The sequence below is a fragment of the Giraffa tippelskirchi genome, chromosome 9, assembly GCF_054371585.1.
Source record: "Giraffa tippelskirchi isolate mGirTip1 chromosome 9, T2T-mGirTip1v1.2.pri, whole genome shotgun sequence".
Taxonomy (NCBI): Eukaryota; Metazoa; Chordata; class Mammalia; order Artiodactyla; family Giraffidae; genus Giraffa; species Giraffa tippelskirchi.
In genome coordinates this window covers 27,626,802-27,770,980 of record NC_137283.1, presented here as the reverse complement: position 1 = coordinate 27,770,980, position 144,179 = coordinate 27,626,802, and the positions used below count along the sequence as shown (strand labels likewise).

Below are 144,179 nucleotides of genomic sequence, written 5' to 3'. Positions count from 1 at the left end.
CCTTAGAGAAATCTGGGGGTCCTCACACTGAGGGCCAGAGCCTGTGGGACATGAGTCAGGCAGCAACAGCTCTGCTCCCTGCACTGAATTCGACATTCACAGTTGCATATTCCTTATTTTTTCTATTGGTATTTTTATTAAGAGTGTACAGAAATCATTTATGGGAAGTTGACACCTTCAAGGTAGCAATGTTCATTTGTGAGTAAAATAAATCATGCCATTGCTACTTAATATTCTTATTTTTCTGCCTACAATAGTAACAGTAATTTTATCTTATAATTTCTTTAGGGAAAAGGATAGTTATGGAGTTTGGTATTGACATGTATACACCGCTATATTTAAAATGGATAACCAAGAAGGACCTACTGTATAGCACAGGGAACTCTACTCAATGTTATGGGGCAGCCTGGATGGGAGGGGAGTTTAGGGGAGAATGGATACCTGTATGTGATATGTGTGTATATATATATTCTTTCTTATCAAGAAGCCTTCCAACATTGTATAAGCTTCAGACTATAAAACTGGGTCTGTCCCTATGGGGAGATAATCAATATCTGATCATTATGAACTGAATTGTGGCCCCTCCCAAAATCGTATATTGAAGTCCTAACCCCAAGTACCTCAGTATATGACTATATTTGGAGACAGGGTCTTTAAAGAGGTCATCAAGTTAAAATGAGGTCATTAGGGTGGGTCCTAATCCAATACGGCTGGTATAGTAGTAAGAAGCAGAGATTAGGACAGAGACGCACTCAAGAGTGAAAACATAGGGAGAAGATAGCCATCTGCAAGCCAAGCAGAGGCCTCAGAAGACACCAACTCTGCTGACACCTTGACCTTGGACTTTTAGCCTCCAAAACTGAGGAAATAAATTTCTGTTGTTTAAGCTACCCAGGGTGTGATACTTGGTTACAGCAGCCCCAGCAAACTAGTACACTGAGGAAGTTCTGACAGGTTGGTACCCTTCCACACTGGTGTCCAAGAACCTCCCGGGCTGGGTCCAGCCTCCCTCTGCAGCTGTGGGGTCATCTAATTTCTTCAAAGAGCAGGCCTCCAGCTGGATGGGGCTGTGGCATTCCAGAGGGTTCTTGTTCCTTCTAGAAAGGGCAGTCATCCTTTGCTCCAACTGACCGTTCCCAGATTCAGATCTTCTGGTTTCCCAGGAGGAGCCAGAAATCTGCATTCTATATGAAAACTCCTTATTTTTAAGAGTTGGTAATAAACATTTTTTAAAGAAATACTCTTCAGGCCAAACAAAACAACACTACAAGGAAGATTAGACTAGCGAACACAGTTTGCAACCTCCAGCTGTATTTCTTCTTTGCAGGGAGCTATGAGGTGCTCATCTGCTGGACATTTCCATTTCTTGTTGTCAGTGAATCACTTGGCGTTGACTTGGGAGCCAGATCAACCTGAGTTAAAAATCCCAGCTCTACCACTTACTCCTGCTGGAGCTCATGCAGCTCACTTCACCTCTCATGCCTCAGTTTCCTCATTTGGAAAGTGAATGTCATGAGGACTGCTGTGCTGTGAAGGTCAGAAGGAAGGCTTCAAAGGGCTGAGGGTGCAGCAGGCATCCAGGAAATAACAGCGCTTTACATCCCACCTCATCCATTCGCTTTACGGGGGGATGTCAGCCTCCCAGCACCGCTGCAACAGGCAGTGTCTGAGTCCATGTGGGGCCTGTGATAACTGAATCACAAGGTAAATACCTCCTGGTCATGACCTTGTCAGGCTGCTATCCTCTCCAGGGGATGGCCTGACCTTCAGACACTCTCCAGTGTATGCACAATGGAATGAATCACTGTTAGTTTGGCCTTAGCGGGTCCCCAACGCTGAGATTCAAAAGCTGGAGCTTCTTCCCTGATCAAAATTAATCTTTAAACACACACTTGGACACTCGCTTCCTGGGCCCCTGATCATGATGTCAACTGATTCCAGAAGGAGGTCAGCTCCAAAGGCATGCCAGGTTCTGCTGTTGGATTCACCGCATCACACACGTTCGTTTTAAATTCCCAACCAGCCACATAAAGACAGGAAGAGACTGCCAAATATCGATCCTGGGAAATGAGATATAAATCAAGCTAATTCTGTCCACCCGGGCCTCGTTCCCACAGGCAGGCTCGAAAGGCAGGCAGAGCCAGCATCTTCCTTTTTTTTTTTGTATTTTTCATAAATTAAACCTGACGCTCGGTCCATGGATCAATCTGTGAACACAGGCAATAGTGCAGTTACGATGGGCCAAGTTTTCTATGGATCTGGGGAACATTCTTGTGAGCGTTTGTTTGCTAGAAAGGAGACAGCATAGCCAGGTTGTGGAAACAAGTGTCTCAATCCTAGCTTGATTATTTCCTTGCTGTGTGAGGACTGTGAGCAAACCTTTCTGAGTCTCAGTTTTCTTATCTGTGAAATGGGAAACAGTAATACCTATCTCATTGAGAAGGTAAGAGGAATAAACAAGATAATGTTAAATACTTAGTCTAGGGTTGCCCTTAGTTGCTAAAACAATCATGTGCAGCTCTTTATATGAACATGTATTTTCTAGATTATACGATTTTCATGGCAGGTTCTCTGGTTTATCTCACAGAACTCAGCAGATGTAGAAAAAGTTTTTAATTATTTGTACCAACACAAGCTTTGACATGGATGGGCGTTGAAAACATTACGCTAAGTGAAAGAAACCAATCACAAGAAAACTCATGTGATGTGATACTACATAAATGAAACACTCAGAATAGGCAAATCTTTGGAGACAGAAAGTAGACCAGTAATTTCCTAGGGCTGGGAGGTTTAGGGGAAAATGGAAAATGACTGGTAATGGGTATGGTGTATCTTTTCAGGGTAAAATTGATTATGGTGATGGTCTCACCACTATGAATACACTAAAAACCACAGAATTGTACACATTAAATGGGTGAATTGTATGCAATGTCAGTTATTTTTCAATCAAGCTGCTAAAAATTATTTGTTAAATGAATGAATGATTTAATAACTGGATGATTCCATGTATGAATGAGTTTCCTTGTTTCCCTGGCTATTTCTTGTTTCCTTGGCTGTTACCAATACACTTTGGTATTTATCTGTAATTCAGCTCACTTACTGGACATCTAGTAAGTGCCAAATATGGTATTAGGGGCTGAGGGTTCAAAGACAGAGAAGACACAGGATCCACCTTCTCAAAGACACACTTGAGAAAGGGAAACAGACTGTAAATGCAGCTACGATAGATAACACTGACATATCACTTACAATGAGCCAGGCACTAAATATAAGTACAAATATATGTTCTTTCATTGAATCTTCATAGCAACCCTCGAGGAAGGTACTAGCATTATTTGTAGTCTTTAGATTGGGAGACAGATGCACAGAGAGAGTCAGAAACTTGCCTAAGGTCACTGAGCCAGTAAGTGGTCAGGTGGGACTTGCAGCCCAGAAAGCTTGACTCTATGCCCATGGCCTTGTCCCCTGTGCTCCACTGCGTGTTCAGGGTTACACTGTTCTAATGGCAAGGGTCATAATCATGGCAGTGATAAGAGAGCCAAGGGCACAGTCTCATCCCCACCTTGGGCTTGGGCTCTCAACCCTTCAAAATCTGTCTTTATACTCTTTCCCTGCCCCCTCTCCTCTCACCACCTGGCCAGCCTCTGGCCCTAATCACACTCTGGAGATCACAGGAAAGGACCCTTAGCCCTATGTCTGGCATCAGGTACTGCTTTGACAACTGTCTGTTTCTCTTCCTTTCCTGCAGCAGAGCAGAGACACCACACCACTTGTTATGGACTGAACAGTGGCCCTCCCAAACCCATCTGTTGATTTCCTACCTCCAGTGTGACTGCATTTGGAGACAGGCCTTTACAGAGATGATTCCGGTTGAATGAGGTCATAAGGATGGAGCACTCATCTAATAGGACTGGTGCTCTTACAAGAGGAGGAAAAGACACCACGAGAATGGTGCACAGAGAAAAGGCCATGTGAGGACACAGCAAGATGGCCATCTACAAGCCGGGAGGAGAGGCCTCACCAGAACAATACTGACGGCGCCTTGACCTTGAACTTCTGGCCTCCAGAACTGTGAGAAATAAATGTCTGTTGTTTGCCACTCTATCTGTGGTATTTGTTACAACAGCCCAAGTAAACTAATGTACTGTTCTGCACCTGCTCTTCTCAGAGAGGAAGCAGGCCTGACTGGGAGGGATGGTAACAAAGGACGGAAGGTCCGAAGTGCTGTGGCCCTTCTTGGACATCTCATCTGGCTGTGGATACTGGGTTGGATCTCATCAAACCACTGTTGTGCTGCAACCTGCTCATACCCTCCCAAGAGCTGACACTAATATTTTTAGGGATTTTCCAAGCTGGTTATTAAACAGTCATAATAAAAAATTAAATTATAAAAACTTCTAGCAAATAATTTATATTAAAAATAAAGGTCATAAGTACTCAAACCACCTCTTCCTAAGCATTTTACTACATTTTACTATTATGTGTGTTTCTGAGGCTATTTATATCTCCTGTATCTGAAGAGTAGGTACACCATTATAAGGGTGTACAACCACACAACTCTTCCCAAATCCAGTTTCACTGACATCACCTGGGTAGCTTAAAATAGGAAGGTAGGAGTCTTTACACCACAGATGTTGGCCAACTGCACATCAGACCATCATCTATTGTTTTGTTGATTATCTAGATTTAAGAGGTTCTGGAAAAATGTCAGTAATTAGGTGCATGATATATACAGTTGTTACACTGAGTAGCACAAAAATCAAGGAACTATTCTTCAAGTATTCGAACATTGTTATCCATTTCAACAAAGAAGTCACTCATGCCACTGATGAATGCATAATATCTCGACATATGTCTTTGTTGTTTCACTGTCATCTTCCTCTTTAACATAAACAAAAATATCAACCAATATTCACGTCAGAACTACAACCATTTGTCAGTTGCAACTGTTGGTTGGATACTGATAGGGGAGTTGGGCAAAAATCAACAGAACATTTTGTGAAATCAGTTGACTTTGTGGAACGTATAATAGGGTACTCTATGTTTTATTATTTTCAATTAAATACTACACATCAGTAATACTAATAAAATGTATAATAAGCACGTGGTACATATGCAAATACATATATACAGATTAATATATAGATAGTATATTATATATATATATATACACACCTACGTAATTTTTTTGGAGAAGCATTTAGTAAGTATTAAACATTCATCAGCATACTACTGCATCAAATCTTCCCCATGTGAGAAGGTTGGGGTCACGGAGCAGAGTGCCTGTTCCGGAAAACATCCCGAGGCCTCCTGACCACCCCCCCACCGTTTGCTGCTTTCACCTAACCACAGCCCCCTCATCCCATGGGGTTAAAGAACGATAACCCAGTAAGATGGGAGAAGACTCTGAGATTCCATCATTTATAGTTGTTTCTGAAATTCTTTCCATGCCATACAAATAGTAAGCCATAAATCCTAAGAGGTGCATAACTGCATTATTCTTATGATACTTAATTAAAATAACACTGAGTCTAGGTTAGTGATTAACTCTCTCTCCACTTTCCTCGGCGTTCCATTGGGGTAATTTGTTTCTGAACTCACCGAACAAGCACAGGCAGGGATTGTGTTTTTCCTCTGGGTATTTTGGTTATTTTTCATGATTATTTTCATACTCCTTGAGGGTCGTATTCCTCAATATGGACCTTACTTGGGAAAGTGTGAAGGAATGAAGGGCAGACAAGCCTTGGATCAAAAATGGTTCAAAAATGGGACTGAGACACCATTACGGAGATGAAAAGACAGGACACATACTAGGGAGTGGAGGCAGATCATATTACATTGTGTAAATGTGTGCACAATGTGTAAATGTACACATAAAGTATCACTTAATCTCAGTAACAATAAGACAAACAATCTAATTAAAAACGAGCAAAATATATGAATAAATACTTCACCAAAGAGGATATATTAGTGGCCAATAAACACATGACAAATGATCAATATCACTAGCAGTTTGGGAGAATGAAAAGTTAAGCCTCGAGGAAGCAGGGCTGGCACCCACTTCAAAGCTGAAAGTTAAAAAAGGCTGACCACACTAAAGGTTGGAAAGGATATGAGACAGTTGGAACTCTTGTATGCTGCTGGTGGGAATGCAAAACGGTACAAATGCTCTGAAAAAGAGATGTTTTTCTTCTAAAGTAAAACACAGAATGGTTATACAATGCAGCAAGTCCACTCCTAGGCATCTACCCAGGAGAAATGACAACAGAGATACATACAAAACTTGTACATGAATGTTCACAGTGTCTTTATCTCTAACAGACACAACCCAGAAACAATGCAAATGTCCACCAACAGGCAAATGAATACAGAAATTATGTTCTACTCATATAATAGGACACCTCCCAGTACTGAAAAAGGAATGAACTGTTGATACACAGAGCAACATGGAAGAACCTCCAATTATTATGCTGAGCCAAAGAGTTGGGCATAAATGAGTACTTGCTATATGTTGCCATTATGTAAGATGTTCTAGAAAAGGCAAAAGTATAAGGACAGAGAACAAATTAGGGATTATCAGAGGCTGAAGGATATTGTCTGCAAAGTAGCACAAGGGAATTGTTGGGGGTGACAGAGAGATTCCATGTCTAGCTTGGGTGATAGTTATATGTATCCACTTGTCAATAATACATTGGGTGTGGATACATTATATTATAGGAAATTCATACCTCACCAAAATTAATTTTCAAAGTAGCTTTAAAAATACAACCTTTGGCAATCTATCCTACTTTTCTGGGCCTTAGTTTCCTCATCTGTAAAATTGTGATCATAGCAGTTGCAATGTTATGAGAATTAAAGGAGAGAATACTGCAAACACTGAGAATATGGTGTGCACAATAAGCTTGGGGTGCTTTCCTTGTTGGTTTTCATTAAACTACAAAAGGCCATATGATAGGTATTCATTCACTCATCCATTCATGAAACAAGTATTTGTTAAGCACCTACTATATTCCAGGCATTGTTCATAGCACATGAAACACCAGCAAACAACAAAGATTCTTGTCTTCTCAAGATTTTAAATTCCATTTGGGTAAGACATAATAAATAACAAGACAATACAAATAAATTATATATGTTATATATAGTATTATATAGATATATGAGAAGACGATAAGCACTATGGAAAAAAAAAGAAAACAGAATAAGGTGACAGATAAGAGCATTCAGGGCTCACAGTTTGCAATTTTAAGTAAAATAGCCACAAGGGGTTTTAGTGAATAGATGATGTCTGAGCAAAAACTTGAAGAATGCATACTGATGAGAAAAAGGAAAGAACTCAGGCAGGAAGCGGGTGAGGGAGGAATTAGAGTTTCCCATTTGAATAATCTATCAGTTGCCTAAAGCTGAGTATTAATTCTACCCAGCGGGGTTGGGGATGGTCATGCTCTTTTTACCATATCAGGTGGAATGATTTTGTTGAGGCATAAGCACTGAGAGAATGACAATCGAAGTGAAGAATGTTTGAGATTCACAGGAAGGCACATTGGCACGCTGAAACTGAAACACCCATGCTGAAAAGTCACCTCAGCCACCTATTAGCCATGTGAGCTCTGGGAAGTCACTCAACCTCTCAGAGACTTAGTTTCCTACCTGAGGAAAGGTGACAAGAGTCCTCAAGAGTGCTTTGAGGGTTAAAGGAGCTAACAGAGTAACATTCTAGCATAATTCCAGGTGCCCTTCTTGGCTGAGACCCATTTGGATCAGCGTGGCTGCCCCTACCCACAAGGCCCCTCACTTTGCCCACCATGGGCTCCAGAACAACAACTGTTATGCTCTCTGCAGTCCCACTACTGCTTCCGTGACTGACCAATTAGCACGTGCAATTTCAGCACTTCTCCAATGAGATGATGTTAAATTCATATTCAATAATTTATGGAAATGGATGCTGGTATTTTCCCCTCTCCCTCTTTTTTAAAAAAAGCACTTTAAAGAGATGGCCCAATCTTCTGACACTTGACATAGTCGATGAGCAATCTGCCTGGTGGCTGCATGGTGCCACTTCTGCCAGAGCTGGGCCTCCTGGGGAGACCCAGGAGAAAATAGAGCTTTCTCAAACATTTTCATTGTAAGTGGAGCTCATTAGTTTAGATCTCATTACAATAAATTATTAGCCACTGCTTTCAATCTTAACAAAACGGACACTACCATGATTAGAGTCTATGTTTATACAAAGACCCTGTAATAAACCACACTTGATGATAACAACAGCAGATTGGTCCTCAACCAAACTGGCTATTTGTCCCAAGATGGAAGGCCCCAAATTTGATGAGTAAAGTAGAAACCTGGTTTCCTTATGCTCAGAACATTAACAATGGTCTGCTGGCAAATTTGATCATGGCAGTTGTCAGCTTAAAACCTTCCATAGTTTCTCATCATGCTTAGGAGAAAGTTCTGTCAAAAAATCATATTAAGAAGATAAAACCCCTCTCTTTTTTCCCCCAATTACATTGAGATATAATTGACATATAACATTATATAACTTTAAGGTATATAACATAATAATTTGATGTGTGTATATATTATGAAATGATCACCACAGTAAGTCTAGTTAACATATGTTACTTCACATAGCTACAATTTTTTTTCTTGTGATGACATGTTTAAGATCTACTATCAGTGACTTTCAAATATACAACAGTATTGTCAATTATAGTCACCATGCTGCACGTTACCTCTCTAAAACTATTTATTTTATAACTGGAAGTTTGTACCTTTTGATCCCTACACTCATTCTGCCCACTCCCCACACACCATCTCTAATAACCACCAATCTCTTTCCTGTATCTTTTCTACTTTGTTTTTATTTTAGGTTCCACAAACAAATGAGATCATATGGTGTTTGTCTTTTCTCTACCTGACTTATTTTACTTAGTGTAACACCCTCAAGGTTCATCCATGCTCTCACAAAGGGCAGTATTTCCTCTTCCTTTATGATTGAATTATTGTTCAGTCACTAAGTCGTATCTGACTCATTGTGACCCTATGGACTATAGCACACGAGGCTCCTCTGTACACGGGATTTCCCAAGCAAGAATAACTGGAGTGGGTTGCCATTTCCTTCTCCAGGGGATCTTCCCAACCCAGGGATTGAACTTGCATCTCCTACATTGGCAGGTGGATTCTTTACCACCGAGCCACCAGGAAAGCCCCTTATGATTGAATACTATTCTATTTATGTAGTCTATATGTACACCATGTTTTCTTTAACCTTTCATTTGTAATTACATACTGGGTTGTTTCCATGTCTTGGCTGCTGTGAATAATGCTTCAGTGACCATGGGGATGCAGATATATCTTTGAGATAGTGATTTCTGAAAACCCAACTCTCATTGATATAGAATAAAAACATGTTGGATGTTTATTTAACTTATTAATGAGAGAACCAGTGGTATGATAGAGCTAAAAGCATTTGATGACAGGGGTTTAAACTGTCTCTCAGAAAAAGATGTAAGGAAGTCAACTGTTATTTACTGTCTTCCCTTTTTTTTGGTCACTCTGCGTGACTTGTGGGATCTTAGTTCCCCAACCAGGGATCAAACCTAGGCCCACAACAGTGAAAGCATGGAGTTCCAACCACTGAACCGCCAGGGAATTCCCTACTTGTTCATTTTTTAAGTTAGAAACAAAACTGACTGAAGTCCTTCAGGGCGATAAAGCAATAACCTTAGGGGCCATCTTCTCTACCAGACAGAAAGCACTTGCTTCTCTGCAGAAGGACAGCTCTCTACAAATGTACATATAACTTCATAGAGATTAGGGTCAAACAGTAAGGAGCAAAATCAAACAAAGGTACAATCTCATAGAGAATTGAAGTCATTGTTTGGGTGGATTTGGTAATGATGCTGTAGTCTGACATCAAAAGAATCTATGGCCTTCCTTTTAGCTCTCTTTAAGTTTTGGTTTTTTGGTGACTGCAGCCATGAAATTAAAAGACGCTTACTCCTTGGAAGGAAGGTTATGGCCAACCTAGATAGCATATTGAAAAGCAGAGACATTACTTTGCCAACAAAAGTCTGTCTAGTCAAGGCTATGGTTTTTCCAGTGGTCATGTATGGATGTGAGAGTTGGACGGTGAAGAAAGCTGAGCACCAAAGAATTGATGCTTTTGAACTGTGGTGTTAGAGAAGACTCTTGAGAGTCCCTTGGACTGCAAGGAGATCCAATCAACCCATCCTAAAAGAGATCAATCCTGGGTGTTCATTGGAAGGACTGATGTTGAAGCTGAAACTCCCATACTTTGGCCACCTCATGCGAAGGGTTGACTCATTGGAAAAGACTCTAATGCTGGGTAGGATTGGGGGCAGGAGGAGAAGGGGACGACAGAGGATGAGATGGTTGGATGGCATCACCGACTCGATGGACATGGGTTTGGGTAGACTCCGGGAGTTGGTGATGGACAGAGAGGCCTGGCGTGCTGCAAATCATGGGGTCGCAAAGAGTCGGACACGACTGAGAGACTGAACTGAACTGAAGTTTTGGATCATTCTTTGTAAGAGTTCTAAGTTTTCAACATGGCCAACAACATTAGCTACTTCCCCAGCTCCAGCCCCATCCAATACTGCTGCTCTCCTATGGGCTCCTCCTTCCCCTCTCTGGGCCCTGTGGCAGCTTCCTTTGTCTGGAGGACAACCCTCCTGCTTCCCTTCTCGTATGCTCACATTCTCAACTGAAGTCATGGCCTCAAGGGAACTTTCCTAACCCCCTGGACTAGGTCACACCCGCTATGAACACCCAAGGCAGCCTTCTGTTGGCCTCCATCTGGCACCTCTACAACTCTGGTTAGCTACACCTTGTTGTACGGTTTGTTGTTGAAAGTCTGGCTCCTTGACTGGAATACAACCCCCTTGAGAGCAATAGTGGGTCTGTTTCACTCATCACCAGATACCTAGGGCCTAGAAAAGAGCCTGGAACAAGGTAAGTGCAGGAGGGTGGTCTCTCTCCATAGGATCATGAGTCTCCACATCCAGGGGTCTTGTTGTGCCCAGTTCTGTCCAAAAGCCAGGCTAATCCCTCCATGTTTCAGGAAGCTCACATGAGGCGAGCTAACTGGTCAGGAAGACGGACATAGAGACTGCAGCTCCTCCCCCACCCTCCCTGGCTGTAACTGCCTTCACCCCTCATCCCCATTTTGCTTGGCTCATGGAAAGTTTTCAAACAGATTTCAGTTAGTTGTCAACATTCAAGGTTTAGGATCCAGAATGTCCGGTTCCTCTTGGAAAATCATTGGGCCCAAGAGGCCACACTTGGCAGGAGCTGAGGAGCAGCAATTTCCTGCAGTCTCTTTGCTGACTGAGCTGAATCACCAACTGCCGCCAACCTTGGTGTCGGCACCCAGCCCATGTCACACGTGTCTCCCTGGTATGAGAGCATTTGAGTTTTCAAGCCTCGTGCAGAAGTCTCCAAGAACCAGTGAGGTCATCAGAAAGAAACACATCACTCTGGCTCCCCATCAATATATCCTGCCCACCTCACTCTGGGACTCTGATGTCCCCTCCATTTTCAGAAATCACCCAGAGGGAATCTCCACACATTCAGAAAAACTAAATCATCTGAGAAATTTAAATAGTTGCCTATGAATCCTCCACTGTATCTCTCAGTTCCCCTTTCTCTTGGGAAGAAAACCTCCCAAGAACGTCTGCTAAACTTTAGTAGAGGAAAGATTTTCTTTCCTAATAATCTGCTTTGTCTTATTAGCAGATGAGAAACTCTGAAACACACTCAAGCTTTGATTACGAGGAAACTCAGTGTTAAATTCTGAGCTTGCTTCCTGCTACATTCTTCAGTTTCTTTTTTCTGGCAACTTGGACATTTTGCTCACTCTGCCCTACATCCTCACTTTCCTTTTGGAGAATTATTCCTCCTGCCCAGACCTCCCCCACCCTTACTCCGAAGCAACCAGGATGTCAAATGTGTTCCTGCCCCACTCTGGCCAAAGATGATGGGTCCAGGAATGGACTCCTGGCTCAAGCCAGCCCCTCAGTCCTTAGATGAGGCACACTGGAACTGAGAGATACATTACCCCTGAGATGCTGGATTGTGGAAGTCAAGTTTATATAACAGAGGAGCTGTTGGCTCCACGTGGACTTGGGTAGAGAGAGCACAGAGAAGACCCAACATGGGGGTGAAGAATCCCCAGCTCTGCTCAAACCCAGCTTTATTTTTGCCTGTAGTTTCTCTGACACACTCCCACAGTCTTTTAAGAAATCCCTCCTTTTGTTAAAGCTTCCTTGAGTTGGGTTTCTAAATGTTTTAAAATGGTAGAGGAGACACTGCCATTTCTCTGCTTCAAGGGCCCAAAGTTCTTAAAATAATAGTTGAACACTTTATTATACCGGATAAGACCTCGCAGGATCTGGCCTCATCCAACCAATACAAATTGCTCTCCTTCCCTCATTCTGTTCCAGCCACAATAGTCTTCTTCTTACTACTCTTCAAACTCTTCAAGCTCCCACATACCTCAGGGCCTTTGTACACGCTGCTCCCTCTATATGGAGAGTTTTTGTCCCAGAGTGTCATGTGGCTGGTTCTTTCTTGTCCTGTCACCTTCTCAGAGAGGCCTTTCCTGATCACCCAACATATATTTGCCTTCCACCCCACCCGGCCCTTTCACTCTATCCTGTTTACTTACTTCACATCTTTGTCACTCTGAAATAATCTTATTTATTTGCTCGTTTTCGTGGACTTTAAACAAGTAATACTCAAATGTGAGCTCCATGAAGTCACTGCTGTAAACCCAGTGATGAGCGCACTGCCTGGTACCTGGTAAGAGCTCAGCAGACAGTCGTTGGATGCATAAATGTTCCTTGCAGCCCCAAGAGCCTTCCTTAATACAAGATATGACAATCCTCTCTTCTTACCCCTTTCCTTATGTGATTCTTGAATTCCTCAGTCTTCATTTCACTGGTCTTTGTGTATCTTCATTTTACTGGTCTTTGTGTATCTTCATTGGAGGACTTCACAGAGCCCTTCTGGAGTGGACAGAAAAAAAATAAGAGAATTTACTTACTTGTGCCAGGTATGTTTCCAAGCAAATATTAATTCATTTAATCCTTCCAACAATGATATGAGGACTTTAGCATTATTATCACCCCATCTTACAGAAGAACAGATTGAGACACCAGAGATGGAGTCTCTTGTCTAAGGAAACCAGCCTATCAGGGGCAGAGCCAGGACTCACAACCAAGGAGTATGGGTTTGAGCCCACATCTGTGAGCTCTTGGCTAGTGCTCTCCTGGGTGAAGGAGAGGAAGCATCCTCATTCCTGGGAAGTGATCATGGGTCACATTCTACCTCCTTGAGTCCCTCTCTCTAATATTTGGGTTCTTGAGCCGGGCCCAGGAAAGCATATATTCCACCCAGCACAAAGCCAGGGTGAAGTGCATCTGATTAGGACTATGACAGATTGCAATGAGACACCGCAGGATGATTGAGGGCTTCCTCTAATCACACCAATTGATATAAATTACTATGCCGGCCGCCCCGAGCGGCATCTGTGGGATTTACACCTCATTAGATCGGCAGTGCCAAATGAAGCAACAGGGTTGGGTCATCCCCTCCTTAGGAGCTGTGTCTGTGCTGGGCAAAAATTGTCAAGGGGAATCAGAAAGTAGGATCCAAACCCTCCAGGGGATGACAGCAACTGTGCTGAAGAAAACAGAAACTAAAGTAGGCACAATTTTGCATTTGGGAGCTTCTGATTTGAAAACTATTACACTTCTGCCAAACTCCTGCTTTAGCTCTTTTGTAGTTGGAGATTTAGCCTGAAAACAAGCAAAACCACAGCCTCAGGTGATTCAGGGAGAGTGTTGGGAGGCTCAGCACGTTCTGAGGTTTGGGGGACTCAGCAGAGGCAAGGATTCAGCTTTGTTGGGGGTGATGCCAAGGGTTAGTTGAACCTCCTCCAAGTTTCCACTGGCCACCACCCCCATTAAATAAACAATGTCAGAGAAAACGACACACACAGCTTCAAGATGACTGTCCCCCTCGCCCCGCAAGCCCCACTCCTGAGCTTCGTGAAGTCACTCCCGATCCTGCCAACTCCTCCGGAGGTCTGCAGGATAAAAACAGGAAGGCAGGAAGCCAGGAAAGCTGGATTTCCTTATTGGCTTCCGAATGTGGAGGGGAGGAAGGGAAAGAGGTAGAAAATGAAGAAAGGGTATCAGAGCCAGGAACCGAGCCCAGACTTGATTATAAATTCGGGAGCCTTTATGTCATGATGATGTTTTAGCAGTCATGGGCCTTTTTTCCCCAAAACAATTCTTATTTAGACTGTGTGAGGACAACATCACAGATGAGTGCCTATATTCATGCTGCAGTTGATGAATGGGGTTAGGGGGACAATAGTTTGGATTGCTTGGATCTGGCATAAGAGCAGCTCTGGACACAGTGTGAGGCTCACATAGAGGGTGCCTAGGTGGATGCTGACCACACCCTGCCCAGGGCAGCTCAGCAGGAACAACTGTGACCTCTCAGGAGGACTGTCTGCCTTCCTGAGAGCATAGCCTGTGTGCAGGGCAAGTGGAACAGCCCCCGGAAGCAGCCCTTAGTGATGGCCAGTGAGGCACTGGGATGACTTCAGGGCAATGTTCTCTGCTGTTGCCCAAAGCTCCCCAGAAAGCCTGGGCTGTGGCTGTGCACAACAATATCCACCTTGATACATACCTGGACAATTCTGGTCTCCCCCTTCCCTGTCTTATGCCCCTACTTCCTACTAGTGCTTCCTGGGATCATCTTCAAGACCAAAGACCTTTGCTGCAATATTGGTCTCCGGGTCTGCTTCCTGGAAAACCCAAACTAAGGCAGTGTCTTTGTTCAATTTATTAAGAAGCACCCGCCTGAGAGGATGTGGTCTCAGGGGCACAGGACTTACAAACAGCACTCTCCAGTCTGATGAAGCCCAACACCAGGGTACTGAGTGGCAGGTGACATGCAGGCTGGATTTCAGCCCCCACCTATTCCTCTGCTGGGTATCTTTGCCCAATACAGGGGCACTGCAGCAGGTACTTCTTCTCTCTTCTTGGCTTCAGGGAAGGAACAATTTACTGGAAGGGACACTGTTCTATTTTTGAGGCATACCAAAAATTCCACCAACATACTCTTGAGAGCCTGAACATCCCTTTGAATTTAGGGCATGAGCAGAGTATGAAAGAAACAGTGCAGGGTTTGAGTGTGACTTCTCTGAATTCAAATCCCACCACTGCCAAGTCCTAACTGTGTCACTTTGGGTTCATCTTTTACACTCTGCAGCTTGCACTGCCTCAGCTGAGAAAGAACACACAATTGCTTGAGGCATAAAGTTAGGAAGCAAATCGTGGGCGCACTGCCTGGCAGCCAGAAGGTGCCCTTTCAGTGCTGGTCCCTCCTCACTCCTCCTGCACCTCTCTCCCCAAATAGCCAGAGGGGTTCACCAAGTGGTTGAGATTGGACTGGGACCCATGTGCATATATCTCCAAGATCCGTTGATACTCAGAACTGGGTCAACCTCGTGTTAGTTTTGAACGTTCGCCACTGTTAGTGCCAGGCTACAAAATGTTGAAAGGAGGCCACCAATCAGGTGATGGTGACAAAGTTCCCGTCCCAATCTGTTCTTGCCTCTGCTTCAGGCTAGCATGAAAACAACTTTTCCACTACTCCTCTGCTGGGTGAAATGATACATGAACACACATGCCCACCAAGAGACCCAGTGCCAGGGGAGAGAACCTGCCTTTCTACTTTATTTCTTGATTTTTATGAGGTGAGGGTAATAGCCATGGCTGTCACTAGATTTCTTAGCAAGTCATCCTAGGTTTGGCACCATCTGAGGTTTTCCTCACCTGGAGGTGCTGAGTGACCATGAGTCCTGGGCCTCCTTACCTAAGCACAAACCCTTCCAAGCTTATTGTTTCAATCAAGGGAAAGAGCCAGTAAGAGCTGCAGAAATAAGACTCTGGAAGCCTGGACACCCTGGCAGCACCTCTTCTAGGTTCCCCATAGATCTACCCCTGGCCAGGCAATCTTGTTTTATCCCTTAGGAACATACACAAACACATGCACACACAACACACATGCACACACACACATGTCACCTTCCAGGTCTCACAAACATGTCAGGGATCACGACAAAATAAAAGGCATTGGCTTAAAATATTTAAAGATATGCAAAATCAGAATGAATAAATGTTTAATTCAACATTTACATTCAGTTCAGTTCAGTTCAGTCTTTCAGTCATGTCCGACTCTTTGCAGCCCCATGGACTGCAACACGCCAGGCTTTCCTGTCCTTTACTATCTCCTGGAATTTGCTTAAACTCATGCCCACTGAATTGTGATGCCATCCAACCATCTTATCCTCTGTCACCCCCTTCTCTTCCTGCCCTCAATCTTTCCCAGCATCAGGGTCTTTTCCAGTGAGTCAGCTCTTCGCATCAGGTGGCCAAAGTATTGGAGCTTCAGCATCAGTCCTTCCAGTGAACATTCAAGGTTGATTTCCTTTAGGATTGACTGGTTTGATCTCTTTGCTGTTCAAGGGACTCTCAAGAGTCTTCTCCAGCACCATAATTCAAAAGCCTCAGTTCTTCAGCACTCAACCTCATTTATGGTCCAATTCTCACATTAATTCATGACTACGGAAATACCATAGCTTTGACTATATGGACCTCGCAAACACTAGATATATTTTGTTCATTGTCAAGTTTAGTTTTCATAAAGATTTTATTATACACGAAGACAATTTGTGTGTTGGTTACCTTGCTTTGCAAGAACTCTTGAGCATGCATGATGATTGCTTAGAAAGCAGAGCCAATAGCAAATTAAATAAGTTACTATTCATAGCCTCATAAGTTCAAAAGTAAACCTCTAAAATTTCTTTAAAATATATATAATACATAAAAATGAATATATATACATATGATATGGGTACATTATATGTGTGGTATATATATGTATCGTATAATGTGTATTACATGTAATATATAAATACATATGATATGGTTTTAGTATAAATACTTGATGCAACATATAATACAGGGGAGGTTGTAAAAGTAAGAGTAACTATAAGAAAAGAAACATCTTTAAATGATCTGCTGTGAGGCAAAAGTCACAATCACTATTTGTTCTTGGGGAACTCTTTACAAGAGTATACCTTCCTGAGGAAGCCTGTGTTTTTTCCCCCTGGAGACTTTCGGTCACTGGTCATGAAAGATGCAGACAAATAAATCCTGCCTTATTATTTCAACATAGGAAAAGGGCCATTTTGCCCCTTAGAATTAAGAAAATTCATGACCAGCAACCCATATGTGTATATACATATGCCTTCCTTGGCCTCTTATCCTACAGATTTGCCACCATACCTCTTACCTTCAGAGGTTTCTGGAAGTTGGCTGGGTTCACAGGCAACTGAACCTCTACCTCAAATCTCTGAAATCTTACTGCTTTTCCCCCAGGAGCCTATGGGGTTCACCAGCCTTCCCAGGACAGCCACCACAAATGTGCAAGTGATCAGGGCCCCCGTCTTCTATCCCTGGTTCTTGGAGGCTGTGCCCTGTGAAACTGCTGAGACTAGAAAGCCGTGTCCTCCCTATCCTACCACACACACCATTCTGCCAACCTCTTCAGAGCAAATGTGTGAGGAGGCTGTTAGCCACAGGTCATTAGCAGAGCCGGAGCTGAGGTGGCGCCAGGGCAATCCCCTCACAGTGGGCATCCCTCAACCTTTTGTTTTCATGCCACTTCAAGGAGAAAATTGATTTCAAATACACACTTTAGAGCCTCTTGTTCACCCCATCATCTCTCCAATTAAGACAAAAGGCTCAGGGAGGCTCATCTTCACTCTGAGGAAACCAGAGGCAGGCCTGGGCTGGGGGTGCCCTGGGCAGTGTTGGGCACAGAAAGGTGTGAGCAGTGCTGACTGGAGACAGATGGGTGCTGCGTTTTGTCGATGAATAATTCACACCCTCAGAGAGCCGGCTTGATACTTGGCATCAAAGAAGGATTCTTTCTGAGCTTGGCCGCTGTGCAGATGGGTGGGGGCTCCTAGGCAAAGGCCAGGACAAGCCTGGGAGAAGGAAGAGAGAGGGGGGGATGGAGCTGCATCCACTGACTGCTTTAGGACCTGCACCCAGCATCTCCAGTACCTCCCAAGCTGCTCTCCCAGGCTGGGCAGCCAGGGCTGAGTTCAACATTTCAGTCCTCTAGGCCTAGCTCCTGGAGGGCTGTTGAGTGAAATGAAAGTGGATCTTTCCCCTCCTCTTTGCAAAGCTTTGCTCCTGAATCCCCTCTCTCTCCTGGTCCCAACCAGCCCTTGGGAAGCCACTGCTAGTCACATGTGACAGAATCACAGACTCACAGAAAGACAGAACTCAATTCAAAAAACATACATTCAGTGCTGTGATATGCCAGGCACTGTTCTGGTGCAGGGGATACAGCATCAACAAAATGACTAAAAAACAACTTCTTAGGGAGCTGTGGACTCTCCGGAAACCAGTATGATCCAATCTCCTCTGGCGAAAGAAAAAGTAAAAGGGATTGAGCTTCAACTGTTGCCCTAATGCTGTGCCAGGAGCTTTATATCTCATTTCATTCTCTCCCCCAAGATGAAATTATCACCACTACTCTAGAAATGATAAAATCAAGGTCCAAGGAAGTTTGGTAAGATGCTCAAGGTCACAGAGCTAGTGGGCAGTAAATCTTGATCATCTTCAAAACAGGTAATGTGTGTCCTTCATGAAGCCTCTCCATTTCTCTAACCCATATGATTAGTCTTCCTTTAAAATAAAACCAAGTTTAGTTGCTAACGTCAATATTTAATAACTTTGTATGCTTGTGTAAGGGACTCATTTTTCTCATCTGTAAAATGGGATTGATGGCACCCATCTCCCTGGGCTGTAGTGATGATTATAGGAGATCAGACCTGTAAAGCCCTTAGGAGATCAGACCTGTAAAGCCCTCTGTTCAGAGCTTGGTACAAGGTAAGTGTTCAATAAATGTGAATTGTTATTAATAGCATTTTCATATTTGATATAAACTATCTCACATAGGGAGACAATTATAATACACCTAGTAAATCACCCTTAATAAAAGCATAAAAACTTTAATACTAAAAATGAAAGTGTACTAAGTCAGGCCTATAGAAGAACATACGGCAGTAACCATTATAAATTCATTAGGTATTCAAACACTGCAACCTTTTGACTCTGATTGTCACAGCTTTAGGACAGCCTAAGAGAAATTATAAACTGTCAGATGTGTATCTGACCACTCCATCCTAAAGACAAATCTGTGCTGGCTGCAATGATTCCAGTGAACACTGGCCAGAATAGCTGTCATGGGGCAGTGCCACGCATGGTGCCTATCTAGGTGACTCCATTCAGAATTCAGTGTCATGGGCTCTATGCTTATTACAGCCATACCTCATTTTATTGTGACTTGATTTATTGCCATGGGTTTCCACCCTTGTGGAAACCAGAGTGTACTGTCAGCCCTTCGGACAGACAGGAACAGAACACTATTATCTGAGAGTAGAAGAGGAATGGTTTCCCTGAGAAGATGCCAGACAGACCAAAAGGCATGCCCGCTATTGCCCAGGAGTTCAGTTGGTTATGGAAAGATGCTTTGTATGACAAGCTTTAAAAAATGCTCAAAAAAGATGGCATGGGCCCTCCAAAAAGGATCACAAAAGGGCCATAGCTTTTGGAAAGAGAACCTTGAAGCAGAATGGCACCATTCCTAACCCCAGGAATGATCAAATAGTTCTAAGTCACTCCCCATCCTAGAAAAACAAGTATGACCATGGCAGACCCATGTGACAACTACCAATGGTCTGTCTTTGAAAGCAGCCTCCATCCCTCTCTGCTTGATTGCCCTCTTAGACTGACACACAACAGCCTCCCCCCTCTCACTCCAGTCTTCCTCAGAGTCTACCCCAGGTGGGCCTGGAAAACCCCAAAAGCCCCAGGCCATGCATCTAAATTGCTCCTGGATAAGTATCCATATCCCACTTCTCCTAAACCAGGGGTCAGCAAACTTTTCCTGAAAAGGGCCAAATGGTAAAATAGTCTAGGCTTTGCAGGCCAAGAGGCAAATTCAAGGCTATGACAAGTAGAAAAACATACAATAAGATGTAACATAAGACAAGAGAAAAAAATTTTCTACAAGTTCTTTTCAATCATTTAAAAGCATACTTAAAAAAAAAATTCTCAGTTTATGGGCCACACAGAAATAAGTGATGGGATGGATTTGGCCTGTGCGAGGTCTAATTTGTGGATTCCTGCCCTAAACCATTCAAGAGGGAAGGAACCACAAATAAGCAGAATTTATACTGAAGGGAAGAGGATGCTGTAGGATCAAAATCACAGCCACAGAGGGAGAAGAAGGGAGAAAGGAAGGAAACTATGGGGGCAGAGACTGAGAGTCAGGGAAATTTGGAAAGGAAAAGTGACTCTTCATTTGGTGATGGGCAGAGGCGATGATCAAACAGTGAGAAAAAGAGGAAGGGAGATGATTTACAGTATTTGCTGAGCTCTTACAATGAAATTTACAGTATTTGCTGAGCTCTTTCTCCCTGTGCCACAAAGCTGAGTCTGGGCCCACAAGTAGATGTGATCTTTATGGGCTGCTTTCCAATCCAGTGGGGTGGCTAACCTGCCCCCTTCTCCGTCCCCACCATCAAAGCACTCTGGTTCCTTCAGCCATCACATCCATCCACCTGGGACGTGCTTTTTCACTCCAACCTCCATCTCCTTAATCAACTCCTGTTCGTCCTTCTTTCTTCCCCAGTCTTCTGTGATCCCCAATGCCTGCTTCCTCGGCTCTCGCTGCTAAGTGTCCTTCCCGGAAAGCCCGAGCCCCAGCTTTGAAATGGGCCCACTCCTGCCTGCCTCTGTTGAAAACCAGGCAACAGACAAGAAAGCACTTTGCAAACTGTAAAGCTCATATTAGTATTTGGTTCCAAAGACACTCTACTTCTGATTCTCTTCTCTGTGCCTTCTGCTCCAGGCAATACTTCCACGGGCCCCTTGAGTCAGCACTCCACAAACAGAAAAAATGTTATTGGAAGGGGAATGAAATATGCTGTGATTTAAGGATCAGCTTCGCGCCAGTTTAGTCAGATTGGGGGTGGGAGTAGGAGCTCTGAGTTCTCTATTAAAGCCTCCTGGGGTTCCAGGTGATTATTTTACATATCAGGAAATTCTGGGCGCGCCACCCCCAATTAAAGAAGCAGATGTCTCCTCTCCGCGGCAGCTTCCAGTCTGCTACCTTCTTGAGCTCGGCTCAGAGCTCCATCTGAACCTGTCTCCTATAATTCTTAACTAAAACAGCCCCCTCCGTCGACTGTAATTAAACATATACTCAGCCACCGCTAGTTTGGCATCTGCACCTGCCGCTGGGATCCCCTTTCTCCAGGCACCTGCGCTCGGCCGCGCCCCGCCGCCTGGCCCTCGCCCGTGCGCACGCGTAGTCGCACAACCCCAGCCCGCGCCCCCTCGTCCGCCTCCCGCTGGCGCCGGAGGAACAGATGGAGCGATCATCCTCTTCATTCCGCCAGAAGGGCCCCGCTGCTCTGGGGGGAGTTCAGCGGTTGTAAGACACATAATTAGACACGTCAATGGACAATGCGGCGGATTAGAGGGGGTGGGCTCGCGTCACGGAGGACAGGGGTCCTCATTCATGTAACGTACGCAGATCCCGGATCCAAGGCGCTCACACTCGCGCCCAACCCGGAGGGAGCAAGGGCCACGCGAGCTGGCCGCCCGCCTGCTGCGTCGCTGTGAATTCCCTGCCCTCTTCAGCGACATCTGAATTTGCTTTATCTTTTAAAACACCGTGCCAGGATGAGTTATGCGCAAAAGATGACCGGCACGTTGATGGCTCACCTGTCAAGTTCCCAAGCTCCCAGGGGCAGTGGGTCCCGCAGCTCACACGGTAGACAGACAGTGCCGATCTCCACCGACAGCGTGAATCCGCCTGGGTGTGAAAGAGTCAAGAAAATCCCTCTGGAGTGGACACACGCTGAGACTCACCCTCTCCTCTCACAAGGAGCCAGGTGACCTTCAGTGACTCAGGCCACCTCACCAGGCTCCATGGGGACAGCATCTAAGGCTGTAAAGAGCCTGGTATGCAGAGAGGGAAGGATTCAATTTGGAATCCAAGGCTGTCCCTTGCTGCCTGGGGGACATTAGGCAATTCACTCAGCCTGGAGCCCTGGTCTCCTCTTCTGTATAGTAAGGGAGGCAGTCTCTACCCTACGGGCACTGTAGGGTACACTATATTTGAGCTGAGCTCTTTTGTGAAATCAGAGGCTCACCCAGAAAACCAGTGTGTCATTTGGATCCTGTGGAAGCAGGAGCCAAGAGATAATTACAAGTGCATCCTCTGTGAAGGATAAAGAGGAGAGGAAACAGGAGTAGGAGCAGAGGGCCTCGAGCAGAAAGGGGACTGGCACACGTAAAAGAAAGGAGAGGAAGATTTGGTGGAAGGTCCCAGAGGGTCCGCAGCCTGATAAGGTCTCAGAGCTATGAAGGCGAGTCCAGAGCAAAAACTGCCTGTGAGTGGAGTCACACACTGGGCAGCAGTGGCCCAGCGCTAGCATCTGGGAACAACCAGGGACAACTGTGGCATGTTTGTGAACACTGCTTGATCAGGAAGTGAAGGTGTGGCAGCCTGAAGCTGTCAGCTCACCATACTCCCCTGAAGCGTCTTCTTGGAGGGAGAGAACTGGTGTCAGCTGAGCTGACACCACCCCTGACCCCCCACGCCCTCCTCGGCTACACTGCTCCAGGGCCGGCCACTTGGCTGAGACAAAGTCAGCTAGCACACTTCACTGGCCAACCATGAATGATTCAGAGTTTCCCTAAACTGATCCAGTCAGAGTAATCCGATGACATGGACTGAGGATGCTGGAACACAAGTATTCTCTTTTTGGATGGATGCTAACAGGAAAGTAGGTGACTTCAGGGGGTGCTACTAGCCACCTTGGGAGGTGAGAGGTGTCCACATTGGGACAAAGTCAACAGTGAAGATGGTAGAGCAGACAAACTGCAAGAAACAGGGCTTTGGTCACAAAGTCAGCAGCTGGGTATGCCTCTCCTGAAATCCATTCTACCACTCGACTTCTGTCATGAACTAATAATCCCTCTTTACAGTCTGAAGCAGTTGAGGTTTCCTGTTACTTTAAGAAACGCCTGTTTTGACCAGCAATAAAGGGAACAGATACCCTCTGATCTCCAAGAGTAAGCACAGGCATAGGATCAAGGCTAATGGAACTGGAATTAGTGAAAGGATGGTGTAGGGATCCAAGGCTGTGCTTGGGTCTTCTTAAGAGCTTCATGTGTCTGCATCCTTCTCCACCTAGCCACTCTCTTTTCTATGACTAGCTGGCACCCTCACCCTCTCTATCTTTTCTCCACTGCATAGATCCTTTTAAACTCGCACTTCTTTGCCTTCCTTGCCGAGTTTGCAAGACTGACACCAGAATCCCTTCAATGCATCTCTCACCCTAACATTTGCTGCCAAGGGCCTGATGCCCTTTGCATTTCTCAATGCAGATTTGTGAGAGCATGAATCCTATTATCCCACCTTTGGCCTGTTTAAACACCACCACCACCCCCCACCCCACCACCCCCAGAAATTCTGATTCCATTTTTCAGAGATTTCCCGAAAGTTTTTCTCGAAAGTTTCGCATATGGTCCAAGTGTGTTGCCAAAGTCGAGAATCCCTGGTTTAGTAAAGCATTCAGGATAAGCAGATCCCACTTTGGGTCAAGTTCAACGTTGATCCAGTCAGCTAAGAACAGTCATCCGGTCTCGATGTACCCAGAGCTTCCCCCATTGGCAGGTCTGTGCCCTGTAGAAGGACTGACGTGGAGACAGGCCCTGCTTGACATGCTCAGGACAAGACAAGCCTAGCACAGAGCTTGGTACCGTGCAGTGGCTCCACATTGATGGTGACTAAGGAAATCGTCTCTTCTCTAATTCAAGGATATTCTTTCCATAAAACACACCACACTACAGTAGAGCAACTGTGAAAAAGCTGCTAAGGAAGCACATAGAGAATCTAGGTGCCCATGCTTGGCAAATATACACAACACAGCAGGAAAGTTCCGATTAATACAATTTATGTGATAATAATCTTTTCTATTTCAATATGATTACATCAGTGCAGCTAGGAAAAGCCTTATTTTGAGAGGTTATTCATTGACATGAAAATACTCGTGACTTCATGTTAAGAGAAAAAAACTGATACACAATTTATGTGGTGCATGATTCTAGTTCTTTTCTAAATATGGGTACGTATCTGTATACAAATACACAGAAAAAAGACTGGAACTACAGACACCATGCAGGTAACTGATTTTCAGGTTAGAGTTTTTCTTGAAGGTAACTGAGTTGGAGTCAGAGGACTGAATCCTATTCTGAAAGATTCTTTATATTTTTGATCATAACATGCTTTGTATGGAATTATGGTTTCAGTAGAATATGGGCTGTTAAGATCTATGAACAAAAACACTCTTATCCTTATGTTCCTCCCTCCATCAGTTCAGTCACTCAGTCGTGTCTGACTCTTTGCGAACCCATGAACCGCAGCACGCCAGGCCTCCCTATCCATCACCAACTCCCAGAGTTCACCCAAACCCATGTCCATTGAGTCAGTGATGCCATCCAACCATCTCATCCTCTGTCATCCTCTTCTCCTCCTGCCTTCAATCTTTCCCAGCATCAGGGTCTTTTCCAATGAGTCAGCACTTCACATCAGATGGCCAAAGTATGGGAGTTTCAGCTTCAACATCAGTCCTTCCAATGAACACCCCAGGACTGATCTCCTTTAGGATGGACTGGTTGGATCTCCTTGCAGTCCAAGGGACTCTCAAGAGTCTTCTCCAACACCATAGTTCAAAAGCGTCAATTCTTCGGCGCTCAGCTTTCTTCACAGTCCAATTCTCACATCCATACATGACTACTGGAAAAACCACAGCCTTGACTAGACGGACCTTTGTTGACAAAGTAGTCTCTGCTTTTCAATATGCTGTCTAGGTTGGTCATAACTTTCCTTCCAAGGAGTAAGTATCTTTTAATTTCATGGCTGCAATCACCATCTGCAGTGATTTTGGAGCCCCCCAAAATAAAGTCAGCCACTGTTTCCACTGTTTCCCCATCTATTTGCCATGAAGTGATGGGACCAGATGCCATGATCTTAGTTTTCTGAATGTTGAGCTTTAAGCCAACTTTTTCACTCTCCTCTTTCACATTCATCAAGAGGCTTTTTAGTTCTTCTTTACTTTCTGCCATAAGGGTGGTGTCATCCGCATATCTGAGGTTATTGATATTTCTCCCGGCAATCTTGATTCCAGCTTGTGCTTCCTCCAGCCCCGTGTTTCTCATGATGTACTCTGCATATAAGTTAAATAAGCAGGGTGACAATATACAGCCTTGATGTACTCCTTTCCCGATTTGGAACCAGTCTGTTGTTCCATGTCCAGTTCCTCCCTACCCCACCAGTTTTCTTGCTTCTTTCTCATCTTAATTTTACACAAGTCTGAATACAGGGCTCTAGAACCCGCTGTTCCTGAGTACATCCTGCTAGAAACCCTTCTTCCCTGCTCCAATTCCTTTGGCTTTACTTGGATTCCAGGCTCTTCCAGCAGGATTGGTTCTGATTCAGTGGGAGTTCAGAGGAGCAAAATTATTTCCAGCCAGGAAGAATGAAGGGTGACCTCCTGGAAGAGGTGGCATTTGCATGGGGCCTTGAAGGATGGGTAAAATGCAAATCTGGGCAAAGTCACAGGGAGAAGAGAAAGCAGTGTGCAAGCAAACAGGTGGAGGTGGGAAAACACAGCATGTACAGAAACATAAAGACAGTAAACTGTCCAGTGGGTAAGGCCCCATGTCCCTGGGTTGCAACACGGCTCTTCTTTTCCAGCATCTCTAGGCTGGTGATCAAACTGCTGGAGCTTCAGGCCAGATGGACTATAGGCAGGGCTCTTAAGTTGCTCTCAGCTGTTCCTGCTGCTGCTGCTTCTGAATGTTCACTCTAGCAGGAGCAGTTGGGTAAGGTCGCCTTGGAAGAACTTAAGAGGTAACATCCTATCACTTTGAATACTTAAAATACCAGAGGCAGAGCCTTCAGCGTGTGATCCTAGCTAGGACTGAGGCTAGCATGACCAAACTGCTGCTTCCAGTATGTTTAAGGGGAAAGGAAAGCGGATACACGTAGCCAGATTCTTCCAGGAGGTACATCCTTTCTGTTTGTTTTTTTCCAAGTGTTCAGGCATCCGCTTTCACATTCATCCTTTTCCTCCAGCTTATCTTTTCATGACTTTGGAGAGAAGTCGTCCTTATCTAGGAAACAAATGGTCTTCACAGAGAGCTCAAAACAGTCAAGTCATTTATCTGTTTGACATGTGTTTCCCTGTTTGTTTTCTCCAGCCTTGAGACAAGAGTTGTGTCAACTGTGGATGTCTGTGCCCGAGTTACTGGAGAGGCATGAATCAATTTCCAGCTGCATTTATCACTTGCTGCCTTAAATCAAGTCTAATCAATGCTTCCTTCATTTGGTATGGATTGAAACTATATATAACACACTCGGAAAATGGGCAGGAAAGGCAGCAGCCGATCACCAACAAAAAATGTCGGGGATTTAGATGGAATGATGTTAAGGAAATATTTGCAATCTTTGATTTGCTTTCATGGAGACACCTGACCAAACAGTCACAGAGATTTGTGTTTATGAAGCTTTAACTTCAATCTACCTGACAGGCAATGACATTACATGACAGATCATTTTATACAAGAGGATGTCTGCATCTTCAAAGATTTTATAATTAACACATTTTGAAGAGTTGGAATATTTCTGATTGCGTGACAACTATAAAGCTGCCAAGAGTTTCCTTTCTATTATTGTCTTTCATTCATTTCAATTTCTTTTAGAGGTATCTCTTTTGTCACCATTGACTATATGGGTCAATTTCTAGTCACAAGATACAAAATAAAAATCCCCTTATAACAAAAGAGATATCTAGGAGCCCCCTCTAATTTAGAATTTTATAAAGTCTTATGGCTGAGAAAACTTGACCCTTTCTCTCCTATGCCCAATTCTTGGTAATAGAATTTGATCCAGGCATCCAAAATGGATTTTTCACTAGCAGGTGTGAAAACCACCCCCCAGCTGTTCAACCAATTTAGAATGTGGTAGGGAGCAGCCCTGTCTCATTTGTAAATTAATCCCATGCCAGTGAAAGATGATATTAGCATAGTCCCTGGCACCTAAAACCGATCATGCCCACACCAAGGCCCCACAATGTTCTTCAAGGATAATGGGAGAAGGGACAGAATATAGAAAAATAGGTCAATAATTCCAACCGGATGAGGCAGTGCTGTGATTCACTGATACAATTAATATTTCTATCTAATCTGCTGAACTGTGCAGACTTTTACCACGAGCCCACCTCAGAAGCGATTAAGAGGGCTCTCATTTTCCAAGTGCTGGCTCCCCCAGTGGCTTGTTGTCAGGTAGCTGAAAAAAGCCCTGTGCAGCTCTGAGAAGTGTGACAATATAATAAACCCTTGTGCTGGTTTAATACTTTCTAGTTTATAAAGTGTTTTGAATATACAGTCTCCTTATCCTGTAAGGTGAGCAAGAAGAGTAGTTGTAGTCCCATTTCTAAGAGGCTTCCCTAGTAGCTCAGAGGGTAAAGTGTCTGCCTGCAATGCGGGAGACCCAGGTTCGATTCCCTGGGTTGGGAAGATTCCCTGGTGGGGGAAATGGCAATCCACTCCAATACTCTTGCCTGGAAAATCCCATGGATGGAGAAGCCTGGTGCAGGCTACAGTCCATGGGCCGAAAAGAGTCAGACACGACTGAACGACTTCACTTTCACTTTCCAAGAGAAAAAGAGAGGTTTCGAGGTTGGCATACCCCCAGCAGGCTGCTCACACCCAAACTGAGTCTCTGGAACTCAATGCCTCATCTCCTCAGCCCTGTCACCATGGTTCTTGCCACTAAGCCGCAGCTAGTCAGCTGCTAAAGCGTCCTCTTTGTGCTTTCCCTAACTTTTTTTTCACCATCACCCAGGGTTCTTGGGAATGCATATGGTTATAAGAAATCCCTCGAGTTGCCCGCCAATTATTTAGTTAAAAAAAAAATATTAAAAGCAGCACCTTTGGCTGTGTTTTGTGTTATGGACACGGTATAGTGCTCTTAACTAATCTTAAAGACAGGGTAATATAATAAAGTTTTAACCCTCAGCAAACAAAGACAGGGTGAAAGAAACGCTGCAGACATGGAATCTAAAATTAAAGTGCTCACTCTGTCTTTCCAACTCATGAGACTTGTACAGTGAGTTTCTTTGCTTTGAGGATGTCCAGGAAGGATCACATTTGCCCATCCTCTAAGGGAGTCACAGAATTTTCCACCCAAGGTGAGTCTCACCAAAGTAGATCCTCTTTAGATTCCTAAGTAAGGACAGAAGTTGATGGAAAGAGAAATTTCCACGGCTTTAAATTTTTAGACAAGAGTGGATTTGTTCAACTTGACATTAGTAGTAGTAAATGAGAGGAATAACAGATAATGCATTTTCAAACTGGCCTCAGGTCATGTGCTACTGAGGAGAAATGCATTTTCAATGGTCATAGGGATTTTGAAGCTCTCCGGGGAGCCTGAGAAAAGTCTTGAACACATTCTAACAAAGCTGTTACAGTGTTCAGGAGTTAACGTGCGTGTCAAATGGCACAGTCACCCCAACTATCCTGTTAATACAAACTGGAATTTACAGTGGAAATACAAATACTCGCAACCCACAGAGAAGTAGAATAAAAGGGATCATACCCTTTCCTGAAATAAAAATGCTACTGAGATTAATACATATCAGATTTCATTTCATTTCCTCCCCAAAGCAAATTGGTTTCTTTCATTTGTTCATTCATTCAACAAATATTTATGGTGCACTGAGAATATGGGATGATGATTCAGTGGTAACAAGACACGACACAGACATCATTCCCAAGGAGCTTACACTCAAGTGAGAAAATTCACATATAAAATACTAATGGAAGTTTATGTTTCTAATCAAGATGGAGTAACAGGGATGAGGTTTAACCTCCCACCTTCTGATTTAACCAAAAAAGAAAACCAGAAATAATACATGAAACAATGGGTTTTTAAGATACCGGACATCAGGCAATGAAAGACAGTGATCCTTAGGAATGAAAACCAAACCCTAGGAGGGTAAGAGGGCCTCACCTACTGTCCCAGATGACTGTCCAGGCTGCACAGGGAGGGGCAACTCAGAGAGAACCCGATGGACTCTGGGGTTCAGGAGACAGAGCTGGGGGCTTGGGGGGCCAGAGTCTACAAGACAGAATATGGGAAAGGTGAGAGCTGTGGAGAACACCAGATACCAGGAGAGGTTCAACTACTCACTGAGGAGAGCCTATAAATGAGGCTGGGAAAGAGCCATGTGAAAGGATTAGAGGGACCAGTATTCACACAGGTGTCTATTTTCATCAGCCGGACTGGAAAACACATAATCCCTGGGGCATGGGAAAATCTTTCCTTAGGACTGGGAAACTGTTTGTCCTAGATGGAGCACTGTTTCAGACCTAACAAATTACAAAAGCAAGACCCTCAAGGATCAAAACTATTTCCAAACAACTGCATCCCTAAACAAAGCTAAAGAATACTTATGAGAATACATACATCCAGCACCCAATGAGGCAAAATTCACAACGTCTATCCAATCAAAGATTATCAGGCATGCAAGGATGACTCATTTAATGATTTGTATTTAGAATTTATAAGGAATTCTGCAAACTCAGAAATAAGGAAAGCAACCCAGGTCAAAAATAACTGGCAAGAGATTTGAACAGACACTTCACCAAAGATACGTGATGACAAACACACATGTGAAAAGGTGCTCAACATAAGAAGTCTTAAAATGCAAAATAAAATCACAATGAGATACCACTTCACACTCATTAACATGGTAAAAATGGACCACACCAAGAGATGATACCAAGTGATGACAAGAATGAGAAAGCAGAGCTCTCACAGGCTGCTGGTGGGTGTGTAAAATGGTACTGTCACTTTGGAAAACAGTTTGATAGTTTCTTACACTCTTAAACATACACCTACCATACGGCTCCATCATTCCACTCCTAGATATTTACCTAAGAGAAATAAAAGCATATGTCCACACAAAGACTTGCACACAAGTGTTCATAACAGCTTTATTTGGAACAGACAAAAGCTGGAAACAACCCAAATGTCCATTCAATGAAACACTACCCAGATACGGAAAAAAAAAACAAATCGATACATGCTACACTGATGAATCTCAAAATAATAATACTGCATGAAATAAGCCTGATAATATTAATTACAGTTTGCTTTAGAACTTTTTTCTTAAAGGTATAACAAGAAAACCAACTGGTGTCAATGTTAGCTCACAAACAATGTTGTATATACCAAGGAAAAGTACAAAGTGAAAATGAAGAATTTTAATTCAGTCAGTAAAACCAAATCTAACATAATTCTCAATAACAAATGAGACCACTCAAGAGTCGATCCTCAGGTGTCTGCCGGCTTTCTCTCCAGCACACTGCCCTGCTGTCCAGCAGCAGAGTCTTTGGGCTCGGAAATCTGAACTGAAGTCTCCAGTTGTTCTCTGAGCTTCTGGATCAGAGGCCCAGATGCTCTGGGAGCCTGGGGGGAGGCCAGCGGCTGTCCTCGACCATCATCAGACCCCAGGAAAGTGGCGCTTGTACACACCCCACCATCGTTAAGAAGCAGGGCCATGCTGCTTTCTTCAACAAAGGGACGGAGCAAGGAATGCCCTGTCTCAGATTCACCACCTCTGGGCTCCTCTTGTTCCGAGTCTGACTCCTCAGTCTCAGGTGATGCACTGCCCTCTGATTCCTCTGAACCACTCGTCTCAGAGCTGGTGGAAGGCGTGGGCTGCCCGGAAGTGGAATGGACTCCTGCTTTTGATGTGGTTTCTTCCTCCTGGACCAGAAATGCTGCTGCCTCCAGCTCCTCCAGTTCTAACCCCAGCTGGGCCTTGGTCAGGGATGCTTTCTTTAAGGTTTCTGCAAGAGCTGCCAACTTTTTGGACCTTGAAAACCATTTTAAGAACAATTATTAGGACTATTCATTAACTGGTCTGGGGATAACAGGGTCCACAGCTTAAAGAGATGACAAAATAAAGTTGGATCCATACTTCACACTGCACAGAGGATGAAACCCCAAACAGATCAAGGATACAAATGGAAAAAAGGAAACAAGTATTACAAGGAAATGAAGGAGATTTCCTTTATGGCCCCAGAACGAGGAAGGCCTTCCTATGATCAAAATCTAGAAGCCACAAAAGAAAGGCGAAGACTGATAAATTCAACTAACAAAAATAAGACAATTTCTGAAGGGTTAAAAAAAAAAAACCGTAAGAAAAGTCAAAAGGATAATGCAAAATTGAGAAAAGTATTTGTGATTTATATCATAAAGCAAGGCTTAATTCCCCTAATAGAGTTCTTAAAAATAGAGATAACAATCCATGAGGAAAATGGGCAAAAGATACAAGCAGACAATTCTCACAAAAAGAAATAGAAATGACTCTGAAAATATATGAAAAGATGTTCAACAACTTCAGTCAAATAACAGAAATACAAATTAAAGTCATGCTGAGATATATTTTCATTTATCAGATTGGCAAAAAATCCAAACATTTGGTAACACTGCCAGCAAGGCTATGGATGAAAGGCGCTTTCATTCACTGCTGGTGAGAGAGTAAACAGCTATAATCCTGACGCAGGAGAACCTGGCAATAACTTTCAAAATTGAAAATGTACATACCCTTGACCCAGCAAAACCACATCTGGAAATTAAACACATATGCTACAGGACACAGGTCCAAGGTAATATTTACTGTGGCATTATTTCCAATACTCCAAAATAAGAAATACCCAAATGTCCACCAACATGGCACTGGTTAGATCTGTTGTGGAACAGCCACAGGAAGGAATAGTCAACAGTGACGTAATGCAGGAGGCTCTCCAGGGACTAACCCAGATATACTGTTTAACAATGACAAAAGGCTTTCTGTATGTATATGCTGCTTTCTATGTTAAACACACAAAAAAAGTGAAGAAGCAAAAACATATTTAAAGTTGCTTGTACACTTAACCATGAACTCTGGAGAGCTACAGAAACACTAATATTTATGTAGAGGGGGCACTGCAGGAGCTGGAAAGATGAAGGATGATAGTGAAAGGGAGACTTTTCATGCATATGGTTTATTTTTAAACTTATGGGAATGGAATACCTATTCAAAATTCTTAACTAAAAAAGAAAAGAAAAGCAGTATAAGAGAGCAACACAGAGTGCTTTTTAACTGAAAACCATCTCATGCTATTTCAGAGGATATTTTTGCTAAATTTATAACATTACGTGATAAACACTATACTGAATAGATAAACTTTTTCATTAACTCAGATGCATTTTACTCGTTTTGTTTCTGAAGCAATGTAAAGCATACTGCAGTTTTCCAAAAGAGGTGTCTTTGCTGTTCCATAGAGGAAAATCTGGTGTGACAAGTGAAAAAAAGTAGCAGTGAGTGAAAACGGTAAGTGTGCGGACGTGGCTTCTGTGTTTCTCTGGCTCCAAAGATTAAATGAGTGGCTTGAGACAAACTCAATGAGTTAAGTTCACAGGATAAATTCATTCGTCAAAGCACAGTCCACCCCATAATACTGGGGACTAGAGGCTTCATTTCAATAGAGTGATGGATGGGGATTTTCATCTAAGTGCCTGGATATACCTGAGACCCCTTAGTCTCAAAATATTTAGCATAACAAAAGATTCCTGCAGGGATGCTTCCCCCACCCCCAGCCCCAGGTCTGCAGAGTGTAATCAGGACCCAAAGCTCCACTGGAGTCAGTGTCCAAGGTTGAGTGGGATGAGCACAATGGCCGTCATGGACATGCAACTTTCTCTTAAATGAGGAAAACCCTGTCTTTTGGTGCTGGAATTGCCAGAGCTTAGAAAAGGAAAGATGGCCTGCGGTTGAAAGGAAAGCTTGGGTGAGATCCACTGGAGTTGGTAGATGATCTACCAAAGGGCTGTAACTCTGGGTAAGTTCTGGTGGGTTTGAGACATCTTTAAAAGCACAATTATAAAATAAGATGTTTGCAATATAATGTACATCCATGTCCAAGACAGTTGTGGATGATGTACATAATATATTTTCAAGCCTTGGCTACCGGTTGCCAAGGATCTGGTCAGAACTAGTGGACCAGTTTAAAACCTCCCTGCCTCAAGGCTCTGCCAGCCTAAGGACTAGTTCACTGTCATCTTTCTCACTAAAAAAAAAGGTCCTCTCTGGGTAATGACAAGCAGCCTTAAGAGATAAAGAGCCATGAACTTGAGAAAGAAGAGAATGCTTATTAAATTATAATATCCAAAATAAAAATTTTAAATAAAAGCCTTTACACGTCAGTGACCATACATCTCACATTTTTAACAGCCATAATAAACACTTTTGACAATATATGAAGGATGATGTTCCATAAACATTGTTGTACTTGCTCCTATGACAATCCCGTGAATCAGCTTCATTTTTATCCCCACATGACAGATGGCAAAATAGAAGTTTGGAGGAATTGAGAGACCAGCTAAAGTTTGCCCCGCTGAGCCGGGGGGCAGTCAGGAGGGGAAGCCCACACCTCAGAGCTCTAGCGCTCTCTTTCATCCACCACGGGCCTCTCAGGAATACTCGGGCTCTGAAAAGGTTCCCATGATTCCTTCCCAATTTGATGCCACTCAACACCTTCCCAAGGAGCAAGTTCTCAATTGCATAAGGCCCAGAATTCTCCATAGAAACTGTGACGGGTCTCTTTTTAGCTCAGCAGTCTTCAAGTATACATCTAAGCTTTATCTACAAAGACTGCAGGATCTGAGGAAAACTATGTGACTTATTTTTGTGAATATGAGTAAATACCACAGATATATCTACTCAAGCTAAAACTGTTTGGATCTTTATTATTGTCTACTATAAAAATATTACATCTGTCACTTGTAACTATATAAATTTGGAATTCTAAAGTTCCTCACCTGTAATTTTGGCTCTTTTCAGAAAGCATCCTTCACAATGTTGGGACTAAGAAGTGTCAACTCTAACAGGCAGGAAAGTGGCAAAGATGAGCCAAGTGATCTTTGCCTGTTACCAGCTGAGGTAACTTCCTACCCTTCAGGGAAAAGTTAGTTTCTCACTTTTAGCACTATATTATGTTTAAAATGATCCACTATATAATGTGTATTAAAAAATGGATCATATGTGGATTTTTTTTTTATTCCTTACCACCCCGATTCATCTTTATTTCTTATTATCCCACTTTTACTACCTCAAGCTATCTAGTTTCTCAAATTTATATTAAACTTCTGATAGAAACTTAACAGAATAAGCATTCTGAACTCTCAGAGCATGCTAGGAAGAAAAAAAAACTAATTAAAATTTCAAATTATCATTGGTATAGAATATGGCCCAACTAATCTGAGGAATGAAAGTTGGGTTTCTTTCTGTTCAATTATTTTACACAGATAATTTAGCAGTCACTGTTCACAGAAAAGGAAATTATTTCTTTGGAGAAAAAACTGAGCCATGAAAGAGTAGCCTTTTTGTTCTTTTCAAACATTGGCACAATTGGGAGTTGGTTCTAAGTCTGCCACTCCTTGTAAATTCTAGAATCTAACTGTAATGGCCTTTCCATTTCAGAAAGCACCTCATTTAACGCAGTTAGTGGCTTTTCACTGTCACACTCAAAACAGACCAGGCTAGGTCATGTCAAAAAGCCTTGTCAAATGACATTATTAGTTAGCCAGAGTGCTTACAAAAACCAGGTACATGTGGATATACTCAACCAACACATATGTTGAGTTACGAGTTGTACTTATAGTGTATATTTTACATCTAAGTAAATACCTATCTGTTAAGAAGAATACCTATCTGTTAAGATGTATTAATTACGGAGTGAAGAGATTCAGCATTTAAAAGACATCTGGTAGATCATACTAATGTCATATTTTAATAAAATTATACTCAATGCAGGTTTTTCTCAGAAAATTTTTGGAAATGTAATCCTGCCATATACCTTTAAAAAGAAAAAAAAAAAAACACCCTTCCATTCTGTTTATATATGTGAAATAATATCCTATTTGGAGAAATTTTTTTAAATTAAAGACTGGCAAGCTACAGTAAATCCAACTACCAATGAAGAGTAATAGTAATAGCTAAGGGTGCATGCCTTTACTGTGGCTAAGCTGATATAAAATTTCCTCAATTATTTTATATTTGGCGACTGATTTTAGGGGGGCAAATAGGGAACCGTAACCTTATGAAACAGCCAAAACAAAGTGCAAAAGGAGCCCTGAAATGTAGGCAAAAGAAAACTGGGTATAAATAGAAAGCATACATCCTGTTTCTTGCTGTAGAATTTTGTCTCAAACTATCAATCAACTTTTCACCACTTCCTGCAATAGCAGGTCTACCATAAATCTCGTAGTAACTGACTAGGTTTCATTTCCTCTGCCAAAACCTGCTAGCCTGCCAGCCATGACATACTGACACTAGAGCCAGCAACTGATAATGCAGGACAGGACACCAGTGAGGCCACTCCAGACACATTTCATACCAGATGATGAATACAGTGACTTGGCTTTTAATTTCAAAGGACGGACACACACACACACACACCCCCTCAGACTCTTTCTGGGAACAAACCATATATCAACCTTCTTTTTAAAAGACAATGATGACAATGACATATAATCATAATTCCTCTCTACTGAAAAGAACCAGTTCCAAACTTCAAACTCCTCTGCCTAATTACATTTATGCAACCTGATCTAAATAAAAGGTAACGCATTAGCTTTAGGTAGAAGTTGCTGGTGAAACTCATCTCTGAAAACAGGCATGAAAGACAAATACCAGTTCATGCACAGATGAACATAGAACTTAACTGCCTGCCCCGACTCTGAAAGAATGAAAAGCATTTCCAGCTCAATCAGTAACAGAAACAACTGATCTCTTTGAACAAGAAAATACCAATTTAATACAGAAAATACTGCAAGATAAGAGTTATTTAGGCCTCACTGAGTATGGGCCAATGAAATATATATATATTTTTTGAAATATTTTTTTATCCTGTTTTCAACTTGACTTAATACCCTTCTCTGGGTTTGCATTATGAAAAACAATACCTAGTCCATGGGTCACTAGATCAATTTTCCCCAAAACTCTATTAGTTACTAGTAACCATCATAAGAAACTACTACTGGCTGGCTTGAAACAACATAAATTTATCCTCTCATAGTTCTAGAGGCCAGAAGTCCAAAATCAAGGTATCAGCAGGGTTGCTTCCTTCTGAGGGCTCTGAGAGGAAGATCTGTTCCATGCCTTTCTTGTAGTTTCTGGTGTTGCCAGGAATCCTTGCCTTGTAGATACATCACCCTAAGCTCTGCTTCTGTCACCACCTGGCGTTCTCTCTGTGTGTTTCTTCACAAGACTGTCTTCCATCTGGATGTGTCTCTGTGTCTCTTCTCCTCGTAAGAATACCAATCATACTGGATCAAGGGCCCATCCTACACCAATATGACCTTATCTTAACAATTAATTACATCTACAAGAACCCTATTTCCAAAGTCATGTTCTAGGGTTCTGAGAAGATACGAATTAAGGGGAGGCACTATCCAATGGTACAGTCTGTCTTCTAGCCTCTGCTTTACCCCCTATTCACGTCTGTCCCACATGCAATATATATTCACTCATCTCAATATCCCAAAGTCTCAATCCATTCCAATATCAATTTTAGGTCCAAACTTTCATCTAACTCTCATCTCAAACAGGTTTAGGTGGAACTCTATAGGGTACACTCTATCCAGGGATAACATTTCTCTTTGTCCACAGACCTGTGACTAAAGAACAAGTTATCTGTTTCTAAAACACAACGGTTGTACAAGTGTAAAAAAAAATTTCCATTTCAGAAGGGAGAAAATGAAATGGATAAAAAAAAAGTGAACCAGTCTAAAGCAAGTTCACAACGCAGTAGGTCAAATTCCATTAGTTTTGAAGCATGAGAATAATCCTCTGTGGCTTGATGCTCTGTCCTCTGGGCCCACCCACTAGGGTGGAAGCTCCATCTACTCTAGCCTCTGAATTCCTGGTTCTGCCCTCAAACCCATTCTCCCTTCATTTCCTCCCATCTCTACCCTTCTGAGTCCAGGCTGGTTGTTTCCCTGCTGCTATAACATTCTCAAAAACCTTGTCAGTCTTCTGTGAAAGTCAAAGGGATGCACACGATTATACAAGAGAATTCTCTACATGTCCTTCCTGGATGAGCCCACCTTCATTCCTGACTTGTGCCAGACGGCTGATCATATCCAAAATTCACATGCTTAATTTCTTTAGCTAAAGGCTGTCTACCCACACCCGTGGCCCCAATTCCAGAGCACAGTTATGTGAACAGGCTGATGAAGAGTGCATGCTCAGTCCTTTCCGACTCTTTGCGACCCCGTGGACTCTAGCCTGCCAGTCTCCTCTGTCCCTGGCATTTTCTAGGCAAGAATACTGGAGTGGGTTGCCATTTCCTCCTCCAGGGTATCTGACCCAGGGATCAAACCTGCATTGCCTGTGTCTCCTGCATTGCAGGCAGATTCTTTACCCACTGAGCACTGGGGAAGTGTGGACAGGCTGGAAAGTTTCCAAATCATCAAGTGCTGACCCCTTTATGCTCAACAATTTCTTCCTCAATTTCTCTTTGCCTTCTTTCATTCTATTCTAGTTAACAAGGAGAAACCAGGCTGCATTTTTAACACTGTGGAAATCTCTTCAGCTAAATACCCAAGTTCTACTCTCCACACCAAGTGGCTGGCCGACACAACACAACCAAGTTCTCCACCTTTGTAACAAGGGTCGCCTTTCCTCCAGTTTGCAATAACAAGTTCTTTTCCATCTGAGATCTCACTAGAAGTATCTTTCACATTCTTGTTTCTAGCACCATTCTACAGGTGATGATATGTAAATTTTTTTCTGAGACTACAGAAGCTTTCTCTGTAGCTCTCCTCACTTCTTTCCAAACCTTCGTAAGATTCACCTTTAATGTCCACATTTCTACTACGTATCTCTTTAAGCAATCTAAGATTCTTCCATCATGCACACATTCCCAAACTCTTCCAGCCTCTACCGATGACCTAACTCCAAAGCCACTTCCACAATTTCAGGTATCTGTTACAGTAACACCCCACTCACAGTATGAAAATCTGTATTAATTTCCTAAGGCTGCCATAACAAACCATCACAATGTGGTGGCTTAAGACAATAGAAATACATCCTTTCACAGCTCTAGAGGCTAGAAATCCAAAATCCAGCTGCTGACAGGGTTGTTTCCTTCTGGGAGCTCCAAGGGAACAATCTGTTACATGACTTTCTCTCAGCCTCTGGTGTTGCCAGGAACCCTTGGCGTTCCTTGGCTTGTAGACCCACCATTCTATGCTGTTACCACATGCGTTCTCTCTGTGTGTCTGTTTCCTCACAAGGCTGTCTTCCTTCTGGATGCATCTCTGTGATTCTTTTTCTCCTTACAAAGGTACAAGTCATATTGGATCAAAGGGCCATCCTACTCCAGCACGACCTCCTCTTAATAGCTAATTACATCTGCAACAACCCTATTTCCAAATAAGGTCACCTTCTTAGGTTTGGGAAGGACATGAATTTTGAAAGAACGTCCTCAAAAATAGTACACACCTCACAGCTGTGACAGAGAGTGCAGATGCTCATTAATGGAAGATAAGATGAAAAAAGAACACTCAAAGTCGATCAACATAAAATAGAAGTCAAAATTTAATAGTAAAAAGTGATTTTTAAAAGGTGAAGATTTCAGCTTAAGACAAAATGACAAACTATACAAATAAGTTTAGAAAATATTTAACAATATTAACATGTAGGTTATAATTACAACTAGGCACTAACTCTTGCTGTGCCTAGTCTTGCAGACAGTCTTGCAGAGTCTATTTAAAGCAACACTTTCCAAGCTGTTTCATGCCCCCATTCAAAATAAAGAATGAACTACATATTAATTGTATTTGTAACCGTTCTAAGAAAATTCTATTATAGTACTGTATGACACCTTCAGGTTGGTCTTTTAGAGCAGAATCGTAAGATACTTTTTAAAAATAATCATGATGGTATCATGAGTTCAAGGGCCTCTCAATTATGTGATACTCATATCAATGCTTTAACAGTCAAAATAAAGACTTCCAACTTGTCACTATTATTTCAGAATTTTCTGCTTCAGTTGTTAATAATCCCACATATCCAAGCCTCAGTGTCAGCGGTTCTATGTATGGTTCAAATTCAGCTTCTATATTACTTCCTCCGCCTTTGTGAAATCCTTGTCCTTTTCCTCAATCTGTAGTTTATTTGTACTGTATAATATCAACCATCACCAAGAGGTTAAAGAAAAAAATATACTGGCAAGATGGGTAGGGGAGATGCTAGGAAGGAGAGTGATATACTAGAATGGGGACTAAATTTATTAAATGGTTTGATCAATAGTGTGTATTTTTGTGTGCTATCACCAGTTCTCTTTGTAATTTTCTAAGTGTGGAAACTCTAATTACGAATATTCAGAAAGAATGACCCCCTCACGATACATATGCAGTGTACACGCCCCCCCACACATTTTTAGAGCAAAGTAAAAGAGTTTATATTAAAAAAATTGATATGGCAATTATACATACTGAAGTATAGTTAGTAGGTAAATGAAGTAGATGAATGAAGGTTTATCCAAACACAGAGAAGCTATCATTCGCTTCACCACTGGCATCCACCTAAGAAGCGGACAATGAGGATGACAGATTAAGAAGGATGCAATGTCCACAGTTTGAGAGAAATGCACTGCATCCTGTCCTTGAAACCATTTTGCATTTATGCCAGACCAAATCAAATAGTAGAGATGGAAATGTTAAGTGTCATAAATTTGCCACATTTCCCTCTATGCCCCCCGCACCCCAGCAGAACTGTGTTAGGAAGATGTGCTTCATTGTAATCCCCAAAGCTAGAATTCAGAGCCAATTTCAAAACTTGCCCCATGAAACTCTTGGAACTGTGCCAGGTCTCCCTTTCTACACCAACAGTTGTAAAGTTTCAATCCGTGATCTACCTGCATGATGGAACAATCCAGTGGCTCCTTCTCGCCTCCCCACTTCCATTTAGGTCTTTACCTACCCCCCCGCTTCTTTTACCCCAACCCTAATCAGCTCATCGGAGAAGGAAATGGCAACCCACTCCAGTACTCTTGCCTAGAAAATCCTATGGACAGAGGAGCCTGGTAGGCTGCAGTCCATGGGTTCGCTAAGGGTTGGACAGGACTGAGCGACTTCACTTTCACTTTTCCCTTTCATGCATTGGAGAAGGAAATGGCAACCCACTCCAGTGTTCTTGCCTGGAGAATCCCAGAGATGGGGGAGCCTGGTGGGCTGCCGTCTGTGGGGTCGCACAGAGTCGGACACGACTGAAGTGACTTAGCAGTAGCAGCAATCAGCTCATCTTGTTTACGCATACAAGAAAGATGATTTAAATAATTTCTGGTACAAGGCAGGAAATAAATATGTAATCTATCAGTGAACCCAAACAACTGGTTGAGTAAAACAAAGAACAACAACAAAAGACTTTTGTAGAGTAGAAAAGGATGCGGGAAAATGGGGACTATAGGTCCAAGGTGGAAACAGATCTCTTTCATCCATTTTTTTCTCTAAAAGTATTCCATGAAGCAAGACATCTGGGGGTATGTCAGACTTGTACAGTTCTGACAATATTTCTACCTTTCATCTATGTGAAAAGGGCAGACCATACTGTTTAACCACAGAGGTGTAGTACTTTGACCTACTAACTGTTCAGATGAAATGGCTATTTGGATTCCATTAAACTAAGTAGAGGTCAATAAACTAAAGGGAGAAGGCACTAAGAAGGTGGTAGCAGAAGGAAGGTGTTCTGGTTGAAATATACCCCCCAAAAAGATATGTTCAAGTCCTCACCCCTAGAACCTGTCAGTATGACCTCAGTTGGGGAAATAGGGTCTTTACAAATGTCATAAAGTCAAGATGAGGTCATACTGTGTTAGGGTGAGCCCTAAATCCAATCACTTAGTGGGGACTGGTGTCCTTACAAGAACATCATATAAAGACACGAGGACACACTAATGGTTTATGATGTCTTTGTGAATTACACCTTTTATTATTAAAAAAAATATTCATCTGTTTCATTTATAATAAATAAATATTAAAAAAAAAGACACAAGGATACGGAGAAGACCATTTGATAATGGTGGCAGAGACTGAAGTGCTGTGTCTACAAGCCAAGCAAGGAGTGTCAAGGATGGCTGGTAGAAGCTAGAGAGAAGCATGGGACAACTCTCTCACAAGCCTGTAGAAAGAACCAACCCTGCTGAACCACTGATTTTAAACTTCTGGTCTCCAAAACTGTGAGGTATATTTCTGCTCTTCTAAGCTATCCAGTTTGCAGTCATTTGTTATCAAAGCCCAAGGGAACTAATACAGAGGTGTATACGGAGATCAAGATCTTTAGAGCCAAAAAGAAATTAGAAGGCACCTCATACAAGTTCCTGATTTTACAAATGAAATACATGATACCACCAAGAATATCAACAGCAGCAAGACACAGAAAAGTTTCCTTCACACAATAAAATGCAGAGAATGATCAGTCTGTTTCTAGTTTCTGAGTCTAAAATGCTATGCTTTTACACTTCTACATTATGATCATGATGTTCCCCTGTTTAAAACTTGCAATGGGTTCCCAGAACACTCAGGATAAAATCTAAACTTCCCCAGTGAAGACAAAGCCCCAGAAGATCAGCCCTCTGGGCCTGTCTGCCTCTCAGGGGGGCTGCCTGCCATTTGTTTCCATATCATTGTGCTCTGGAGCTCCACTCACCACCCTCTCTCTGTCCCAAGGACACAATGATACGTTCTTTCTTCAAGGCCTTTGCAAACGCTCCCTCTTTCTGGAACATTCTTCCCCGAAGTCTTCCTAGGCTGGCTCCTACTCATTCAGTTCTAAGCTGCACTGCCCCTCAGACAGTCTTGCAGAGTCTATTTAAAGCAACGCTTTCCAAACTGTTTCATGCCCTAGGACACAGAAAACAGTCTCCGTCTGGCATGGCACAAAAGTAAACTGTCCAGGCTGGCTCCCATCCCACCTGCCATCCTGAAGGTTGAGGGGGCCATTATTTCCATTTCTCCTAAAACCCACCAGTGGGGCTGCAGACCACCAGCTGGGATGCTCTGCCCCTTGTCCTTCAATTTCTTACACACACAATGAACTTGGCATTCTAAGACAGTCTTGAGGTCTACAGAAGTGCAAGTTCTGGCTGCGTTTTCAAACATGTCCTTTTTGTCTCCACTTTCCCATCTTGAAAGCAGAAGGAAAATGACTGCTCCCAAACTTCCTGGCATCCTCTGAGGAAGAAAGACTGGGACAAGTGATTTAATGTGTTTATTTCTTTGTAAGCTTGTTCTCAATGCTAAGATTTTCCCTGGTTACAAAACACAAAGTTTGTGCACTGTGTTGTTTTCCCAGTACTGAAACAGGAAAATACTCGAGTGCTGGAATGTTCACCACACACACGATGCATGCAGCACACAGCTCTCCAAATTATGATGGAAGTCAAGAAACTTTGAAAGCTGAGAATATTTATCCGCTCACGAGTATGATGCTCAATGAAATGTTTTCTCCAATGCATAATGCAATGGCATGAATCAGTTAAAAAAGAACTATTCTGCATTTTCTTAATGACAATCTTGTTCTACCAAATGAATGACAACCATGCACTGCCTGCTCCCTGGTGTGGGTTTTCTGGAATTATTAAACATCTGACATATCACATAAGCTCTCTGCCTCTTCCCACACACTTCGAACCACAGTTAACATGCTCTCTAGAGAAAGTTGGGAACCTCTGCTTTCCAACATGATCAGACAGTTACAGAACAGATCTCCTCATGAGGGCCAGTCACTATGCTAAGTGGCCACCTCTAGGGGCAGACCTGCAGGACTTTCCTGTACTCATTCTTACACAGAATGACTCCATAGAATGTCAATTGGTACAGCCTGCTGACATGATAAAGACAGCTCTTTAACTTGTCTCCCTCTGTGGGGAAGCCAGACCCAGGAGCTGAGGCATTTAGCATTCAGCTTCTTCTTAGATATGATTCATTGGGTTTTCCTCAGCTGAGGAAACAGTTCAGTTCAGTTCAGTCGCTCAGTCGTGTCCAACTCTTTGCGACCCCATGAACCGCAGCACACCAGGCCTCCCTGTCCATCACCAACTCCCGGAGTTTACACAAACTCATGTCCATTGAGTCGGTGATGCCATCCAACCATCTCATCCTCTGTCATCCCCTCTCCTCCTGCCCTCAATCTTTCCCAGCATCAGGGTCAGGGTTTTTACAAATGCCATAAAGTCAAGATGAGGTCGTACCGGGTATGACCAAGAGATTTTGCTACCTTTAAAAACTGATACTGAGTTAGACTTCTCACCAAAATAACACTGAATAGATGAAGCCACATGCAAAAGAGTACACACTGTATTATTTCAGTTATACAAAGTTCCAAAGCAGGCAAAAACCAATGGATGGTAACACAATGTGAGAAGGTACAAGGGACTTCTGGGTGGTTCTTGACTTGGGTGATACTTAATGCAGGTGCTTTAAAATTCATTAATTGTATATTTATCATCTGTATTTACTTAACAAACACAAGTCTAGAAAAGAAGCCTCAGGCTTCTGAACATTTGTTCAGGTAAAGGGGGCAGAGCCAGAGAGAGAAGGGTGCAGAGGGTCACAGGGATAGCTCGGTTTCCTTGCGGCAAACAACAAGATTTCTAATACAATGCTACTCATCTCAAACTACTTTTTTTTTTTTTTTTTTTTTTACAAAGCTACTTTTAATACTTTGGGGTGAGCCCCACAGGAATAAAAAACACTGGGAAGGGGTAACCCCCTCACCCCCAGGAGTGGCCCAGGGGGAGAGAGGCTACCTGAGGGGTAGGAAGCACAAAAGGGACCCGCTGCAGACTCAGGGCAAAGGGAATGCCATCGGTGCTGGGACCTGTGAGCACTACAGGAGAAAACGCGAGCGTGATGGGACTGGCTCCAGGCACACAGGCGAAGGGCAAGAGGGTTGGACACGAAGCCACAAAGCTACTTGGGTTCCTCCTTCTTCTCGTTTGCCTTTTTCTGCTTCTGCTGCATGATCTCCGAGTCCCTCTGCTTGCGGGCGGCAGCAGAAAGCCCGTCATCTCGGCGCTTCCCCTTAACCGAGTCGCTCTGCTTTTTCATATTCTTCTGGCGGGCGAGCTCACGCTGGTTACCGCGGGTCATGGCGACGGCAGCGGCTCCGGCCTGCCTCCGTTGCGTCCCCTCGTTCAGTACGACGTTACAGGCCCCGCCCCTTTCTCTCAAACTACTTTTTAAAAGGCCTGGCACGTTTTACCAAACACAAAGAGAATCTCAAAATATGCCTAAAGAAAGATCCATTAGTCATCTCTTTCAACAAGCATACTCTCCACAGAAAGCTGTTCTTTGCAGAAGTACATAGTTCACTGCAATGGAGGTCATTCCTATGATATTGGTTAAAGCACTGTCTGTGGGTCATTTCAAATACCATCTTTAAAAGCATCCACAGAGCCCCAATAGGGCATGTGATCTACAGACCAACCTTAGTACTTTCTCAAGTAAGAATAAAATAAGAATGTGTATTATTTTTCTTTTTAATACTGTTTTCAAGCCTTCAGCCTGAATGGAAGGGAGTTTGGGGAAGAATGGATACATGTATATGTATGGCTGAGTCCCTCTGCTGTCCACCTGAAACAATCACAACACTGTAAATCAACTATACTTCAATACAAAATAAAAGGTTTAATTAAAAAAATATTTCATCTTTTCCCATTAAAACCCTGAAAACTAGCCACCAGGAATCTTTCTAACACTTGTATGAGTATTTTCCACAAAGTGAGGAATTTTATCAAATCTTGTATAGTACAGACTGAAGCTTGCTTTCTAAAACATTTATTTATTTGGCTGCACTGGGTCTCATTTGCAGCACATGTGATCTTTAGTTGCAGCATGCGAACTCTTAGTTGTGGCATGTGGGATCTAGCTCCCTGACTAGGGATCTAAACCAGGCCTCCTGCATTGGGAGTGAGAAGTCTTAGCCACTGAACCACCAGGGAAGTCCCCAGATGATAACTTTCTTTTTTTGTTTTGTTTTGTTTTTAAATGAGTATAAAGGTTTATAAATGTTAGCTGCTCAGTCATGTTTAACTCTTTGTGACCCCATGGACTATAGCCCACCAGGCTCCTCTGTCCATTGAATTCTCTAGGCAAGAATACTGCAGTGGGTAGCCATTCTCTTCTTCAGGGGTTCTTTCTGACCCAGGGATTGAACCTGGGTCTCTCACATTGCAGGTAGATTCTTTACTGTCTGAGCCACAAGGGAAGCCCAAGGTTTGTAAGACTCCAGGCTATATTTTCAATTCCAAGTAAAATTTATACAGGGATTAAAAAAATAAAACCCTCCCCCTAGAGAAGGAGAAAAGACAACCAGATTCAGTTCTTCTTTATTATTACTAGTAAAAGAGAAGTAGATGGGAAAAACTATTTTTGGCAGACCTCTGACTCTTGGGGTTCTTTTGCTATAAATTTTTTTTTTTTTACAGAAGAGTATGTTTTACAACACCATCTGCTGGATCATCAAAAAAGCAAGAGAGTTTCAGAAAAACACCTATTTCTGCTTTATTGACTATGCCAAAGCCTTTGACTGGGTGGATCACAATAAACTGTGGAAAATTCTGAAAGAGATGGGAATACCAGACCACCTGACCTGCCTCTTGAGAAACCTGTATGCAGGTCAGGAAGCAACAGTTAGAATTGGACATGGAACAACAGACTGGTTCCAAATTGGGGAAGGAGTACATCAAGGCTGTATATTGTCACCCTGCTTATTTAACTTCTATGCAGAGTACATCATGAGAAACGCTGGGCTGGATAAAGCACAAGCTGGAATTGAGATTGCCAGGAGAAATGTCAATAACCTCAGATACGCAGATGACACAACCCTTACGGCAGAAAGTGAAGAACTAAAGACCCTCTTGATGAACGTGAAAGAGGAGAGTGAAAAAGTTGGCTTTAAGCTCAACATTCAGAAAACTAAGATCATGGCATCTGGTTCCATCACTTCATGGGAAATAGATGGGGAAACGGTGGAAACAGTGGCAGACTTTATTTTTTGGGGCTCCAAAATCACTGCAGATGATGACTGCAGCCATGAAATTAAAAGATGCTTACTTCTTGGAAAGAAAGTTATGACCAACCTAGACAGCATATTAAAAAGCAGAGACATTACTTTGTCAACAAAGGTCCGTCTAGTCAAGGCTATGGTTTTTCCAGTGGTCATGTATGGATGTGAGAGTTGGACTACAAAGAAAGCTGAGCACCGAAGAATTGATGCTTTTGAACTGTGGTGTTGGAGAAGACTCTTTAGAGTCCCTTGGACTGCAAGGAGATCCAACCAGTCCATCCTAAAGGAGATCAATCCTGGGTGTTTATTGAAAGGACTGATGTTGAAGCTGAGACTCCAATACTCTGGCCACCTGATGCGAAGAGCTGATTCGTTGGAAAAGACTCTGATGCTGGGAAAGACTGATGACAGGAGGAGAAGGGGACAACAGAGGATGAGATGGTTGGATGACATCACCGACTCGATGGACATGAGTTTGGTTGAACTCTGGGAGTTGGTGATGGATGGGGAGGCCTGGCGTGCTGCAGTTCATGGGGTCACAAAGAGTCGGACACAACTGAGTGACTGAACTGAACTGAATGTTTTACAAACACATTTTTCTGTGAAATGATAGTTGATTTGGACATTATGGTCAGTCTTTAAAATATGTCCTGAAATTCAAGGAATCTCTTTTTCTAACAAAAGACTCACATTTTTAATATTTATGATAAAGTCTTAAGATTAATCAACTCCTTCACTTTTATGATTTAAGCTTCCAATTCACATAAAGAACTATTCTCACCACTCTTCATATTTACCCTGGGACTTTACTCTATACACTGTTCCTGCAGGAGGTAAGCTATCACTTAACCATCTCCTCATCTTCCATAATCATTTATGTCTCTAATTTGTTTCTTAATAAATTTGCTTCTTAAATAAAATTTCTACAGAAAATCCCTTAATCATACTAAAAGTGAATAAGACATCATCTGAAACTCTTGGACCTAGATGAGTTCCAAAATTCCAGTTTGTTTTACACATCAGAAAGGTGATTCTGGATTTGTAATATTATACTCGGCATTACTTAACACCACCAGCAGCAATATTTCTATGCAAGATGTATGGTTAGTCACTCCAAGTTGAATAAATGGCCTCAGGTCACCAGATGAATTTAGGTCAGTCAGGTTTTGCTGTCAACCACCCTGAAAATACTTCTGCTTTCAGAACTTTGTAGGTTTCAGAACTGAGGAACTGAGGTCAAGGGGTGGTGGACAAGGGCCAGAAGCAAGTAGAATGAGCTGCAGCTTTTCAGTTTAAGTGCCCAGGTCCAAAGTCAGTCTTTTGACAAATATTTATTGACCATCAGCTATGCGCCAGGTTTGGTGGATGTAATGGTGAATATAAAGCACAGTCTTTGCTCTGAGGATCATACATCTTAGTCTGGATGTAGGAAGGAAGAAGATATCCTACTAGAGTGAAGAACATCTATGAGAAGGATCAGCCTGGGGTGCCCCAGGCACTGAAGAGACAGTCTGTTCCCACATATAATTCCACAGGAAAGCCATTTTATGCCTTAAAATGAGGGTAAGACGAAAGTCCTAATTCAGCCTAGATTGACTACTTCAATGCTTATCTTAAATTTTTAAATATCAGCTTCTTGGAGAGAAGCAATAGTTATTTCTTCTCTTCTGCCCCTTCTGTGTGAGTCTGTATACCAATGTTTACAGGCTTTATTATTCACAAATTCCATATTGGTAAATCTGACTACTTGTTGCAGTTTTCTGTAGCCTCAAAATCAATACTCCTCAGCCTTATGTGGTCATTCACGGCTGCACAGAGAGCAGTGGGCATCTTCAATACCCAACACACATATCCTGAAGCATGACAGGATGCAGCTCTGCCTTGTTTCAGTTTTCATACTGTAAATAGGGTCCTTTTTCACGGTCAATTTAGTGCCATGGATTTTGCACCTGGGGGCTTTTGTTGACAATTTTCCTGTATATCATAGCCTCCAAGTTCAGGGTTGAACTGTTGTCTACTGCCCAAAGCCTAGAATGTGTCTTATGAAGAAAATACATGTTCTTAGATAAGTTTTGTTCAGGCATGAGTTATGGTGCTGTTGGCCATGAGTTCACTGTGAATGAATCAATAATATTGGTATATATGAAATAAAGTGTCTTTAAGAAGAAACACTAATAAGACAAGGATATGCGCTGATTGGTTGATGAAAATGTGACCAGAGGCTCATAAGAAACTAAGCCTGTATTTCAATGGTTGCAAGTTTGCTAATTCAGTATCTGCAACAACTTCATATAACATACCTGCTGCGAGTGATGAAAGGTGACTGTAACTAGGTATTGGCCATGAGACCAAAAGAAGGGGGCAACCATTTCAGGTTTGGAATGGTGGGGACAAAGCGAAGACAGTAGACAAGGTTTGCTCTTACAGAAAAGGTCATCTAAACTGAAATGGTCTCAAGGACTATGAGAAGCTGTCCAGGGGAGAAAAATGGGAAGAAGCTTTAAGCGACATGGGAACGGTGGCATCACAGAACAAGGAGAACAGCACGATTAAGTCCATGGCTCCATCCTCAGACCATGGGACAGGCTGACTGCGTTCCACAGGGACTAAACATTCTATCTTGGAATATGGCAGAAAGGAGAGATGCATGGAAGAGGGTCTATTTATAAGAGACCTTGACTCTCAGAACACAAATTCCAAAATGCCCATGGTTTCAAGTCATCTTTCCTACCTCTCACTCTTAAGTCTTCCAGACAGCAATATTGATAAAAGCATGGAGAGCCTTCAGTGTGAGTCAGGTGCCACCAACTCCTCTGTACCACAAGAACAAATTTCTCCTAACCCTAATCCAGGCCCATGTCAAGACCAGCTTGGTCAGTGGCTCAGCACACCACACTACATCCTGCTGGCACAACCACCTCTTGCATGAAGGGAATAGACATAAAATTCCACTCAGCTCAGGCTTGGAGTACTCAGTGACTGATTTGGGAAGTCTTGGATTTGAAAGCCAGACTGGACAACAGTGCCGACAAGCATTCATCTACAGAAAATCAAAACTGGGGAAGGCTGATTTTCTTAATGCTTATTTATATTCTCTCAAAAATTACTTCAACTAAAGTGAAAAGCATTTGCCTATCAGAACATTCTCAAGTGGCAGCCCCCAGCCCATCTAAGGGGAATTTTAAAATAGTTTTAATAAGAGCAATTGATATCAATGACATATTTAGCTTCTGTCTTTAATAAAGCCTTGCTACTTAAAGCATGGACCAGTAGCAGCAGTATTACCTCAGAACTTGTTAGAATTACAAAATCCCAGGGCCTGCCCCAGACCCCTGAATCAGAATCTGCATTTTAACAAGCTCCCAGGCAACCTGTTTGCTCAGTAAAGTCTCAGAAGCACTGAGTCAGATATCTGTGGTCATAATCTTCATCAGAATGAAGATTATGACCACCTTACACTTTATGGCTTCAACATCGCTGACTCAATCTGATCAAACACCTGGGAGGGTAGGAGCAGCATGAGGCTCTCCCTGACTCCTGGGTCAGCTCTTGAGGGTGAAGCATTTGTTATCCCTTTACAGGTTCTGGAAAGGGTAGCCTGACTCTGTCCTAGCCCTCTCTTACCTGGAGCATAAACCTGAATCTTCAGCCTGCAGCCACTCAGCAACCACGGCTCCAGGTCAAAGGTGTAGGGAGCCCTTCTCTAATGGCCCTTTAGCTCAAGGTTCTCCCTGTGGCCTTTCTTCTAGGCCAGCTTAATCCTGAGGCTCAATCTCAGAAACACCTTATCTCTCAGCCCTGATTCTACAAAGCTAAGGTCAGCTGCTATCTTGTACAGAATCTTCAACCTCCACAGGGACCTCTACCCAGGTCAGGCTCCAAAAGTCTGCCCTGATCCCTCCACCATCCAAATAGCCCCAATCCCTTGCCTGCCTCCCCCAACCTCCACCCATTACTTCACCTGGACCCTCCTACAAGTAACCTCTACCTATAGGTCTCACTGAAACAATGTAGCAGGTGAATTTTTTCATTCATTCATTCAATAAACATTTACTGAAAGTACTATGTGCACAAGGACTGAGGAAAACACATAAGGATCCTCATGTTCATGGAGCTTATACTCTGCAGTAAAAGATAGACAATAAATGTGCCACATGGTAGAAGTGCTACGAGGAAAACAGAGCTAAGAAGTGGCCTAGGCGTGCTAAAGACAGAGAAGGTTCAATTTTTGTAAGTGTTTAGAAAAGACCTCACTGAAAGGTGACAAAAAAACCAAATACGTTGAACAGTCTGAAGTGTGGGACCTGGCTTTACTCTTTCTTTATACTAATCCATTTCTTCCCAGCTTGAGCCTCCAGCCCACAGAGTATAGCACTCAAACTGACTCCCTGTTTCCAGTCCTAAGAGCCATGTGGATATTAATTCCCATGTGGTTGTCTAATCTCCAGATATGCCTAGACAACTGCTTCTCCTACCCACCTTCCCCTGAGCCTGACAGCCTACCTATGCGGCCCGTGTTCATGGGACGTGACAACATGCTACTTTGTTTCTGAAAAGGAAGACACAGAGGTTTAGGAAAAGAGGAGAAAAATTCTGCCAGAATTTTACAGTATTTCATATGATAAATATAAGCTATATAAAACTACTTGAGGGCTCAAGAATGTATCCTTCTACACTAAATTTTCTCTGCTAAGAAACTATGAAAGATGACATAGGAAGACCTCATGCTCAGCCACCAGGGAAACAAGGGCAAAGATTACAGCAGATCCATGCACTTGGTATGGGTGGAGGATGGGGCATTAGAGGCACAATTTAATTCTCCTTAAAAAAAAAAAAATTCTCCTAAGGACTGAGCAAGCTACTCTGTTGAGGTCTACACAATTGCAGGTTGGAAGGAACCTGATAGAAAATTGAGCCTAGGGTCGTCCAGCGGAGCTTTACATAATGATGCAAATATTCCAGATATGTACTGTCCAACATGCTACCCACAAGACACACGTACCAACTGAGGACTTGAAATGTCCAGTGTGGCTGAGGAATTGAATCCTAAATTGTATTTTATTTTAATTAATTTACACTAAAATAGCCTTGGGAGGCTATGAATATAAAATTGGACCACATAATTAAAATCTAAAACCCTAATTTTCTGTTACAAAGATGAGCCTAGACAAAGCTAAGACCACTGGGCTACCTCAACTTGGAGCATGAATATTCCATACGAGCACCAGACTGGAGGCTTTTCAAGCTGCTTTCATATGCATGAGCCCATGTGATTGTTTCTTCAGCCATGCAGGCTAAGCAGGGACTCTTCACACTTAAGACTCTCCACACTTTACCATGGCTCACAGGGCAACGCGTGCCTGATACTAGAAGGAAAATCCAGGGGGGTGGCCCAGGCTTCTAACACACACACCTGCTGTGTGCTGGCTCCCAGGAAGCAGTGACATCAGCTGGGTACTCAGAGGGCTTATTACCCATGTGAAACAAGATGCTGGAAGGCTGCACTGGCCAGGAGAACTACTGAAGAATCTTTCCTATGTTGGGGGATGCAATCCTTGACCAAACATTTATGCAAATCAAGTCTTCTAGGATACAATTACACTTGGTTCTCTATTTTAGGGTAGTGACCATGACTTTCAAAAACTAGGACTCAACTAGTTTGTTGGACATCTCTTTAAAATCCTATGTTCACTTTAGCATCAAGACATACAGGCAAAAACTCTGCTATAATTAGAACTGAAGAGTTGCCAAGATGTCCAATCAGACCCAAATTACTATCTACAAAAATTACTGATTACTAAAAATAAGAATGAAAAAGTGGCTCTGAGATATCATTTGACTAAATACAGGCATATACAGCACAAGTGACACCCCCAGTTAGATGGCTGTGAGAAACAGACTTGCTGGCTGAACAGCATTTCATGTTCCTACAAGAACTAGATGCAAAAGCCTAATTATGGTTTGATTCAAACGATGTTATCAAAACAGTTCCCACGTGGCATGAGAGATGTAAGTGCTTTTCTCCTTTCATTCTTTGTTGGGGCATCCGGGTGGGTTTTTTCTTGGAGCCACCTCACTCCAACGAGATGAATCCAGCCCCACAAGGAGCACTTGACAAAAAAGCGGGGTTGGCTGTCAGCAGGGAGTGCAAGGCTGGGCTTTGATCGCAGCTGAGCTCCCACCTGCTTAAAAAGGCAGCCGTGGAGCTTCCTCCTCTTGCTCAAAAACATAAAAAATCGGCAGAGATAAGCTGACAGGGAAAACATTACACAAATCGCTGACCCTGCTGCAGGCAGAGAAGAGCTGCCTCTGGTCGGCTTTGATTTTCTGTAGCCGAGCCTGAGGGTAGAGGCGGCTGGACTTTCTTCTTTCCTGGGGCTTCCCATGGCAAGGTGCATGCAGACAGAACCCTGAGGAATACCAAGTGTGGAAGAAAGGGAAAGAAAGAAAGAAACAAAACAAGAAGCCAGACTAAACTAAACCATGGTGGAGAGCTGCCATCAGCAGCCAGGAGGAAAGATCACATCCTTAGTGAAAAGCAATGAGGGTTTTACAGGTTTTGGGGAAAGCACGCCAAGCCAGGAGCTCTGGCTGTGATCTCTGTCGTGCTGCTGTCCTGCTGAGTGAAGCAAATAAGTACGTGCCCAAAGTCTTCCTGATGCATTTTCTATTTCTATTATTTAGTTTGTTTCCAAAGAAGAAAATGTGAGCATGCCTACTCGTGTCCAGGAGCAGTGTTGGAAACAGAGCAACAAACAACCAGCAGCTCTTTCCTTGACACACATCATGACCATTCTCAATTTCATAAGCGATCTGTTTGCTGCTTAAGGGTCATCTACAGTTTGCCTTTTTAAGTGGATTTAAAATGAACCACTAGGTTTACTGGTGTGCACCTCATCTGTATTTAGCTTCCAAAACTGACCCCACTATAAAGTGGTCACGGGTGCCATCCAAGTACCACATTGATTGAGGGCCTGAGATGTGTGGGGTAGATTTCTAGCCTGAGCAGTGCAGCAGTGCACAAGCAAAGCCTGGCTCCTGCTCGCATGGAGCTTGCAGTTTGGCAGGAAGAAAGGACAAGGTCCTCTGAGCCATTCTCAGAGCCCGTATCCATGAGGCCAAGGTCACAAACTCTGCTGCCCTCACCAGCTAGGCAGATGGAGTCGCAAGGAAGTGGAGGGGTCTGCAGCAGAATGAAGACACTTGTCCCGCATGATGGAGACAGCTGGCCTCAGCTCCAGCCAATTGTCACCATGTGGGAATGTGGGCTCAGCAACTGCCAGAACTTCCATTAGTTCAGGAGCAGCTGTAAATCCAGACTTTGACATAAAATCTTCCAATTTTTAAGTGCTGACAACCAATTAGAAGTTTTAGAAAACTGAGTACCAACAGTGACCCAATGGCCACCTGCTTGCAACCCTTACATTCTGCAAACTTAGATGCATCTTCCCACTGCTCCAACCTACTCTCAATACCCCAACACGTTCCCGCTACACTGATGTGACCAGTTTGCTATCTGTCTCACTCCCAGCACAACTTTTTAACTGTGAGGATTTGCCTCACACACCTCCCTCCTTTCTCTCTGTGCCTGGTCAGACCCCACCATCTTTATTTCCCAGGTCAAGACACTCCTACTCCACTCAGCCCTGTAGACCACTCCAAGTTCCCTCTTCTCTGAGTCAATATCTTTCTTATGACTGTATCACTGGTAGCGAGGCAGGGATTCACTCTACAATCCTCTAATTCTTCAATTTGCATATCTTATCTCCCCAAGAAGACTAAATGCTCCATAATAGAAACCACACTGGAAATCCATCAACAGAGACAGAGTACACAGTGTTAATGGAGAGGGAGGGTTAATCTGGAAGACAACAGGGATTGACTGACCACAGCAAGGTGATTAAGAGCTTAGGTTCTGAAGACAAGCAGGCCTGGGTTTCTTCATCTCTTTGAGCTTCAGTTCCCATACCTGTAACCTGGGGCCACAATAAAATGAGGACATAACCCAAATCATATAAAACTTGTGAGATTAAGAGATGATAAAAAAAATACATAAATAGATATAAAGCACTTAGCACAATGCCTGGCACGCAGTAGTGAAAGTCACTCAATCGTGTCCGACTCTTTGCAACTGCATGGACTATATAGGCCATGGAATTCTCCAGGCCAGAATACTGGAGTGGTTAGCCTTTCCCTTCTCCAGGGGATCTTGCTAACCCAGGGATTGAACCCAGGTCTCCTGCATTGCAGGAAGATTCTTTACCAGCTGAGCCACAGTAAGCTCTTATTATCATGGACTAATAGCCTGATTCAGCCAATATCATTGTTAATCAAGCACTGCATCAATGGAGGAACTTTCTTGTTTGCAAACTATTAATTGACTACTTATTCTTTGCTAACATTCTCTAAGCATACTGAATGTGTCAGCTCATCCACTTTCCTAATTTATCTACTTTATGGATAGCTGAGGCACAGAAAGGTTAAATGACTTGTCTAGGCTACAAAGATCTGAACCCAGCCAACCGGCTCCCATACTCTTAACCATGATACTCGATGGCCTCTTTACATTTCTAATGGCAAGGGACATCTTTCTGACCACAACCTTTTCAAATCAAAAGCAGGATTTCACTTTGCGGACAATGGTTTAAGAGGACAGAGTGATCAGGGCTTGGTTTGAGCCAAACTATATTTAAGAAGTTCCAAGAAGAAGCAATTTGCTTCTCTGTCAGTTTGACCAAGGGCTATCTGTCCTATAAAATGAAAGTAATGAGGAAAAGAGAAAAATGCTTAGGAAGTACTATAAAATTATAAATATCATTATGGAAGGCAAAAACTCACACAGATTAATACTAACAGAAGAGGCATTTTGCTGATCACAGAAAAAACCTGCAAAGGAATCAGAACAATGTTTCTAGCTCTCAATAGCCACCGAGAAGACAGGAAAGAGGGAAATGCATCTTGCCCAACTTTCAGAAGGTGAAGAAGAAAAGTGGTGAAATCATAGACAGTGAACTCAAAATCCATGAACTGTGGGCATTAGGAGATACAGCGGTATCCCCAGGAGTTGGTGTCAGTTCACGAAAACAGATGCCATCCTTTGGAGTGGCCTGAGCCTAGGAGCCCTGGGCAAAAACTGTTCCTGGGTTTTAAGAAGGCATATGACAGTCTCCTATGGCTTCTTTATGGATGAAAATACAGAATATGGGATGTATGGTCATAAAGCTGGCTGGACTCACATTGGAAATAACAGATTGATTTCCATCTGAAGGAAGTAATCTAGTGGGAGAATAAAAAGTTTTGATGTCAGAATTCTTTATTCAACATGTATTCACTGTCTTAGATGAAAACACAGAATGTTCATTCTAATTCCTTAAGGTTAGAAGCCTTACTAATTCCTCTTCAGTTCCCCAGTGCCACATCTGGTGCTTCACACACTAACAGAGCTCCAAAAATGGTTACTTATTGGATTTCAGGAGTCAAGTTTACAAAGAGTGTTACAAAAGTAAAAAGATCCAGAAAAGATCAGGCAATAGCTGGGATGACAGTTTATAGCTCCAGAAAGATTTAAAGCAGGTAGATGGGACAAAGCCAAATCCAATAAGGTAAATCAAGGAAACAAAGTTCTTCATAGCTGATATAAGAGAAATTACAATTAATTAAACAACAATGTCTGAGAAAAAATCCTAAGGGTTAGGGTTAATGGTAAACTAAGAGTAAGCAGTGTGTTGAGGTTTCCAACTCTTAAGTAGATGAGCTCCTAGATCACATGAACACAAGAATGGTGATAAAAAATGAGAGAAACAGCTCTTTTCTACTTTCTGGCCAAACCTAGAGGATTATATTTATCTTGGAGGATGCTTTAAAAGGGTATTGACCCAAAAAAGGAGGGGAAGAGGTAGTGACAAAGTACAGTTTGCCTTTTAAAAAGAGACCAAGAAGAGCAAACTAGTAGAAATTTGGGACCTGTAAGAATCATTTAAAGGCGGAAGAGCTTGATCTAGAAGATTTGGAAGGGATGCAATAGCAATCCTCTAAATAAATAAAAACAGATACAAGAGAAAATGAACTTACTCTGTATGGGTGCAGAACTAAAACTAATATGAAAAAAGTAGATTTCAACCAATTCAAAGGAGAACTTTCAAACAATCTAAGGTGCTTCCAAGTGGGATCAGTCTCCTCTTCCATCAGTCAGTCCCTAGACATTCTGAGTTTCATGTGGGGGACTAGAAATCACACTCAACACATACACATACACACAAACACACAGAGTTAGAAAACCAAATTCAGCATCACTATTTAAACAATGCATCTTAATCAAGATACACTTATCCCAGGAATGCAAGGCCCAATTTAAGTTAGAAATTTTTAAAATGTTATTCATTACATTAGCAGATTAAAGAAGAAAACCCTTAAGATCATCCCAAAAGATGAGGAAAATATGTGATAAAATTTGACGACCATTTGAGACAGAAACTCTTAGCAAAAACTATGAATAACAGGAACCTTTCTTAAAATGATACAGGATATCTACAAAAGCCTGCACCAAACACCAATTTAATGGTGAATTGCTGAAAGTTTTTTCTCAAAGATAAAGAGCAAGATAAGAAGTACTTTACCATTACATCTCCAGGTGTTTCTTGACTTCCTACTTTTGCATTCCAGTCCCCTATAATGAAAAGAACATCTTTTTGGGGTGTTAGTTCTAGAAGGTCTTGTAGGTCTTCACAGAACTGTTCAACTTCAGCTTCTTCAGTGTTACTGGTCGGGGCATAGACTTGAATTACCGTGATATTGAATCGTTTGCCTTGGAAACGAACAGAGATCATTCTATCGTTTTTGAGATTGAATCCAAGTACTGCATTTCGGACTCTTTTGTTGACTATGATGCTACTCCATTTCTTCTAAGGGATTCCTGCCCACAGTAGTAGATATAATGGTCATCTGAGCTAAATTCACCCATTCCAGTCCATCTTAGTTCACTGATTCCTAGAATGTCGATGTTCACTCTTGTCATCTCTTGTTTGACCACCTCAAATTTGCCTTGATTCATGGACTTAATATTCCAGGTTCCTATGCAATATTGCTCTTTACAGCATTGAATCTTGCTTCTATCACATGTCCCATCCACAACTGGGTGTTGTTTTTGCTTTGGCTCCATCCCTTCATTCTTTCTGGAGTTATTTCTCCACTGATGTCCAGTAGCATATTGGGCACCTACCGACCTGAGGAGTTCATCTTTCAGTGTCCTATCTTTTTGCCTTTTCATACTGTTCATGGGGTTCTTAAGGCAAGAATACTGAAGTATGGAGTAAAAGGCAAATTTGGCCTTGGAGTACAGAATGAAGCAGGGCAAAGGCTAATAGAGTTCTGCCAAGAGAACGCACTGGTCATAGCAAACACCCTCTTCCATCAACACAAGAGAAGACTCTACACATGGACATAAACAGACGGTTGACACCGAAATCAGATTGATTATATTCTTTACAGCCAAAGATGGAGAAGCTCTATACAGTCAGCAAAAACAAGACCGGGAGCTGACTGTGGCTTGGATCATGAACTCCTTATTGCCAAGTTCAGACTTAAATTGAAGAAAGTGGAGAAAACCACTAGACCATTCAGGTATGACCTAAATCAAATCTCTTATGACTACACAGTGGAAGTGAGAAATAGATTTAAGGGACTAGATCTGATAGACAGAGGGCCTGATGAACTATGGATGGAGGTTTGTGACGTTGTACAGAAGACAGGAATCAAGAGCATACCCAAGAAAAAGAAATGCAAAAAAGCAAAATGGCTCTGAGGAGACCTAACAAATAGCTGTGAAAAGAAGGGAAGCGAAAAGCAAAGGAGAAACGGAAAGATATACTTATTTGAATGCAGAGTTCCAAAAAATAGCAAGGAGAGATAAGAAAGCCTTCCTCAGTGATCAATGCAAAGAAATAGAGGAAAACAATAGAATGGGAAAGACTAGAGATCTCATCATGAAAATCAGAGATACCAAGGGAACATTTCCTGCAAAGATGGGCTCAATAAAGGACAGAAACAGTATGGACCTAACAGAAGCAGAAGATATTAAGAAGAGGTGGCAAGAATACACAGAAGAACTGTACAAAAAAGATCTTCACGACCCAGATAATCATGATGGTGTGATCACTCACCTAGAGCCAGACATCTTGGAATGTGAAGTCAAGTGGGCCTTAGAAAGCATCACTACGAACAAAGCTAGTGGAGGTGATGGAATTCCGGCTGAGCTATTTCAAACCCTGAAAGATGATGCTGTGAAAGTGCTGCACTCGATATGCCAGCAAATTTGGAAAACTCAGCAGTGGCCACAGGACTGGAAAAGGTCAGTTTTCGTTCCAATCCCAAAGAAAGGCAATACCAAAGAATGCTCAAACTACCACACAATTGCACTCATCTCAAACACTAGTAAAGTAATGCTTAAAATTCTCCAAGCCAGGCTTCAGCAATATGTGAACCGTGAACCTCCAGATGTTCAAGCTGGTTTTAGAAAAGGCAGAGGAACCAGAGATCAAATTGCCAACATCCACTGGATCATCGAAAAAGCAAGAGAGTTCCAGAAAAACATCTACCTCTGCTTTATTGACTATGCTAAAGCCTTTGACTATGTGGATCACAATAAACTGTGGAAAATTGTGAAAGAGATGGGAATACCAGACCACCTGACCTGCCTCTTCAGAAACCTGCATACAGGTCAGGAAGCAACAGTTAGAACTGGACATAGAACAACAGACCGGTTCCAAATAGGAGAAGGAGTACATCAAGGCTGTGTATTGTCATCCTGCTTATTTAACTTCTATGCAGAGTACATCATGAGAAACGCTGGGCTGGAGGAAGCACAAGCTGGAATCAAGATTGCCAGGAGAAATATCAATAACCTCAGATATGCAGATGATACCACCCTTATGGCAGAAAGCAAAGAAGAACTGAAGAGCCTCTTGATGAACGTGAAAGAGGAGAGTGAAAAAGTTGGCTTTAAGCTCAACATTCAGAAAACTAAGATCATGGCATCCAGTCTCGTCACTTCATGGCAAATAGATGGGGAAACAGTGGCTGACTTTATTTTTTTGGGCTCCAAAATCACTGCAGATGGTGACCGCAGCCATGAAATTAAAAGATGCTTACTCCTTGGAAGGAAAGTTATGACCAACCTAGACAGCATATTGAAAAGCAGAGACATTACTTTGCCAACAAAGGTCCGTCTAGTCAGGCTATGGTTTTTCCAGTGGTCATGTACGGATGTGAGAGTTGGCACTATAAAGAAAGCTGAGCGCTAAAAAATTGATGCTTTTGAACTATGGTGTTACAGGAGACTCTTGAGAGTCCCTTGGACTCCAAGGAGATCCAACCAGTCCATCCTAAAGGAGATCAGTCCTGGGTGTTCATTGGAAGGACTGATGTTGAAGCTGAAGCTCCAATACTTTGGCCACCAGTTGCGAAGATCTGACTCATTGGAAAAGACCCTGATGCTGGGAAAGATTGAGGGAAGGAGGACACGAGGAAGACAGAGGATGAGATGGTTGGATGGCATCATCGACTTGATGGACATGAGTGTGGGTGGACTCTGGGAGTTGGTGATGGACAGGGAGGCCTGGCGTGCTGTGGTTCATGGGGTTGCAGGGAGTCGGACACGACTGAGCGACTGAACTGAACTGAACCACTACATCTATTTAGTATTTTACTGGAGGGTCTAGTCAGTCTAATATGATGAAGGAAAATACAGAAAGAAATAAAAGATACAAAGATTGGAAAAGAAGAAATCTAACTGTTATTATTTGCATTGCTATCATTGCCTATATAAAAAACTGGGGAGAATCCGTACGTAAGTTGATAATAGAGTTTAACAAGGTAGCTGGATGCAAAAATCAGTATTAAAAAATGAATTACATTTCTGCATATTTTAAACAAGGAGTTTGAAAATTAAATTTTTAAAAAAAAATACCATTTATAATAGCAAAGCAAAAAATAAAGCAGTAAATCTAGCAAAACATGTATAAAGTTTTTATGGAGTATTATTATACAATTTTATTAAAAGACATCTAAGAAAACTTAAGAGAGTTACACAGTGTTATTGCAAAGAGATGAAATGTTTTAGTCTCCCAATACTGATAAATAGATTCAAAGCAATTCCAGTCAAAGTGTTATTCACGGACTTTGACAAGCTGATTCTAAGATACAAAGCTGCAATAATTAAGAAAGTGTGGTATTGGCACATGATAGACAAGTAAATCAGTGAAACTGAAGAGACAACCCAGAGGCAGACCCATGTATATATGTAAACTCGATGTATGACAGAGTAAGCAGTGCAGGATGCATGGGGAAAGGATGGACTATTTAATAAATGAAGCCGGAATAAGGTTATCCATATGGGGACAAAATGAAACCGGATCCCCTACCTCATGAAACATATAAAAATCAGTTCCAGGTGGACTAAAGACTTAGATGCTAAACCCAAGGGAATAAAAATTTTAGAAGATACTATATGATAATATCTTTATGACAAGAAAATCAAAAAACTTTCTTAAACAAGAAACAAAAAGCATACCCAAAAGGGAACATATTGATAAATCCTACAACGTTAAAATTAAAAACTTCTGTTTATATAGACACTACAAGGAGACTGGAAGATAAACTACAAAATGGGAGGAAATGTTTGCAACATATTTAATCAATAAAGGACTAGTATCTAGACTATCAGAGAAATCTAAAAAGAAAAAGATAGGCCTAGTGAAAATTAGGCCAATACAACAGACAGATATTTCACAAAAGAAGGGACATGAATGGCTAATAAATACATGAAAGGAGTCTTAGATCCACTTGTTACCAAGAAAATGAAAATTACAAAAGAAACACTTTCACAGCCTTGGAGAATGTCGAATTTTAAAATCTGAACAATACAAGTGTTAGTATGAAGGATGAGCTAGAAAATAAGTTGAAATAAACTGGTACAGCCACTTTGGAAAATAGTTTGGCATTACCCAGTAAAGTCTAACTGGCTTACAGCCATCCCCTAAATCCCAGCAATTCCACTCCAGAGTAAAAGGGCTTACTCAAAAAGTTGCACAAGTGCACCATGAAGCATGAACAAATATGTTCAGAGCAGGATTTTTCTCATAACCCAAAATGGGAACCATTCATCAACAATACAATATACATTACAATAGATAAACAAATTGCAGTCGATTCACACAGCAGGAAAATAAACTATACCTATGTGCATCATCTCCCCCGGTGGCTTCCCTGGTGGATCAGATGGTAAAGAATCTGCCTGCAATGTAGGAAACCCAGGTTCGATTCCTGGGTCAGGAAGATCCCCTGGAGAAGGGAACAGCAACCCAGTTTTCTTGCCTGGAGAATTCCATGGACAGAGGAGCCTGGAGAGCTAAAGTCCATGGGGTTGTAAAGAGTCAGATACGACTGAGTGACTAACACTTTCATTTTCTATATGCATCATCATGGATAAATCCAAAAAAAAGAAAAGAAAAAACATTAAGTGAGAATTGCAAGTAACAGAAGAACAGATACAGTATGATTCCATTTACATACAGTTTAGAAGCAAGTAAAACTAAAACTAAACTTGGGATAAATACATCGATGGCAAAACCATAAGGGAAACCAAGGTAATGATTAACACAAAATTCAGAATTATGGTTAGCGAAGGGAGGAGATAAATATGACTGGAACTGCTCCCATAGGGTGCCTCTAGGAAACTGGTAACGCTCTACTTCTTAGGATTGGTGGTAAATATATGCATGTTCACTTTTTTTTTTATTAGTCTTAAAGTGTACACATATATCTTATATTATTGTAACGTTTCTTAAGAAAATATTTTAAAAAATAAACTTTATAAACATACAAAAAAGGCAAATAAGCTAGATAACTGAACCCAATAGTTCCATTAAACAATTAAAAAAAAAATCCACAGAGGCAAAGAAAGAAAACTAACCATTAGTTTTAGCAGATCACCCCAAAAGAAGCTAAGTTCTACAAATAGAGGAATTTTTCTAACAAAAGTCAACAGCTTGAGAATTATTTTTCCCAAATGCGTTCTCATCATTTCTTCAGCTGTGCAAGCCACAAACTGAGGCATAATCTTCCATGATGTCTTTTCCCTTTCTCCCCAAATTCATTTTAGTTTCTAAATCCTAATTTCCTGGTCAGGTTACATTCATCCTTTACAAGAACCTTTCTAGCTGGTACAACATGCAATTCACACTATTACCCTAGTGATCTCCCATCACGTACCTAAGATCTTTTTCCAGCTTTCCACACTGTGCTTAAGATAAAGATTCTTAACATTACATAGAAGCTACTCTACAGTCTGGGCCCTGCCTGAATCACCAGCAACATCCTGATCCATCCACACACACATACACCTTTAAGGTTTCAGACACTCTGGGTGAACATCCTATGTTCCTTCAGTTTCTTGAACACATATAAAATTCCCTCCTGCCACAAGGCCTTTGCAAGTAGTGGACCTACTACATTCTAGGTGAAATTCTAGAATGTTAAAATTCACCACTTCTCTTAAGTTAACTCCTGGTTGAGCAGATGCTCAATAATTATTTTTTCAAATCAGTAATTAACAATGAAATAACAAAATCATTCTTCACAGAATCATACATCTTCAGAAAGAACCTCTATCTCATCCCACTCCCAGACCTATATGATCATCCATTTCAAATTTCAATCATTTTGCCTCATAATGATAGTCATCTTTTTGTTCTTTCATACTGTAAGTTAACAGTAAGAAGCTCAAAAGCAAAAGACAAAGCCTCTGTAGTCCAAAGTGTCCAAGAAATATGTGCTACCATTGTGACAAAGGCCCTGCCTTCCAAGTCCCCACTTCTCTCTCCCCACTGAGCAAACAGAACATACAACTGAAGCAGGAAGGGACTATTTCATAGCTAGCATAAATCTCAAGCTCCAGAAGTTGAGTTTCTATGTCTTCAGCTAAGTTCAAGCAACTGGGAGAGGCTGACTGGAGTCCCTGAACCTCAACTCCAACTTCTTAGGCGAAACAACCCCTTTGCAGTCATAATTCAGGCTGAGAATAAATATACTGCTTCCCTTTGGAAACAAGGATGGTTGTTCCTCTAAACTTCAGACCATCATTTAAAAAAGTTTGGTACCCACAAAACATGATTTTTGCTACTGATCCATATATTAAATATTAGTGAAGCTTAATATTTTTCTTAATAAACATAGATCTATACAGTTTTCCTGCACACCAAAAAGATTGTTTTATACTCTCCATGGCCTAAGATCACCTCACTTTGGAGGCGACTGCAATAGATTTGGAAAATAAACATCTAAATTTTAACCACAATTTTACAGTATTAGAAAACTATGCACGAAAAAGAGATAAGATAAACATAAAATAAAAACAGAAAACAGTACTCTTCATGAAACTACTACATCATTTTAACAAAAGCAGAAGCTTCTATGAGGAAAAGACAACACAAGCATGGAAGAGCTGACACTTTCCTTAGTGTAAACCTTCTAAAAGGCCACACTAAGTGAAAACATCTAGAAATGGATCAGGAATTTGCTGAAACCCATCCGTTTAAAAAAGAATCTGTCAAATTCTTTCAATGCTCTATTAATATCCATATTTTACAAGATAAAAACTATTTCCTGGAAAGCTGTTTAAACTGAGAACAGCAAATAATCAATGATAAAATTATCTACAATAAATGTAATACATCACTTACAATCGAGGGATAAACCTCAGAGGCCCTTTTCCAACATAATTTCCCATCCCAGGCACAATACTCTCTAAAGCTCTATTTATAATTTTCCCAGCTTCTATTTATTCAGGAAAGTAGTCAGAGCAGGAAATGGGACCAGTCAAATGATCACAATCAATCTCATCACCTTCACAACATGCTGTGAATGTAATTAATCCTCTATTTATTTAGGGGACTTCACACCCCTTACATTAAGACAGCAACTCCCTGCTGGCTTCGGTTGAGATAATTATGTTATAACAAGGATTGGGTTTCAATCATATTTGGCAGAAGAAAAAGGAAACTGTACTTGAAGTTGTCAGTTTTTTAAAAGAAGCTTTCTTGTGACTCCATTCAAAGGATGCTCTTGACAAAGCTCTTCTTAAACAGAGCACTTTCTAAGTACGATAACCACACATACACCACATTAATCAATGTAAGCCTCTTCCCTGAATGAGACGTGAAGACCATCCCAGCACAGGGAAAATTCTATCTGAAGCAGAAAATACTGGTTTACAAAAGCTGACTACATCAATCCCCACCTGAACTCACTTGATCCAGGAGGTCTTCTCCACTGAGAATCCTCCCAAGATCTTTGACATGCAAAAAGTACATCAGAGCAGGGAGGTGAAGGAAAATACCAATTTGCTCACACAGTAGCTAATTATACTCCATGAAAAGCCAGGGCTCCAGCAAGCCAAAACCAAGGATTTGAGAAGTCTGAAGCCAAGTATCTGGAAATGAAACAAGTAAGGACAGAGACAAAAACCAAACACAGCCACCCAGCTGTAGCTCTTGAATGGGTGTGACACACACAAACCTCCATGTAGCAATAAATGCAGGCACTTTCCCGTCTGGGAGCTGCCAAGTCACCCCTGCAAGTTTCTTTTTTATAAGAACTTGTACTCACACTTTCTCCACTAAATCCTCCACCTTTAGAAATCAGTAAGAAAATATAAAGTCTTACTTTATTTTTACAAATCTGTTCTATTTTTATTAATCTAGCAAAATCACAATATCCACAGTACAGGTAGAAGTAAAAATGATAAACGAATTATGTCTCCAAATTTCTAAAAATTCTCCCACCTGCCAAGCCTATTTTCTTCCCAAGGCCTGGATTAGAATGTATGTATTAAGCCCCTCCAGTAAATCTTAACATATCTCAATAATATTTCATTGCCTTTTGATAACATTAAAGCTCTTGAAAAAACAAAATGTGCAAGAAATGGAGCTTAATTGATCTGAGTTCCTATTCTTAGTAAAAAACAAAACAAAATGTGATATCCTGAAATAGGAAAAGGATGTTAGTTAAGAGGTAGGAAAATTTAAATAAATCTATGGGCTTTAGCTAATAATAATGTATCAATAATGGTTCATTGTTACAAATGACCATATGGATATAAAAAGTTAATTATAGGGGAAACTGAGTCTGGGACATCTGGGAACTCTCTAAAACATATTCATAATTTTTCTGTAAACCTAAAACTAATCCAAAATAAAAAGGCTACTTTAAAAAAAAAAGGGTATTACAAATTTTAAAAAACAACCAAAAATATCAACAACAAAAAGCTCCACAAACCTTGGAACATTCAGGTACAGGATTCTTTAACAAGTTTCCTCAATGTATATAGTTACAGAGAGCATTCGTATCTTTACAAAGGGTTATTTTGGCCTGAAATCTTTAGGAACATTCATAATCCCATGACTCACTGGCACATTTCTTGTTAGACAAGTCTAATGAAGAGCAGCAGTCCCCAGTGGGCATTGCTGAACTACTGGTGATAAGGTGAAGAACCATTAAGTAAATCCTTTCTATATGAAACCTCACTGAAGGGCTACAAGTGAATGGAGATTGGCATGTACTAATCTTTTCTTATGGAGATAAAACCCACTCCCATCCAGGATGAATTTGTGGATTTAATTAAAAATAAACAGTAAAACTGAAGAGCAACCTGACAGGCCAGAATAAGCACCTTACCAAGAATGATTTCAAGGGAGGTTTAACTTGCTTGCAATTCTGCACAATTGTTTCTTGAAATTTCTACATGCTAATCATTAGCAGCTAATGTAACACTTAACATTGTACCATTTGTCAGAGAAGTAACTTCCCCTGCAGAAGTGAAACCACCTAGAGTGCCTGATTATCATTTGGTTATGCCTGAATTGAACAGACCTCTGAAATCAGCCTCAGCACTGTTATTTTTATTATGAGCATCAGTGACATGGGCCGCAGGGCTCTCCCTCAGCTATGATTCAGGTGTCATGAAATTACAGCAGAGTCCTCTTTAGGGGTCTGCATGCCACATATGCACCACACCTTGCTCTGAGAAAGGCCACTCACTAGTGACAAAGTGGGCCCTGGGACTATGTGTATATCACTTTAGGGGGCACATGCCCAACTGTGATCAAGGCAACTAGACCAGAAACAAACACTGACGCACACTGGCTCAACCATGTGCTCCTCCCCTGGAATCATAAGCAAAGGACTCTAGTCCATCTCTACTGAAACTAGGCACATGGAAACTCAGAGCAGTGGAAAAGCCATTCTCCTCCTCATGCATCAAGGAAGAAGAGCAGCAAGGACTTATAGAAAGAAGCAACGTGAGGGACCACAGGTCATCAGAAAGTCAGTCAACTGCCGTACTTTGTGCCTTGAGCTCAGGGGTCCAGCTGCACTCCCAGCACCTGGGTCCCAGAAGATAACCTACAGCCTTCTGATAACGTCCCCATTTTTACTATAAAAGTCCAAGTGGGTTTCTTGTTTGTAACCAAGTGATTTCTAAGTAAAAATAATGTTGTAGTCTCCAGACACTGAAGGGAGAAATAAGGGTTTCATATCTGGCCCTGTTACTAAAACGCTGGGACCCCAGGCTAACTGCACACTCTCTTATTCAATAATAAAGGGACACTAAAGGACAGATAAAACTTGTGATCCAAAAGCAAAAACGCCTCACATCCATTCTTGCCCTTCAATGCACCAGAGCTGCAACCAGGAAATCTATTCTCCATGTTGCTTACATGTTTGACTTGTCTACTTCTCTGCATGATGCTGTTTGCCCAGCCTGGAATGCATCCGCTCCTGATTATTATTATACTCATATGTGAAACAGTGCTGTGCAACCAGATACCATTTTTTATGTTTTGCTATTAATTCATATCCCTTCTTTGTCCAACTCTTCTCCATACATCTTTTCCAGCTGTGATCCAAATGTTCCTGACTCTTTTTTCACAGATACTCCTTAGAGATCTCAAATCAACATTTTAAAAACTGAACTCCTCATCTTACCTCCCTTCTCACTTCTCTTCCACCCTATACCCTTCTCCAATACGATTTAATTTCAGCAAATGCACCTTCAACCACATGGTTTACTGGCCAAGTCAAAATTCAGATCTCATCTTTGACTACCCCACTTCTCACCATTGCCTGAGATCCAATTCTTACTTGGTCCTCTCTCATCTACCCCTGACCACTCGTCTCCTGCCCTACTCTCACTGCCCTCGCTCAGGCTACAACTGCCTTTTGCTTCCATCACCTTTCCTTCTGAAACCAGCCTTCCCAGCTTGAATCTGAGCTCTGCCCCCATGCCAGTTCATTCCCCACAATGTGACCTGATGGACCTTCCCAGAATCTAAATCTCACCATGTCACTCATACACATACCCCAGCACTTAAACTCTATTTAGAGTCTCCACACTCTTCCAGGATAAATTTCAAACATCTTCATGTGGCCAAGGCTCTATAAGAATCAGCCTAATTTCTTTCCTCTCATTCCTGTACCAAGAGTCAACCAACCTGAGCTTTCAAGCTCCTTAAAAGGTCCATATTCTTTTGTCCCTATTGTCTGAAATACTCTCCATACCTGCTTCCCCATCTGCATCTGACCATCCCCTACTGACGTTTCAGCTCTCAGCTTCAACTCTTCCTTCTGGAAGCAGTTTCCGAGACCCTAAGACTAGGCATGTGGCCTTCTAGGTGGTCCCACAGCACCCATACTTTCCCACTACAGCCGCTATTTGGCTACAAAATAATATTCCCCTTATATCTGTGTTTCCTGCTAGAAGGTCAGCTGCAAGGTGGCGTGTCTCTTGTTCACTAGAGTGGCTTCATCACCTCAGTTCCTGGCACATGGTAGGGCTCGATAATTAGTGATTAAAAAATAAATAATTCCACTTTTACATCCAATGATGATGTTTTACCTCTGCATCAGTTACCACCACTCCCATGGCTTTTGGCAGATAAACCAGGAACAAGAGAAGAAGGAAGAGATCTACACTCTTCTCAGGAACATAATTCTTTTCCCTACCAAAACACATATACAGAGGAAGCAACCAAAGCAGCATGAAGCAATGATAAGGTTCTAAGTTTTCTAAAATTTTAAGATTTTAGTGCAGAAATAGCTTGAGTTTATTCACAATTGAGGAAATGTTACTGAAACACCAATCTGTGTGTCTGATACACAGCGAGGCCAAACAATGCCAAAACATGAGTTTGGAACAGAGAAAAGTTTATTGAGAGCCTTGCAAGGAGATGGATGGCTCCTGCCTTAAAAACCCCAAACTCTCTGGAAGCTTTCCTCACAGAAAAGGTGAGGGAAGGGAGTGATTAGTTGCTGCAAATTTTTTGGTACCAGATTCTTCGTTCTTGAGGTCATGTCAACAATGTTCCCATAAATCTACACTAAACAAACGTTATTCTCTGTTCTGACAACAAAGAGCAAGGTCCCAGGGCATAGCTTTCACTCTCTGAGGTCCAGGTCCTGGCTTGAGAGGAGACATTCCCACAGGGCCAGTTACTCTGCCCCAAAACCTTCATATACCACTCAGCCTGGGTACTCCTGCCAGCGCCCAGGGCCTGGCTGAGGAAGCAGATCTCAGCTGGCAGCTCCTTCAGGGTCAGGTCCCCAGACCCTGCCCTGCTGTCATCATGGAGGGAGCCAGGCACCTAAGACCGAACTAACCCTCAAGTTCCTAAGGAGGTTGAAATGGCGGGGGCAGGGCCAGCAGAGCGCATGCCAGGCAGACGGCTGCGGCCATCAGGTCACAGAGGCAGGGATAAAAAAAAGATTCACCCCACCTCAAAGCCGGCCCAGCCAGTGGGCTGCCTCGGCGAGGGCGCTGGAGCCCTACAGGACACAGCCCCCAGCCTGTTTCCTGCACCACCCACCTCACACGCTGGCCCAAGGCCAGGTGAACTAGAGGGCACCGGGAGAAAGCCGGGATCCACCTCTTACCTCACTCTCCACCTCAGGACCATAGCTCCGCTGACGGTTGGCTGAACGGCTCACTAACGGTTGCTCTTTGACAATTATTCATTTGTGGGAGGGGCCCAATGCAAAACTGACCAATGGCTGAGCAGGGCTACTAACCATCGCTCCTGGACAGTCATTCGCTTGGGGGAGGGGCCCACTGTGGAAGCTGACCAATGAATAGCGCGCAGCAACCGCCAGGTGTGCTAAGAGCTGCCGCAGAGCAGACCACGCTCTATTACAGAATCTGAGGCCCAGGATTTATCAAATAAAACTCTCTAGCAATGGACTTGTTTACCTCTACAAACTTTGCACATTAGTGTCCAAAGGGCTGCAAAATAAGATTTCATTTCATGGGCGGTGGGAACAATGCAAAAAAGCAGTGAAAAAAACAAACGCACAAAGAATATTAATGAGAGTAAACCATTTATCAGTTCAATGTAAAAAGCCTCAGTGTTTCAAAGACATATATTTTCTTTTCTCCCCTACAACTACCTACCTTAAAAAACTATACCAGAGAAAATGAAGATATAGAATCTTCACGGACAAGCGCTGACTTATACTGAAGTTAGCTGGGACTTTAGATTTTAATTACTTAAAAAAAAAAACTCCAAAATCTTTGACACAGAAAAACAACATCATATTCTATCCTGTGTCATTTTAAAATACACCATGCATTAAAATACTAACACTGAGTGCATTAGATGAAGTAATGGAGTGACTTGCTAAAGCCTTATTGTCAATGAGAGGCAGGGCTGGAACATATTTTACAGTGCAAGCTTTTCCACTCCAGCTTATACTAAAGAGTGTAATATGCTAAACTTTCAGTAGGTCAGAACTACCAGTGCTACTGGTGAGCACAGCCCACCAGAAGGAAATCAGGGGAAAGGTGAAATCTTATATGGAATGTAGCTAAAAGTTTCAATAAACATAGGTTAGAGCTGATTTACAGTTTGGTTGAGGGGGAAAAAAAAAGTGTTCCTTCAACTGGCTCTATGAGGTGCCATTCAACTCAACTGAAATTTACTGTGCTTACAAGGGACTGTAATGGGCACAGATCGGTGCTTATTCACATGGATTTTAAAATGTTAGAGGAAGAAAGAGATATGCACCTAAATTACTACAATGAGAGGCAGACACAATGTGTGCCCAAGTGATCTCTAAACCAAGTGCTATGGGAACATCCCTGAGGAAGACAGATAAATCCTTAATCCCTCTTCTTAAAGGAAAAGCCCTCTACAGGGAAGGTTTCCCTCTTTACTCTCCATCCCACCCCATATCATGGACAGAGACAACTGCTTGTCTAGGTGGCATATCTGGGAAAACATGCAACCTGGAGTCAGAAGACCTGAGGTTATCACAGACATATCTCTTATAAGATATATGACCTCAAGCAAACCACCTCTGCATGCCACTACCCAAGGTGTGTTTGCTATAGGAGCCACCACACTCGAAACTTCCAATGAAGCTTACGATGAAGGATAGCATAAAGCATTTCTTTTTAGAAAAGTAATGTGCAGAGTCTATAACTCAAAATAAAAATACACGAGCTTCAGTTTTTAAGATCTGCAAGTGTGCTCTACAGGACACAAATGTCACAAGGAAAACTAACTGTGAAGTACTAAAGCAAAACCTCATGGTAACTGTTGTCCTAACTTCATTAATTCACCATAAGAATGACTTTGCTGCCCATATTCCAGTAAGTTTTTGGCAAAGTAAATGTCTGACTGTAAAAATGGAATGCTAGTCAGAATGTAGCACTTGTCTGGTACTTCAAATAAAATTTTACATAGTCATTATTAAAAATCAAAAACATCAACTAGAGACTAGGGAAAATGCAGAACTATTTTAATACATAAAAATAAGGCACTAAATTTCACTAATAAATTGTTTGGGAAAGAAATAAGATAGAAAGTGAAAAATTAAGGAAGAAATTAGTTATGAAAATTATGGACATTCACCATAGTATTATTAATGCAAAGTTCACAATTAAGATGATACTAGAAAGCTCAATTATGCTGTGTTTGAAAAATTAAGAATGAAATTAGAAAATTTAATTAAAATTCGGTTCTCTTACTTTAAGGGGGAGGGGAAAATAGTTAAAACATAACACACAAAATGAAAACAACACAGCCTACTTAGAGAAAGGGACGTTACAGTCAAATGGTAGAGTTGAAAATTTCTTTTCCAAAGCAATTTGAAGAGTTCCTGTTGGTTTCTCTCTTCTATTCTGCTCCCTATACATTAACATCTTTTTAAAAATTACTGTTACCATAACAATGACAAGGAGCCTAAGAATGTTATTTTATTTCCTGCAACTTAAAACAAAGGGAAAAATTTTTTTAAAGTGAAAGAAAGTCCTATTAATCCCCATATCAACTTGAGGGCATTACACTCTTCTACGTCAATGAAATAAGATCTCTCTAGGAGAAGGAAATGGCAACCCACTCCAGTATTCTTGCCTGGAGAATCCCAGGGATGGGGAAGCCTGGTAGGCTGCCGTCTGTGGGGTGGCACAGAGTCGGACACGACTGAGGTGACTTAGCAGCAGCAGCAGTCAATAAAGAATGCCACAAACAGAGCAAGGAGGCACTCTCAGAAATGGGATCTTAGCATAAACTTCAATGCACATTACATGCTTATAAAATCCTCACCCTGAAAGACAAAAGAAAAACCTAAACCCTCACAAATAGACTATTTCAATTTAATTTTATTATGAAAACAACGGGAAATGGCAGCAGGGTATTTGATAAGCTCAATTAGCAGAAGGATCAAATGAAGTGATGACATACCATTATGACCTCAGGGGTTAAAGATGCAATTTTCCATCTGGTGAAATCTAGATTTCTACTTCGAATGCTGACACCACCTGCTGTATGCTATTAGGCATTATCTTGAGCAGTCCCTAAGCATTTTGCTTACAACAGGTACAGCCTTTCAAGTTTTTTTCTTACTTCACTCTGCAATATAATTGCTTCCCCATGAACAGAAATCAAAAATAAATTCTATGTAATGGCTTGTTCAAAACAGGCATTAAAAGCCATCCTAACGCATTCATTTACCATTCATAGTAATAGTAAAAATATTATCATTTATCTTCTAAGTCACAAATGATATTATGCCATCATTTTCTATAGCACCTAAGAATTATTCCAATCAAAGGCTCTTTTTGTATGTTCTCAATTAACAGTCTCCTGCTACTAAAATGGATATTTTGGGCACGTCTGATAAGAATAAGGTCTATAGAACATTCTTAACAAAATGAAAATTCATTGTATTTTTAAACTTGATGAGCTTCTTTGAGTGAGACCATGGTAAACAATTAAAAAAATTTTTTTTTTACATACCAAGTTCAAGGGGCTCATTTCTTAGTGTTCAGACCCTTATACATTTTATTAGGCTCTGCAAGTTGTTGTTCTTATACTCTGAATAAAGGACTCCGTTTGCCAGTGATTAACCAAAGAGGGCACAGGTATTTTGATTAGATCTGATTAGGTCTGTATCCTGTCATGCTACACGTGTGCTGGCACACACACTCACATTCACACTCCCCTATAAATAGACTACAGACACAGGTTCAGATAGACCAGTCTTGCGATTTCACTGAGAACAGTCAATAGCGTAACAATGAACAGTCACAATTGTTTGACACTTATTTTCCAGGGTATTACTAACTTTTTCTAGAAAACGTCACCTTTTTGTCGTCTGCACCTCCTCCCTAAGCAGCTTCACCAAACACCCCATGCTGATCCAGTACTTCTCAAGTATCTGGTAGGTATACAGGTTTCTCCCTCATTAAAACTAATCCTCCAGGTTATTTCGCTTTCTTCAGTGTTCCAGAAATGGGAGCATGCAGCATACGTAACTCAAAACTTACTTGGCTTTCTGAATCCACACACAGTAGTCTGAGATGTAGAGATCATTTAGAATATAAGCGGGGTCATTTTCCTGAAAAATTTTGTGAATGTCCAGCAGACACTTTAAAACGGCACTTTTCCCTAAAGGAAATTGAAAAAAATAAAATTATCCCCAAGGAAAAAATTTGATTTTTTTAACTGAGAAATTCACATACTGATGAGTAACATGTGTATAGCAGCTCAGAGTTTTAATCATTTTTTAACATTTTTCATATTCTTTTATTGCAGGATATCATATCAGTATCATTCAGTCCAAACCTCTTTCTTTCCTGAAGAATTATAGAAAAATCTTTCTACTCTATTGTTATAGTTGATTAATTACAGTCACCATAAAAACACCATAAGATGTGACAAGGTACATTAAATAACAAGGAGAGAAGTTATCATAAGTAAATGAATATTTAAATGTATCATAGTTTTAATTAGATAATGTTTCTCTAATTCAAGCTTTCAAAATACCACAGAAAATTATATTTTCAAATATCTCTATTTCTTAAATCAATCTTTTTTGTCAAGGAATTACCTAGAACAAACTTAAATTTTTCCACCTTAAAGAACTGAAGAAAACTCAGACTGAAAAATATAAACTACCATAATTCTACTTCAAAAACAAACTGACAAAATCACTTGGAAAAAAGGTATCAAGTATCGAAATCTTTTCCAACTTAATTACTTCCTCCTGGTTGTTCAGTTCAGTTCAGTCGCTCAGTTGTGTCAACTCTTTGTGACCCCATGGACTGCAGCACACCAGGCCTCCCTGGCCATCATCAACTCCAGGAGTTTACTTAAACTCATGTCCATTGAGTCGGTGATGCCATCCAACCATCTCATCCTCTGTCATCCCCTTCTCCTCCCGCCTTCAATCTTTCCCAGCATCAGTGTCTTTTAAAAAGAGTCAGTTCTTCGCATGAGGTGGCCAAAGTATTGGAGTTTCAGCTTCAACATCAGTCCTTCCAATGAGTAGTCAGGACCGATTTCCTTTAGGATGGACTGGTTGGATCTCCTTGCAGTCCAAGGGACTCTCAAGAGTCTTCTCCAACACCACAGTTCAAAAGCATCAATTCTTCAGTGCTCAGCTTTCTTTATAGTCCCAACTCTCACATCCATACGCGACTACTGGAAAAACCACAGCTTTGACTAGACAGACCTTTCTTGAAAAAGTGATGTCTCTGCTTTTTAATATGCTGTCTGCTGCTGCTGCTGCTGCTAAGTCGCTTCAGTCGTGTCCGACTCTTTGCAACCCTATAGACGGCAGCCCACCAGGCTCCGCTGTCCCGCCGTCCCTAGGATTCTCCAGGCAAGAATACTGGAGTGGGTTGCCATTTCCTTCTCCAGTGCATGAAACGGGAAAGTAAAAGTGAAGTCGCTCAGTCGTGTCTGACTCTTAGCGACCCCATGGACTGTAGCCTACCAGGCTCCTCCATCCATGGGATTTTCCAGGCAAGAGTACTGGAGTGGGGTGCCATTGCCTTCTCCAATATGCTGTCTAGGTTGGTCATAACTTTTCTTCCAAGGAGTAAGCGTCTTTTAATTTCATGACTGCAGTGACCATATGCAGTGATTTTGGAGCCCCCAAAAATAAAAGTCTGTCACTGTTTCCACTGTTTCCCCATCTATTTGCCATGAAATGATGGGACCCGATGCCATGATCTTAGCTTTCGGAATGTTGAGTTTTAAGCCAACTTTTTCACTCTCCTCTTTCACTTTCATCAAGAGGCTCTTTAGTTCTTCTTTGCTTTCTGCCATAAGGGTGATGTCACCTGCATATCTGAGGTTATTGATATTTCTCCCAGAAATCTTGATTCCAGCTTGTGCTTCATTCAGCCCAGCATTTCTCATGATGTACTCTGCATATAACTTAAATAAGCAGGGTGACAATATACAGCCTTGACGTACTCCTTTCCCGATTTGGAACCAGTCTGTTGTTCCACATCTGGTTCTCACTGTTGCTTCTTGACCTGCATACAGATTTCTCAAGAGGCAGGTCAGGTAGTCTGGTATTCCCATCTCTTTCAGAATTTTCCTCAGTTTATTGTGATCCACATAGTCGAAGGCTTTGATATAGTCAATAAAGCAGAAGTAGATGTTTTCCTGGAACTCTCTTGCTTTTTCGATGATCCAGCGGATGTTGGCAATTTGATCTCTGGTTCCTCTGCCTTTTCTAAAACCAGCTTGAACATCTGGAAGTTCACGGTTCATGTATTGCTGAAGCCTGGCTTGGAGAATTTTGAGCATTACTTTACTAGCATGTGCGATGAGTGCAGTTGTGCAGTAGTTTGAGCATTCTTTGGCATTGCCTTTCTTTGGGATTGGAACGAAAACTGACCTTTTCCAGTCCTGTGGCCACTGCTGAGTTTTCCAAATTTGCTGGCATATCGAGTGCAGCACTTTAAAACTACATTTGGTTAAGTCAAGGTCTTTGTGTCTTATCAAAGTGGCCCAGGGTAACTGTATCTAATGAGGAGTGTGGATCTCCATCTCCCCACCACCACAGACCTATTTTAATTACAAAGTAGGTAACCTTGAAGGCTGAGTTTGATGACAGGAGGAAGGAACCCAATCATAACTCACAGAATTGATAAAACCAAGTTAGCCATGGTATTCAAACAGGAAAAAATCAAGGGAGAACTAATGAAACTATGAGAATTTTGGGAAACAGTTTAAATTGCAACAGAGAAAAAAATTGTCAGGACAAGCATATGCCAAGTTCTTACTTTCTCTCTCTCTCTTGTTCATGGGGTGGGGAGGGGGACATGAAGTTTTATGACAACTACTAACTTAAAGGTTTAAAAGTCAACCAAAAAAATAGTCACTGGAAGCTTACATAAACTCCTCTATGGCATGATGCCCCAGAATACTGCCTCTCAATACGACATGCCCTACTAATACAAGAGAGTTAATAGAAAATGCAGATTTGAAGCTAGGTTGCCTCAGATGGTAAAGAATCTGCCTGCAGTAAAGGAGACCCAGGTTCGATCCCTGGGATGGGAAGATCCCCTGGAGAAGGGAATGGTAACCCACATCAGTATTCTTGCCTGGAGAATTCCATGGACAGAGGAGCCTGGTGGGCTACAGTCCATGGGATCGCAGAGTCAGACATGACTGAGCAACTAACACTTTCTCCTTTCTCATAGCAAATAATTCAGTGAGTGAAGAAAAGGGGTAGGTATGCCAGCTTGGAGGGTGGCATGTAAAGGAGCAGAGACTTAAAATGGGGTGGGTTAGAGGAACAATAGAAAGAGACCATTTAGATGGAGTGATGGTTCTAGTAGGGAAACAGGGGGAGTAAACAGATGAGTTTGGTAGAAGTGAGACTGTGACAAGGAAGAGAATATGAAGGTGATCAGGCAGGACTGTGGGGACAAGACCTAAAGGCAGCTGTGGGAAGTAGCGATAGAAGACCCTACACACCAGAGATTTTCTGAAAAAGAGTGTGGAATTAAGGTCACATGTTTAATGAGAATTCATTGCAACCATTACCTAATGAAATTAAAAGAGCTCTTTTCTACTTGCTAGATGGGATGCTGATTCATGAATCACTGAATAAAGCAAATTAAACAATATTTTTAAAAGAAATTTCCTAGTTTCATTTAACAGACATGCCTAAAGTGAGGTTGCCCCTTGCTAGGGGCCACAGGCAAGTTCAAATCTTCCAGTTATCACAATATAATAATAATAATAGCAATGCCCAAAGAAATCAATTTTTAAAATTTAAAGTGAAGTTACACTCTACTTATGTTCCGATCTCTATTTTCTTTTTTTTTTTTAAAGACAAATACACATGGAAAAAAAGTCTTAAACATGAACACACTCATATTTCTATAGTCACTAAACAAATACGTGGGATCCTGATGTGTGTCGGGCATCGTTTCACACATGGGATTACAGTTGTTTATTTTTCTTTAAACTTTCCCCTATTTTCTTTTTCTTTAATATAGTTCATACTTACTTTAATTTTATAGTTCATAACTATGTATAATCTTATTGCAATAAGGGCAAATTCTACAGAGATTCACAGGCCAATCACATTAGGCATTACTAGGACATTCAAAAACTACCTCACATATGGATGCACCTCATATATGGATGCAACTTCACTGATCTTGTAAATTTGAGTTTTTTTTACAGTTTAAGATTATTTGCTATTTTAGATGCAGCAGTGTTCTTAAAGGCAATAGATGCCCTGGATATTCTCTTGAAGCAGAACCCACTGAGGGACAGCCGTGACAACTTGAACTTTTCCCACTGCTCAAGGCTATCCTGGCATCCCCATGGACACAGAAATAACTTTCCCCTATTTTCAAAATTCTTCACAATAAACATTTAGTAATTTACCAAAATTCAGATATTCCTGACTACATAGCTAACCCTTGAAATATTGACCAGGAATGTTAAAATTTTTAAATTCTTATTTCAATCTTCTTTACCTTGTATTTTTGAACAATACAGAAGCAACATTTAGATTAGGTGATTCTAGAAAATCACATATGAGGCAGTTTTAGGCATTCTTTCAAAGTTTATGTCTTCATTGTAAGTCTTATTCAAATTATTTTTGCAGTGTGCTATGTGACAAATAAGCTAAAAGGCAATAGGCTACTGGCAGCTGACACTCTAGAACCAAAAGTACATTAAAACCATCCTGCCCCCAACAATGTATACTGTTACTCCAAGGACATATTTGATCCCGTGTAGTCAAGGCTATGGTTTTTCCAGTGGTCATGTATGGATGTGAGAGTTGAATGGTGAAGAAAGCTGAGCGCTGCAGAATTGCTGCTTTTGAACTGTGGTGTTGGAGAAGACTCTTGAGAGTCCCTTGGACTGCAAGGAGATCCAATCAATCCATCCTAAAGGAGATCAATCCTGGGTGTTCATTGGAAGGTCTGATGTTGAAGCTGAACCTCCAATACTTTGGCCACCTCGTGCGAAGAGTTGACTCCTTGGAAAAGACCCTAATGCTGGGTAGGATTGGGGACAGGAGGAGAAGGGGACGACAGAGGATGAGATGGTTGGATGGCATCACTGACTCGATGGACATGGGTTTGGGTAAACTCCGGGAGTTGGTGATGGACAGGTAGGCCTGGCATGCTGCAATTCATGGGGTCGCAAAAAGTTGGACACGACTGAGCGACTGAACTGAACTAAACTGAACTGATTCCCACTAAATCACCATAGGTGGTTGCAGCATCATAGCCAAGAAGCTTGGGAAGCATGCACTTTTTTTTCTTCTCTTTTTTACATCTCTTGCACTGACTGCTCTTTCTCTCAGGTTGCCAACCACTTATCCAACAGCTATGAGCAAAGGAAAGAGTTGGTCCATCTTCAGACTGTCACATGACCAGTGGCTAGAAGGGGACTCAATGTACCTGCCTCCTGTGGGGTTGTAGCTAGTCGTGGGCTAGTTACGCAACATATGGGCCTAAAAAAATGTTCAGACCTAAATGCAAAAGAATCATTTCTGCTCCAAGGCACTGCAGATGAGTGACCATTTTCCACCAGTTCACTGCCTGGCCTGGAGCACGAAAAAGCAGGTACCTTGCATAGTAACCACAGTAACTAATTTCACGGCAGTGATACAGTAACAGACCTCTCTGAAGAGTTAGGTATTTTCTACTCTCGCCTGGTCCTCAATGAAGCCAACTCTGTCCATGGAGGAAAGACTTTTGACACCAAGATTTCTCTAAGAGTTTTAAATCAGTGAAGGGACTTCAAAACTAGAAATCTGGCATATAAATGGACAAGTCCCATGCACGTTTCACTTCAGGGAAAATGACTATCTAATGACAACAGAGAAATACAACACCACCAACAACAAACGCATGATAGTAACAATCAGGTAGGCTGTAAACAGTATTTAACACAGTCTCTGGCTATGCATTCTCCAGCTCTCCTTTAATGGGAATGTAAACTAACAACAATATGCTTTCCTGTTCTGGACAGATGTGGCATCTCAGATTAATATATCTTAAACCAGAGACAAGATTGAGCTGTTCTAAATCAGAATCCATTGGCTATCTGAGATGCTCCTATTAGCTGACCAGGTTTGATCATAATCATTCAATGACAGGCCAGCTCATGGTTGAAGGCTCTTAAGAAATGGTTCCCATCTCTAGGAGATTAGAAGAATAGTGGCTATTTTTATTGGCTAAAAGCCAGCATAGAAAAAAATAATATAAATTGCTAACTCTATACAGTAAGAGCAGAATTTCTTTTCAACTCTTGGTACATTATAGCTATGATATGACTGTGGTTTTCTGGGTATATAGTTCTGTCCTTTAAAGTTTTGAACCACACATAACAAGAAGCCAAAAAGAGTAAAGGAGAAAGAAATGGTGATTCAAAACATCTGAAGGAAAGCACTGGTTGACCTTCATTTGTAAGAGCATCTCAAAATAAAACCCAACACGGCTATCATCTTAAAATGAGTAACCTAGTAGATGCCTGGCTAGAATTCTGGGATTTTGATGAGACCATATTATGAGGAGGGATAATTTATGAATTATCTTTAACATTAATTTTCAGAGATCACTGGACCATAAAAAGGGATGACAGAAGAACTATATCAAAGTAATCAAAATGAAGAGAACCAAAGTGTGGGAATTTGCTTCAATATCAGGTCCTGTTAGAAAGTAGCATAAAGTCCCGAACAACACAAACATGAGTTAATTTAACTTTATGAAAGCTTCTCAGTCTATTTAGTATTTTATCCTTAACTTCTTCAGATGTCGTTTAAGCTCTTACACTTTTGAGCTGTAATAAAGAAACACATATTGGAAGCAATGACAGTTGTTATTTCAAGCACAAATTTACAGTCTTAAATCAATTTTTAGATGCCTTTTTGTTATTAAAATTACACATATTATCTGTATAGCCACAAATGAAATCAGCACAAAGCAAACATACACTTTGTAAATGTTCCCTTTGCCTAGAAAGCAAACCTCAACCCAAACCTAATTTTCCATCAAGTCTCAAAATGGGCCATGCTTCCTTAGGAACTGGCTGCCAACTAACTGCCCAACCCCACCCTCCTCCAGCCCAAGCTAGTTTGGGTTCTTTTAAAATGCCTGTCACGCTGTCTGTTAATTAATAGCTACCCACCAAGTACTCTCTATATACTGCATCATTTAACCCTACTAGTTTGGTGCTTTCTTGCTCATTTCATAAAAGAGGAAACTGAGGCTCAACTGAAGGTGTTAGCCAAGATCACAGCTAGGAAACAACAGCCGCGATGAACATAGGTATGTCTGCATCCCAGCCACTACATAATACATAATGTCACTATTTATCACCTTCTGTGGCAAACCTCTTGATGGGAAAGAACACAGCTTCTCATTTGTCTTCCAGGGTCTAAAACAATGTCTGGCAAATGGTAGGATCCTGTTCAGTAAAGGCAGCTTGCTAATGTAACCCAGAGTACACAAAACTTAAGTTTAAAACCACTTGGTCAGATTGCTCAGTTAACTTGTACTAGTTATAACACCTTTGTGATCTGTACCCAAAAGTCAAGGTGTCCTGACAGATGTGTGGTACACAACATGTTTGCCTTCCCTTTTTATTTCTATTCCCAACAAGTAAAGGATGTAGCTGTGCCAACTTTCTTATATACCACTACACCATCAGAAGTTCAAATAATGAATTTAACCCACGGCTGCTTTTTGCCTTTTCTGCTCTAACAATCTCTGCTAGATTTGCTGGTTTGAAAGGACAGCCTTGACATTCACTCTATCCTCCTCCTTAAGTCACCTGTCAAAGCAGTTGTGTCAGTATAGAAATACATGGCCGGATGTCATCAAAATTATATAATGGCAGCATGACTAATTTCCATTTCTTTAGACAGTTAAGAGTGAGGCATCCAAGTTCAAGGTAAAACATTAAAAAAAAAAACAACAACCCATCCATACAGTAAGTATAAAAGTAGACAGGTCAAGAAGCTGAACATGCATGGAAAAAAAGCTCTTAGAACAGCTGTGATCTAGATCTGAATTTTTTAAAAAAATTCATAACCATCTAAAACATCTTAATTATGCAGATAAAATTTTATTTCAACTATTCTGCCATGAATATGGCATGGATCTCAATGCCTGGGAGCTCAATTTAAAATCAATTCTTTGTATTGCTGCTTTAATTAATATTATACTTCATTTTTCCCAGTAGATATTAGTATGAAAAGTTCTGACTTCTTTTTTTTGCAATTAGCTTAGTTTCAAATTGGGAAAACTGAGACTGTACATGCAGTCAGAGAGAAGAAACATACAGGAAGAAAGACAACCGGATTTCTCAAATGGCGTGTAACCCGGAAGAACAAACCCAGTCTGACCAGATTTACAAGTACCTTTTGGTGACATTAGAAAATTAAGTAGAAAGAGAGGTAAGGGATCTGGGTTTTGTTGTTTGGATTTTCTAAGGTTTCTGGTCATAGTCATTTAGAGAATACAGGACCTCTACCTCCTCCCCACATCTCATCTTGGAACTTACACTGGGATGAGACTGAACCTAAACTGTGATGGAAGGAACAGAGACCTGGTACAAGGCCTCACTGCAGCTGAAAACTGGCAGGTCCAAGAGAGTGTGAGAAAGACAGGCTGGCACTTTGCTTGTCTTTGAAATCACAAACTGACGGTCCACATAGGCTGACCTGGGTGCTCAGATATGCCACAGTTCTTATAGTATGATATTAAATCTTTACATCATTGTTCACATTTCAAACTTTTGAGTAATTTTATATTAAAGATCATGACTTTCTGCTTCAAGACCCTAAAGGTGGCAAATCCACATAGCCACATGGCAACAACAGGCTACTGATGGGGCATGTGTGTCTCCAATTCACATGGGCTTCGTTACTCCCGCGTTTCTTAAATTCTGCCATTCTCATTAATTTATCTGTTTGGCCAGGTAGGCATCTCTGTTTCTGCTAATGTTGAGGGACCTACTTTAATAGGAACCAACTACTTCAGGTCCAGGCTTCTCTGATGGCTCAGCAGTAAAGAATCTGTCTGCAATGCAGGAACAGCAGGAGACACGGGTTCGATCCCTGGCTTGGGAAGATCCCCTGAAGGAGGATTCTTGCCTGGAAATCTCATGGACAGAGAAGCCTGGTGGGCTACATCCATGGGGTCTCAAAAAGCCGGACACGACTGAAGCAACTCAGCAAGCAAGTTCAGGTCCATCTCTTCCTATAGGGGGAGAGAAATGTGACAGGATGCCCATCAACACTGGCCACTATTTGGGATGGAAGGCAGCCAAAGACCTTGGCTCACTTGGAAAGGGCTCTCTTCCAACCCCAAATACAGTTGATCTTTGAACAATGACAGGGTTAATCTGGCCTTCGTATCTACAGTTCCACCCCATCCACAGATTCAACCAACCATGGACAGTGGGGCGCTACAGTATTTCCTACTGAAGAAAAAAACCCACCTGTAAGAGGACCTGAAAGCGTCAGTCACTCAGTCGGGTCAGACTGTTTACGACCCCAAGGACTGTAGCCCACCAGGCTCCTCTGTCCATGGAATTCTCCGGGAAAGAAAACTGGAGTGGGTAGCCATTCCCTTCTCCAGGGGATCTCCCCGACCCAGGGATCAAACCTGGGCCTTCCACACGGCAGACAGATTCTTTACTGTCTGAGCCTCCAGGGAAGCCCATAAGAGGACCTGTCCATGTTCAAAGTCAAGCTTGTTCAAGGGTCAACTTCATATGTACTCACAGCAAGGGGAGCCAAATTTTTTCTCTGAAGAGCTAGAGAGTAAATATTTTGCTTTGTAGGCCACATAATCTGTTGCACCTACTCAACTCTGCCATTATATCACAAAAGCAGCCATAAACAACACCCCAGTGAATGAGGATGACTATGTTCCAATAAAGCTTCATTTATGGGCACTAAAATTTGAAGTACATATAATTTACATGTGTCATGAAATACTGTTTTTCTTTTGAGTTTTTTTTTCAACATTTGAAGATGTTAAGATATTATCTTAAGGGACTATTTCTCCTTTGTATGTTGTAAATACCTATATTTTGTACTTTTGTCTTATCATTCCTGTTACACAATAAACTCAAGAGCCAAAGCCAAGTCATATATGTCCTCATAATTCTTTCCTGATTCTCTTTTAATGTCTTGCACAGAGAAGGGATTTGATTTGTGTCTGTTGAATAAATATCTGCTTGCTTGTTATTTTTCAGTATTAATTCCTATTTAAAGGAACACTAAATTGCAAAAATATAATTCTTCCATGATTTCCAGATAACATACAAGTATTTATTATTCAATATACTTCATCTGGGCTTCCCTGGTGGCTCAGACAGTAAAGAATCTGCCTGCAACGCAGGAGACCTGGGTTCAATCCCTGGGTTGGGAAGATACCCTGGAGGAGGACATGGCAACCCACTCCAGTATTCTTTCCTGGAGAATCCCATGGACAGAGGAGCCTGGTGGACTACAGTCCATGGGGTCACAAGGAGTCAGACACAACTGAATGACTCAGCACAGCACAGCACATACTTCATCTAGGTCTCAATATTACCATGCCACAGGACTTTCCCTCTTTAGGGTAAATAAAATATTTTCTCTTTGTTCTCCCAAATTTGTCTTAAATATATACATTTTTCTACCTTTATCCTCTTACTTAAAGTAAGTTTATAGTTACTTCCTTAAAAATTCAGATCAATTAAAAAAAATCTCAAAATTGACTTTAGATTTATTAAAAGAGGTACTAAACATAGAATTTTTTTTAAGCCATAATATCAAATCATGTAACTAACCTCCTGGGGTTCTTTTCCATTGCTCAGATCAGAAACTGTAGAAATTAACAAAAAATTTTATATAAATAGTATAGGAAATACCATGTAGATTTAAATGTAAATACCATGCAGATTTAAATTTAAATACTTAAAAGATCAGCAGTGTATCTTGAGCTATTACCCACCCATAAGATACTTTAAGTGATTTTTTGGGGGGAGCAGAATAACCATAAGATCTTAATCAGTTATGGCAATTAAAAGCAACGTATTATTTGTAAACCATACAGGAAATGCTGCCCCCTAAAGAATATTTTAAGAGAACAAAGAACGCTTTATACAAATGTAACCCAGCAATTTCCAGGCAAGCAATCTAAAAAAATTTCAGTGATTAACAATATTTAATGATTAATAAGATACTTAGAGGAAGCATGTGTCTGTGGAGTTGATCAGAATTTTATTTTCTTCCCTTTAATGTTCATGCTCATATACAATATCCTTCCATACAAAAGTATATGTATAAGCCCACAAATGCTGTGAGGATAAATAATACAGATAGGCAGTAAAAAAATGAAGTCGCTCAGTCGTGTCCGACTCTTTGCGACCCCGTGGACTGTAGTCTACCAGGCTCCTCCGTCCATGGAATTTTCCAGGCAAGAGTACTGGAGGGGATGCCATTGCCTTCTAACAGGCAGTAAGAACGTGCTAATTTAAGATTGGGAACACAGATTTAGGCTTAGATTGAGGAAGCGGTGGAAGTAAAAAAAGTTTGCTCTGTCTGGTCGTAGAATCCCAGAAGAGCAAGGCAGAAGACTGGCACACGGGGACTTCCCAGGGGAATCTCACACTCTCCTTCACACGTTCCAGCTGCAGCTCACACTCTCCAGGGCTCCAAAGTCCCTCCTTTCTTAGGCTGTTTGGTATGTAAGGAAGCAGTCAGCAAAAGCAGGTACCAACACAACTTCAAATATCCGATCTGAATTCCATGCTATTGAAATTGACTGAAAGCACTACAGTTGTTCCATTCTGCAAAATGTTTTAACTGTGACAGGCAATTGACTAGGAAAGGAAAAATTCAAGAACAATTTAGAATGAAGAGGGAAACAGAAAGAATTATCGTCTCCTGACTGGAGAGCAGGAGATTAAGTGATCATATTAGGGAAGCAGAGAAATCAATTCTGGAGACCAGTTGACTCAGGTAAAATTGTCAACTAATTTTAGAGGCTGTAGGGTAATAGTGAAGAACAGAGAAACCTGGTGTGCTGAAGTCCATGGGGTCGCAAACAGTCGGACACGACTCAGCAACTGAACAACAAGGGCAAATCTCAGGGTCAGAGAGCCTATCAATCCCCAAGCTTCACTGATGAAACAGATGCTCACCTATGAACTGTCTCATGCCCCTCACTCATAATATTTAGAACACTTCTCTCCACCCTGCTATGCAATACCACCTGTCCTTCAAGCCCCAATTCAAATCTCCAGTCCTGAATGAAGCTTTCTCTGATCCCTAACGAAACATCACCTCTCCCTGTTTTGAAACCACTCAGTCAGCATTTCCTGTAAGGTGCTTACCACTGTCTACTCTGTCTTTAATGTTTGTGATGTCCATCTCAGCTCCCTTATTCATGCAGATGCTCCCCAAATACAGTCCGTGAACCTAATTCAGCTTTCTGCTGCTCTTCATACGGGCACTTGGTACATAATAAATAGCTTTATAGTAGGTACTGACAAAATACCTACTGAATGAATAAGTTAACAGATGAACACACTAACCAATGAACAAGTACTTTAGAGCAACGGGAAACTGAGGAGCAGCTGAGAATCAGAAGTCAAACAAGGCAGAAGCTCCTCTCTGCAGGAAATGGCATGTCATACATGACTTAAAGCTCAGCCAGTTTTCCTGGCTTTATATTTTCATCTACTGTATTTCTCCTTTGAACTACTTATTACAAAATGTAATTTTTTAAAAACCTGATAGCTGTGTTATTCCAGGACCCCAACAGAATTTTAAGTTCTGCCAGTGCAAGTCATGTCCCTCCTGCTTACTCCAAGATCTCCAGACCCAGCTCAGCATCTTCACATAGCCAGTGCTCAACAAATACTTGCTGAATAACCCTCAAAATTATTTCATATAAGGCACATAAGAAAGAACAATTAAAAGGCCTAATAGTTCTTTAAAATGTCCATAATTGAGAACCTACAAACAGTAAGTACAGATAAATGTAAACACCGAAAACTAGTGATTTCACCTTCTAGTTTTCAAGTTAGGATAATTTTTAAAATTCAGTAAAAAGCTGGGACCTCTCTGGTGGCCCACCAGCTACGACCTAGAGCTCCCAATGCAGGGGACCTGGGTTCGGGTCCTGCTTGGGGAACTAGATCCCACATGCACAGTCAAATTAATTAATTAATTATTTTAAAAAAGAAGCATTTGGATACTGGACTAAAGAGAAATGAAATGCTAAAAACAAACTCATTTTCCAGGTTGCATGAGGTCTCAGAGCTCACACAATACACTTGCCATAGATCTGTTTCTTAAACAACCATTTGTCTTAAAGGAAAAGATCAGCCCTAAGCCATTTACTGTGGCTCTTTTCTTTCACATGGATTGTGTTAGTATATCTATTTACAGAAGAGATTAGACATGAAATGAAAGCTGTCATTTCAGTCATTTCTGAAAAAGTGATTAGCCCAGTAAGACTAATATGTAAGGGCTATTAATTACATGAAGTAATGCCAGCTTTTACTTGGTAACAATGACTAATCTCCAGAAGGCTACTTCTTAGGTTATATAGTCTGCCCACAGAACTACCAGACATCAGATCTCAAACGTTCACAGAAGGGTAGGTTTCTTGTTAGACCCCAAAACAAAACAGAACCTGAAATAATAACTTTAAACATGCATTTTTACCAGCCAAAACATTTTATATGTGGTCTGAACAAAGAGTACAATGTTTTCTAAAAGATGGTGAATAAATTTAAATTGAAAACACAGATATATAGGGGTTAACACTCCAGATTCTTTTTAAAAAATAACTTTTTATAAAGGAAGATCACAACATGTACAAAGAGAAAAGCCAGGGTGGTGAACCCCCAAGGACTCGTTACCCAGCTTCAGCAGGGGCCAACTCATGGCTAGCCTTGTCTCCTCCACACCCTCCCACTTTCAGCCAACCCACTGTGGATTATTGTAAAGTCAATCCCAGCTTCATAAAATTTCCTTTACTATAACTATTTCAACACTTCAAAGGGCACAGACTTAAGAGTCAGGCAGACCCAGCGTCCAATCCAGGCTCCACCAACTCCTAGCTGAGTGAGCCTGGGCAACTGGACTTCCTTGAGACTGTCTTCTACCCTTGAGATGGAGACTGACATCCCGACTTCTCAGGAAGACAGTGTGGATGTAATGAGGAACTGAGCCTCAGGCTGGCACACAGAAAGGAGTCACCAAGGTGCTGCGGCTAGAACGATTACTGTGCCAGCACATTAAGACAGGACTCTCTGTGACTCATTTCCAGTGAGGCTCACAAAGGACAAAATAGATATCAAGTATTTCCACATTTTAAGAAGGGATGCTTAACCCTCTGTGCTAAACTAGTAAGACACTAGTGAAAAACCTGGTATGTCACCTCTGGACCGATATTCACCTCTGGGAATTTAAGGGTATCTTGGTCCAGAAAATCTCTTCAGGTAAGACTGTTGGGGTGCTATGGGATTTCTACCATCATTCATGAGGAAGGGAAAAAGGTATTCTCCTGTCTCTTGGTTTTCCTTAAACCAAGAGAAAAGGGATTTCTAAGGGGGGACCTTGGAGAGCATAACGTACCTGTCCTGGAAATTGTGGGGCACAAAGACCCTGGTCTGACCCAAAACTGATAAAAGGGCCCCATGGAGAAGCAGGAAGGAGCAGCCTGTATCTGAGTAGAGACTAGCTCTGGAAGCAAGCAAGGCTCCCGCAGCAGGGGCAGGGCCCCCTCCCCACTGTTGGCTTCCCAACCTGAGGCAGGCCCAAGCTGGGGAAGGGAAGATTTATATTTTTAATCAAGTTCAAAGGGAACATTTTAAGTACTGAAATGAGACTTCTCTTATAATCTAAAGCAATATAAAAAGTTAGAGAATATTTATCATATAGGATATATGCGTGTGATGTGATATTTATAGGATATTTATTCCATCCACAAGCAATAAAAGAAACACTCCACAGAAAGAGCTTGAAGTGGGAACAGGGAGAAAAAATTAAGTTTTTTCCCTTTTACCCCTTGATGTTTAGCCCTTTCAACCTAACAGTTACATTATATGCTCCATAATCATACACGCATGTGGAAGAAGAATAAAGAATGCCTTTAGAAAGACAAATGAAACATAGATAGTAGAATAAACAGTAAGTTATACAAACAATGTATAATCAAGTACTCAACTAGGTCATTTATAAGAAGAATAAAATTTATTAAGACATACTAGAAAAACTGCTCTCTTTTAATTCCTTTTTATCATTGATTTTCAGTGAATAACAGCAGCTAAGCGATACTTCCATGAAGGATTCTTCCTACTCTTCTCAAAAGAATGGAGGAGGAAGTAAAAATTACTAAAGATACAGGAACAGAGGGGGAAAACATGGGATGATCATGTGCCCCAAGATTTATAGATTCACACAGAGGAATTCCACATGCAAGGCCCTATGTTAAGCACTAAAATAACACTTTAAAGGACAAAGTAGGTTTTCTTCTCTTACAGGAATTTGAGCTATATATACAGCAACAGTGAGAGATGAATGTACAGTCTTCTAGGGGTGGGGAAGGTATAGCAGAGAGAATGTAAAATTGAAAACAGCCAAAGGCCCAGAGAAGAATTTTGTAAGGCCTCTGTGAAGTCAGGTAAAGCAAATTCATGGCTCTTCAAAAACTTAGCTCTTAGTCAATCTGTAGATTCTGATACCAGCCTTCCTTCCTTGGTTTCGGAAGCGTGTTTCACATAAGATTTGCATTTCTTCTGGAGAAAGAGTTATTTATTACTTTCAACTATGACATGACACTGACCTTCAGAATAAAAGTGTGATGGCCCTTTTGATTATAAGTAGGCACGAATTCATTCTTGGAAAACGTTAAATGCCAAACCAGCGCTACTTGCACTTAAACTATAAGGTGTCTAAACAACTGAGACTCTTCAATGGTATTAATGGCATCCTGGTGTCACCCACCTGTATGAACAAAGGTGTCAACCCTCATCCAGAGCTTGCCATCCCCATAGTTTAGGGCATGCACTCTAGACAACCTAGCTCTCTGTTTCAGCACTAACTAGCCACAACCCAAACAAGCCACAGAACATACTGTGTATGGTTTATACAGGGGTGGGATTCATTTTCAGCATGCTACCTCAGGTTTTCTGCTGCTATCACAACACAGCTGATAAGCCTTTTTTCGTCAGATAGATAATGATGGAAACTTAAGTCTAAATTTTCAATTCCAACCTACTAAAACTGTTTGAGGAATTGACTACAGTGTAAGTCAAGGCAATCAAATTTATTTTTGGTTATGAATCACACAGCTGATTACTTTTCAAATAAAAACCCAGAGAACTAGATTATTTTCCAGAATAAAATAATAAGAGGGTGTGTGTGTGTGTGTGTTTATGTGTGCACACATGCACGCTCATCCGTGTATGTGCACACACACATGGGGGTTTTGCAAGTTTTCCATGTCAAAGCCGTGATATAACAAGAAAATCACAACTGCATTCTCACTGTTTAAATCTATGAATAATGTGCAGATAATCTAGCATGACTTAAACAAGAAATTAACTGTGACATGTACTCAAATTCAACAATCAGTCATTTATAGTAGATTGACTTTTCAAGATAATTTTTGCAGTTCAAAAAAGATACCTTGGGGACTTGCCTGGAGGACCAGTGGTTAACACTCGCCTTCCAATGAAGGGAGTATGGATTTGATCCCTGGTCAGGGAGCTAGGATCCCACATGCCTCCGGGCCAAAACACCAAAACATAAAACGAAAGCAATATTGTAACAATTTCATCAAAGACTTTAAAAATGGTCCACACCAAAAATATCTTAGAAGGTAAGAAGAAAGAATATCCAAAAACAAAACAAAACAAAACAAATGTGTTTCCCCTTGTTAAAGAAGACAGATTCCTCAAAGGTACTAGCTCTTCTGTTCTATAATCAACAATCCTTTAAAATAAAATACTGCTAGTCTAAACCAATAGGATGAATTAAAAAAGATCTTTCATTTAACTATGATTCATTTTTACGACTATTATCTACTTTAAAAGAATCTACTTCAAACATGACTTTTCCCCCCAGGGCAGGAAAACTATGGGTTACACAGAAGTCAAAGAAAAACCTAGATAAATCTCTAGGAGGGAGAAAACATAACAGATGTGATTATCCCCATTAAGCCTAATGATATAAAGGAACGAACTTGTTCCTTTCTCCTTCTTAACCTCAAGTCTGAAAACTAAACCTCCAGTAGCACTGTTATTTAAAGACAAAGAAATGATGAGACTCCCTGAAAAAAATATATAAGAAATGACCATAAAGTATACCAAGTGACTTTTAATAAAATGTGCCAGAACTAATACATACAAATGGATGTTGTCCCCTTAAAAAAGTCATTACCTTGGAAATTACATACTTAATCCAGTGATGCTGTTATAGGCACTTTGGAATTTGTTTCAGAGCTTAGAATTTTCCACATCCTTAAAAATGGCAAACATTTGTCTTTTGGGGTTTGATTTAGCAATAATCAAGTAATCAGAGTAGCTGAATTTTCTCTGGAAAACCTTTCCTGATCTGCCAAATCCAGGTTCTGTGTCCTTCCTAGGATGACTGTCCTTCCTCCAACAGAGAACTTTTCACTCAGCGCTGGAATTGCTTACTTACTTACCATCAGTCACCTTGGCAAAACTGTAAACTTCACAGGAGCAGGGAACTTATTTATTATTTTAGTCACAACCCTAAAATAATGCCTAGAAAATTACAGGCATCTGTATGGTACAGAAATACTGAATGATACAATCTACTAAATACAAGATGTTTTGGAACACTGTCTGTATCTACCCTCCCCACTCCTCTCTGAAAAGAGTACCACACCTGTCTGTATGATTATATACCTATATAGAGGGACAATTACTTTATATAATACCTGAGAGGAAGACTGTTTGGACTGGATGATTTTCATTACTTACTTTTGTAAAGGAAGAAAAGCAAAAATCAATGACCACATCCTCACAGACTAAAAACATTTAACTTTTCACTCTCAGATTTGCAAGCATAATAACATCTTACCTAGCTGCAATATCTTTATAGTGTCTCCGTAGGCTTTCACCACCAGCTTAAAATGGCGGTACAGTGGATAACACAAAACTCTTCTTCCAAAAGACACCAGGATTTCATGAACATTAGTCCAAGTCTGTGAAGTATCATTTACATGAATAATCATTTCCATATTACACAAAACAAAAGCACACAACAAAATGTAAAACTATCCTCAATTAAAAACCAAGTCTGAGTCAACATGAAGCCAAGTGGAACATAAATACAATGCCATGCAGTGAGACTCTTTCTGTAAACTTACAATAAAATTTTTATCTCGGTCTTTGTAATTTCTCTTACTTTATCAACATATCACAAGTGCTCCTTAAAAATCACATTCATAGCAGGAAAGTTTTTAAAAGTCTTTTAAGAATTACCACTATGAATGTAAAACACATGGTATTAACAAAATACAGATGCACGTAAAATGCATTTCTAAATGATACATGTTTCATGTTTTTGTCCTTTAGGACCATTCGAGATAATACAGATGAAAAATACAGAACTCTTGAGTGCAATGTGTTCACAGTTCCACTCTTGCCTCTCTCTCTTTGTTTTTCTGCTTTGGGCATGAGTAATACACAGCATTTACTTCAGTAATTTACTTTCACTTATCAAAGAGAAAACTACTCATTTCTGTAAAAAGGCTTTATCTTGAATGGTATCAAACTGATGCTATCAGCAACATAAAACTTACTGAAAACACATTTTCTACAAAATTGTTTTTTAATTGGGTTTTGACTTAAAATGTATAAAAAATGTTAACTTGCACATACATATAAAATTAAAGGAGTATACAACATTTCCTTGTATATTCACCTTTAATAAATGAGTGATCTGATTAAGAATACTGAGTACTCAACAAAGAATAGTTGATATAATATATAAAACAATGATGACCATCTAAAAAATTCTGGCAAAAACTAAATACTTATAAAAGTTTGACAGAGCTGGTTATATGTATGACAATAGTAAGTTATTTAAAAAACAATAAAAATGTCAAAATAAAATCATAAATAGATGAATTTTTTCATGCATATTTTAATAACTAAACTATGAAATGATCTAGTTATCAACTATTTTGTTTTCAATGTTGGAATAATTACTGTGAGTATTACAAAAATCAATATATCCATTATATGCTGATCGTGGAAATATAGAGAACCTAAGAGGAGTCCAGAGAAAAGCACTTTTCCATCTTAAATATGCATATGAATTCCTGGAGATCTTGCTATAGAGTCTAGGTCAGAGGATCTGCTCTGGAGTTCCGTCTTTTCAACAAGCTCTCAGCAGAGGATACTGGTCAGGCGGTTGGTTCATGGACATTCTTGGACGAGCAAGATTCTCTGCTAAAGGTCCTGCTTACATCTTACCTGTTATGTGAACAGATGTAGGGTATTTTGGAAGTCTGGGGACAATGTCTGTTATGGGAAGATGTATGCCAGTATATGCCAACTTACATATAGGCCTTATCTATTATTTGAACAAAGTGATGCCATGAAACAACTTTGATTTTCCAACTGAAAATGTACACTATCTAGGATTCAAACTGGAAAAAATTTTAAAAAAAAGAAAACTAGTTGTCTTAAAAGACGATGCAGTTATCAATTGTTTAAATAAACACTTTTTAAAGCTTCTGTTTTGATGGACAACAGCATGTTCGAAACTAGAAAATTTAAAGACACCATCCTTTACTATTTTTGGTGAAATATGCACAACTGCTTTCTAGAAAACAGACACAAAAACAATTACGACTATACTAGAAGAGCTATGAGATCTAAACATACTAATTGTAGAACCTAGGATAAGTTATTTAAGCTATATGACCTGTTTCTTCATCTGTAAAACACCAGTAATACTTATCTCACAGACTTACTGAAAGGAATAGGTGAAGTAATATATACAAAAGGCTTAGCACAGTCTCTGGTGGTAAGTGACAGTTAACAGTATTATCACCTAGGTTTGCTGCCTGTCTTTGAGCTCTGAGCCCCAACATATGCCAACTTACACAGAGGCCTCAAACTTGACCCAGCATCTTCCCACAATAGACAATGTCCCCATCACTCCTTCAAACTTCGAAGATACCCTACACCTGGCCTTATTTATATACTATGATTAGAATAAGAATAACATAAAACTAGAATTTTATTTAAAAACATGGGGGAAAAAAAACTAGTACAATAAAGTCACTACTTTTCAGTCCAGGTTCAATGCATGAGACAGGGAGCTCAGGGCTGGTGCACTGGGATGGCCCTGAGGATGGGATGGGGAGGGAAGTTCAGGATGGGGGACATAGGTACACCCATGGCTGATCCATGTCAATGTATGGCAAAAACCACTACAATACTGTAAAGTAATTAGCCTTCAAATAAAATAAATTAATTAATTTGCAAAAAAAAAGTCAAGGAACTGCTTAAATTACCACAAATGAACTAATAACAGCAAAATATAACTCTGAAGAAACAAAATCTAAACAACTGCAACTGAAAATCGTACCTCAAACCAGCACAGTGTTGGACTCAATTTTCTGATATTCCATGCAGATTCAACCTTTATTTGTTATGAAGAAAAGGATAGTGTCATATGAGAGGTAAAGTCATTTAGAAAGAAAGCAACTATATTCACCTATTCAACTATATATGAATAGTATTGACATATGTAAAACCTAAGAGTGTCTATGGCTTTACTAATGTCAAGGTGATCAAAGGCCAAGTCTCTACTTTCTCCAGAATTTTATAAAGTAAAGCTTGTGCACTGATAAGAGTACCAGAACACATGAGCACATAAGCAAGGGCTTTGAAACTAAAGAAAAGCAATGCATGCCCAATTTCTGCCCTTCTCAACTAGGTTACGTACCTCCCAGATATTTCATAAATAATCTACCAAAAGACTCAAAGATAATGTTAAAGTACTCTCTGTGGCATTTAAAAAGCTGCTCAAGAATCTGGCTTTTCAGAGAAGGTCTGCAAGAATAAGTACATTCTAGAGAAGACCTTGAAGTTGCAAGACTTTGTGATTTCAAATATATGAATCTGAATGAAAAATGCAAAATTTTATTGAGCATAACTAAACACTCTCACTCATCTTCTCAAGTAATATGAAGCTATTTTTTCTGTCAAAGAAAACATTTTCTCTGACTATGGTATTCTAAAAAGATGAGTGGAACAAAATCCATTTTCAGTTATAGTATGCACTTAATACACTCATTAATATTCATTTTGGAGTCAAATACAAATCTCAAAAGTCACCTTTGAAATTTTCATAATCCCAACAGCAAAAAAACTTGACACATGTCAAATTCTTATCCCAATATTATGCTAATGCTATGATGGTATGTAGGTGAGAAAAGCAGGTTAAATAATAGTACATACATTACAACCCAATATAAATACATGTGTGCAATGAAAGAAGCCAAGAAGAGAAACATTTCCGTGTAACAATGGCTACCTTTGATAGCTGAGATGACAGGAAATTTTAATTATTTTCTTCCTGTATTTTCCTTTACAATGATATGAATTATTTGTGTAATTTAAAAAGAAGGAGGGGGGAGTGATACAATAGGGGTAGGAGATGAACTACTATGTACAAAATAAATAAGATACAAGAATACAGTGTACAGCACAGGGAAATAGAGCCAATATTTTATAATAACTTTGAAAGGAGTAAAATATATAAAAATACTGAATCACTACATTGTAAACCTGAAATATTGTAAATCAACTTTATGCCAATTTAAAGAAATTTTTAAAATTTAATAAATAAATAAAAAACAGTGAAGCATATGCACACCTCAAGTATAACCCCTTGAGCAAAAATTATTACCAATAGATACAGGGACACATTAACTGGAAAGATTTTTTTTCTGGCTTTCCAGCCTTTTTAAAAAACATATATATACTATCAATGATATAGGTGAGAAAGAAGTTCAGCTCTTCATTTACAGAATCAAGTATGGTAGAAGAAGAGATACAATTGTATATATTTTTTTAAAAGATCATTTAACGAAGTAAGATCATCCTTACTTTACAAAAGGATTTACTTTTGCAATAGGATTTCACTGAATAGCAAAAAGATAAAATTCAGGTTTTTAAAATGTGATTTACGTACAATTTTTCAGAAGTACAAATACTATTTAAATTGAGGGACACCTGCAGATAAATGCTCACATTCCTTTTGGTACAAAATACTATACCTTACATCTGTTAATAGACAGCTTAGAGAAAGACTAGAAATGAGCATGGTAAAGTTTACCCCTTTCCAAAGTCAGGTGTCATGTGGCAACAGCTGTCTCATTTGGTCACTTCATCTCCTAAAAGAGATGAGAGCCCAGAACATCCTTCTTCCCTACCTTCAGCTTTACTTGCCCACTCTGCTATTGAGTGAGACTAATGCCAAGAGAGAAGAAAAAAAGACCAAATAAAAGCATTATGCTGGGGCTTCCATGGTGGCTCAGTGTGTAAGAATCCACCTGCCAATGCAGGGGACACAGGTTCAATCCCTGGTCAGGGAAGATTCCACATGCCTTGAGCAACTAAGCCCATGTGCCACAACTACTGAGCCTGTGCTCTAGAGCCTGCAAGCTGCAGCTACTGAGCCCATGCACCCTGGAACCCGTGCTCCGAAACAAGAGAAGCCACTCCAATGAAAAGGTTGAGAGTAGCACCTGCTTGCCACAACTAGAGAAGAGCTTGCATAGCAATGAAGACCCAGCACAATCAAAAATAAATAAATAAATAAATCTTTAAAAAGCATTATGCTTTCATGCTGGTATCCATCACCAACACACCTGTGCACCTCAGTTCAGAGTGTCCCTAAATAAACACGACTGGTCTTACTCATGACCTTAATACAGTTGACTCTGTACGACAGTCTATGCCAACGTTCACAGACCCACACACACTTACATTCCTCTCTCCTTCGGTGACACGGGTCTCATAGCAATATGCCAGAAGGATATCAATCAAACTGTAGTACACCTGACGACAGGCTCTCTTGTCCAGCAGGTAAGATTTATTAACAAATTTTCGCAGCTGGTATTTCTCTTCTTCGGAAAAAGACACTAGAAGAAAATACATTTAAAACTTAGATGTTCCATTCTGTTTGGTAAAACCCCCACTGCAGACAGATTTGTCAAAATTTGAACTTTAATTATAGAAACTGAAATAAAAATTATTAAACTCTGGACACGGAAACAACTTTTTAATTAGATTTCACAATTTTTTTAAGAGCTATGTATTTGTTCAAATTCTAGGAGGGCTAAAAAAAAGAAAAAAATGTCTAAACAATATCTATTCCTTATTTCCAGACCCCTCCCACACACTGGCTCTTTTTTTTTTTGCTACACAGTTCTGTATTCAAGAGAGCTAAATGACAGAGTTATTGACTTTAAAAATAAGATAATTATGCTTTGATAACAGAAAACATGTGAAACATTCTGTAAATATTATTTACTTTGAAAGTTCTATACAAAGAAATGGAAGTATTCCCATGTATTTGTCAATTTTAAGGGCATAGTATTTTTAAAATATCATTTATACAAAGTTTTACATAAATATGCAAATTTGATTATACCACACACACTAGACTGGTTGGAAGAGGATGTTTCCTTTTCTATTTCTGCTCGGCACCCTCTATCCTCCTCAATAACTTTTTACATGTTAAAAAAATCCAGTATATATCACTTCGTATTTTTCTTTACAACCATAAAGATCCATAAACATGTATACAAGGGAGTTGATACCTTTTCCTCCCCAGAGAATTAGATTATTTTTTTTTCCATCTAGCCAGTCTCACTCCATGACACCTCCAGGAAATCTCCCAAGTCACTTAGTACTTAGCTAATTTTCTGAAGGAGTAGAATATTCCATGGTGTAGCATGCTCTATCCAACCACTCCCCCTACTGACGGGCTTTCACTTTGCTTCCAACTTTATGCCACTGCTAATGATGCTGCAGTAAATGTCGTATCATGTGTCACTGGATACTGGAGGCCTTATTTCCATAAAACAGATCCCCAACAGTAGACTCACGGGGTCAAAAAATGTATCTGTTTTTAAGAGATACTTTATTTAAGGGCTACATCTCTCCTTTGTAATGGTCATGGACAGAAGTTCCCTTCCCTAAGCATATCTCTTGCTTGCTCCCAGCCATAAATGCTTTTTAAGAAACCATTTTCAGTTTAAGGGATATGAAATGACTGTGGTAAGAAAAATTCTAAAATGACCCCCAATAAGACATCATTTGAGTGTGGGCAGGAACTGTGACTTGCTTCTATTCAAAAGAATATGGCAACAGTGATAGGACAGTTACTGTTACGATTATTATGACTATGTTCTGATATTGGCAGAAACTCTCCCGCCCATCGTGAAGAAATAAGACGTCATGTCATGAGGGGGCCACGTGGCAGGGAACTGTGTGATCCTCTAATATCTGACAGTGACATCTCCGCTGAAAGCCAGCAAGAATATGGGGGTCTCAGTTCTATAGTCGCAGGAATCAAGTTCTGCCAACCATCATGTGAGCTTAGAAAAAGAACTCTGAGCTTCAGAAAGGAATACAGCTGCAAACACCTATTTTTTGAAAATGAAAAGATGGCCATATTTGTCTACAGCCTTCCAAGACGCCGAGCAGAGGACTCCACCTCAACTTCTAAGTATCTAGATATACCGTTAAGTATCCAGATATATTATTACCTCTAAATCAGTGTCATCAATCTCTTCCCTTACAAATTAATTATTCATTTTCCTTCTGTGGCCATCAGAAGACCACTTTTAAATTCACTTTAAAAGTTGTTTAGCTCAGTCATGAGGAACATTTAGCTTCCAGCGCCAGTGAATATCAAAGTAATGCCAAAATAACTTTGAAGCCTTTTTTCCAGGTTTCAGAATTGTCCATTATATGCAGGTCAGGAGAGGCTAAACTGCTGTGACAGACAGACCCAAAATACACTGGCTTCAGTAAGACAGAAGCTTCTCTCTCACACTACTACTCAGAGTGAACAGTCCAGGACAGGTGGGTATCAGGGTCTCCATACCTGTCTCCTGACCCATGAAAACAGCCAAATTAGAACTCTGTTTCTGATCTGTGGTAACCTGAAATGCAACAAGAGGAAACTAATACAGTGACATATCACTGTTACTTCAGTTAGTATTTCTCTAACTGCTAAACTCGGAACATTATTTCATAGATTTGTTTGGCAACTTGGATTTGCTCTCCTATAAATTACGCATATGTTTTGCCCAGTTTTTTTCTGGATGGCTTGTCAAATATTTAAGAACTTGTCTATTATGGACTCAAACCCTAGTCATCTCTCCAAATCTACTGCATCTCTACTGACTCTGTTTAGAGGATCTTAGGTCATTGAATTATTTAGGTCTGTGTGTAGTCCAATATGTCGATCCTTTTTTTTTTTTTTACCAGATTGTGAATGTATAGCCTTCAATAAGGTTTCCCCAACTCCTGAATTGTCCATGGAGTCTCTCAGCTTTTCTTTAAGAGTTACTGTTTCCTCTTTTAAATTTAAGTCTATAATCTATCTGAAAGTTACTTTTTCATATTTTCAGATTTTGGTTAATCGCAGATGAGGAGTTAATTGTGCCAGAACAGTCTGCTCAGTAAGCCATCTTTTCTACTGTATTGAACCACCAACTTTATCAAATAGATCTGCTGCTTTTCTTGCTAAATACTACTTACAAGCACTTTAGGTTTTTGTCACCTGCAAATACAATATTTTTCCCATTCCCAATAAATTATCAACAGAAAAGAGAGAGACACTCTTTTTACATATCAGTCACCTTACCAAGGGCTTCTTAGGTGGTGCTAGTGGTAAAGAACCCCCTACCAATGCAGGAGACACAAGAGATGTGGATCTGACTCCTGGGTCCAGAAGATCCCCTGGAGGAGGGCATAGCAACCCACTCCAGTAGTCTTGCCTGGAGAATCCCATGGTCAGAGAAGTTTGGTGAGTTATAGTCCATAGGGTCACAAAGAGTTGGACAGGACTGAAGCAACTTAGCACACACGCACATATAGGCATATAAAATGTACATACAGACAGAGCCAAAATACACTGGCTTCAGTAAGACAGAAGTTTCTCTCTCACACTACTTACTCGGAGTGAACAGTCCAGGATGGGTGAGGATCACCATCTCCTCTACATGACTTCCATCTCTGGTCCAAGATGCTGTTTCAGGTTTTAAAATTTTCCAACCAATGGCAAAGAGGAAGAAGAAGAGGATGACAAACACCTTTTTTCTAAGGAATTGATTCAGAAAGTGCACACAGCACTTCCACTCACTTCCCATCATCGAGGACTTAAGTCTCACAACCACATCCAGGAGCAAAGAAAGGCAGGAAACTTGGCCACTAGCTGAGAGGGCATGAGCTCCGTTTTAACTCAGGAAGCCTCTTCTTAGTGGAGAAGAGTTAATAAAAGCCACGTGTTTTTGACACCTTCTCAGAAACCAAAAATTATTAAACCGCCTTTTTCATATGCCCAAGTCACTCTCTTGATAGCTAGTTAAGTCCCAGCCTTTCTGTCTCTGCTCAACAAAAGACTGCCCTTCTGTTCATCACAACTGGGCAAAAGCCAGAAGGGAAAGAATATGATTACTCCCACATAATGGTCCCTTTTCACATATCGTGTTCATGTCTATACTCTCCTAGGAGCCTTAAGTTTAACATGGCTTCTTTTTGCTGTAAGGCTTTCTTCCAGCAGTTTTTTGCAGTCTGTTCTCTTGGGAAAAAAAATCTTAAATACCCTTACATGAAATTACTAGAAGCAATATTCCTTTACTTACTAAAATACCATTAGTACTAAAAAAAAAAAAAAAAAAAAAAAAGACAGGATGACATAAAATACACTATTTTTTTAGCCATGTTAAAAAGTCCTTGAGTTAAAAAAAAATTTTAATGTATTTGTACAAGTATTGTTTATATAAACAAGTAACTATAAGAACGTATTTAATTTGTTGGCCAGCAATAAAAAGAAATGTGTACGTTTAAAGTTTAATACAGTTGAGTATAACACAGTTAGGAGAAGCACTCTTTAAAGATTGACTTCTAAAAAAAAAGACTGACTTCTAAAAAAGAAATTCACATGACAGATCAACTGGGTGTTGACTGTCCCATTACAGGGCTCATATGAAGATTTTTCAATTTAAAGAGAAGCTCTCCATTCACTTAAAGCGGTCTGATGTGAGGATACCGTAAAAAGGAACATTTCTTCACTGTATGAACACATATCTGACAAAGTATTTGAAGACGCCTATTACTCAGCAAGAGCACCTGAGAAGGTATTCCCTTAGCTACAGTTTTGGAGACGTTCATTAGTTTAGCTAATAGGAAAGTGCCAGGTGATTGTACAATAGTATCTCACTAGAGAAAAGCCATGATTGCAGCCATGAAATTAAAAGACGCTTACTCCTTGGAAGGAAGGTTATGGCCAACCTAGATAGCATATTTAAAAGCAGAGACATTACTTTGCCAAGAAAAGTACGTCTAGTCAAGGCTATGGTTTTTCCAGTGGTCATGTATGGATGTGAGAGTTGGACTGTGAAGAAAGCTGAGCACCGAAGAATTGATGCTTTTGAACTGTGGTGTTGGAGAAGACTCTTGAGAGTCCCTTGGACTGCAAGGAGATCCAATCAATCCATCCTAAAAGAGATCAATCCTGGGTGTTCATTGGAAGGTCTGATGTTGAAGCTGAAACTCCAATACTTTGGCCACCTCATGCGAAGGGTCGACTCATTGGAAAAGACCCTAATGCTGGGTAGGATTGGGGGCGGGAGGAGAAGGGGACGACAGAGGATGAGATGGTTGGATGGCATCACCAACTCGATGGACATGAGTTTGGATAGACTCCGGGAGTTGGTGATGGACAGAGAGGCCTGGCGTGCTGCAATTCATGGGGTCGCAAAGAGTCAGACACGACTGAGCGACTGAACTGAACTGAACAGAGAAAAGCCTTTAGACACTAGTTGGCTAAGAAAGACCTCTGCTTCCATGGAATTCTGAATCACAAGGTAAGCGTGCCCAGAACCAGTGAACAACGTACCAAATCATTCACACACACATATATTCCTTACTCCTAAGTCATCACACCTGTATGTATTCAATGATTTGTAAAGGTTGACTTGGGAACTATGAGCTCTGCTGTTATATGACCCACAGATAAGTCTTTCCATACACCACAGATAATTATCCATGACTGTACACACAAGGCTGACTTGAACGTACTCTTCCAAATTCCTGAATGCTGGGTGCCCCTAACCTTCCCTTACAACACAACCACCTTTTCCTGGGTGGTTTGAGTTCCAGTTTTGGCCTAAGTAGTTCATTAATAATACACAAAGGTATTTAAATTCTGAAATTCAAGCAAAGAAACCAGAGATAATAAATAACAATAACAACAAATCGAGAAATCAGTAGAGAAACCAAAAGTCTGAGCTCCCCCAAGCCTTTCACATTAGAGCTATAAATCATATCACCCAAAGGGAAACTTGGGGAGATCTGCATACAGTCAGGTCTAACCAAGGGGCAGCACCACAAATAACTACAGACCTATACCAATAATACTTGGCTGCTTGCCACCACAATTAACATTTGTCATGCATTCGTGTGACTTTAGCTACACGACATAGCAGCTTTGCTATCCAGTTCATGACATTTTGGCTACTTATACTTCTGTAAACAATCTACAGGATTTCCTAGGTGGCTCAGTGGTAAAGAATCTGCCTGCCAATGCAGGAGATTCGGGAAATGCAGGTTCAAACCCTGGATAGGGCAGAACCCCTGGAGGAGGAAATTGCAACCCACTCAAGTATTCTTGCCTGGGAAATCCCGTGGACAGAGGAACCTGCCGGGCTACAGTTCAGGGGCTCGCAGAGAGTCAGATAAGACTCAGCAAGTGAGCACACAACAACAAATAATCTACAGTCAAACAAAAGCCTATTTCGGGCTCTATTTGGGGAAGAAACTGGTGCCTTAACACGGAAGCAAATGGCCCAAGACCACCTCCCAAGACGAAAAACTCCATCAATACATTTGAAGACCGCCAAGTGGCTCCCATCAAAGTGGAAAGTGGCTTTGTCACTTCACTTCGAACATCACCTGTTTTTATTCCTTTTAAATCTTCTTTGTTGCCTAAGTCCCTTCCCAAACATCCTTGTTCTCCATGGGTCAACAAATCATACATGATCTGGCTCCTCTCAGAGAAATGCAAATCTATTCCATTGTACACTTTCTGGAAACAGATCAAGGGAATCAGAAGAAAACGTACTGCACTCAAACCCTTGGCCCAAATGGGCAGCCCCACAGTGCTGCAGCTTTCTGGGCTGATGCTGACAGTTTAGCTCTGCAAACACTGGTGCCAAACAGGATGTCCCTGCTACGAAGTTCACCGACTATGAGTGTTACGTGGTGTCATAACAAGCAATCATGTGCCAAGATTCTTGGGCTGAGATCAACCGCTGAGACACAACATGGGAAATGTGGTAAGTTCATCCTCGTGAAACCAGAGCTCAGTGGGGGCACGGCATTTAACACTTCCATTTACAAGCCTTTGGGGAGGAAGATCCGGATAATTACAGAATTGAAGACAGCAAGGAAAGTCTCCGTGTTGTAACTCAGAGCAACGATGAATATGACAAAAGTCATAACCAAGGCAAAGACAGGGGACAAAGTTTATCACCTAAGGCTTATCTGGAAATCAAGACAATCTAGCTTAATGTTTTAGGAGGAGGAATCCAAGACGCATCCCTCACATGCACTGTTGTGTCTGCCGGAAATGTCCCCCTGCAATGACAGAGAGGAAGAAGGCCTGAGAGCAAAGAGGGGATAAGAGGAGAGGAGGAAGGGGGAAATTACAGCAGCAGCATGCTGCCTGAATGAGCTGAGAACTTCAAAGTTCATATTTCGGTTTATTTTCTCCTCTATTTGAGCCTGATTCAACACATTTCAATGTGTGCCTCCAATGCTGGGTGTCTCAAAAAATTGAACAAGAAAAAAAAAAAACTGAAAGAAGAATCATGTTAACAAAGAACTTGCCCTTAAAGCCATGTAAATGTATAAAAATTGTCATTTCAAAGGGAAGCCAGTCAATTCCTGGCTCTCCTGCCATTGATTTACTCTGTACTGATAAGTTCTAACACTTACAATATGCTAAGATTTTAAGTAAATGGTCTAGTTCAATCCTCATGACAATTCTGTGAGGTAGATACAGGATTTCCACAGCAACCCAGAGCAGTTGCCAACTCACAAAGCCAGCCTGTGGAGGAGCAGGGCATTAAACACTGAACCCCCTATTTACCTTATATCCTAGGCATAACCAAGCTTCCCTGATAGCTCAGTTGGTAAAGAATCCACCTGCAGTGCAGGAGACCCCAGTTCAATTCCTGGGTCAGGAAGATCCCCTGGAGAAGGAAAAGGCACCCACTCCAGTATTCTGGCCTGGAGAATTCCATGGACTGTATGGTCCATGGGGTCGCAAAGAGTCGGACACGACTGAGAGACTTTCATAGGCATAACCATTACTTAGCACATTTATAAGAGGTACCCATCTGTACAACACAGAATTCAAGTTCCTCTACCTTTATCACATGCCCTTGTTGTTTTTAAAAGTGATTCTTAGAATAAATCACTGTAACAGTTCAATGGACTGGGAATGTGTCTGAAGCACCAGTCTGGATTACACACCACAGAGTCAGAAGGGACAGTGGTTAAAGGCACCAACTGGCTTATCCTTCTGTTAAAATTATACATAGAGAACGGCTGAGACAGAAAATAGGACCTAGAATACACTACAACCGATTAAAGCAGAGCAAGTTAAAATTTAAATTGAAAGTAAATACCATCTCGATTTTTAAGGCAACTAGCTCACCCTTGTGGACAGAAAACTACATAACCACCAATTCCTTCCCAGACAGCTTCAGCAAGATATTACACTAAAACTGGGGAACTGACTCAAACCAATACAAAGCACTGACGATTGAAGTCTGAACAAACTTTCTGAGCCCGTCTATACAGCATATAACTATCTAAACCATGTTAGCAATCCCACACCTGAAAATTCCCCTACATGCTACGGGAAGTCTCTAAAAGATTCTTAAACACAAATCAGATATAAAACCAAGGATTTGCTGAAAACAATGTAACAAGAATCATTATTTACAAATGAGTTTCCGTTGTGCAGGAGAGTCAAATCCAAAAAAATTATAGTGGCAATTTTTCACTCTGGTAGAGACCACCTAAATTCTAATGAAACCTAACTACAAAAATATTTACTGCAATATTTATTTTATTCTACAAATATTTGTTGAGTTACCTATTAAATAATAGGCTCTTTCAAGGCTCTAGAAATAGAACAAATAGCAAGCTACTGCATTTCTATGCAGAGGATCAAAATACTGTGAAGCAACAGTTTCTTCAGAATGAGTGGTCAAAGAAGGTCACTGCAGAACCATGTAAACACCCCGAATGTCCATAAGTAGTCAACAACCCAAACAGTCACCAGTTATGACACAAAAACACAACAGAACACTAGGCAGGTATTAAAAGCTTCAGGTAGAACTGTAAGCATTGATGGAAGATGTACAACATATACTATAAAGAAAGCAAAGTGAGAAGAGAGTGTATATGAATCTATGTGTATAAACTTCTAAAAGCAAATGCTTAGATGTGGGTATATGTCTTTAAAATACCCCAAATTGTTAACAGTGATTATTTTCAGGAAAAGGAATTTGGAGTAAGGAGATTCTATATTCCATTTCATGCATGTGTGTGTGTGTGGGGGGGGGTTCCTTTCATTTAAACACTGAATTTTTTTTTGGAAGCAAGATTGTTCACTCTCAAATAATGCATAGGATGGATTTTTTAATACATGTATTTTTATTATATAATTTTCAAGTGTACAGCATTAAAATTCAACATCTGCATATACTACAAAGTGATCATCGCAACACAAGTCTAGGCATAGTATTTTTAATATATAATTAAAAGCCAAATCAGTATAACAGGAAACACTAGCCCACTATTCTTGATCTATGTGAAATTGTTATAATTCTAATTCACAGACTTAACATACAAACCTCCTACTTAGAAAAGGTGTTAATAAAATGTGTGTGTGTGTGTGAGTGCTCAGTCACGCCCAACTGTTTTGTGACCCCATGGCCCATAGCCCACCATGCTCCTCTGTCCACGGCATCCTCCAGGCAAGACTACTGGAGTCGGTTGCCATTTCCTACTCCAGGGAATCTACCCAACCCAGGGATTGAATCCATATCTCTTGTGTCTCCTGCATTGGCAGACAGATTTTTTACCACTGTGCCACTTGGGAAGCCCATTAATAAAATGCCTGTCTAAAGCTATAACTCTGTGTATAATATTTGGCTTCATGTTAAGCATGGCACAGTTGGCTCTTATGGCTCATAAAACCCCCTAGCTCAGTGTTCTTTGGTAAAAATTGCTCTCTGTAAGGTACAGAAAGGAAGATAACTAGTCCTGCTTCCACATGAAACCACTTGTGAAAAAACTGGAGAGAACTTATCAAATTTATTCAACAGACAAAGGGATGGAAAACTTGGTCTTTTCTCACCATTACTAATACTCCAATGCCCTTACCACAGAGGAACATTCAGATCCCACAAGCAGATTGTTCGACAACTACACATGTCCTGTATGTTAATGTCCCTAAATTTGATAAAAACATTTAAAAAATTAAGAAATTTTAAAGAACCCCAATGATTCAAAAGTAAAACATATTCCAAAAGAATTTTCTGAGACAAATAAGTATAACTACTGTGTGGCATCTCCCAGTCCCGGGTGAAGCTCCTATTTCCAAAATTAGCAAATCAAAATAATATCTTCACTCCATGTGACAATTACAATCGTGTGTTTAAGAAAGGCAGTGTGCAAATGAGTCTTATTTTGAGTTTCTTACCTAACGCAGCAAGATTTTCTTCCTCCTGACTCTTTCCCAAAGAGGCCATCATTTCTGAATATAAATCAGTCCACCAAGGATTATATTCCAAAATCTGTTTAACTGCCTCATCTTCCATAAAGTCAGCTCTGGGAAAAAAAAAAAAAAATGAAGGGGCTTATTACATAGAATTGGGCTGGTTTTCACTGTTTAAAATTTTACCTTAATTCATCATATTTGTACTAGAAATACAGACTAATTCAAAGTACATTTCAAGGCAAGGCTGAATGCTGCTATTACTTTCACTGTGGTTACTAATCAACATAAATGAAAAGTAACCCTCAGACTAAAGGGATATTTGACATTTGTGATCTTTTTAAACAGCAAGTACAGAGAAGACCCCTCCCCTCTGAAGTCCTATGTCCTATACAATAGTTATGTGGGATGAAGCAAATCTGAACACAATACTCATGAAGACTAGGCCTTGTGCAAAGTTTGCAAATATTACAAATTTTGATAAGGTTATAATAAATAGTATTTTAACTCCACCACCACCAACAACAAAAAAATAAACACATGAGAATATTTAGGATACCACATAATCACAGAGGTCTCTCTCTCACATACACACACACATCTCATTTTTTAGTATGTGCACTCATGTTTCCTTCCAAGACACAGTCTATTTTATTTAGCTATGCTAATCTTTATAGACCCTAAGTCAAAACTATTGCAAAAGATAAAAGGAACTTTCATAGGGAACAGAAAATTACTTTTCCTGTACTTTACTTTCTCAGTTTTAACTAGAAAAACAACTGCTACATTCAAAATAAACTCTTTGAAGACACTTATTCAGAAATTATGCTGTCTTACAGCTTCCCAGGTGGCACTAGTGGTAAAGAACCCACCTGCAAATGCAGGAAGCAGAAGAAATGCTGGTTTGATCCCTGGGTTGGGAACATCCCCTGGTCGAGGGCATGGCAACCCACTCCAGTACTGTTGCCTGGAGAATCCCATGGACAGAGGAGCCTGGTGGGCTACAGTCCACAGGATCACAAAGAGTCGGACACAATGGAAGCAACTTAGCATAGCACACACAGCACAAATACTATCTTATATTGAAAGTTGGAAACTGGAAAAGAATGACAAAAAGTATAGCTTATGGTGGAAAATTCATTGATATTTCAGGTAATTAGGACCTAAAGACACTGGTTGTTTTCATACATTGGATTTTCTAGCTCATAGTTTTAATACTTTAAAGACTTTAATTACTTTTCAACTGAGATACTGAAATCTTTTTAAAATTAGAAAGATCACAGACAACTTACTGAGTTCTTTGGACGTGGCAAGCACTGAACTAAGTGCTTTTCATTCCTTATTTCCTTGAATACCCACACTGCCTCATTAGGCAATGGGTGCTATTAATACTCCCCTTTCACCTGAGTGGAAACTGAGGGCTGGAAAAGCTGTGTATCAGGCTTAAGGCCAAAGAACCAGTGAGAAGTGGGGCCAGGGTTTGGACCCATTTAAGTCTTAGTCTGAAATCCAAGCTACTAACCAATATAAAATTCCATTTTTATGAGTGAGGAAATAAAGCACACATTGGACAAAACTGAAGAGCAATTATCTGGAAAGAGTAATTCTCAGAACCAGTTCCTGTCAGGATCAGGCTGTTGCCCAGGACTCTGGCCTGGACAGGTAGGTGGACCACAGTGCGCTCCGCAGAGACAGGAACACAGGATGTTAACAGACTTGACTGGAGAGGGAACGGCTTCTGCTTTGGGACGAGTTATTTGAGGTGCCCTTGTAGGAAAGACAGAAACTTGTCCCACGGGCAGTCAGATACGCAAACCTGTGCTCAAGAGAGACACATAGAAGTCCTGAGCATTCACACAGTTACTGAAGCGAGAGGACAGAACACCCAGGGTGAAGTGGCCACATGAGAGGAAAGGGTGCTGAAGGCTGAAACACCAAGGACGTTTAAGTCAAGGGTAGGAGAAGAAGAGCCCATCTGAAAAGATGCTGTTTTTTCCCCTAGGAGAAAAAATAATAGGGGGGAAATCCTCTTGTAAAACAGTATCTCTGCCACCTTCATGCACAACCCTCAAAAGATTCAAAATGTTTTGAGGAAAATCTCACTAGTACAGTCCCTCATCTAAACAGTGATGGTTGCTTCCTTGTGATGCCCAATATCTAAGGTCGACTAATGCTCTACTTTCCAGAATAAATTATTTTCAAGTTTTAAAATGCCATAAGTTCAACAAGCATTCACTGAGTGCTCTCTCTGTGTGGCGTAAGAGAGAAGACCAGTAAGACTCTTGCCCTGTCCTTCAGGGCACCACAATTCAATGGGAACAACAGACGAAAACACAGAATGTTACAAAACAATGTGGTAAAAACGAGAGGAGCCATAACACGTGAGCACTTCCTATGCCAAGCAGGAAGCGAGGGTGCCAGGGGGTGACAACTGAACCCAGCCTTACAGAATAAGTCAAAGTTATTCAGGGAAAGCAGGAAAAGGGGAAACAACAGCTGGCAAAGGGAAATTGGGAGTAAAAAATGTGTCAGAGGCAGTGTGGTATAGGTGGGGAGATGCAAACATTCATTACTGTCATCATATGAAATGTGGGCAGGGGGTAGCAAAATAGACGCCACAGAGGCAGGTAGCATCCAGATCACAGAAAACTCTCTATACGTGCTAAAGAGTTAGGAGTTTATGCTTTTAGGCAAAGGAGAGCCCAGTAAGGCTGTAAGCAGATTTTCACTCTCAGTAGACACTGCACTGATGGTTTTATGGTTGATGGATCTGCAGAAGAGCAGGCAGGAATGAGAAATGCCAGTTGGGCAGTTAGGGGACAGCTGCAACAAGCCAGGCACAGAAGAGGGCCAGGAAAAGGTGGAGTGAAGCAAAGCAGAAAGAGATAAATGGTATAATTTCAGGATTGACTGGAAAGTGTGGAACAAAGAACACAGTCCAAGGTGAATCCCAGGTTTTCAACCTGGGTGACTGGGATGAAATAAAGGGCATCCTATCAAGCAGAAAATTCAGGAAGACTTTAGAGGTAAAATGATGCATTCGATTTTAAACATGTGGAAATAGAGGAGTCAGTGAGATGCTCAGTCGCTCTCTAAACCCTTCACCTGACTTTTCTCCATAGCACTTATCACAATAGAAATACTTTCCATTTCCTCACTGGAGTGTAAGCCCCATGAGGGCAGCTACCATGTATTCACCACTCTCTGCTTGCTGTCTGCAACACCGCCTGGCATGGAAGTCATTCAAACAAATATTGGTAGAACAAGTAAGTAGAACAAGTAAGTAACAATATTTGGTAGAACAAATATTGGTAGAACATGAAAGAATGAGTAAATGACATTTTATTCCAGTGCTTTTTCCTAAGGTTGCTATTTTGAATAAAGAACCACACTGGGAAGGAGGTGAACCTTTCTTTTCAGGCTTCTAATGACTACTTGTCATTTTGAGATCTCCTCAATAAATCCAGGAGCTTGATCATTCTACCATCTTCTTTATCAAATGTATAGTGCTGAACATTACAATTTGACATGACTCCCCAGATTAAGAGGTATAAACTACCATATATAAAATAAATAAGCTATAAGGACATATTGTACAGTACAGGGGATAGAGTCAACATTTTATAATAACTTTAAGAAGTATAATCTATAAAAATTGTGAATCACTATGTTGTACACTTGAAACTAATACAATATTGTAAATCAACTACACCTCAATTTTTAAAAATAAATAAATAAATAAAAGAAGGTCTTCTTTTGGTCCCAAAAAAGGCACTTCAAATGCTGCACAATCATTGTTGTCCCTTTTCTTATCTATGGTAGTTATTTTGAATGTTAACTAAATTCTTTTATTTTCTCCAATAAGGAAATAAGTGAGACTTTATGAACTGGTTAAAGTAAAATATATGTCAACAATTAAAAAACAATTTGCCTGGGAAGGAAAAAAAGAAACAACAAAAACCAGGCTCAGCTAGAGAAATATGGAAAGTATAATAAGCAAAAAAGGAAGGACTATTAACAAATGTTTCAAAATTCCTTCAACATACGTAACTGTAAAAATAATACCAAAAGAAATTTAAAATGGCAAGAAACAGATAATCAAAAAGAATAATGGATCATCTTTACATGCTCAACATTCTGCTGGGCTGCAAAACTTATGGGGGGAAAAAAATCACACACTGGCACCCAGATTTTACAAGAAAGGATTTTTAAAACAATAATAACCTGAAGTCATTTACATGCACCTTTGGAATATATAAATTTTGTATATAGTCAATTTACCTCACTGTGTTCTGCCTTAGGGTGAAATTTAAATTAGTTTTCCTCAAGCTACTGAAAAACCTGACAACATGAAGAGACATCATGACTTGTGAGGGCAAGTCAAACAACTTGAAAACGCCATGTATTACGCAAATATAAAATATACTATGTATTACACATGCATATCACATTATATACATTTAAATTCTAATACAATACACGCAATATATTGTCTTCATGGTAAGTAAGAATTTAAAATAAACCTTTCCTTCCACTGTAGTAACCATTAAGAATGACAAAATAAGCAGTGATTTTTAATTGAAAATTTAAAGGAATTTTACTTGCACTTCATTTAATTCAACACATTTGGGTGAGTCAGTCAGCTAATATAGATAATGAGTAAAACAAAAATGACAACCAGTCTTATTCCTACCAGCTTCCCTCATAGCTCAGTCGGTAAAGAGTCTGCCTGCAATGCAGGAGACGTCGGTTTGATTCCTGGGTCAGGAAGATCCCCTGGAGAAGGAAATGGCAACCCATTCCAGTATTCTTGACTGAAGAATCTCATGGACAGAGGAGCTTGGCCGGCTATAGTCCAAGGGATCACAGAGTCAGACACGACTTAGTGACTAAACCACCACCACCATTCCTACCAGAAAAGTCACAAAGAATCTTTACCTACTGACTCTCACCCTCCAACTTGCCCGAGACTGAATTTAAATCGCTCATGTAAAAAGAACCTTCCCTGAAGTAATGCAAAGAACATTTCATGCATACTATTAAAGAAAATGTGCTTCTGGATAAAGACACAGAAGATAGAGAAAAGTAAGGGCTGCTTCTAATATTACACTGCTAACTATAAATTCCAATTTCCTAATTCTCTCAGGCCATATCACTATTCTTTAAGTTTTAGAAGAGAAGAGATAGGCAGTTCTGCTAATTAAGCTCCCTCCCACTCAAAATTTCTGTCTTGTAAAGCTCAATCTGTTTTCATGCTTGCCCAGGAAATTTGCTGACAATGAAATTTCTGATTTAAATATTCAGCGTGATTTTAAATGGGTTTCTTCAAATTATTCTTCAGTCATTTAAAATCACAATTGGAGAGAAAAAGGTAATTAGAAATGGCAATGTAAACAGAGTTGAATCTCTCAGATGTCCTCCAAAATATAACCCACCCTGCTCTTACACAGCTTCCCTGAGGATGTCAAAGAGTTCCTCCATTCATCATCACATATCACTCCACCCATTTGCACATCACAAGATATATTTCTGCCATTCCAATTAGTCTCCCACTGAGTCACAGGAGATAGAATGTTAATCACAAGAGCAACAGCAGTTAAACTGAAATAGTGTACATGAAAAGGAAATACAAAATGACAAATGGAAAGACTCTTCTCAAGATGTCCCAGATGAGTCGCTTAGCAGTGGTGTGACCTTGGGTGAGTCCCTTAACCTCCCTTCCTCGCTGCTGTGAAAGCTGAAATAATCACACAAGAGAACTCGATAAGCTGAGAGCACTATACAAGGGAATATGATGATGACAGCTGCATATGTAACAGTTTAGAACCTGCCAGCCCAGAGTATGGGAAGAATATTAACTGAGATCTTTATCAAAACACAACTGACATCCTAAGAAAGCTGTCAAGTACTCACAGAGGCCTGGGGACAATCACTTCCTTGCAAGAAGTGCTGCTATTCGTGATCAATGAGACACATCACAATCTTTCCAAGGCAAGTGATTATTTACCTACCCCTTAGTTTTGTTCCTTCAACAAATATAAGCCTGACAGAGACACATGATAGCTCAAGACACAACTGATGCAGGTGGGAAATAAAGCAAAACTTAAAATTAGAGTGTATTTATATCCTACCCCAATAAACAGTTATTTATTTGCAATGGATCCTCGATTACAGGTGCTAGCGGATAAAAGTGTTGGGAAAACCTGTCCCTAGATCAGCCAAGAAATGCAGTACATGTAGATTCAAATTCTTAAAGAAACTGAAATGTGTTTTGATTCATATATACCATTAATCACAACAGAGTCTTCTGAAAAGAAAGGTATGTATTCTCAGGAATGCAGTGTTCTATTTTTAAGCCTGGAGAGCAAAAACTCAAAGAAGTACATTAAAAGATTTCTGTGATGTGCTGAAATGAGGTAATGAAATGTAGCACCTTACAAAGATCACCGAGGTATAACAGCTGTAGGTTAATTTAAATGTCAATTAAGGTTGTGAGCTGTCACTCATTTCTGGAGTCCAAAAAGCACATGCCTAACACGGTCAAAAAGGCACTCAAAATTTTTTTAAATACTCAATCTCAAGTAAATTATTTAAAACTTAAAAAATAAAACTCAATACTTACAGATAATGATCAGGATCAAACTTGGCCAGCTCAGCAGCCAGGCGTTTCTGCCTTCGTTCAGCCGCAGAGGTGAAATCTGGATCCTTAATATCGATAACATCACTCAATTCATCCTAAGAACACCCAGGAAAGAAAGAATAATTGCTATCTCCTATTTGAGCCATGAGAAGTCTAATTTTGTACAAAATGCCAAAACACAAGAAGAATCTAATTGATCGATAAGTCATTATACCACCTGTGACATTTAAATTCAAATCCAGCAAATGTTTTTAAACATCTACTATTTGCCAGGCCCTGTTAGAAGCTTTCACATCAATTATTTCATTTAATCCTTACAACAAACAAACTGATTAACATGGATTAAAGCTATAAAAGTTTAACAGGAAAACCAGAACAGAATAAACCTCTGCAAGCAAACTGGAACATTTAATTCTCCATTTATTCCTCCATTTACTGCCAGGGATTTAAAAATTATGAAAGGGCAAGTTGAAATAAATTTCTAGACCCAAGATGGAGCTGCTGCTGCCAGGGGTGCCATGTCAGCAAACCAAAACTTAGATAATTTTCATGCCCCTGTAAATACTCCCTCAAGGCCAAACCAACTTTGGGCTCTGTCCTTATTTCCTTGCCCCTTTTCATCCCTAAAAAGAATTTTTAAGGACAATTTTAATAGACATAATTTCCACTTGAAAATTTAAAACTCTAATCCAAAGTAATATTCAACATACCACAATCTTCCCCTGGATGAATACATGCTGATATACAGCATGTTTCCTAAGTCCAACTCTACAAAAAACACCTGTATTAGTAAAACCACCTACAATCCATATGGTCTTTTTTCTTTTGACTAGAATTATGAAAGGAAGAAACTTGTACAATACAAAATACTTCTAAAGCTCCTTTTTCTTTCTTCAATCTCCCCACTCCCACCACCAACTGCAAGGGATAAGGAAGCAAACTGGAAGCAGCTTGAAGACTATTAGTTGAAAAGAAATCAAGGGAAATAACTTGGTAGAGGGTTGTGAAAGCAAACTGTTAAAACAGACTTGTAAATAGAATGATTGGTTGGTGCCTGATGCCCAGGCTTCAAGTCAACAGCTGTGGCACAGCAAAATCACTACAATGAAACCAGCTGTATGGAATCCGCCAGGGAGAGACTAAGATACAGAACTCTCCACATCATCAGAATTCCTGCAATTAAAAAAAAAAACTCCAAAAAAAACCTCTCAGCCCTACCACAATCCATTGAGCTAAAGTAACATCAGCTATGGTTTTTCCAGTAGTCATGTACAGATGTGAGAGCTGGAACATAAAGAAGGCTGAGTGCCAAAGAAATTGATGCCTTCCAATTGTGGTGCTGGAGAAGACTCTTGAGAGTCCCTTGGGCTGCAAGGAGATCAAATTAGTCAATTCTAAAGAAAATCAACCCTGAATATGCATTGGAAGAACTGATGCTGAAGCTGAAGCTTCAATGCTTTGGCCACCTGATGTGAAGAGTCAACTCACTGGAAAAGTCCCTGATGCTGAGCAAGACTGAAGGCAAAAGGAGAAAAGGGTGGCAGAGGATGAGATGGTTAGATAGTATCACTGACTCAGTGGACATGAAATCTGAGCATACTCCTGAAGATAGTAAAGGACAGGGAAGTCTGGCCTCCTGCAGTCCATGGGGTCGCAAAGAGTCATACACAACTTAGCGACTGAACAACAAAACATCACCAACATTTAATGTAAGCACATCCTAGCAAAATGAAGGGGCCCAGGGGCCCTTTCATTTTTGGAAGTCACATCCAGAATATCTGAATACTTCAGAGCACAAACATTCTGGGGAAAAAACAGATCCCCAAACTTGGAAAAATCTACATTCCAAGAGTTCTTTTACAATTTACTTTTGGGAGGCTCAGAATGAATTTTCCTAAAGATACATGATTATAAATCATAGTTAGATTCTCTGGGCAGCCCACAAATTTACTCAATTCAAAATGAATTGGAAATAGAGCATTCCCAATACAGAGTTTATAAGTGTGTAGCAAGGCTTCCAGGGGAAAACACTTTCAGAGTTCTAGTTTAATCTGTCGGAAATATCTCTTCCCTGAGCAGGACAACCTGGACTCTTCCTCACTCCTCTGCTTCCTCACCTGCCTGACATCACCTCCTCAACCTCAGAGACAGGAGGGGCAGTGAGGCAGGCCTTGGGCAGCATGGGGGGGGCGGGGAGGTGTGAAATTGGTACAAACTAAAAAGTGAAGTTAGCTTGGAGCAGTGGAATCTAAGGCATCTGTCAAACAAGAGAAAGGAAGACAAGAGGATGAGAAATGACACACTACAATAGGGCGAAAATGATTCTTGTTTTTGTTTTGTTTTGTAAGTACTGCTAAGGTCAGCACTGGGAGAGCTATTTAAAGATGGGCAGTGCCAAGAAAAGGTCATGTGGGATCTAAACAAGGCTAATGTGAGTTTCAGCCGAGTGAAGGCAGAGACTCTCCAGAGAGAAAATGAAGAACTGTGTGCCCATCAGGCCAGTAGGTCTCCTGGAAACAACAGCTTCAGGTCCCCAGTGTAGCCGAGAGAAGGAAAGGGCCAGCAGGCCAGCATTCTGTGGCTGCTGGCAGCAGTGGTCCTGGGAGCCTGCTGGGTGGGAGTCCAGAGACTCTAGGATTGTTGCTGCTGGCAGCCACTGACGCCAGAAGCCTGGTTAGAAGCCCTGACTTGGAACTGCCAGGGCAGTTTTCCAAAGGCGCCCTGTGGCTGGCAGAAATTTCAGAAAGGAAAGAGAGAGAGAGTGTGTGTGTGTATGAGCGTGTACACATGTGTATGGGGGCAGTTTTCCAAAGGCGCCCTGTGGCTGGCAGAAATTTCAGAAAGGAGTGTGTGTGTGGTGGGGGGGATGGGGTGGTGGTGAGCGTGCACACGTGTGTATGGGGGCAGGGTGGTGACAGAGAATTTGTTTCAGCAAAATTAACTTTATTTCCTTCTTAGTATCAGTATGAAATACAGAAGTTCACAAGCAAATCCTGTGTAAATGGCTGGTGGGGAATAAACATGAAAGACCATACACTATCCCCCAATACAGGGTTAAATAATTCAATTCAGAGAAGATACTGGGTACTGGAATTATGGATGATGTTTTACTTTCTTTCTTATATTGTATCTTTATAATGAATATATATTGCTTTTACCATCAGAGAAAAATGAAGCTGTATTTCATTTAATGGAGGGTGGGTGGGAAGAGACTATAAAAATGCTAATAAAATATGAATCAACAAAACTTTATGGATATTTTCTCATCCAAAGGCAGAACCAGAGGAACTGTAAATGGTGGTTTCTTAAACACATCATTTAAAATAGAAAATATGTTCTCAAAGTTCTTATTTATGCAATAATGGTCTCAGTTTCCTCTAGCTCGTTTACTAGTAGAAAAAGGTCTTGGGGATGATGTGGGGTGGAGATAAAGTAAGTGTTTGGTACTGACATATACACACTACCACATGTAAAACACAGATAATCAACAAGGGCCTACTGCATAGCATAGGGAATTATAGTCAACATTTTCTAATAACCTATAAGGGAAAAGTATCTGAAATATACATATATATACACACATATATGTATGCATGCATGTATAATTGAATCATTTTGCTCTACATCTGAAACTAAGACAATATCATAAATCAACTATACTTCAATTTTAAAAATTTAAAAATAATAAAATTTCTAAAAACAAAAAGAAATTTTTTATAATCCATAAAAAAAGGCCTTACATGTTAATCTTACATGATTGCTCAGTTTTTAATCGCATGATATGAATGTCACAAACAGAACAATTATAAATGCAATTGAACTCTGCAAGTAATACCAGTTATGTAAGATTTCTGTAGCACCATCACATAAAACACATGTACCTTAGTACCCTAAAGACAGCATCCTTTAATTACTGGCATCTTGATTCACATGTGATTTTCAAAAGTTCTGATATTTCCAAACTGTCATGAAGGACACCACAAACCTCACATTTAATCCATATGAGAAAACACAATATTCTTTAAAGACTACACATTGGTTTGTCCAGTGGCAGAATATGCACGTACAATAGTGATGAGGCCACGACAGAATGGTGACGTGGAGCCCAGCCCAGTGCCTCTCAGGGACACACAAAGCAGCTGCTAGCTGTCACTGGAGGTCCAGATACTGTCCACTAGCTGTCACTGAGGTCCACAGTCTACCCAAGTTCCCCAGAGAGGGCTGAGCTTCAGGATTCACTCTTAAGAGTTGAGAAAAGTAACGGTGCACATACAATCCATGTGTTACTTAATCCCCTCTAAGACGTCTGGGGCAGCACACAGTATTTAAATTCATTGCTATTTCTATAGCAAAATCTTTGAATACGCACACTAAGTGGGATTTAAAAAAAAAATTATTGAAAAAGTCTTATCAGCTCTGATCAGGTCACGGCATCAAACTCAATATAAAAAACTTTTAGTTTCAGAACTTTTTGTGATCCCTATATTGTACATGTGGGGTTATACACCTACACTGTCAACAGTATTGCTATTTACATTATCCTTTAGAATTTTCTCAAATGCATTTTGTTTTTCCCTATGTTGAAGACAAGAGTCATTCAAATTGTTTATAATAGCAAGGTTAAGAGGGATGCAGTCAGGAAGAGCTACAGGAGGGCTCCAAAAATGTGAGGATGATTCGCTTGTTTTTTTTTTTTAAGCTGGGAGAGAGGAATCTAGAGATTCAGGGCATTAGATAAGACATCCAAAAGATAAAAAGAATATTGATTAATATCTTTTCTCTTAACTCAACCTAAACTACTAACTTAGTGAACATTTTCAACAGATACAAGAATTTCTGACCTCCCAGGGACTTGGCCTTGGCTCACATCATAGCAGTCCTGCATCTTCTCAGCAATGCGGCAGAAACCCCTTGAGAGGATCTTTCCTCTACAGCGGCAATAATGAAGAAACCAAGTTCCTTGGCCTCAACAATCACTTTCAGACTGAATGTATAATCTGTCCTTAGCCTGCAGGAGTTTTCTCCCATTCATTTATAGCTTTAGACAGGCAATCCCCAAAAGATAAACCAGAGACTACTATCTGCCAAACAACTGGGGTCCATTTACTGTAGTTTCTGCTGTAGAAAAAAACTGATTCTATTCTCACTACTTGAGAGATAACCAGGAAATCTGGTTAGGGAGAGAGAGTCTGGAGAAATCATAACTCAGCAGAAAAACATATAAGGCATTTGAATGAAGTATCTCATCAGTATTATTTGCCCTTAAGTTAATTTCAATTTTGTTCCCTTCAAGAAGTTTTGAGAGCATTTTATATTTCTTAAGGGCAGAAGTCTTTCTAGCATACTAACCTTTTTTTTTTCCAAGAGTTTTCAAGTGTATCATCTCCGTAAATTTTCTAAACAGCCTTATAAAGTAGGTGAGCAAATTTATCGCTGTTTTACAAAGAGGAGACAAAATTTATTTGTGGTCAAATAACTGGCCTGAATGTCAAATTTAAACAGAGGTACAAGTAGGACCAAAACATAGATCCTTTACCTTTCCTTAGCAGACTCAAATATGTCTTACTATAATAAACCGCAAACCAACTAAGCAGGTTTAGCATCCTCTACCCAGAAGGGATGAAGTTAAAATAAAAAACTGTTCATCACATGTTTCTTCCATTTAAAAAAAATTAAGGGGACTCCCTGGCAGTCCAGTGGTTAGGGGTCTGCACTCTCACTGCTAAGGGCTGGGGCTCTATTCCAGTCAGAGGAAAAAGAAAAGGAAAAAAAAAAAAAAAGAAATGAGCTATTAAGTCATGAAAAGACATGAAGGAAACTTAAACACATATTACTAAAAAAGAAGCCAATCTGAAAAGGCTACACGTTTACATGTTGCATGATTCCAATTATTCTATCTTAAAAAAAAAGTAAAACTAGATCAAAAAGTTCAATAAGTAAATAAATAAAAATGTTTTAAAGTAAGACACCAACTATATTGCTTTCTATAATACAACTAAAGTAGAAAATAATCCAAAATCTCCATTTCACTCATGAAATAGAATTTCCTACATTGTCTGAGGAAGAGAAAGGGTGATGTCATTCCTTTTTTAGCCTAACTGACCAAACAGAAGATTTTAACAAAAGATGACATTCAAACCCCACAAAGAGTAAATATAGGAAAGTGCCTATAGTACACTAAGAACTAAACAATTTGATCAGAAGATGGAAACCCCTTCTCACCAGGAATATTCTGCTTCTTTTACATGTAAACCAGAAGAGACATCATGCCACAAGGAAACAATCTTCATTTTTTAAAGTATGAAACATAAAGCTTTTCAGGAAGTATGAGGAGAGAGGGGTTCTATTCTGCATTTTAGAAACTTCATGTCTAAAATAACAACTGAAGCGGAGGAAAAAAGAAAGCACCAGGACATCTTTCACGTGTAAGCACAATGAGACTGGGCAACACAGACAGTGACATGGTAGGGGGTGAATGTCTGTGTAACGATCACATACGAGGAGTTGTGGTTTGCGTTCTAAATACAACACCTCCTACAATCTTCATAAAAACCCTCCAGGTATGAGCAGAACTGCAATTAAACTATGCAAATGGCCAAACCCTTGGTATATACCAAGGTCTTTTAGAAAGACATACCTGCAACCGCTGAAACACTCCTGAGCGTAAGTTTCCAAACCCGTAGCGGCAGTTCGGATTCAAGGCACTTTCTGGTACCTCTTCATAGGGGGACTGTTCAATTTCCCAGTCAAACTCATCATCGTCATCTTCCACTCCTTCCTCAGAAACCTCAGAAGCGCCTAAATGTGTGAAGTACCAGTTCATTAAAGCGCTAGATTTCCTAGGTACAGCTTGGGGAAGAAAAAGTATAGGGAAAAAGTGTCTGCCCATGCACCCCAAAAGAATCCTCCTGCTATCCTTTTTTTTTTTTTGAAATATGTTAATATATCATACTAGGTTCATTCTGGGTGTACTACACAATAATTTGATGTTGGCAAACATTACAAAATGATCACCATCTGTCCCCACATAAAGTAATCACAGTACTATTGACCTTATTCCTTATGCTGTATATTACATCCCCGTGGTTTCCTTATTATAAAACTGGAGGTTTGTACGTCTTAATCCCATTCACCTATTTTGCCCAGCCCTCACCTCACTATTCTTATTAGACAAAAAAAAAAAAAGGAACCAAGCCCAAGTTCCATCAATAGGAGGATATATAAATAATAACACAAGAAAAACAAACAGACCTCAGCTATACATGGATAAATCTCACAAAAATGTTAAGTGAAAGAAGCTAGATAACAAAGATCATTTACTGTATGGATTATATATATATATATTGATCAAATTCAAAAACAGGCAACACTGAAGGTAGTGGTTACCTAGGAGAGTCAGGAGTGAGAAATAACCAAGGTAAGATTCCAGGACATGGGAGATGTTCCACTTCTTTGACCTGGGTGGTGTTTGCTTTCTGCTTACACTGAATTGTAGGCTTCTGATTTGAGCTCAAGAGGCCAATATTTTGCCAAACACAGAGACGCTGCCTCAATCGGTCCCCAAAAATGACTGACCTACTGGTTTAACAGAGTTGTTTATGTCTTAAATTAGATGTCAACAAATGAACTATTTTCATGTGGTGTTACATGATCACCTCATCTTGTCATCTGAAGTATTTTCTCCTATTTCCTACATGCTATATCCCGTTCCCCTGAGAAACATACAGCATTCCAAATATTCACTTACCTGCATTTCCTCCCAACTGCAATAAACATACCTATCTCTTCCACAAGCGGTTTTGCAGTCCTGGATTTTCTTGGTGCCAGCAGAGCAGTTAACATGTTCAGCCCTTCAAAATGTTGGCCAGGAGTTTCTTTGGGCAATCGAACGGTAAAAATTCCTTAAAGATACATGGGTTCTATGCTTAGCTAAATTAAAATATTCAAACACTTAACAAACATACCTAAGCAATAGACATCTCAGAATTATAATTTTATTTCCTAGAGCCCCAAAATTATGCCCTTATTACATAGTTGCTGCTGCTGCTGCTAAATTGCTTCAGTTGTGTCCAACTCTGTGAGACCCCATAGACGGCAGCCCACCAGGCTCCCCCGTCCCCGGGATTCTCCAGGCAAGAACGCTGGAGTGGGTTGCCATTTCCTTTTCCAAGGCATGAAAGTGAAAAGTGAAATTGAAGTCGCTCAGTCATGTCCGACTCTTAGCAACCCCATGGACTGCAGCCTACCAGGATCCTCCGTCCATGGGATTTCCAGGCAAGAGTCCTGCAGTGGGGTGCCATTGCCTTCTTCCTATTACATAGTTAGCAATTAAAAATCAAGATAGGTAAAGGCTCAAACAAGGTTTTTCAGAACCACTGATTCAGCTGTCCCCTCTATGAGAAATTAATCTGTTAAAGCTGTAGAATGCATAAATCTTACCCAATATCACATTCACCTACTGATAACATTAAAAGTTCAGGTCAAAAACACAATGGTCTGAGAAGGCAACAGCTTAAGAGTCAACTGTAGCTACTCATAAGATTTATTTCTAGCCTGGCGGGGGAGGCGGGGAAATCAAGATATCTAGTCCAGTGAAGAACAACAAACTGTGGAAAATTCTTAAAGAGATAGGAATACCAGGCCACCTGACCTGCCTCTTGAGAAATCTGTATGCAGGTCAGGAAGCAACAGTTAGAACTGGACATGGAACAACAGACTGGTTCCAAATAGGGAAAGGAGTACGTCAAGGCTGATATATTGCCACCCTGCTTATTTAACTTATATGCAGAGTACATCATGAGAAACGCTGAGCTGGATGAAGCACAAGCTGGAATCAAGATTGCAGGGAGAAATATCAATAACCTCAGATATGCAGATGACATCACCCTTATGGCAGAAAGTGAAGAAGACTAAAGAGCTTCTTGATGAAAGTGAAAGAGAAGAGTGAAAAAGTTGGCTTAAAACTCAACATTCAGAAAACTAACATTGTGGCATCTGGTCCCATCACTTCATGGGAAATAGATGGGGAAACAGTGAAAACAGTGGCTGACTTTATTTTTCTGGGCTCCAAAATCACTGCAGATGGTGACTGCAGCCATGAAATTAAAAGACGCTTACCCCTTGGAAGAAAACTTATGATCAACCTAGACAGCATATTAAAAAGAAGAGACATTGCTTTGCCAGCAAAGGTCCGTCTAGTCAAAGCTATGGTTTTTCCAATAGTCATGTATGGATGTGAGATTTGGACTGTGAAGAAAGCTGAGCACCAAAGAATTGATGCTTTTGAACTGTGGTGTTGGAGAAGACTCTTGAGAGTCCCTTGCACTGCAAGGAGATTCAACCAGTCCATCCTAAAGGAAATCAGTCCTGAATATTCATTGGAAGGACTGATGCTGAAGTTGAAACTCCAATACTTTGGCCACCTGATGCGAAGAATTGACTCATTTGAAAAGACCCTGATCCTGGGAAAGATTGAAGGCAGGAGGAGAAGGGGACGACAGAGGATGAGATGGTTGGATGGCATCACTGACTTAATGGACATGAGTTTGAGTAAACTCTGGGAGTTGGTGATGGACATGGAGGCCTGGCATGCTGCAGTCCATGGGGTCACAAAGAGTCAGACACGACTGAGTGACTGAACTGAACTGAATCCAATGAAGAATAGCAGCCATTTCAAATATACACAAAATCTTAAATAAGGCAATGATGGCTTGATAAAGTTCTTTGATATCTCAAGAGATATATCCCTAAAGCCTGTCTAATGCAGACCCAAATTCCATCTATGTACTTTTTTTTCCTTGACAGTGCTTATTACCTTCATCTAGGTTCCCCTATGAACAGATTACATTATTCACTAGTCTTACATTTTAAAACATTTTACCTCTTTCAGTGCTCTTAGCCATATTCTAATATATCAAACACAACTAAATCCAAATATTTCCACATATATAACCTTCCTAAACCCCCATTTATTTTTAAGATTTAATAACTATGCTTCAGTATGCAGCTTATCTGCAATTAAAAGCAGATTTACTGCCTAGAAAGGCAGTTTCATTGTACTTCATCACATCAGTTATACTGTGCTATGGGTTAGAAATTTGTCATTTAACCCTTTCATTCCATCTTTCCTTCATTACCCTAGTTCACTGAGGTCAATATTCACTGAATAAATTACACAACAGTACACAAGGTATTCTTATTCCAGATGCACTGACAAAGGAAAATCCAGTGACTTCTACAGAAGGAAAATAAATGGTTTCAAGATGAGCTGAAATGAAGGGCTTATCCATTAAGAGAAGAAAATTCAATCAGTCTTTAAAAGTCCCGTATGGACAGTTTCTCTCTCACCTACACATAATTATATTTTAAGATTGAAAACAGTAACGGAAAAAAAAAACATATATATATACCTGAATCACTTTGCTGTATACCTGAAACTAACAACACTGTAAATCAATTATACTTCAACAAAAAATAAATTTTTTAAATTCTAAAAAAGAAAACTATCTTAGAAACATTTGACTCACAGATTACAAAAATCATCCACTTCTTCTCTAATCAGTCATCTCCCACAATCTAACGTTAACTTTTAAACACTTACTAAATGTAGGGAGAAGCAGGAAATAAAACTTTCAGAAAACAGAGCCAGAGTATTTAACTAATTAAACTTTAAAGAACAATGTGACGTATAATTTAAAGGACTGGGGAAACTGTAACTGTTAAGAAATCCATGAAAAACAGGCACTGGACATTAAGAAAAAATACAGAGTGACAGGGACAGCTTGCACTTGCCATACACCTAAAGGTCGCCATAGTACATGAGATTATTATGGAGCTACACCAACATGAAGAATTCAAAGAAAAAACACTAACAGAAAATTTCAAGGGCAATACCTTTGTCTGCATCATAGGATCCCTGCTCATTCCCATTTTCTACAATTCTTCCAGGAAGGGTTAACCTGCAGAGGTAATAAAAGGTCTCATGAAGTCCTTAAATTACAAAGCACCATAAAGCATGATAGTAAGCATCAAGCACTGAAATCTATCAACCATTTAAAAAGATATTCCTCAGCATTTTAATTTTATAAACTAAATAATTTATATCTCTTCCCTAGCTAAGAAAAAAGGAATCAGAGATGACTCATCTTTCTGTTTGAATAGGCACTAGTCACTGATAAAACACTTAAAAAGAAAAGCCACAATAAATACTAGCTATCACTACTGTTATAGTACTTTCCCTTCCTAATATGAGTTATTTATATACCTGATGACTGACACAGGATGGGCTCAATAAAAGTATACTAATTGGCTTCCAAAAAGAAAAGAAACAAAAAAATGAGAAAGAATAAAGAACCAACAAAACCAATTGTTTATATTGGATAAATTACTACTTTTTAAAAAAAGGCAGAAAACAAAAGTGTTTTTGTAAATCTCATTATTACTGTATAGGGATTTCCCCCTCTTCCTGCTAAGGACATGAACTGATTCCCCTGTTCACAGTTTTACTCTGGGTCAATCAATGCTCTAACTGAGGCCCCAGAAGAATTTTTTTAAAACAGAAATCTGTCACTTTTCTACTACGAAAGCTTCCATGGCTGCTTGATATTGCCTAGACAATTTAAATTCACCTGTACTATACATGATGCCAGATCCATTCTGCTCCAAGCTTAAAATATGAACCTACTTTCCTCCCACACCCCCTTCCTCCTCATTTCCTATTCTAACACCATCATCATTATCATCATCATCCATCTTGGCAGACCCCAAAAGGTACAGGACTTTATCCCTACTTACCTTTGATCTTAATGTTTCCTGAAGCTATAACACATTTTCGAAACAAAAATCCCTTCTAAACCTAGCCTAAAAATTCAGTTATGAATAAATTTGTTATAAAATGGATACAAATATGAACTTTACCTTCAGAATCTAAATTAAGTCCATTTGTGGACTTAATTCCAAGTTGTGCCATTAACTAGCTCTGTAACTTTCTTTGTACCACAAGTTAATTAACTTCAAGGTTCATATTCCTCATTTATAAAAAGTGAAAAATAATAGAATCTATCCAAGGGTTACTGTGAGAAAGAAAGGATAATACAAAAAGCTTAGTGGCTAGTACAATAGGCAAGCATTCAGAAAATGTAACCTATTATTATCATCTCCCTTCTCCTAAACTCTTTGTAAGTACAGAGTTAAATTCTTAATGCATGATGGCGAAACAGTATTTGCTCACAGATCTGCCTTCGCTGCTAGACACTCAGTTCCTCAAGGAGAGGGTGAGGTTTTATTCATCTCTGGTATACTGTAGCAAACTGCATTTCCAAAGCTGGGGCAATGGGATGACCCGGAGGGATGGGATGGGGAGGGAGGTGGGACGGGGGTTCAGGATGGGGAACACATGTAAACCCATGGCTGATTCATGTCAATGTATGGCAAAAACCACTACAATATTGTAAAGTAATTAGCCCCCAACTAAAATAAATAAATTAAAAAAAAAGAAAGAAAGAAAAAAAACAAAAAACAAAGATGACTTATCTCACATCATTCCTCCCAATAATGCAATCTATGTCCTCTCCCCTTAAAACTGAGTGGGCTTCTAGAATTGTTTTACCCAAAACAAAACAATACAGCAGAAGCGACACTGTGATTTCTGGGGTTAAGTTATAAAAGATGATATGGATTCTGCCTCGCTCCCAGAAATATTTACCCTTAAAAATTTCAGTTGTCATGGTGGGATGCAACTCCCTGCAGGAATCACAAGGGAGACCACACAGGGAGGTCCTGAGACCACATGAAAAGAGATTCCCTCCTTCACCTATCCTATCAGCCCCCAGCTGCTTTAGCCCTTCCTGTCCCAGGTCCAGCCACACATGACTAAATTAAAGATCTCAAGCCAGAAGTTTAGCCAAGCTCTTACCAAATTCCTAAGGCACAAAAACCAACAGAGGGAGTTAAAGGATTGTTATTTTACACAATTAGGTTTGACTGGTTATTTGGCAGCAGATAATTGCAACAATATGCCCCCTTAATAAATAGTAATACCTACTATTTATTGAATATGTAGTTAATTATCAGGCACAGTAATAAGGATTATATATGCATTATCTCAAACCTCACATCAACTCTTTAAAATCACTAATATTAGCCCCACTTAACAGACTAGGAAACTTACTGAGACTGAATGACTTGCCAAAAGTCACAGAACTATAAGTGTGCTGAGACCCACATGTGCCCAACCCCCAAGCCTCTGCTACTCAAGGAATGGATAAATTTGTATAAAAAGTACTCTATAAACTGCTTCACATGTAGCTGCTTACGGGGTCTTCACCAAACCTCCCAAACTTAATTAAGAAAGTGACTTTTATTTTGAAATATTTCTTTCATTGTAATTACTTAATTTTATCATCCTATCTCATTTAAGATTTTTTCTCTGAGCCTCTGAGCCCTTATCTGCAACATGAGTATATAACAAAACCTACTTTGTAAGACTGTCCTAAAATCAAGTGAGTCACATAAAGCACTAACCAGGAGTAAAATGTCAGTAAATGTTTGCTAACATCATCATCATCTTCTTCCCATTCTTCACGTTTTGGCTTTAATATCACCTCTTCAAACAGGCTTTCCATGGTCGCTTTGTATAAATTCAGACTCTCTTTCATACAACATATTCAAGTAGGTGGATTAAGTTAAGGCAAGGCCAAAGGGATACCTGAGCAGAACAGGTTCAGGCCAAGTACTTAACAGCTTAACTCAAGAAGAATGTCTGCACTGGAAATGTACTTGGGCAGGAAAGGTAGGCTGGAACTACACTTGAATGAGAAAGATGAGGAGAATGGATTTTCACCGGGCAGAAAGGAGAAAAGAATGTATTGACAATGTTGAGAAAGAATAATATGTCAGTGTCTTCTAAAATGTCTTATAAATAACGATGACTATCTCCAAGGATCGCTGTCCAGGTTAAATGAGATAATGCACACAAGCACCTAACCCTTCACTTAAACGCACTGCTTGCCCACCACACAGAGGGGAGAAAGAGGTCAGCTGTTACCACTGATGTTACGGTTCTGCAGGGAGAAAAATGCAAAAAAACAAGAGCTGAAGGTCCCTCTCTGAGGCTTGCGGGATGACAAAGACAATGAAGGGGTAAAATCAAACAGAGAAGGACCAAACAACGAAGAGGTGAAGGAGACTTTGGCATCAGCGGGACCAAGAAAGGCGAAATTTTCAGGGAATAGAAAGCGTCAGCCAGGAGGTCGGGGAACAGGACGTGGACTGAAAAAGTCAAACCGACAGGCCAGCAGGGAAGGCAGCGTAAGCCGTCTCGGGACAAGGAGGACTAACGCAGAGCGAAAAGAAAACAGGAAAAGGGACAAGAACTAGGGCGACAGGACAAAAACTGGAAAGGCGATTATGGTCCCAAACTCTGCGTTCTAAAGTGGCTCCGTAATCTCTTCCAGGCGGGGATGTAAGAAGATGTAAGAAACAAGAAGTTTCTGCAGCATTCAGAGCGCACACTTGGAAGAGTTCGCTTCCTCGGCACCTGCTGCTGGTACCTCGGGAAAAGGCAGTTGCGTTGCCGAAAAGTCCTCACTTGTTCTTTCATCCTCCCTCGATAAGCAGTTATCTAATGAACGAATAAATGAATCCCCAAAACATGCTCTTCCTAGAGCCAAACACCCAGAACTCGCCTGAGAAAGTACGGCTTGGCGTAGAATTTGAAATCTACCCCCTCGAAATAGACATCGAACTCAGAGACCCGGGCGTAAGGCACGTGGATGGCGACAGTCAGGAAGTCGGGATCCTGGCTAAGATCGAACGCCGGGGTCAGCATCACCACGCCGAAGTCGGGCGCCCAAGTCGACCACTCTCGCAGCCGCCAAGGGCCTGCCACTAAAACTCGCCAAGAAGTCCCCACGCGCTGGTACCTGCTGTTAGACACGGTGCTTCCGGCTCTAGGCGGAAGTGCGCGTGCGTGCGAGAGGAAATCCCGCCTCGCGCCGGTTTCCATGGAGACGGGACGCTGTGCGCGAGGAGGTCGAGAAGGGATCGGATGAGATGGGCTTTGTGCGCAGAAATTGAACCTAGGGCATAACCTGCAAGAACCCGAGCAAGAATCCACCTTAGAGCCACTAAGCTTCTTTGAAGTTTATTAGAGATGATTGTAACAGCATTGGCTTTGAAGGCAGTGAAACCTGTGTTTAAATTTTTTCTTTCCAATACCCAGAAGTACGACTTTGAGAAAGTTACAGAACCTCTCTATGCTTCTATAAGATAAGGTTAGAAACCTAGCCTCGTAGAGATGGTGTGAGGATAGCATGCATTTATGCATGTTAAGCTTTAACAAGGTTCCCGGCAAGTTGTCGAGGCTGGGTGTGTTGGAGCAGTTACCGCAGAAACCACAGAAACATCGTTACTGTGGTTTTCCTTAGTTCTCATTTGCTTTGTCAACAACTCCCTTTCTCCCTCTCCTCCTTCATTCTCTACCGATTTCTATCTCCTCCTCTTTCCCTCCATGCCTCTTTCCCTCTGTCCTTTTCTGCCACTTCTCTTTCTAACTCATTAATTGAACAGAATTTGCTCGTTTAGTGAACGTCCATTCCACTCATCTCGTTTAATCTACACCACGAACGGTGAAGAACACGACTCACAAAGGTTAAGCAATATGTCTTACAATCATGCATTTTACAATTACCAAAATCCATAACATCTGACTCTTAAACCGTATTAGTGTCTGCAATGACGAATAGCAATGCCTCTGTACTTTCTCCTCTTTCCTTTTCTCACTTTTCTCCTTACACTTATTCGAGGTCCTCTTTTCTGTCTTTTTTCTTCCTCTTCCTTGTATTTCTCCTTTTTATTCTGGTCATACTCTCCCAATGCCTCTCCCACTAGGCTCTCTCCTCCCCTGCATATCCCCTTGGCCTTCCTTCCCTCTCACTTTATTTCCAGTTATTCCACCAGTAACTAGAATAGTCCAGGAAATGTTTTTATTTCCTGATTTTAAATATCAGTGAAAGTCATCTCCGGAGACAGTGGATCAGATAACCTAAAAAACCTTTTCAACCTCCAACTTTTTAGGAGTCTTGAAAATTAATTAGAACTCAGCATATTACTAGGAGTAAATAAAATTTAAAATTCAAAATAAAAATCAGTCTGCTTAAATCTGGGAGTTTTTTCTTTGTTTGTTTATTTTAATTGGAGGCTAATTACTTTACAGTATTGTGGTGGGTTTCGCCATACATTGACATGAATCAGCCCTGGGTGTACATGTGTCCCACCATCCTGAACCCCCCCTCCCAGTTCCCTCCCCACCCCATCCCTCTGGGTTGTCCCAGAGCACCAGTTTTGGGTGCCCTGCTTCATGCACCCAATTTTCTCTGGTCATCTATTTTACATTTGGTAATATGCATGTTTCAACACTATTCAATGCCATCATCTCACCCTCACCTTCTCCCACGTAGTCCAAAAGTCTGTTCTTTACATCTGTGTCTCTTTTGCTGTCTTGTATACAGGGCCGTAGTTACCGTCTTTCTAAATTCCATACATATGCGTTAAAATACTGTATTGGTGTTTCTCTTTCTGGCTTACTTCACTCTGTATAATAGGCTCCAGTTTCATCCACCTCATTAGAACTGACTCAAATGCGTTCTTAAATCCGAGAGTTTTGATAAAGACAAGAGGTTTATTTTAAACAGTTTAAAAAGTACTCTGCACATTCATCCATTCCTTGGGGAGCAGAGGGATTAATTGAATTGTTTGATTGAATGGATTGAATGTGCTGGCACTATGTGCCAGCCCTGCACCATATCCTTTATAATGATCTCATTTTCCCATTCTGACAGCTCTGTGAACTAGGGATTACATATCCCCATAGTGTGCACAAGATTACAGTTAGTGAGTGGTGCAATGAGAATTGAAACCCAAGTGAGTCTGATTCCTGAGCTCAAGCTCTAAAATACTATAGAGTTGGCTCCCTCTATACTACCTCCTACCCAGCTTGTTCCACATTGTGAGCACAAGTCTTCCTGCTTTAGACCATATTTAGCCCTACAAATAACAAGTGCTCTATAATGAAAATGAACTGATGCAAACACGGAATTAGTGTAGCCCTCAAAAGATCCCTTGAGATAGGCCTTTGGCTGTTCATTCCAAATTAGCTTCTCTAAAAAGAATCTTTACATCTGCCATGGGACCTCATTCCTGGAGGTCACAGCATTAATATTTTTAAATTATTAATGCCAAAGAATTAACTGAGGCTGGAGCTACACCTGAGGAAAGCCTATTTGAAAGCACTTTACACAGTAGAGCTATGCACTTCCTGGATGTTTTACCCTTTGTTTGGCAACACACAGAGACAAATTATTGCAATACAGATAAACAGACCGTAAGGTACAATGCTGCTGCTATGTATTTATTCAAAATATATATTGCATTTGCTATATCACAAAATACTGATCGATATATATATGTACATATATATATATATAAAACAGAGATTTATAACTTAATTTGCAAGTCATAGTTCACTCTATTTGGATTTCTAATTAATGGTTAATTACACAAGTGAAAAGTTCATTCTCTTTTTGTAAAAACAGAATATTACAGAAAAATTCCCTTGACTGCTGTCTAACTTTGGTTATTTCTCCTGCTTCACCAAGAGTAACCCCTCTAGCCACTCTTGCAGAGCTTTTTATATTTCTATATACATTTCCCATGGACGGAGGATCCTGGTAGGCTACAGTTCATGGGGTCGCAAAGAGTCGGACACGACTGAGCGACTTCACTTTCACTTTCACACATTTCTAAGTATCCTGTTACGTTATGTCTCTAATGCTTGGGGAGCATTATCACACTATAAATGAATATCTGCAACACTATTTTATTGCTTTTCTTGGGTACTTTTTTAGGCATATCAATATTGGTTCAAAGATCCAGTTGAATTCTTATTTCTAGATATAGACAATGCTTGAAAATAAAGACATCATTTCAACATTTCATGTTAACTCTGCTTTGGAGGGAAGAAAACAAACAAGAATGAAAATTTTTGTCTTTTTTGAGCATTCAAAGTTGCTGGGGGTTTGTTTGTTTTTCCATTGTTTTAAGCCTTATTTTTGGATGGCCTTTCACTATTTTAAAAATAGCTTTTTCCTGTGATCAGTTTGGTGGGCTTCCCAGGTAGCTCAGCTGGTAAAGAATCCGCCTGCAATGCAGGAGATGCTAGTTCGATTCCTGGGTTGGGAAGTTCCCCTGGAGAATGGATAGGCTACCCGTTCCAGTATTCTTGGGCTTCCCTGGTGGCTCAGATGGTCAAGAATCTGCCTGCAATGCAGGAGACCTGGGTTTGACACCTGGGTTGGGAAGATCCCCTGGAGAAGGGCATGGCAACCCATTCCAGTATTCTTGCCTGGAGAATCCCTTGAACAGAGGAACCTGGTGGGCTACAATCCATAGGGTCACAAAGAGTTGGACAAGACCAAAGCAACTTAGCATGCACAAGCACGCATATAACCTGCCATTTCTGATTATATGAAATTAGCCCCTCTTCTAGTCTAATAACTTGATTGTGATCCACATGGTTCAAAATTATATGTCAATTTAAAAATATTTTCTAAAACCAATCCCAGTTTCAGCCGTATTAGAAATCTTTTAATGGTGAAGTCCCCCTTGCTTCCAGAAGGTGGCAGGCGCTTAGGCAAGTAAGACAATGTTAATGAAGAACAGAGTTTTAATCTATGTTGGAAATAGCTTCCTGTATAATCTGTTTATAACTCTAGTTCATTCTCTGAGCCATTTGGGGGAGATCATGGGATATTACACAGAATTTGCAAACTACACTTTAACCGCTGTTATTGTTTTGGCATATATCTTTTTTGACTTTCAGTGTATTCATAAAATTCATTAAAAGTATCTTTCTATTCATAAAAAGTACAGGAAAAATTTAAACAAAAATGGTATCATACCTTATTTTTTCATTATTTCCACCCAACATAGCATTATATCTAGTATTTCATTTGACTATTTTTTGGCAAGAATATTTTACCATAATTGTACCTTCCTTATTTATCACTGTTAGTATTGTTAATTCTTAAGAAATGAGCAAAGTGATGATTTGTTTCAAGAGGGGAAAAAATGAAACCAATAGAATCATAAGCAAAGATCAGAAAACTAGAATAAAAATGCGAAAGTTAGAATACAAACTAGATAACATATTTTGAAGTTTGAAAAACAACTATCCTTCTATATACAGTGGGACTAGATATCTGAAGTTTTGCAATTTTGAGTTATAAACTAATTCTAAGAGGGCTTGGATGAATTCCTGGATAGCAAGTAAGCAAGTGTTAGCAGCTCAATCATGTCCAACTCTTTGCAAAGCTATGAACTATAACCCACCAGGCTCCTCTGTCCATGGAATTCTTCAGGCAATAACACTGGAGTAGGTAGCCATTCCTTTCTCTAGGGGATCTTCCCAACTCAGGGATCGAACCTGGGTCTCCCTGCATTGCAGGTGGATTCTTTACCATCTGAGCCACCAGGGAAGCCCTGAAATTTGGATTGTAAAAGAGGATTAAGGGATAGGTCTAACAGGGTACATGAGCATGAGTCAGACACTGGTGATGTGTCCAGTGTTTTTTAAACCCCTTTATCGTTAAGCACAACTATTTTTGATCTTGCACCAATCCTTTAGCCTATTCAAGTTACAGCTGTTAAAAGAGCACAGTGTTAGCAATAATAAAGCACAGTTGTGGGTATTTCAGTTAAGATTTAGTCCAATTCCAATTGTATACAAGCTCAATGAAGTTCTGAAAAAAACCTCAAACAGTTACAGCTGATCCTAGGGTGTTTTTTGTTTTGTTTTGACATTTTTGTGCAGGGGTTTAGCCAAGGGCTTAGCAACATACATTCCAAGATGCTAGTCCCATTCCATTTGATGAAATACAGACTGGGGGGCGGGGGGAATGCTAACCAAATTGCACTTTGAGCTCCCTTTATTGTTTTCGGTCGTATATATAAAAGACATCTACAGAAGGTACTGTTTTGATGCCCTGCTCAGGTGTTCTTTATGGACCCAGGAAGCCCCTCTGTAACTGGCCACAAACGTTTGGGATGACCTCTTCTCCAAAGATTTTCCTTAGTTCAGGGTTTCTCCACCTCAGGTATTTGAGGCCAAATAGTTCTTTGTTGTGGGGAGCCCGCCTGCGCATTGTGAGATGTTTAGCAGCATCCATGGCCTTTTATTTCTCAATTCCAATACCAACCCTGCTATTGTGACAACCACAAACATCTCCAGACTTTGCCAAATGTCTCTTAGGAGACCAAATAGCCCATAGTTGAGAATGACTGCCCTAGATTGATGGAAGACTCCTGGAAGTAACTACCGCTACTGCCACCACCTACCTCAGATCCACAACCATGAGGATTAGAAGACTGCCTCAAAGGGCAGATGACTCCAGAGTGGCTTACGCTCCAGAATTCTTAAGGGCAGATTTTCCCTGAGCTCACACTTTACTCAGCTTCTCCCCTTTCCCTTTCCTTCATTTCCTTCCTTACCGATTTCTCCTGAGTAATTCCCTCACAGTGAGTCACATGCATCGGAATCTCTGTCTAGGGAATACTTCTCTGAAGTAATACTTCTAGGGAATAGGTTGAGGGTACCTGACCTATGTACACAGTTGGAGGAACACCTTAACGTTCCTTACAGTCCTTCAAAACTGCTGGAGAAAAATTATCTACAATATCTACAGAGAATACATGATACAAGTTTTTATGTTACTCTTTTTAAAGTTCTTATAATCCAACTATCTTTAACAGAACTAATCTTTTCCTTAATTCACAGAGAACATGTTTTTAGTCCTTCATGCAGAAATCATTTAAATGCACCTCTTTTGGCATCAAAGGTTGTGATGGGATTGTAAATTGGTACAACCACCTTGGACAAGAATCCCTTGGACAGCAAGGAGATCCAACCAGTCCATCCTAAAGGAAATCAGTCCTTGAATATTCATTGGAAGGACTGATGTTGAAGTTGAAACTCCAATACCTTGGCCACCTGATGCAAAGAGCTGTCTCATTTGAAAAGACACTGATGCAGGGAAAGATTGAGGGCCGGAGAAGGGGACGACAGAGGATGAGGTGGTTGGATGGCATCACCTACTCTATGGACATGAGTTTGAGTAAACTCCAGGAGTTGGTGATGGACAGGGAGGCCTGGCGTGCTGCAATCCATGGGGTCGCAAAGAGTCGGACATGACTGAGTGACTGAACTGAACTGAACTGAACCAAATCTTAAAAAATTGTTTGGCAGTATTACTAGAAATAAACATATGTATGCCCTAGCACCCTACAATTCCTCTCTTTGATACATAACAGAAATGAGTGGTAATTGTCCATTAAGAGATAGGCACAGGAAAGTTCAGAGATGTATTAACCATTACACACTACACTAGATACAATTCAAGTGCCCATCAAGACGAGAATAGACAAATTGTGGTGTACTTACTCAATATTGCTAAACAGAAATAAGAAAGAATGGACTATAGCTATACACAGCATGTAGGATCACATAGGGATGTTAAGTTAAAAAGATAAGATCCAAAAGAAGATGGAGTATTGTTGTTGTTTAGTCATTAAGCTGTGTCTCTTTTGAGATCCCATGGACTGTAACCTGCCAGGCTTCTCTGTCCGTGGGATTTCCCAGGTAATACTGGAGTGGGTTTCCATTTCCTTTTCCAAGGGATCACCTTCACCCAGGGATCAAACCTTAATCTCCTACATTGGCAGGTGGATTCTTTACCATTGACCCACAGCAAAAGAATAAAATAATGCCATTTGCAACAACATGAATGGACCTAGGAATTTTCATACTAAGTCAGATAAAGAAAATATGTGGCATCACTGATATGTGGAAACTAAAAACTAATGATATAAATGAACTTATTTACAAAACAGAAATAGGCTCACAGACATAGAAAACAAACAGGGTTACTGAAAAGTAAAAGAAGGGGGATAAATTAGGAGTTTGGAACTAATGGATACACACTAGTATGTATAAAATAGATGAACAACAAGGATCTACTGTATAGCACCTATATTCAATATCTTGTAATAATCTAAAATGGAAACAAATATGAAAAAAGAACAAATATATATGAACCACTTTGCTATACACCTGAAACTAACACAGTACTGTAAATCAACAAAATTTCAATTTTTTAAAATGGTGAAAAGTTTAAAAAATCCAAAACATAGATACCCTCTGCCTTTTTAAGTAATAAAATCACTCAGATAAGAGAGTTATTAAAGAACATTTATATGTCAGGGGGAAAAAAGACCAGAATCAAAAGAGTTCATACTAGATGTTTCCATTTATATATAGTTCAAAACAAGCAAAACTTAATCCATGGTCATAGATATGAGAACAGTGATACTTTTGTGGGGATGGTTACTGACAGGGAGGAGGTGAGAGAAAGGCTGCTAGGTGCTGAATATTTAATCCACATCTTGATTTGGGTGGGAATTACGTGTATATATACATATGTAAAATTCATAGAGACCCAGACAGTCACGATGGTGTGATCACTCACCTAGAGCCAGACATCCTGGAATGTGAAGTCAAGTGGGCCTTAGAAAGCATCACTACGAACAAAGCTAGTGGAGGTGATGGAATTCCAGTTGAGCTATTTCAGATCCTGAAAGATGACGCTGTGAAAGTGCTGCACTCAATATGCCAGCAAATATGGAAAACTCAGCAGTGGCCACAGGACTGGAAAAGGTCAGTTTTCATTCCAATTCCAAAGAAAGGCAATGCCAAAGAATGCTCAAACTACCGCACAATTGCACTCATCTCACATGCTAGTAAAGTAATGCTTAAAATTCTCCAAGCCAGGCTTCAGCAATACGTGAACCATGAACTTCCAGATGTTCAAGCTGGTTTTAGAAAAGGCAGAGGAACCAGAGATCAAATTGCCAACATCCTCTGGATCATCAAAAAAGCAAGAGAGTACCAGAAAAACATTTATTTCTGCTTTATTGACTATGCCAAAGCCTTTGACTGTGTGAATCACAATAAACTGTGGAAAATCCTGAAAGAGATGGGAATTCCAGATCACCTGACTTGCCTCTTGAGAAACCTGTATGCAGGTCAGGAAGCAACACTCATAACTGGACATGGAACAATAGACTAGTTCCAAACAGGAAAAGGAGTACATCAAGGCTGTATATTGTCACCCTGCTTATTTAACTTACACGCAGAGCACATCATGAGAAACGCTGGGCTGGAGGAAACACAAGCTGGAATCAAGATTTCTGGGAGAAATATCAATAACCTCAGATATGCAGATGACACCACTCTTATGGCAGAAAGTGAAGAAGACTAAAGAGCCTCTTGATGAAAGTGAACGAGGAGAGTGAAAAAGTTGGCTTAAAGCTCAACATTCAGAAAACTAAGATCACGGCATCCGGTCCCATCACTTCATGGCAGATAGATGGGCAAACAGTGGAAACAGTGGCTGACTTTACTTTTCTGGGCTCCAAAATCACTGCAGATGGTGACTGCAGCCATGAAATTAAAAGATGCTTACTCCTTGGAAGGAAAGTTATGACCAACCTAGACAGCATATTAAAAAGCAGAGACATTACTTGGCCAACAAAGGTCCATCTAGTCAAGGCTATGGTTTCTCCAGTAGTCATGTATGGATGTGAGAGTTGAACTATAAAGAAAGCTGAGCACTGAAGAATTGATGCTTTTGAACTGTGGTGTTGGAGAAGACTCTTGAGAGTCCCTTGGACTGCACGGAGATCCAACCAGTCCATCCTAAAGGAGATCAGTCCTGGGTGTTCATTGGAAGGACTGATGTTGAAGCTGAAACTCCAATACTTTGGCCACCTCATGCTAAGAGCTGACTCATTGGAAAAGACCCTGATGCTGGGAAAGATTGAGGGCAGGAGGAGAAGGGGACAACAGAGGATGAGATGGTTGGATGGTATCACTGACTCAATGGACATGGGTTTTGGTAGACTCAGGGAGTTGGTGATGGACAGGGAGGCCTGGTGTGCTGCGGTTCATGGGGTCGCAAAAAGTCGGACACGACTGAGCTGAACTGAACTGATACACATATATAAACACACACACACATACACATGTATGTATATATAAGATTGGGCAACTTACTGTATGAAATTTATCAATATATAATAAAAGAAGTCCTGTGCATGACTAGAAAATGATCACAAGAGCTGAGTCACCCCTGGATGCTGGGAATATAGAATGCTGCTGCTGCTGATGGCTCACAGTCATGTCCTTCACAGGGCATTGTCCTTGACTGCAGAGTAGTGCCTCATCCAAAGTTACCCACTTCCACGAGGCTAATGCAGGATACAAAGGTCCTGGGTTCCCTAACTCAGATGGGACAAGTAACTCTGAAAGCCATCCTGGCTCCAGGTCTCCCTGCAGAATTGGCAGAGGCCTTGGTTGCAATGGCACCGTGGGCCTCTGTCCCATGCCTCTTCCTCTTTACAGGTGTGTCTCCAAAGAGCATCCCCTCCAAAACCATCTGCACTCAGTGGTCCTTCTTAGAGTCTGTTCCCAGGAGCCCCAATATAAGATGCTGTTCGTGCTACAGGTCTACTTTTCCAAATAGACTGGAACGCCCATTTTACTTTCAATACCAACATTCTTAAAATTAACTCAACAGCCTCCTTGATTTTTCTGCAGTGTCATTTCCTGGTGTTCCTTCACCAAGGGGTCTGGAAGCCGTGAATTTGCCAATATTTTTAAAAAAAACTGTTGCCAAGACTCTCTTTCTTCCTGAATGCCTTTTGATTATTACAGTCACTCAGAAGAAAACCAACCTTCTGGAGAAAACACTAAGCTAAACTATGAGCTCTAAAGAGGAGGAAAATAGGCCCCCTGCAATTTGAAACAATTTCTGTTGATTATGTCTATTGTAAATTCATTATAAGTACTTCTCTATGAAGTTGATATAAGTATTTCTCTATAAAGTTGAAATAGCATAACTGGATAATTTTATGTTATTTTCCCAGGGGAGTTCATGTTAGTTATCTTTTTCCTAAATAAAAGTACATCCTTTTCAACCAGAGGCCATGGCATTTGGAATGTAGGTAGTAATTATGTCATTGTCAATGGTATATAATCAAGACATAGCCTTGAAACCTTCTCCCAATCTTCTCCCTTGGCTTTTCTCCATTCTGCACTCTGGTTTTTGCAAAGTTTCTAAGTGTTCATTCATCCCTCAATTTTTACATGCACTTATTTTTCCTACATTGCCTCTGCTTCAAATCAATATTTTTCCTTATGGGTTTTGTTTATTTACACTCATCTTGCTTTGTCACTTCAGTAGTTAACAACATTTTTATGGTGACTTTTGAAAATCATAATTTGTAGCCAATTAAGTGTCTTCTCTCTTGATGTAAAACATGAAGAAATACGAAAATTTAAACTTCTGTCTTCATGGCATCAGAGGTCTGAGTGAGAACAGAACCTATTGCCTTCATTATCATAGTTTATGGAGTTTTTTTTTATCCTGGAAAATAATGCCTATGCTCTTTTCTTTGCCTCTAGGTAATACTGCCCCCAAGTTATCATATACTTATGGTATAAATTTAATCAACAATAAATGTATTGGTTACTTATTATATACGAGCCATTTTTCTAAGTGTTTTGCAAACAATGTCATTATTTCAACTCTGGGAGGAAACAGATTTTATATTACCAGTGCCTTCATTTTATTCATGAGAAAACTTAGACTTAAAGAGGTTGAGTGACTTTCTGGGTCTCATGGCCTATAAGTAATACAGTCAGGACTGGGACCTTTGAGTTTATTCCACCTTTAGTCCACCATCTATAAAACACGTTTCTATTCTTAATGATCTAGGAGGAAAAGAGAGAAGAGATAACACAAGATGAAAGAAATGATCTCTAAGTTCAAATAATTTAGACTTTAGTTGTGAAAATGAAACACAGAAGAATTAGCAATTGCAGTAGCCAGTTTCCAAAGCTGCATCTTCCCACAATGAGCCACTACATCCAGTAATCACACCTGAGTGTGAAGCTGGGTTGGCCCTGTCCAACTGGACTATTGAAGCACATGCTCTAAAGGAAGCCAGCCACAGTGCAAGAAATCTAGCTACCCCTGAGATCACCATGCTGTGGGGAAGCCCAACCTGCCACTTGGAGAGGCTGGGGGCCAGCAGTGACTGCCTCCGCCATCCCAGCCCAGGCACCATTTTCAAGAGTGAAGAAGCCATGTTGGACATCTAAGCCTCAGCAGATACCACATGAAGTAGAACAGAGGAATCTTGCTGTTAGCCAGAAACACAGCTCGAAGCTTACACAGTCCCATCCCAGCCACCTCTAGGATCGGAGCCACCCCAGCTGAGGCCCCAGTTACATCAGAAGAGAGACAAGCCGTCCCCACTGTGCCTGCCCCAATTTCTAACTCACAAAATTGTCAGCCTAAGAAAATGATTGTTGTTTCAAATTGGTAGGTTTGAGGGAGATTTTGCAATGCAGCAGAGGATAAACAGAATAGCAATGAAAGACAATCAAGTGTAGAAATCCAGTCAGAGAGATCCAGAGATAGAGAAATGTGTAGGGGGTTGAACAATTAGAAAAATCTCATTTGTGATAAGTCTGGGGCCTGAGCAAAGGCTCCCAGGGGAAAAAGTACAGATAAATGGGGTGGAACCAGGTCACTTTATCTGATGTGGAGGATACGAAAACTGAAGCAACAAGCATTAGGACTAGATATGAGTCTAGGGCAATCCCTGAGAGGGGTGAATGCCCAGGAAAAGAATTCTGCAGCTGAACAGGGCTATAAAAACCATTTAGTACAACTCACACTTTTGTAAGATAAGGAAACTGAAATTTAGAAAAATGAAGTGACTGGGAGAAGGTCACATAGCAGGTTGGTGGCAAAAGTTAATACTCAACGCTAGGACTTAGTTTCTTTTCTCCAGGAACCCACAGTTGGTTAAGGAAATAGAATCATGATTCTTTGTGTATAAATCTAGATAAGCTTTCTCCTCTGGCATCAAAACAAAAAACCATGGTATATTCATCCTAAATATCTGGACAGATAACCATGGTGTTTAAAGCCTGATCTCTCCTTCAAAGTTGTAAAATCTTTAATCACTCTTTCTTCATCCTCTTCTTCCACGTTAAAACCAAAATACAACAAAACCTCTAAATCTTTTAGTCTCTGAACTTTCACCAAATTCTCCATTAAGTTAAAAAAAAAACTATATTGAGGCATAAATTACATTTCATGAAATTCACTCTGTTTTAAGTGTACCAGTCAGCATTTTTTACTACTGAGTTGAGCAATCATCACCTTAATCCACTTCCAGAATATTTCTGTTCTCTGCAACAAAATCTCTCTGTGCATTTACAGTTAACCCTTCTTCCTGCCTTGAGCTGCAGATCAGAAATAATTTACTTTTTGTCTCTATAGATTTGCCTTTCTAGATATTTCAGATAAACAGGACCATACAATAAGTGGTCCTTTGTGTCTGGCTTCCTTCACACAGCATGTTTTTGAAGTTCACTCATCCTGTAATGTGAATCAGTAGCTAATTCCTTTTTATTGCTGAATACTATTCCATTGTATGGATATACCATATTAGTTTATCTATTAACCAGTTAATGGACATTTGGCTTGGTTCCACTTTTTGACTACTGTGAATAATTCTGCTTCCACTAATTTTAAATTTAAAAGTAGTAAAGATTGGTTAGTAGAGAGAAGTCTCACAGAAGTTTTGGGAGTTTTGTGGAGATTATTTAAATAAGAAAATACAGAAAAACAGGAAGAATATGTTCACCTTTCAGAGATAACCAGAGTATTAATGTTCTACACTTTTTAGCTAAGTATTATATAGAGTTTTTTCTTATAATAAAGCTAAACAGTACATACTTTTTTGATAACTCATTTTAAAATTAATTATGTCATGAAAAACCTTTCTATGTGACTACATTATATTGAATCAATGTATCATAATTTGTTTATCTGATTTCAATGATTATATAATTCAGTTACATCCAATTTCTTGCCCATTATAAAGAAGAATGACTTTGGCTATGCTCACAAAAGCTGTCTCCAAACTAAATTCATGAAACTATTTACTTCTGTTTTCTTTCAGCTCTTTATGGTTTATTGTTTATATTCAACTTTTTAGTCCATCCTGAAAGTATTTTGGCATTTGTTTACCCCAAAGCCATCCTTCCACACTGACTTAGAAAGCATTCTTTAATTCACAGTACAGATGAACACTGTCCAGAATCATTTCTTACATTTCTACTCCATGTCATCACATGACTTCAAGTGCCAATACCATCTTGCTGTAATCAGAACTGACTGGAGCATGATAACACATAGCCGCGTTAGTCTTCCTTCAACGTTACCTCGTTTCTTACTGTCCAGTTCCACAGCAAAAATTCTCAGAAGTCTGACTTTATTTAATATGTATATACTTAAATTTTGGATAAAATCCACACACTTAAATAGCAAATTTTTTTTCTAATTTCACCAAGAGAACTACTGGTTGAAGTGACCTTGAAGTGACTTATTTGTAATCCATATATCAATAGTCCCCTCTAGTCCCACATTGTCAATCATCATACAATCCCCCACAGGATCACCACGTTCTATTCAGACCAGAGTTCCGAGCTTCTTCCCCTGTCCCTGTGATGAGAGGGGCATGAACTGTGAGTCAGGTTGTTCTAAAAAGTAGACAGATCTTGGGTTATTTGTAGAGTCATGGACAGACCTAGAGACTGTCTACAGAGTGAAGTCAGAGAAAAACAAATATTGTATATTAATGCATATGTGTGGAATCTAGAAAAAATGGTATCAGTTCAGTCGCTCAGTTGTGTCCGACTCTGCGGTCCCATAGACTGCAGCATGCCAGGCTTCCCTGTCCATCACCAACTCCCAGAGCTTGCTCAAACTCATATCCATCCAGTCAGTGATGCCAATCAACCATCTCATCCTCTGTCATCCCCTTCTCCTCCTGCCTTCAATCTTTCCCAGCATTGGGGTCTTTTCTAATGAGTCAGTTCTTCGCATCAGGTGGCCAAAATATAAAATGGTATACAGGATCTTATTTGCAAGCAGAAATAGAGGTACAGATGTAGAGAACAAATATTTGTATACCACGGGAGGAAGGGGGAAGTGGGAGGAATTGGGAGATTGGGATTGACATATACACACTATTGATGGGCTTTCCTTGTGGCTCAGCTGGTAAAGAATCTTCTTGCAGTGCAGGAGATGTGAGTTTGACCCCGGGGTTGGGAAGATCCCCTGGAGAAGGGAAAGGCTACCCACTCCAGTATTCTGGCCTGGAGAATTCCATGGACTGTATAGGCCATGGGGTCGCAAAGAGTCGAACACGACTGAATGACTTTCACTTTCACACTACTGATAGTATGTATAAAATATAGGTAACTAGTGAGAACATACTGTATAGCACAGGGAACTCTACTTAATGCACTGCAGTGACATGAATGGGAAAGAAATCCAAAAGAGAGGGGAATATATGTATATGTATAACTGATTCATTTTGCTGTACAGAAGAAACTAACATAACATTGTAAAGCAACTATACTGCAATAAAAATTAATTTAAAAAAAATTAGATGGATCTTAAAACCCTAGTGAACCCAAGAAACACCAGTACAAGCTGTATTAGGTATGAACTTTCAATGCACACAACTCAGGTGTGAAACCTTGTCTGAATTTAATTTCTTTGTCTAGCAGCAGTTTACCAAATCAATTTATGGTCAACTCAGTCACTTCAGAGTTTTTCCTTAATCTCTTTGGAGTAGACTCAAGGGGTTCAGGTTTTTCTCTACCTCCCTAATTCACCCCAAGGTGTCATTTTACCTCTAGGAAGTTTTCCAAGAATCATAGAACTGAGTAGAGTGGGGTGGGCCTGAGGAAGCATCTGATCCTTGGAGTTGTGTCTGTTCAGACACACGCAGGTGTTCAGTCCTGCGTGGTCCTCAGACACTGTTGTCTCTCCACACCAGCATCTACTGAGGCATCCTAAGTCCTATGTCATAGCTGCACAGTCTGTTCCAGTCTCTGCTGAGACATTCCCTCATCAGCGCAAGGACTTCTACTATCCTCAAACCTCAGGTCGAATGGCTCCTGCCAGACCACTTGTTTTATTGGGTCCCACTCTGGCCCTTCTCAGGCAGAGCCCATCCAGAGGCCTGGCTCCTCCTCTGCCTAGAATATACCCTGGATATCCAAGACTCTGCGATTCCCAATCTAAATGGTCTGAGCCTCATCTTGGTGCAGGCCTCTTTCCTGAGTGGTCCTCCTGAAGACAAACTGCCCCTAGCATACATGCCCTTAGGCTTGATGGTGGCCAAAGGGCAGGTGTTTGCAGGAGAGTGGATGAAGCTTGGGCATGTGGGTAGGGGTGGAAGGAAGAGGGGATGAGCTCAAGACTGGGGCTGGGGACTTGCATTCTACCATCTCCAAGCATATGTGTAGAAATCTTGAAGTTCCTCCTGGACTTTAAGGTTGCTATCAAAATCCACTTGTCATGCAGGAACATAGAACATATGCTATTTGACGGTGGTTAGTTTGACTTGTAAATATTTAAGCAAAGGATAGGTGGGTCTCCTTTTTTTTTTTTTTTTAACTTTTATATTATATTGGAGTGTGGGCGTCCCAGGTGGCTCAGCAGTAAAGAATCTGCCTGCAATGCAGGAGATGTGCTTTGATCCCTGGGTTGGGAAGATCTCCTTGAGAAGGAAATGGCAACCCACTCCGGTATTCTTGCCTGGAAAATTCCACGGACAGAGGAGCCCAGCGGGCTACAGTCCGTGGGGTTGCAAAAGAGTCAGGCACAACTTAGTGACTAAACAATAATGGTAGTTGACTAACAACATTGTGTTAGTTTCAGGTGTACAGCAAAGTGAATCAGTTATACATACACATGTATCTATTCTTTGTCAAATTCTTTTCCCAAACAAGTTATTACAGAATGTTGAGTAGAGTTTCCTGTGCTATAACGGTGGTTCTCTGTTTTTACTCTCACCCCAGACTCTGAGAATTCTAGGGATGGACCTGATAGAACAATATCACTCAGTTGAGCGCTGCCTTATATAGCTTTGACTCTTAGAGTCACAGAGTGTCACTGTTTGGGGAACCCAGTTTATTCAAATGTCCCCATTCTAACTTCACAACTTGTTTAGGTTCTAGGTTTTATTTCCTGT

The 144,179-nt window shown here is 40.6% G+C and overlaps 2 protein-coding genes and 2 long non-coding RNA genes across 6 annotated transcripts; 1 reads left to right on the top strand and 3 right to left on the bottom strand.

Annotated features, from left to right (window-relative positions):
• Positions 1 to 30,229: 30,229 nt before the first annotated feature.
• SHQ1 (SHQ1, H/ACA ribonucleoprotein assembly factor) lies at positions 30,230 to 127,893 on the bottom strand. Of its 3 annotated transcripts, none has more exons than XM_081528376.1 (12): positions 127,624 to 127,893; positions 123,837 to 123,901; positions 120,722 to 120,844; positions 119,581 to 119,741; positions 112,926 to 113,038; positions 106,289 to 106,416; positions 99,464 to 99,535; positions 96,259 to 96,413; positions 93,851 to 93,904; positions 91,328 to 91,451; positions 73,257 to 73,377; positions 30,230 to 31,138 (listed from the first exon to the last, which is right to left on the bottom strand). In XM_081528376.1, the coding sequence occupies exons 3-12, from the start codon at positions 120,783 to 120,785 to the stop codon at positions 30,595 to 30,597; spliced, it is 1,536 nt and encodes a 511-aa protein (XP_081384502.1). In that variant the 5' UTR covers positions 120,786 to 120,844; positions 123,837 to 123,901; positions 127,624 to 127,893; the 3' UTR covers positions 30,230 to 30,594. The 3 variants fall into 3 exon arrangements, with proteins under 3 accessions (XP_081384502.1, XP_081384501.1, XP_081384500.1); XM_081528375.1 differs by having other exon boundaries at positions 127,628 to 127,893; XM_081528374.1 differs by lacking the exon at positions 99,464 to 99,535 and having other exon boundaries at positions 127,628 to 127,893.
• On the bottom strand, positions 43,649 to 45,624 carry LOC145520906 (uncharacterized). Its single transcript, XR_014064895.1, has 2 exons — positions 44,553 to 45,624; positions 43,649 to 43,995 (listed from the first exon to the last, which is right to left on the bottom strand). It is a non-coding gene; the product is annotated as an uncharacterized LOC145520906 (long non-coding RNA).
• LOC145520891 (small EDRK-rich factor 2) lies at positions 43,975 to 44,517 on the bottom strand. The gene has a single exon (XM_081528386.1). The coding sequence runs from the start codon at positions 44,464 to 44,466 to the stop codon at positions 44,287 to 44,289; it is 180 nt and encodes a 59-aa protein (XP_081384512.1). The 5' UTR covers positions 44,467 to 44,517; the 3' UTR covers positions 43,975 to 44,286.
• Positions 111,819 to 118,593, top strand: LOC145520900 (uncharacterized). Its single transcript, XR_014064888.1, has 2 exons — positions 111,819 to 112,294; positions 117,768 to 118,593. It is a non-coding gene; the product is annotated as an uncharacterized LOC145520900 (long non-coding RNA).
• Positions 127,894 to 144,179: the final 16,286 nt, after the last annotated feature.

Excerpts from the sequence above, each read along its gene's own strand:
- LOC145520891 (XM_081528386.1), bottom strand. The coding sequence starts at position 44,466 with ATGACCCGCGGTAACCAGCGTGAGCTCGCCCGCCAGAAGAATATGAAA.
- SHQ1 (XM_081528375.1), bottom strand. The coding sequence starts at position 127,770 with ATGCTGACCCCGGCGTTCGATCTTAGCCAGGATCCCGACTTCCTGACT. Across the intron at positions 120,845-123,836 it reads ATCCTATGATGCAGACAAAG|GAATTTTTACCGTTCGATTG; the intron begins GTATTGCCCTTG and ends TGTATCTTTAAG. Across the intron at positions 106,417-112,925 it reads TTTGATCCTGATCATTATCT|AGCTGACTTTATGGAAGATG; the intron begins GTAAGTATTGAG and ends TTTTTTTCCCAG.